The 111776-nt window shown below is 32.8% G+C and overlaps 1 protein-coding gene, 3 long non-coding RNA genes and 3 other non-coding genes across 9 annotated transcripts; all 7 read right to left on the bottom strand.

Annotated features, from left to right (window-relative positions):
• Positions 1–5212: 5212 nt before the first annotated feature.
• LOC127902023 (small nucleolar RNA R71) lies at positions 5213–5321 on the bottom strand. Its single transcript, XR_008054428.1, has one exon. It is a non-coding gene; the product is annotated as a small nucleolar RNA R71 (small nucleolar RNA).
• A 21186-nt stretch (positions 5322–26507) lies between these two features.
• On the bottom strand, positions 26508–28065 carry LOC127901770 (uncharacterized). The gene is made up of 2 exons (XR_008054050.1): positions 27702–28065; positions 26508–26808 (listed from the first exon to the last, which is right to left on the bottom strand). It is a non-coding gene; the product is annotated as an uncharacterized LOC127901770 (long non-coding RNA).
• A 5275-nt stretch (positions 28066–33340) lies between these two features.
• Positions 33341–34788, bottom strand: LOC127901769 (uncharacterized). The gene is made up of 2 exons (XR_008054048.1): positions 34425–34788; positions 33341–33531 (listed from the first exon to the last, which is right to left on the bottom strand). It is a non-coding gene; the product is annotated as an uncharacterized LOC127901769 (long non-coding RNA).
• Positions 34789–36670: 1882 nt separating this feature from the next.
• Positions 36671–39234, bottom strand: LOC127901833 (protein RGF1 INDUCIBLE TRANSCRIPTION FACTOR 1-like). Its single transcript, XM_052439842.1, has 5 exons — positions 39211–39234; positions 37413–37583; positions 37237–37326; positions 36826–36963; positions 36671–36745 (listed from the first exon to the last, which is right to left on the bottom strand). Exons 1-5 carry the CDS (start codon positions 39232–39234, stop codon positions 36671–36673), a joined length of 498 nt encoding a protein of 165 aa, XP_052295802.1.
• A 4263-nt stretch (positions 39235–43497) lies between these two features.
• LOC107175060 (uncharacterized) lies at positions 43498–111452 on the bottom strand. 3 transcript variants are annotated; one of them, XR_008054046.1, is made up of 4 exons: positions 111189–111452; positions 92194–92262; positions 90945–91023; positions 43498–43568 (listed from the first exon to the last, which is right to left on the bottom strand). It is a non-coding gene; the product is annotated as an uncharacterized LOC107175060 (long non-coding RNA). The 3 variants fall into 3 exon arrangements; XR_008054047.1 differs by lacking the exon at positions 90945–91023 and adding an exon at positions 45482–45560; XR_008054045.1 differs by lacking the exon at positions 43498–43568 and adding an exon at positions 88961–89032.
• Positions 57356–57464, bottom strand: LOC112497035 (small nucleolar RNA R71). Its single transcript, XR_003063589.1, has one exon. It is a non-coding gene; the product is annotated as a small nucleolar RNA R71 (small nucleolar RNA).
• LOC112496772 (small nucleolar RNA R71) lies at positions 102827–102935 on the bottom strand. Its single transcript, XR_003063285.1, has one exon. It is a non-coding gene; the product is annotated as a small nucleolar RNA R71 (small nucleolar RNA).
• Positions 111453–111776: the final 324 nt, after the last annotated feature.

The raw sequence follows: 111776 nt of genomic DNA, 5'->3' as shown, positions 1-111776 counted from the left end.
TGGATGCGGATTGACAGTGAAACCCCATCGAATTGATTTTTCAAACCCGATCAGATTATGTTCGGATCGGATCAAACCCAATCCGATCCGAAAATCCGATCGGATTGCAAATAAAAAAAAATAAAGAATTACAAAACCCTAATTTATCATTTCTCAACACCACACGAGCACAAGCCACCACCAGCCCACCACTGTCCAAAACTCCAATTCCAAAGGACCAATCTCATCGGCACCAGTCACCACTGTTGAACCGCCATTGTCCGCCGCAAAATTAACCCAGCAAATCGCACCAACTCATGAGCCTTAGCCTTCGTTTTGATTGCGTCAGCCGCCACCAAGCAAAATAGATCCATGGTCGCGCCAGCCACCACCAAGCACACAGTCCGTGGTCGCGCCAAGCAGCCATGTCCGCAACCTCTCTCTACTGCTGAAATGGCATTTTCCGATGAAGCCATTTACAGGTGATGTTAATAATATTGAGTTGTGAAAGTTAACCAATTTTTTTTAGGCTTGGGATTTGTTTTATTGACATGAGGGATGCTGTAAAGTCGTTTGAATTGGTGAAAGGGATGGGAAGTTGAATTGTGATTTTTATTGTTCTCTTAATTTGTTGAAATGATTGTTCAATTTCGTGTGTTCAAATTGAAGATATAAAGTTCTCGTGATTGTAATGAAATTTGCAGCGATTGATTCTAACTTCAGTTATCAAATCCAAGATGTGATTTAAAAAAGAAAATTACAATTCTCTCTGCAACCTAAGCAATACCACCCAAATCCGATCCGATCCGTTCTTAACCCGATTTTTTGATCCGATCCGATCCGAACCGAACATATTCGGATTGGATCACATATTCGGGTTGAGTTCGGATGACATTTTTCTTAATCCGACCAACCCGAAATCCGATCGGGTTGACCCGAACCCGATCCGAATCCGATTTTGCCCACCCCTACCTTAAGGTTTCAACAAGAGATAACAAGATCACTTTTTTACCATAGTACTTGGCTCTATTAATCCCAAAAATTGACTAAATGTTTTATAAAAATAGAAATGCAATATTAAGATAATGGAATAATACATATATTTTAAAATAATTTCAACATTAAAAAATTGTTTAATATTTTAAATCTATTAGACATATTTTATTATATTAAATTAAATTTTATAACAAATAGAAACATTATTGTCTATTAAAATAAGCATATAATAAATTAAATTTTTTAATATTATAAAAAAATAATTTTAATATTATTAATACATGAGACATATTTTATTAATTTTGAAATTTATTTAACCCAAATATTTATTTAAAATCTTTATGCTAAATACAAATGTATTATCCAAAAAACATAAATATTACATTTTAAAATTATTTTAAATATTAACATTGTCAATATCACTAGTCTACTAGATAGTTTAAATTATTTGTATTATACTTTTTGTACTCATTAAACATTTTAAGCTATTTTTTATTTACTATATTTCAATGAGGTCCCTAAATGATGTAGTAAAAAACTTATGGCATCAATAATGTTTCAACTGTGTACCATTAGATTTAATTAACGGTAAACAATATTTGTATTAAAGAAAGAGACATATAAAAATTTTTAACCCTCCTTTAAATTTATAATGTGATAACTTTTTTGAATATAAATGTTTCAAAATATATCATCTAATAGTTATCTAACAAAAATCAAATAAATAAGTTGTAATTATAAAACTTATATATGGTGTAACACTAATAAATGACACAACTAAGTACGTATATTTCAGTGAATGTCATAAATTGCATCAATAAGCTCATGGATGAAATTGTTTGTAATCTAAAATTACTAGATCACCCATGTTTTAATAAAAGTTACATTGCATATTAAAATACCCGCTATATACTACTATAGACCATTATATAATTGATCAACAAGTATAGATTATTTTTAACACCCATTTAGTACATGATAATTTCATTGCAGGTTAGAACACTATCATCTGATTATTTTTTTCCTAATATACCTCCTTTTCTTTTCATTTTTCTCAAATAAAAATAATTTATTTTTTCCAATTTTTTAAAAGAAAAGGAAAATAAGAAGAGTTTTAATTTTTTTTCTAAATGGAATTGATGAGTGGTACAAAGGACAAGTGCTGTAATCAATGGAGTTTTGGTGAAGAGTAGCCTTCAAATATCATAATTGACGAAGGAAATTATACCCCTAAAATTAGGTTTACGGGATTTTGAACACCTGCACTCACACAGTGTAAAAGCAAGTGTTCGCCAATTAGGCCAAAGAACTATTTACTTTAATTAAGGAGAAAGAAAAATGTTAAATAAACTAAATATTGTAAGATGGTTTCATGGGGTGAGGAAGGAACTTTCTAGATGTCATAACTTGGGCTATAGGTACCCATTTTGGCCATATAATATAATTTCAAAGTTTGCGATGAGATGAACCAAATCTAAGGCCATGTTTATGCCATTCTGCCACATGATGGTGCCAAAATTCTATTTCTTTCCTTTCTATTTTATAATATTAAGTTATTTTTTTGTTTCTCTAGTTAATTTCAAGAGTTTTATCTTTTTTTTTTAAATATCAAATTTAGATGCCATTTTTTTTGTTTTTCTTATTTGCAATAGGAGAATTTTACTATAAAATGTGCCTGTTTTGATAAATTTACAATATTTATGGTTAGTATAAATCCGGCCCAACCGTTTTGGGGATATACTATACCATTACGAATCTTGCGACAAGACAAACCAACCCACATTGTCTAGCTAGAAATTTAGTTTCTTTCCTAGTCATTTTACAATTTTAAGTTATTTTCCTATTTTTCTTGTTACTTTTAAGATTTTTATCTTTTTTTTTTCTCGATTTTAGATTTGGGCGCCACTTGTTTTGTTTTCCTTATTTAGATTAAGAGAATTATATTATAAACTAATATGTCAGATTTGCCTACTTTGGTAAATTTCCAATAATTAGGGTTAGTGATAATTTTATGAAATGAGACTTATCATGACATTTCTAGACTTAAACTAATATTACTTACAGAGTGAATGATTTGTTTTTATTGCATTTTTAGTTACATTTTTGCATGAGTATCTATTTAAGTTTAATTTTAATAAATTGATTGTGTTTTAGATCACTTTGTGCTCTGAATATGAGTATAATTATAGATGACCAAAAAGCTCAAACTTTATTTATGGGATGCATCAGCAGACTTGCATAAATAACAAAAAACTTGTCTGCAGATGAACTAAAAGAAGTCTAAATCAGAGAAAATGTTGTAGCAATTGTTGTAGCAATCCAGAAGCAAATTACAAGCAAGACTACTTGCGTGTTAATTGACAAAGTAGCGACAGGCGACACAAAATGATATGCGATCCAAGGTTTCCAAAAAAGAGACACATGGTCACATGCTTTTGGTTGTCCTAATTCCAAGATATAAAAAGCGTACATGTGAAAGAAACAAGGTGGCCGTCACACAAAGAAAAAACAGAGAGAAAAAGAAAAAGAAGAGAACAAGAGAGAGTTGAGGGTTGCAGCAAGAGATTTTTGAGAAAAAGAAAGAGAGGTCGCAAAAACCTAAGAGATGGACGTCTTATATTAGCATAACTCAATTCCTTATCTTTATTTGCTTGTTTTCATCTCTCTATGAGAATGTATCTGATGGCAAAAACGAGTATTATTACTGTTTTATCGCTATCATGAACTAAACTTTGATGTAGTTGGGTGAAAGCAAGGTTAATGATTATTTGACTTATATATGTGTGTTGCTGCTGCATCATTTTGTCTTAACTTTACTTATTGCAAATCTCTATTTCAGTTGACCACCCATTTAATGGATACTAGCTAAGGAGAAGCCTAAAAATGATCTGACTGAGTGGAACAAATTAAGACAATACATGGTTTTAGTTTGAGTTTCCCAAGTTGAGTTAATCTCGATTTGAATATGGTCATACTTAATCTAAGATTAGTGAAGAACCAGACATAGAGATTTACCTTGTAGAGTAATTGAATTTTAGAACATATAATACTATGTCTAATGTTAGCACAGCAATTGGTCACTGTTACGTTGCATATAGATATAAGATATCCAACATGCGACAACTGAGGATGCATGAGGGATTCTGTCCAGTGCTTTAACATGTGTTATAGCAACAATACTGTAATTGAAAAACAATCAATAGATTGAATTGAATGAGTTTAAGCACTCAACTATTTCTTTTATATTGAGTATATCTTTGTGTTTACCATGAGATTTTTTCCTTATTGCATTCTGTTTATTTTATTTTTAATTTTGTTAGGTCATTAATTTCATTCATGATTTTATTTTAATTAGATTGAATTTGTACTGTTAAGATTGTTGTAGCAAGTACTATAATATTAATCCTTATAGAGACAATCTGGATACTCATTATTATATCACTTGTTGTGTACACTTACACATTGACACCTATAGCAATACATATCAATAAATTTTTGACATTGTTTCCAAGAATTGAATGCTTATTGTGATTTGTGAAGTCAATTTTAGTCGGTGCCAATTTTAGTTTTTTTTTATAATTTGTTTACTGTGTTGACAGAAGTGCTCTAGCAACCCTTGTATGCGTAGGTACAAATCTGTTGAATTCTAGTTTGATTTAGAAATTTAAAGAACTGCAAGGAGATTGAGAAAAGATCATAGAAATTTAAGATATGTTGCAGACATAGATGATTTGTAAGATATAAGGAACTTGAAACCTCGATGAGAAATAGAACCCGTCAATGCACATGGAGGTAAAGAAGGTTAAAATGGACAAAATATTTATGGGCAACTAGAGAACAATAATATTATCTACATGGCAGATGATAGAGATAGAGCCATTAGAGATTATGCCTTGTTGGCCCCTCAAGCCATAAATCCTGGAATAGTTAGACCTAAATTGCAAGTTGCTAATTTTGAGCGTAAACTAGTGATGTTTATATACTTCAAACAATGTGGCAATTCAATCGACTGCCATCAGAAGATCCTCGCCTTCACTTTAAACTATTTCTGGAAGTAAGTGATGCTTTCAAGATTGCTAGAGTATCGCAGAAAGCATTAAGATTCATACTCTTCCCATTTTCTCTAAGGGATCGAACAAGAGTATGGTTGAACTCTCTACCGCCTGATTTCATTATTATATGGAATGACTTGGCGGACAAATTTTTAATAAAGTACTTCCCACCTGGCATGAATGCAAAATTGAGAAATGAGATCACAAATTTTTCCATCAACTTGAAGATGAAAGTTTGTATGATGCATGAGAAAGATTCATGGAGTTACTCAAGAGATGTCCTCATAATGATATTCCTTATTATATACAGTTAGAAACTTTCTACAATAGTCTCAACCCAAGTACTTAGATTGATAATGGATGCTTCGGTAAATGGGACCTTGTTATTTAAGTCTTATAATGAGGCTTATGAAATTTTGGAAAGAATAGCTAATAGCAACCATCATTGGGCAGGAGTCCACAATGTAGATGCCTTGACAGTATTATCAACTCAAGTAACCTCATTATCAAATATAGTGAAGACTATAATTACTACTTCAGCAACTTTAACCAAATTACTGAGGTATCTTGTGTTTATTACAGAGAGGGCATTTATTCGACAATGGTCTTGGAAATCCTGCTTCAGTCAACTATGTGGGCATCTACAATAGACAGAACTACAATAATCCTTATTCAAACACTTAAAACATTGGATAGAGACATCACCAAAACTTCTCATAGAGCAATCATAATCAACATACTGTCGTACCCAGTGGACAAAACATGCCTGCTCAACCACCTAGATTTCACCAGTAAAATCAGGGGATGGAGAATGGAGCGGTTGTCCAAAGCCAAGTTGTATCCTTAAGAAACTTAAAAAATCAGATTGGACAGCTTACCACAGCACTAAGCAACAAACCTCAGGGCATTTTACCTAGCAATACAGAGGATCCAAGAAGAAAAGGAAAAGAACATTGCAAAGTGATTAATTTAAGATTTAGAAAAGATGTTCATATTCCAATTAGTATACTAAAAAGAAGAGTTAACCCATTGTAACCCAAGAAGAAACTCAAGTTAAAACGGAGCCACAACCTCCTACTTTCCAGCACATTAGTGTAAATAGCCAAGCTACAACATCGGTAAAAAATGATGCTCCAGCATGTGTTGGTGAGGATGCTACAACACCACCCACATTAGTCCAAAACATGGCAAAAGAGAAGCAATCTGTACAACCTGCTATAGCACAACAGTTTAGACACCCGCCATATTTTTCTCACAGAATCTAGAAACAAAAACAAGATAATTAATTCAATAAATTCTTAGAAGTGTTCAAGCAGCTACATATCAATATTCCTTTTGTGGAAACCTTAAAACAAATGCCAAATTATGTGAAGTTCTTGAAGGATATTTTGGCAAGGAAAAGAATGCTTAGAGAGTTTGAAATAGTTGCTTTAATACAAGAATGCAGCTATATGCTTCATAACGAGATACCTCAGAAGTTGAAGGATTCAGGAAGCTTTACAATCCCATGCTCTATATGAACTAAATACAATGACAAGGCGTTTTATGATTTGGAAGTTAGCATCAATCCCATACCTCTATTAGTGTTCAAGCAATTGGGAGTTGGAGAAGTTAAATTAACAACAATGACTTTACAACCTGTTGACATATCTCATGCCTATTCAGAAGGCAAGATTGAAGGTGTATTGGTAAAAGTGGATAAATTTATTTTCTAGTAGATTTTATAGTGCTGGACTTTGAGACAGATAAAGAAGTACCAATAATTTTAGTCAGAACCTTCTTAGCCATAGTTAAGACCCTAATAGATGTACAAAAATAAAAACTGACTATGTGGGTTAATGATTAGTAAATTACACTCAATGTGCTAGATGCCATGAAGAGTATTGATGATGTTGAAGATTGTAATTTTATCAGTGTTATAGATTTTACTGTAGTAGAGAGATTAAACAGATACTGCAGTAACAAAGAAATCAATGCTGTAACATTTGAAGAACTTGAAGAAGAAGATATTGAAACAACTGACATAGTATCATTAGGAGAGAAGTAACCCGGAAGAACTTACGAGCACTTTAAATCTTTAAATCTTTCAAACGCAGAAGTAAAGTCTTCTATTCCCTCTATTGAATCATCTCCTATTTTATAATTAAAACTTTTACCTTCACATTTGAAGTATGTTTACCTTGGTGACAATGACACACTTCCTATAATCATTTCATCTTCTTTGATTGCAGAACAAGAGAAGAGCTTGGTGGATGTATTAGGGAGATACAATAAGGCCATCGAATGGACTGTGGAAAATATCAAATGAATCAGCCCATCCATATACAAGCATAAGATTTTCCTGGAGGATTACTACAATAACTTAGTAGAGCAACAGAGAAGATAAAATCCCATCATGAAAGAAGTTGTGAAGGAAAAGATCATCAAGTGGCTTGATGTTGGAATTATTTACCCAATATCAAATAGCTCATGAGTAAGTCCAGTACAATGTGTTCCAAAGAAAGGTAGAGTAATAGTCATAGCAAATGAAAAGCATGAGTTTATTCCTACAAGAACAGTAACTAGATGAAGAGTTTACATAGATTATAAAAAGTTAAATAAAGCCACCAGGAAATATCACTTTTCATTGCCTTTCATAGATCAGATGCTGGACAGACTTGCTAGAAAAGAGTACTACAACCAATTTACTAGCACTACAGGATCATGAGAAGACAACATTCACTTGTCCCTACGGAACCTTTGCCTTTAGAAGGATGTTATTTGGCCTGTGCAATGCTCCAACAATTTTTCAAAAGTGTATGATGTTAAATTTTTCAGATATGGTTGAGCAAACACTTGTAGTATTCATGGATAATTTTTTTGTTCTTGGGGAATCACATGATGTCTGTTTGCATAATGTAGAAAATATGTTTAAGAGATGTGAAGAGACAAACTTAGTGTTGAAGTACGAAAAGTGTCATTTCATGTTACAAGAAGGGATAGTTCTAGGCCACAGGGTCTCTAGAAAGGGAATAGAGCCGGATAATACAAAAATAGGGGTGATTAATAAACTTCCACCACCTACTTCAGTCAAGGGCATAAGGAGTTTCTTAAGACATGCTGGGTTTTATAGAAAGTTTATTAAGGATTTTTTCAAAATATCCAAACCTTTGTGCATGTTGCTGGAGCATGATAGACCCTTTAATTTTGATGAGAATTGCCTAAAAGCCTTTGTTGAGTTGAAGAAAGTCCTTGTTACAACACCAGTTGTTGTAGCACCTGATTGGAGTATGCCTTTTGAATTGATGTGTGATGCTAATGACCACTTTGTTGGAGTATTGCTAGGGCAAAGGCAAGATTTTTCACTCTATTTGTTATACTAGTAAGACCCTAGCTGATGGACAACTCAATTATACTACCACAAAAAAAGAGTTGTTGGTAGTTGTTTATGCATTTGATAAATTCAGAACTTATTTAGTTGGCACCAAAGTGACTGTTTATACAGATCACTCAGTTATAAAGTACTTGATTTCAAAGAAAGATGTCAAACCAAGGTTGATTAGGTGGATTCTTTTACTACAAGAGTTTGATCTAGAGATCAAAGATAGAAAATGAAAAAAAAAGTAGATCATCTCTCAAGGTTGGAAGCAGATGCATGCATTTTAACTAAGCAAGATGTAACAGAAAAATTTCTTGATAAGTATTTACTAATAATAGAGCATGCACAAATGTTGCAGCAAGCTGGTTTTCCATGGTATGCATATTTTACTAATTATTTAGTGAGTGGATTACTAGTGTCAGATTTGAGCTACCAGCAGAAAAAAAGATTTCTCCATGATGTCAGAAGCTATCAGTAGGATGATCCCTACTTGTACAAGATGTGTTCAGACCATGTGATCAGAAGATGTGTTTCTGACGAAGAAATTTCAAACATTCTGCAGTCCTGTCATGCTGCCGCATATGGTGGACATTTTGAAGGACATAGAATAACAACAAAAGTTCTTCAATTAAGTTATTACTGGCCCTCTATTTTTAGAGATGCTTATGAATTTGTTAAATGTTGTGACATGTGCAAAAGAATAAGGAACATGAAATGCCACTGATCAACATCTTAGAGGTATGGGGAATAGATTTTATGGGACCATTTCCATCCTCTTTTAGTAGCTTATACATCTTAATTGTTATGGACTATGTATCCAAGTGGGCAGAAGCAGCAACATTGTCCACAAATGATGCCAAAGAAATGGTAAAGTTCATTCAGAAGAATATTTTCTCGAGATTTGGCACTCCTAGAGCTATTGTTAATGATGAAGTGTTAGCCTAAAGAGCTACACATAATGTAATTTTGATGATAACAAACATGTGTCTTAAGTGATTCAATAAATATTGTATTTCACAAGTTTATTAGTTCTTGAAAGATAATGTTTATACAAGTGAATAAAGTGAAATCAAGTTCAAGACACTCAATAGACAACGGCTCAATCAAGAATAAAGTTTAGAGCTTAACGGACTAATTATTGTGACAAATTCTAGTAAAGCTGGTATGATTTAATTGATACATGGTTTAACATTTGAGAAGCTCAATATTTTATTTAAATCATTACTTTTCATAAACTAAAAGGTTTTATATTTATAAGATAAAGTATTTTGTGGATTTGAGTAATTTGAACTAAAATAAAAAAGTTTTGTCATCTTTGATTTTAATAAGTATTTTTTTGAATTCTGGATTTGGACTTGTTTGCAATCATTTGAAACGATTTGGGCCATACCATAATTTATAAAAGTTTGAGGACCCGAATGAAAATATCCAAAAATGGACAGAGAGTTAGCGGCTAACCACCTGAGGGCTAGTGGCTAACCGCCTGAGGAAAATTTGATATTTTCAAATGTTGGACTAAATTGTAAAGGGTTTGAGAATTTTGAAATTCATAAGTATTTGTTAAAGTTTGAAAAGAACTTCTTAAAAAATATTATTATATTTTGGGCCATATCACAATTTTAAAAAGTTTTAGGAATAACAAGTATTATTTAGAAATTCTGAAATTGGACCTGTTTGAAAAGTTTTATGACATTTTAGGCCACAGTATAATTACATAACGTTTTGGGCACAAATGTAATTTCATGAATAGTAATACTATAGCCAGGTGAGCTTGGAGGCATAGACGTAGGTGGGAGTTAGGATTGGAAAAAAAACCTAGGCCGGCCCAAGCCCGTGACAGCCCAACCCACGCCCGCTGGCTTTAGGTCCAGCCCACGGCTTAAAGTTAAGGACAAGGGCTCTCACGTGGTGACTTAAGCCTGGGCTTTATAATATAATGCATACATATATTTTTTAAGAAATAAATTATAATATATTAAAAATTTTAAATTGAAAAAAAAAACTAAGAAATAAAAAAAAGTCGAGATTAAGTAATTAACAAAAAACAAAACGAAACCAAATTCTCAAAACCTAAAATCTCTAAATTTATCCCTACATCTCCAACCGCTACATCAGCCTCTCACTACACTCTCCGCCGGCAGCCAACAGCCGATGTTTACTGCCTTACCCTCACACCGAATTAAGGAGGCACCACCATCAGTAGCGATCCACCATCCACGCGCGACGCAGTAGATCCAGCAACCCAGTAGCAGTACAACACCAAATGGGCGACGCAACAGCGACCCACACCCACCAGCACCACCAGCGCGATGTAGCTGCAGCCAATTGAACGCGCGCGATGCAACAGCAGCGATCTTAGCTCCAACGCGACCCAAAACCAGCAGTACCAGCAACGCAAGCGAACCAACAGTAAACCATCACCAACTCCACCCCAAGTAAGCTTTGATTTTTTTTAATTATTGTCGAAATTCTGAGATTACTGAAGCCATTGTTGATGTTGTAATGGAGAGTAGTTTTGTGGAAGAATAGAGAGAGAGAGTGAAGAAGAAGAAGAAGAATGTTTCATTGTTGTCATAGCAAGTGGATAATGAAGAAGAAGCACTGTGTTTCAGTTTCAACTATAAATTCTTTTAAAAATTATTAAAGGGTATTTAACATTTACCTAGTTTATCGTATTTTATCTCTTGTAATTTGCATATTTTTATTTGATAGGCACTTTCTCTACTTTGTCATCAAAATTAAGCAAAATTTTCACTTATATGTACATTATTATTTTTTTATGAAATTTGGTGGATAATTGATACGCTGTAGGAAAAGTTTCTATCTATAAATGAAAATGCCAGTAGCTCTCAGTCAATAAAAAAGAAATTAAAATAAAATTTTATTAAATTATTAAAAGTCCAAGCCCTGTCCTGGTCCAGCCCAGGCCCGCGCAAGCCCGGGCCAAGCCTGCAATTTTCCAACCCTAACGGAAGTTGCCGAACCACGTAAAAATCATTGTGTTTGCTCTCTCTTCCCTTATTCTTTTATTATTGTAATTTATTGAATTTATTGTTTTTTGTTTCATTAAGGGAATAGATTGAATTGTTGTGTGTTTTGTTTATCTTAAGTTTTAAAATCTCAATTCACCTCCCTCTTGGATTGCCTAGTTAGTATTTCAAAAGGAACCCTTTTTGTCAACAGGATGATTGCTGTAGCATTGGCTAAGTATGAAATCAAGCATAAAGTTGCTACAGTATATTATCCACAAACAAGTGGTCAGGCAGAAGTGTCTAATAAAGATTTAAAAAAAATTCTAAACAAAGTGATGAATCTACTAAAAATGATTGGCCTATTAGACTAAATGACTCCTTATAGGCTTATCGAACTTACAAAACCCCACTTGGCATGTCTCCATACAAAATTATTCATGACAAAGCTTGCCATTTGCCATTAGAGCTGGAGCACAAAACATATTGGGCAGTTAAATAACTGAACATGGATATGATAGTTGCAGCAGAGCAGAGGAAGCTACAACTTTATGAGTTAGACGAGTTGCAGTTATTCTCCTATGAAAAATGCAAGAATCTACAAGAAGAGGACTAAGCAATGACATGACAAGCAGATAAAAAAAAAAGAGCTTACTCCAGGCTACCAAGTCTTGCTCTACAACTCGCGATTAAAACTCTTCTAAGCAACACGATGGTCAGGACCTTTCAAACTTATGAAGATTTATCCTCATGGGGATTATGAACTTCAAGATGAAAGGACAGGTCAAGAATTCAAGGTGAATGGACAAAGAATAAAACATTACATTAGAGCTACTATGAACAATCCAAGGAAGGATATGTTCTTAAAGGATCCAGCTTAAGCAATCGGGGACGGTCAGGCTGAAGAACCTAAAATCAAGTGCTGATCGGCAGGCGACTCAATAAAGGAAGTTATTTCCAATTTTTAAAGCTCTAAATTTAGTCTTGAATATTGTTTAATATTCCTTTTTGTTATTTTAAATTATGCATCCAACTTCTTTATTTTCTTGTCATTAAATTGCAGTAAGAAAAGTGGATAAAAGAATTCTTAAATGCAAAAAAAAAATGCTGCAAAATCACTCACAACAAGGCAAACAAAATGCTTCTCAAACAACATATGCATTTACCGTTATTTCTGTAGCAACAAATTGGTTATTACAGCAACGATTTTTACCGTTGAATTGTCAGTCTTAATTTTTACCATTGGTGGCTGACACACTTATGTCAGGAGATCATTATTTTTGACAAGAAAGATAGTGCAATCCCTGATTTTTCGTGACATGTATCTCTTTCTTTCCATTTAATTTTTTTTAAATTCAAAATTTTCCAAACTTATCATTTTAATTACCTCTCTTTTTCCACTTTCATTTTATTATAAATTCGGGTTTTACTTCCACCATTTCAATTTCATTATCACTTTCTCTCTTTCTGTCTGTAATTCTTTGTATCTTAATATTTCTTTCCCATGTTTTTATTTTTTCAACACAACAAAACTCATTTTGAATTGTTGCAGCATACCTAACATCGAAGTCCGTGCTGGTAGATTGAAAGATCCTGAGCGTTTCTACTACTTTAAAGCCGAGAAAAAATATGAAGAATTTATCGAACCTAAAAAAATTTTAGAAGAAAAGGGTTTCCAATTTCCAAGACAGCCAACTGGGACGATAAACAACATGCACACTGCTGCAGTACGGAGATATTGGATCAAGTTCTATGCTCATCGTCGAGACCTAGTACTCCCAATTGTTAAGGAGTTATGCTCAAACATATTATAGCAAGAGCAACACAATATTTTTGTGAGGCAAGTTCAAGTCCCCTTAGATTCTTAAGTTATCAATGTTTCTTATGACTTGCCTACTGTTATTGATTTTGAGTATACTACGTTTGCTAAAAATATGACTGTAAAGAAGTGGGGGGAAGTTTTAAAACCTTAACTATATAAGGCAGTGAATGGATGAATGAGGAAGGTATGGTGGTTAATAGGATAGACTTAAAGCTTATTGCTAAGGTGTAGGTGAAATTCTTTAAGTCTACATGATGCCAACCATACACACAACCATAGTGTCCCAGGATAAATTGCTACTTGTTTATGCTATTGTAAAAGGTTTAGCCACAAATGTTGAAAAAATCATTGAACAAGAAATTAGAGAGTGTGCCACAAAGAAGCAAAAGTTTGTTACCTTACTATTTCTTTCACTTATCACAGGTGTTTGTGAGGCCTTAAGAGTAAAATTTATTACAAATGATGAGAGAATAAAGAATGAAGGGGCTCTCACAGCTAGGACAATCGAAAAGATTGTTGGTGAATCTACTGCTACAGCAACTCTAGTACATCCTACTGCAACTTAATTAGGGCAAGCTACATGGATTGGAAAGATGCTGCAAGAACTCAATAAAAGCTTGAATGTATGTGTCCAAGTGTAAAAGGAGGAGAGTTAGAGGTTTTGGACTCACTTACTGCATCTTGAAGCATAAAAACATCAATTTACCATGTATATGAAGAGCAAACATGCAGATTTCCTGAATCTCTGCTACAACAATTTAATTTCCAAAGAGCTGAGGAGACTACTCCAGTAGAAGAAAATGAAGAAGCCGAGACTGAATGAGAGTTAGGAGAAGATCAACAGTAAGAAAAAAGAAAAAGTTGAAGATGATGAAGAAGAAGAAGAAGAAGAAAGTGAAGATGAGGAAAAAAAAAAAAGAACCTCCAATTTGTGACTCCTAAAAGAAAAGGAAAAGAAAAAATCCTAATCGAAGAGGAGTCTGAGACTAAGGAGCAAGAAGATGTTGATGCAGCTATCGAAGAGGCCATCAACAGAGTTACAAGATAAAAAAAAAAAAGCAAAGAGGAGTATGACATAACTCATTGCGAGCATCACTACTGAAAAACCGGTAGCAACAACTTTTTCACCAGTTGTCATAAAGAAAACTCCCATAAAGTTTCATGTCCAAACTTAAAAGCCATCCAGCAAAAGAAAATGGGCACAACCTTCTAGAGGTGTTGTAGCATTGTAAGTACCAAAAGAACTAGAACCTAAGAAAACAAAGCCAACTCTGCTTAAAGTTACTGAAGTGGCTGGAACCCTCTAACCAGTTAAATTAAAAGACAGAAAAAGAAACAAATAGTTGTTGCACCACTGGGTTCACCAAAGGAGCATTTGAGAAGTGGATCGAAGAAGTAATAGCCCTGCACAGCATATGTTGCAGCATTGCTTTCAACAATAGGGGAGTATCCCATACCTGCCCAGTCTAGCTTTGTAATTTCTAAAACTTTTCTTTTATTTATTTTAGCTTGTTTATTTTGCATTTCTTGATTTTAAGTTTATGCATGATTGTTTTTAATTTATTTTAAGTACATGTGAGGACGCAGCACCTCTCAAGTTTAGGGGGCTATATTATGGTGTAATATGTCTATGAATGTATGTGTTTGTATTGTGTGTGTAACTCTGTTTATCTACCATTCATATTTGGATTAGAAAACCCAATAAAAAGGAATTAAGTGATAAATATAGGATGAATGACTTCCAAGTAGAGATAGTTTATATATGAGGGTTGGAACTTTGTCTTAACACTTAGGCTTTGGTTGAGTTTTGTGAGTATGCTGTAGCAAAACTACGTAAAGTAATGTAGAAACTATTAGCAATCTAAAGTTAAAAAATATCTTAAGTTTGGGGGGAGCCTGAAATTTTTTTCAGAATTATCACAAACTATGCTAGATATGAGATAAAATTATGCTCTAATGATTCAGTTGCTGAGTAACTAGGGCTAAGTATATACCCCATATGCAGACTTGAGTAAAAAGGCAACAAAAGTTATTAGTATTGCTGCAGCAACCCAAGAAGCAAGAGAGGTCCTTTGTCTAAGATACTGAGTAGTCAGGTTTGTTCATGAGCCCCATGTTTAGCTTTTAGTGAAAGGTGTCTAAAGATAAGAGTATGTTATAGCGTCTTAGATGTTTTTGTTGCAACAACTCTGAGCTATACATTGATCGAGTAATTAGGTGTCATCATTACAAGTGATAGGCATTCACATAAAAAATCAATGTTACACTGAAAGGTACTTATGGAAATTTCTGTGGCACAGTTTGAAGCCATTTTTTACCGTTGTTCCCCTACAAATAGAAATGTCTGTTGTTATCTTTGAGTTATACTTGATGCTTGAGTGATGTTGCAGCAATTTTAGAACTTGATCAAAGTGCTACACACACACTCTGGATAAAATAAAACGTAAGTCTAGAACTAGAACTGCTGATGGTGATTTTGTATGTTTAAGAATGAGATCTGAGGGTTGATGAATCTGAGCAAGCTAGATGACAGAGCTAAGTTGTTTGTTGCATAATTGCATAAGGACAAGTAATGATTTAAGTTTGAGGGCATGATAACTCTATGAAATGAGAGTTATCATGGCATTTTTAGACTTAAAACTAATATTATTTAGAGAGTGAATGATGTGTTTTAATTGTATTTTTATTGTCATTTTTACATGAATATCTATTTAAGTTTAATTTTAATAAATTGATTGTAGCAATTGTTGTAGTAGCAATTGCTGTAGCAATATAAGAGCAAATGAGGGCAAGACTACCTATGTGTTAACTGACAAAGTAATGACAAGCGGCACAAAAAGATATGCGATCCGAGGTTTCCAAAAAAGAGACACGTGGCCACATGCTTTTGGTTGCCTTAATTCCAAGATATAAAAAAAGCACACATGAAAGAAACAAAAGGTGGCCATCACACAAAGAAACAATAGAGAGAAAAAGAAAAAAAATAGAACAAGAGAGAGTTGAGGGCTGCAGAAAGGGATTTCTAAGAAAAAGAAACAGAGATCGCAAAAACCTAAAAGAGGGACGTCTTGTATTATCGGAACTCAATTTCTCACCTTTATTTGCTTGTTTTCATCTTTCTATGGAAATGTATTTGATGGTAAAAATGAGTATTGTTACTGTTTTATTGCCTATCATAAACTAAACTTTGATGTAGTTGGGTGTTAAACAAGCTTAATGGTTATTTGACTTATAAATGCGTGTTGCTTAGAATATGTCATAGCATTTTGTCTTGATTTTACTTATTGCAAATCTTTATTTCGGTTGACCACCCATTTAGTAGATACTAGCTAAGGAGGAGCCTCAAAAAGGCCTGACTTAGTAGAACAAATCAAGGCAATACATGGTTTTAGATTGAGTTTTCCAAGTTGAGTTAATCTCTATTTGAATAGGGTCATGCTTAATCTAAGATTAGTGAAGAACAACACATAAGAATTCACCTTGTAGGGTTATTAAATTTTAGAACATATAATGCTATATCTAATGTTAGAACTGGTCACTGTTAGATTGCATATAGATGTAACATATCTAACATGCAACAGCTGAGGATGTATGAGGGATTATGCTTAGTGCTTTAGCAACATTATTGTAATTGAAAAACAGTTAATACCATTAAGTGAGTTTAACCACTCAACTACTCCCTTCCTATTGAGTATATTTTTGTGTTTGCCTTGAGATTTTTTCCTTATTGTATTCTGTTTATTGCATTTTTAATTTTGTTAGGTCATTAATTTCATTCATTATTTTATTTTAATTAAGTAGACTGAATTTGCATTGTTAAGATTGTTGTAGCAAGTCCTGTAACATCAATCCCTGTGGAGACGATCTGGATATTCATCATTATATTATTTATTGTGTACACTTGCACACTGACACCTATAGCAATACACATCAACAGTTAGCATAAAGAGGACACAAAATTCTTGTTTTATTCATTTAAACTTTTCCAATAAAATTTTCATTATTTAAAAACCTAGTTTCTCTTATCTATCAACCTTTTACATTTGCGCATCATCACTGAAGGCTGACAAAATATTGACAAAATGGACTATAATATTGTGTGATGTGGTGTATGTGGTGTAATAGTGTTAATTACTTATTTTGATTTTTTCTCCAACATTGCATACAGCTATAGTTCATTTTTTACCATTTTGTTTAAGTTTTTTCTCCAAATATCAATGTTCAATGACAAAATAACCAATCAAGCATAGTTTAATATACATGATAAATAGAAAAAGGTGGACCAAAACTCTTATTCCTTTACATCAAAGTACAAATTTATCCAACCCGAGCCGCACAAATAATCTGCTTCGCTTAATAACTGCAGGCTGCCACCCGCCAAATTTCTAACAAACAACAACCACATCAACCTATCCATTCTTCTCATCATTAGAAAAGAGTAGTGCTGACAAATCTTCCATAGTTACTTTGTTGATTTGTTTAGATCTACATCTTGATCTATCCTTTCAAGCTTTGACTCAAAAGCCTACAAAAAATCACGGACCAACTTTTCAAGTAGTCGATCGCTCGTTAACTCCATCCTGTTGTTTACATTAGCGACGTGATGTCACAAAGCTATGGTCGTTACCGTGAGAGTTCACCACTAGCAGCACTACTAGAGCCACCATCAATCCCTCTTTATCAAACCACCAACCCAACAGCTCATAGTCGCCAACAAAAAAGAGGTGTTTCTCTGGTCAGAGAGGGAAAAATCCCTCTTCGGCTTTTTTTTTAATTTAATCTCCTATTTATTTTTATGCTTTAATTTTTCTAGTTTTCCTATTTTATCTTCTTTTCTTTATGGCGGTTGTTTTTCTTATTATTTATTGGGTGTTATTTATCTACTCCTCTTGAGATCTTATATGGTCGTAAATGGTGTCAATGCAAAGTTCAAATTAGAATTGTGTTAATGTTCGAATCAAAGGATGCCTATATTAGAGTTGATAAATGACTCTAATAGTGGCACATTGATATTTTGATGACCTGTGCGAGTAATCGAAGGCATGGTTTAAGGACTCATCAAGGCTTCTTAGGGATTCTCTAGATGGGGTGATTATGTTATTGAGTTTTGCGGTTTTTTTTATTGTTTTTGTAGTTAATATTGTGTTATGGTGTATTGTGTTATTCTTGTATTATTATTTTCCTTCTCCGATTGGAAAAAGGGTTTCATCTGCATTAGTTGACATTGACAACTGTCCATAAAATTCATCATGATTTTAAGTAGTTTTAATTGGTGAAATTCTTTTTCTCCTTTTGGCTTGTAATCATAGTTATTTTTAGAATTGTAGGAATTGTTCTAACCTAGGATTGAGTCATAAGCCTTATCCGATATATTGTACTTAAGCTTAGTCATCGTGTATTTATGCTTGTGTGGCATAATATTGTGTATTTAAGCCCCTATGCCATTAAATTGGTGACCAATAATTATTGATCCTTAGTCAAACACATACTTTCATTTCTAAAATCAAAATATATATACATGATAAATAATAATACCAATAATAAGAGTTTGCAAGCATGGTGTTAACAAGAAAAAACAATATAGTTTTACATAGCTGGGAGTTGAAAATTCATAAAAGAGAAAAATAAAACCTTTTTTTTTCTGCAAGAAGTTTGTGAGCATGAGAAAATATAACGCATTACAGTTGGTAAAACACACTTCTTTAGTCCTTTAAAAAACATAACATAAAGGGTCTTGTTTGGTATGTGGTATAGCTATATGGACCAGAGAGTTTTTGTTTAATCCCAAGCTTATCCCATGTTTGGTAAGATCATGGATAATGATGTTATGGTACCATAAACCCACAAATTCGCCCAAACTCGCCCACTAAAAACTATTTGCTGTGGATAATTTTGTGAGTTACTGGTGGATTTAGTACTATAAATTTAAATCTGCTGCCAGTTGCGGGTGGATTTGGTATTAACAAAAAAATCAAGAGGGTATTTGTTAAGTGCTGCAGAATGCATATTTGCAAAGAGTAAAATCATCATCTTGCACTCCAAGCCTCGCTAACATTTCTACTTTTATATAGTTAAATCCTTTAAGCTTTAATATCTCGAGAATCTGACTATAAATATCCCAGTTTGCTAGTTTACAAGAAAACTGGATGGGAATCCTATCATCGACCCATAGAGGGCGTTCAAGTCATTTCTGAACATAAAACCAAAGAAAAATATAAGTCACAATCACAACTACCAGTATATATCCTTTTAGTTTATAGTTCTTTTATCATTTGCATTATTACTTTTAATAATATGATTTTATATCTAATCATTGTTTGTTTCTTTTTATTGTTTGCTTTTGACTATTAAGCCATGAGTTTTACACATCATTTGACAAATACACCACCCTATATACAATTGTATATCATTATGTCTGTCACCATATCTTTAAATGCGAGTTTTTTTTTCAAACAACTCACAAATAATTTTAACAATTATTTTAATAGAGATAACTTTGAGCAGACAACTCAAAAAGAACAGTTATGTCATAGTCGCGTCATAGCCAAAAGAAAACTACACCTGATATATAAAGAAAGTGATCAAGGGTTATAAAAACTAATCTTAGAAGCTGCTTTTACTAGAGGAAGTTAAGTGCTAGGCATCATAAAAAAAGCCCTAAAACCTCAGGGAAGCTTGTCAGGCCCACTAATTTGAGAGGAGTTAGTTGTTTCAAGTATACAAGAGAGAATAAGCAGAATGCCAAAACATGCTAACAATTTTATTTTCTTGCAAGAAGATTTTGCAACTCTAGATGCACTATTTACATTTGCTTCTTGGGCCCATTCGAACATTCATCAGAAGCCCATCTTGTTAAATGATAATAACTTTTATGATGCCTTTATAGAATTTATTAACCATGCAATTAAAAATCATTTCGTTTATAGCCAAAAAAACTCTTTATTTGTGCTCTTACTACTAATGAGTTACTCAATCTTTTAGAAGCTTATAGTCCAGAGCCAAATCCCAAGACTCTTGCGTTGGATTGGTCGATTGATGATGGTAGTAGTAGTAGTAAAAAGTAAAAATTAGATCTAACTCTCCATTTCTAAATATTTTCTATTGCTGTGTTCAAGTGATGTCTTCTAAACTCTACTTTTTTTCCTTCAAGACATTGATGACAATGTCTCATTGAGGTTAAGAGGAGGGAATAATTGACAATTGTGCAATAAATAATAGTTGTTTTCTTGTATTCGTGCTAACCTTTTCTAAATTTTTGTGTCGAAAATAGTCGAATATAGAGTTTAGTTACTTTAGACATACATCTTGATGTGCATCTTCTTAGACTTTTGAGTCTAAATAAAAAAAAATAAAATTTTGAATTCTCCATTATGATATTATTGAGTGCCCATTTTTGTCTACCTTGGCCATCTTGACAAATTCAATAGATTAGTCTAGACACACATGACAGGTGGTAGTGGTAAGTTAAGATTTTGTAATATCTAATCTTTTCATTTTATTCGTAAGCAACAATCAAAGGTAGTAGAATTTACCAAAAAAAAAAAAGAAAAAAAGAAAAGAGACACTCTCACTCACTAACCAGGTCTCCTTCCTGAGCAAGCAGAGGGTATTCGTGTAAAATGGTGAGAGTTGATCAAGCTTATGTAAACTCTTACTTAGTAACTGGGCCTCCTGCCTAAGCAAGCAAAAGGTGTTTGCGAAAAATGGTGAGAGTTCGATTTGTCCAACCCAATACTTTTTTAATAACCGAGCCTCTTTCCTAGGCAAGTAGAGAGTGTTCACGTAAAACAATTAGAGTTGGTTAGAAATATATTATAAATAAACTTGCTACCTAAGAAAAATAACTTCAATGAAGTGGTGAGAACAAAAATACCACTTTATTTTAACCAAACCCTATAATCATTATGTTAAAGATCACTGCACACAAAAGAAGTTTTGCTGAATTGTTGATTGATGGTTGAGTGGCGAAGGAGAAGAATAGAACTTCAAAGTGTTCATTTATTTGGTAAATAGATTTTAATTTGATTTGGATTTTATAGCTTATTGCTAGGGACTAGAGAATACATATTTACAGAAGGTTAAATCATCATTTTGCACTCCAAGCCTCACTAACATTTATACTTTTATTTATTTAAGTCTTTTAAACTTTAATTTTGTGTGTATTGTTATAATGCTATGTATTTCAAGGGTATTCTGGATATTTCAAGATTAATGAGTAGTCAGACAGCAAAATGAACACCGTAGGAAGGGCATAAAGGATAAAACTATAATTTTGAGATTTTAATGAGGCCCAACTAGCGTGCCATTGACTAGCTAACATGGCAGTGACCAAATGATGTGGCAGTAGCTTATTGGACTGAAAAATGCTAATGTGGCATGGACCAATGACGTGACATTGACCGATGATGTGGCAGTATGCCAGTATCCTATTATACCGAAAAATGTTGAAGTGGTGTTGATTGATGATGTGGCAACATGTTATTGGACCTGATGATTTATTTCAACTAATAAGATCTTGCCACGACACAATCCTGAGTATTCGAATTGTTTTCATCTAATGCCCATGTTTAACTCATTGCAACTATAAATAAGGGGCTCCCCTAATTTGATAGCGTTGAATCTAAATTTGAGCTCCATTTTTCATAATTCTCTCTTCATCTTGTATTTTCTACATATTTTAATAACTCTAGTTCAATCATGAGTGGCTAATTTAATTTCAAGTTTTGGTTGAAGGTGAAGCCTCAACATGATTCATAGGTTTAATTTGATAAGTTTATTTTATTTTCCTCTCCGATTTATGTGGTTGTTTTGACTTATTGTCAACAGACAATGTATCCTATCTAGATTTTGCATGGTATATTGGCTCTCTAATGATAGATCATTATTGTCCGGCATAATAAGCACTTTACACTATATTTATTAAAAAGAAAATCTCCTCCAGTAATTGTGGATTTTCTAGACTCAGTGTTGACTGAGAGTGCATCTAAGTTATTTAGTAAATGGTCTTGCCACATTGTCGACAGAAAGCTTATTATTGTCTAGCACAACGTGTACTTGACACCACACTTAGCAGAAGATGATTACTCTCTGGGGACACTAAGTGGTTGTTTTGACTTATTGTCAACAGACAATGTATCCTATCTAGATTTTGCATGGTATATTGGCTCTCTAATGATAGATCATTACTGTCCGGCATAATAAGCACTTTACACTATATTTATTAAAAAGAAAATCTCCTCCAGTAATTGTGGATTTTCTAGACTCAGTGTTGACTGAGAGTGCATCTAAGTTATTTAGTAAATGGTCTTGCCACATTGTCGACAGAAAGCTTATTATTGTCTAGCACAACGTGTACTTGACACCACACTTAGCAGAAGATGATTACTCTCTGGGGACACTAAGTGCTTGATACAATATTTATTAAAGTGAGGCTTAAGTTTTGGAAATACCCTCTCATAAAATAATTAGCAGTAAAAAGGAATATTAAGCCCTTGGTGAAGTGTTGAGTTGAATTCAGAGACTCAAGTGTTGATAAAAAAAAATCATCTCTAACCAATTCACATGCACACTTAGAAAATTAACTCTACATATAACTAAATTAACCTCCTCGTCAATCGACACTCGTCACCATAAATATGTACTACAATAGATTCGTGTGCTTTCGAGTACAATAAAATTTTCACAGCAGTATCCGTCAACCCACAATTTTATTTTTTTTATAAATTTTAATTATTAAAATTACATTAAAAATATTTAATTATAAAAATACATAAACTTTGTTATTAACAACCACTTGTTGCCCAAGACCTAACCTAGTCTTTTTAATTATAAAAATACATAATTGCTAACACTAGCTTGATTCACATCTTTCTCTTCACAGTATGTATGTATGTATATATTTTTAAAGAAACTTTTGTAGCTATCAATGAAAAGGCAGCCATGTTAGTTGAAATTGGTCTATCTTAGATTTCTCGATTTTGGCCAAAAATCCACCAAAACGTGCCTACTAATCTAGTTAAAAGCTCAAGCATAAGCATAACTCCTAGCCTAACGTTAATTGTATATTTATATGCAATAGTAAGGGTATATTTTTACAGAAATGTTTAGATGAATTTTTTAGGTGTATTATGATTTGGATGTGGTATTATGATTTGGAATAAATATGTCACTATTGCCACTGTCGCGAGTTACAGGCAAAACTGCTGATTTGAAATAAATTTATTGCTACTATCGTAACTATGGGTTATGGGCAAAACCTATTGCAGGTTATCGGTGGTTTTGATAATTGTTAAAATCCACAGCGGATAGGTTTTTGAAAAAAACTAAAAACCACAGCTAGTTGCGGGTGGGTTAGGCAATTTAAACATTTTGTTGGTGCCGGATTAGTAATGACAAACCTGCTGCGGGTGGTACTCAATGTCATTCTAAATCATGGAGTGAGTATAAAAGTTAAGTATCTCATGGGAGACCCACCCATTAATTCCCAAAATAGTGAAAAGGTATCCCATGCTCTTTATAGAATAATTACTTAGGATAAGCGTTTATAATGTTGGAAAAATAATTACTGAGGGACAGTCCGTTTCTCTAAATGAACTATTAAGTTGAGATAATTAATGAAGCATCAAGTCTCTAATACTAATGCTAGCTAGTTTCGAGCCCAATTTCTTCTGCAATCGACAAAAGATAACCACAACATTGTATAATAACTAAACGAATAAATGCCCTTTCAAGAAATTCCAAGATCGCCACTTCAGTGGACCATTCCATAAAAGATTCAATCATTGGAAATTGGTATTATTCCCTGTTGTTTGTGAAAGAAAATCCAGAAAACCAAAACGGCAGAAGATTTTGCGTTTAGAGCTGAAATCACTTAAGCTCAACGACATAGAGTCTTGCGTTTTGAGGAGTAAAAGAAATACTCTTCTGAACGACATGTGGATTTGTCGTTTAAGTTTAAGTGAAGCACGCTTGTATCACGTGCTTGGGTTCAGCTTGCAAGGGTCGTTGGAAGCTGTTAAACGCATGAGGAACTCACGTGAGTTGCTGGGGAATTTCTGGGTTCGTTATTGAAGCTGTTATCAGCAGCTGATGTGGAAGCAACAGATTGGTATGCAGAGAGAGCTGAAGAGAGAGAAGGGGACTGGTTTATATATATAGTCAGTTACGTTCTTTCTAGTGCATAAGCATTACTCTGTAATTCATCTTGGTAAATCAATAAAGCTGTATTTTGCCCTCCCGTGGATGTAAGCTAGAGAAATCTAGCTGAACCACGTTAAGATTCTTTTGTTCTCTGATTCATTTACTTCTGTTTTGATTCTTAATTCCAATCAGTTAATTATCTAGTTCCATAGGTTCATCTTAGTCGCAGCTTTTCAGTCATCAATCTTGCAGCATCTTGATTAGTTGGTTGGTGATCTTGGGGAAGAATCTAAGGTTGCTTAGTCTGTTCATAGCTCCTTAGTCTCTACATTCCCTTTTGTATATAGAAGTATTATTCCAAGTAAAATAAGGAGAACGTTCAACGGATCCTTTAATGCTTTAATTTCGGAGACTAGGGATTTGGAATTTTAATTGCTCGTGTCCTTTTTTTCTTTTATATTTCAAATTAATTGTACAACTCAAGTCATTTGGAAGCAGATTTACTTGCAACCAGCAAAAGAATCATTCCAGTGTTTTGGAGTGGCGAAGATAGGCCAACATTTATCCATCAAAACTGTACTAATTAATAATATGTACTAATTGGTGATCAGCCTAACAAATAACTTGTATGACAACTTACAGCTTCAACTGACAAGATAATAAAATTAATGATTCTATTTGTAGCTAAAATCTATGCACAATAAGAGATATTAATGATAGGACTTTCAAAAATAAAAATTCTAATTCATAATAATAATAAGGAACTTCAAATAAAACATAAATTAATAAAATAGTCTGTCACTGCAAATAATTTGAAAAAACTCCGAGCTTCAGAGTTTTCTTTGTCATTTATTAATTATTTCTTCGTCAAATTAAACCAGCGAGCTTCTTCAAAGACCCAACTTGTTCAATAGACGAGGAAAATTGCTTGAATTCCATGAATTTTGACAGAGATAAGAAACCTAAGAGGAGGGACGATTAATAATTAGAAAAAGAATAATGTAAACTTTTATATATGTATACATAGATGTATAATTGATACTAAGCGATTAAAAAAATTTACCCGGTAATATGTATATATATATACATATACACGCACACATATATACATATATACAAATTATAAGGAGATTTTGAATGAACCTTGCAATAGAGTGAACGGAAATAATTATTCCCTTGCAGCCTATCTGAACAGCCGTTGCATTTATTGGAGGTGGATTCTCTAAAATATGCTTCTGGCCTTTGGTTTATATGTAGCACTTTTTCACCATCTTGTTGGCAAGAAAGTGGGCAGATATAAATGTGGTTTCATCAGTCATACGCTCATGTGTGGATACCGAACTTGAGCTAAGATCAAAATTGTATGCCATAGTCCAATTCGGATTTTGCAAAATTCGGATGTTTGTACATGAGCATTATTATGTAGTTCAGAATAGTACTTCGTTGGCAAATACCAGAATTTTTGAAGAAAATATTCAATGAAGAAGAAATAAATAAGATTACAATCAATAAACTCGTCAGCGTCAACCAACCGTACAACGCTCTTTCGGCCAGATGTGCGGATCGGAAATATTAAAGATTTACAAAACAAATGCATAAGTAAATAAATCATGCAGATGGTTTTAAAAATTTCATGATGTAATAAATTTAATTCAATTAATATTTATTTATTCATGTGAAAGATTCTATTATGTTTCTATCTGTGTGTGTGTGTGTGTGTGTGTGTAACGTACTCACAACAATAAAAACTCTTTTCATTAGGTGTATCAAATATGGGGACTTTAGAAAAAATAATAATAATAGTAATAGTAATAGTAATAATGTTGTAATACAATAAATGATAAATTAATAACCTTAATTAAATAATAAAATTCTCTGATCCCAACTTGTGCCTATTTGAAAAATTACTAATTTAGATAAAAGCATAAGATAATAACTTTTTATTCTAAAGCAACAAAAAGAAATACATAGATAATTCATGATTCAGACCAATGCTTCGTATTCTCTTCATTAATTCTTTTGGTTAATCTATTTGTGTTTCATAGTCATAAACTTGTAATTTTTTTTCTAGCCCCAAGGGCTTCATTGTTATGTAGTTTTTACATAATTTTATTTGATTTGAAACGACCCGCCCCGCAACCTCCCCCAGGGCGAGTCTATCTAAACTCGTAAAATCGAATTAATAACAAATCTATAAAAATTTCGGCAGAGTCTCCCTTATAAATAAAACATATCCAACCCTGCAATTGACAAAATAACACTCCCGAAATAATTTAATAACCAAACATCCTCCATAACCAACTTCTCAAACCAACTTCTCAAATATCACCAAAATCATCCGAATATTAAAATACAACGATTATCCTTAATAACATAAAATAATAACACAAATTTCGAATATAATAATAAAATCCACGACTTCTAGCACCATCACGTGACCACAAAATCAAACTAACGTTCACTACTGGGTTGACTGATGTACCTGTAAATCTCCTGTGGGGGGAAAAAATATAATAAAAGAGGGGTGAGTATAAAACTCAGTGAGCTCAGTGAGTGGATAGTAGGTGCTGATACTTTAATAAATTATTCAAAATCATTTAATCTTTCTCAAATCTTTTCTTAAATCAATTTCAATTTCGTAAATCAATTCTCAAATCAATTTCTCAAAATATCATAAACTCATTTAATTCAAATTGAATAACTGCAATAATAAATCTGCATAAAATCGATGGAATCACCATACTCATATTAAATACTGAATACTAAAAACTGTCATCAAACAAGTACCCAGGGGATAATCTGATCATATCCGGGCTACAACGGCCAGGCAATAACGCACTATCTGGGTAACGTCACGCCCCGGAGCCACAACGGATAGATGGGGACGATCTCATCTCATATCTCATATCTCTTATCTCATATATCTGTACTGTGCATGCATAAGCCCCCAAAAGGCAAAAGCGCCCGAAAACACGGCCCAAAGCCTCTATGTGTGTCCCGACGGGCCCCAAAGGCCTCTATCTCATCTTATCTGTATCTCTTATCTGTATCTCTTTTTATCTGTATCTCTGTATCTGGAGGGAAGGGTACTGTCTAATGATTTCAAAACTGATAGTAAACATATGATCCCATCTGAAATCTCATTTTCTTTCTATTCAACATATCTCAAGTCTGCTCAATTCTAATATCATGCTTTTACTCAAAAACGCTAATAAAATCATAAATCGAACTCATTCTCAATCATAATAAATATCAACACATAAATAAAAGTCAATTCGCTGGAAAATCATTAAATCAACGCATTAAACATTTATTTCTCAAACATACTGTACTATATAAGAAAATCAGCATATACTATGAAAATAGGTTTTGTATATTCCACTCACAGTGATGATGTCTAGACTCAGTATCAACAACGTCCGCGGGTAGATTCTCGTTCGCGGATGCGGATCCTCCTAATCACGGAAAACACCATAATTATTCTCCGTAAAAACCAATTAATATAATAAATCTCGAAACAAATATCTATTAACGATAAACTAGTCCCGCATGTATAAAATTACCAAAATGCCCCTATAGGCCAAAATTACCAAAATACCCCAACATCAATATTTTACCAACTTATCCTCAAACTTCATGATTTTACCAAATTATCCTCATATTCGTTAATACCCATATTGTCCTCAATTCAGATTACATAAATTAATCACATTGTCCGAAATTACGAAATTACCCTCAGGGCATAAAATTACCGAAGTGTCCACTGATTACATAAAATTACAAATTAAGCGAATTTCAGACCCGTTACGAAAATAAAATCCGACCATCGGCGCGTATAATCGAGCTCAATTTATCCCAATTAAACTATAGTGACGAAATTAAAAATTAATAGAGAAGAGGAAAATAAAAATCGGCACTTTATTAAGAAAGTCCAAGTGCGTATATTACAATCCTCCCCCCTTATAAAAATTTCGTCCCCGAAATTTACACATTTGTTGAGAACATGTGAGGGTATTGAGCTCGCATTAAGTCTTCGCGTTCCCAAGTCGCTTCTTCTCTTGTGTGATTCCTCCACAACACTTTTACTAATGAAATAGTTCTTGAACGCAAGACTTGATGCTTCTGTTCTAGAATTTCCACGGGCTCTTCTTCATAACTCAAATCTTCTTTCAGCTCAATTGGTTGTCTCGACAACACATGACTAGGATCATACACATACTTCCGGAGCATCGAAACATGAAAGACATTGTGGATTCTAGATAACTCAGGTGTTAGAGCTAATCGGTATGCCAACGGACCAATACGCTCCACAATTTCATAAGGTCCAATGTATCGTGGACTCAACTTCCCACGCTTCCCAAAACGAAGTACCCCTTTCCAAGGAGATATCCGTATAAAAACCTTGTCACCCACTTCAAACTCAAGTTCTCGCCTACGCTTATCTGCATAGCTCTTTTGTCTGTTCTGGGCTGCCTTTAATCTTTCCCGAATAAGCTGTATCTTCTCACTAGTATTTTGAACCAATTCGGGACCAAAAAGTTTCCGCTCTCCAACCTCATCCCAACATACGGGAGTTCTGCATTTCCTGCCATACAAGGCCTCATAAGGTGCCATCTCAATGCTAGCTTGATAACTGTTATTGTAAGCAAACTCCATCAAGGGTAAATAAATGTCCCAACTACCCTTAAACTCCAAAATACAAGCTCGTAACATATCCTCCAGGGTCTGAATAGTACGCTCTGACTGACCATCAGTCTGTGGGTGAAAAGCTGTACTGAAATTCAACTTGGTGCCCATAGCCTTTTGCAAGCTTGTCCAGAACTTAGAAGTAAATCTGGAATCTCTATCTGAAATAATAGACACAGGTGCTCCGTGAAGTCGAACTATCTCTGCCACAAAAATATTCCCCAACTTGTCCATCGAATACGTGGTCTTGAATGGTAAAAAGTGAGTAGATTTGGTAAGTCGATCAACAACTACCCAAACACTATCATGACCACTCTGAGTACGTGGAAGTCCCGTTACAAAATCCATGGTAATGTGCTCCCATTTCCACTCAGGGATAGGAAGCGGCTGAGAAAACCCTGCAGGTCTCTGATGTTCAGCCTTAATCTGCTGACAAACTAAACACCGAGATACAAATTCAGCTATCTCTCTCTTCATACCTTGCCACCAGTAATGATCTCTCAAGGTACGGTACATCTTCGTACTACCAGGATGCATAGCATAAGCTGAACAATGAGCTTCTTCCATGATCTCCTTTTTCAACTCTTTAATGTCGGGTACACAAAGTCGATTACCTATAACTAAAACGCCATCATCTCTCACCGCAAAATCAGTTCGTAAGTCTTTTTGCACATCCTCTTTCAACTTCAGTAACTGCAAATCCTGATCTTGCATCTGATGAACTTTATCAATCAAAGTCGGCCTCACTCGAAAATTAGCTATTAAAGCTCTGCAATTATCAACTTCCAATTCAACTCCCAAAGATCTCAACTCAATCAATAACGGCATGTATGTCCCTCGCAAGTGAGCTATAGAGCTAAAAGACTTCCTGCTTAGCGCATCAGCTACCACATTCGCTTTGCCCGGATGAAAATCAATGGTACAATCATAGTCTTTAATCAGCTCAATCCATCTTCTCTGTCTCAAATTCAACTCCTTCTGAGTAAACAAATACTTCAAGCTCTTGTGATCAGTAAAAATCTGACATGTTGCTCCATATAAGTAATGCCTCCATATCTTGAGTGCAAACACCACTGCTGCTAGCTCTAAATCATGAGTTGGGTAATTTTGTTCATGCTTCTTAAGTTGTCTTGAAGCATAAGCCACTACCTTCCCATGTTGCATTAGCACACAACCCAATCCTTGCCTGGATGCATCACTGTATACAACAAACCCTTCAGTACCCGAAGGAAGTGTAAGGACTGGTGCTGAAGTAAGACATGTCTTGAGTTCTTGAAAACTCTTTTCACAATCATCATCCCACTGAAACTTCGCATTCTTTTTGGTTAACCTTGTCAGAGGAATAGCAATCTTGGAGAATCCTTCCACAAATCTCCGATAATAGCCAGCTAATCCAAGAAAACTTCGAACTTCAGTCACATTTGTAGGTCGTTCCCAATTTACAACTGCTTCGATCTTTTGAGGATCAACATAAATTCCTTCAGCTGATATCACATGGCCTAGAAATACTACTTTATCCAACCAGAACTCACACTTGCTGAACTTAGCGTACAATTGCTTTTGCCTTAAAGTCTGCAAAATAGTCCGCAAGTGTTCCTCATGTTCCTCCTGACTCCGAGAATACACCAAAATGTCGTCGATAAACACAATCACAAATCGATCCAGATAAGGGCGAAATACCCTATTCATAAGATCCATAAAAGCCGCTGGGGCATTAGTCAACCCAAATGGCATCACTAAAAACTCATAATGTCCATAACGAGTTCTAAATGCTGTTTTAGGAACATCGGCCTCTTTAATTCTAAGCTGATGATATCCCGAGCGCAAATCGATCTTAGAAAACACCTTTGCTCCCTGAAGTTGATCAAACAAGTCATCGATGCGCGGAAGTGGATATTTATTACGCACTGTAACTTTATTCAACTGCCTATAGTCAATGCAGAGTCTAAGAGTACCATCCTTTTTCTTAACAAACAACACCGGAGCTCCCCACGGAGATACACTAGGTCTAATAAACTCTTTATCCACCAATTCTTGCAGTTGAATCTTAAGTTCCTTTAATTCAGCTGGAGCCATCCTATATGGTGCTATAGATATAGGAGCCGTCCCAGGGACTAAATCAATAGAAAACTCAATCTCTCTATGAAGTGGCATCCCCGGAAGTTCATCTGGAAATACATCTGAAAACTCTTGGACTACTGGAATATCCTCCAATCTCAACTCCCGAACTCCAGTGGCTATTACGTATGCCAGATAAGCTGAGCAACCTTTCCTTAGTAAGCGTCTTGCATCAATGGCCGATATGACACATGAGGGTAAAATTCTACGCTCACCACAAAATTTCACCTCAGTTTCTCTTGGTTTGTTGAACACAACTTCCTTTTTAAAACAATCCACTGTAGCATGGTGAGACGCAAGCCAATCCATGCCCAAAATGGCATCAAAATCTTGAATGTCTAGAATAATCAAATTCGCCTTAAATTCATGCTCGCCCAATCGAATCATGCTATCTTGATACACCTTTTCAGCAAGTAATGACCCTCCGGTAGGTGTACTAACAACTAAACCATAATCCAGCAATTCAGGCTCTCTCTCTAGATGCATACTAAATGTGCGAGAAACAAAAGAATGCGTGGATCCAGGATCAATAAGAATATGAGCATCATGACCAAAGATAGATAATGTACCCATAATAACTTCTGGTGTAGCATGAGCCTCCTGCTGTGTCAAGGCAAAAACTCGAGCCTGAGTACGAGGTCGACCAGGTTGACCTCTCTGACTTGGAAAAGTGGTCTGACTCCTCGATATAGAACCCCCTGTCTGCATACCCCTCTGACCCGGAACTGGTCCAACATGAGATTGATACTGTGGGGCTGCCCCTCGAGTAGAACTGTCACCCTGAGATAAAGTAGGGCAAAATCTCTTAATATGTCCAGGTTGTCCACATAAATAACACACATTGTCTCCGATACGGCATTGGCCCTGATGGTTCCTACCACACGTAGGGCAAGGAGTCTGTTGTATACTCCTACGGGGTCCTCCGCTATTCCTGTCATACTGCCCCTGAGTCCTAACATTACTCCCCACTGAAGGCTGCGCCGAACTGTAACTGGCGGTCTGTCTCTGATCTCCCCTGCTACTCATACTCTGATTCCTTTGCACACCAGCAGAGTAATTTGTATACGCGCCTCTCTTCGGTGGTCTGCTGCTCGAGCTACCTTCTGCCCAACTCTGGCTACGTTTCTGCTTCAGAGCCTGAACTCTACGTCCCTCAGAGATACTGTGCTCCACTCTCTTAGCTGCCTCAACTACCTCAATAAACTCAGTGTACCGTGATGCCGTCACAGTAGTACGAATCTCAAATCGGAGACCCTCCTCAAAACGCTTACATCTCTCCCTCTCATCACCAACTGCTGAAATGGCAAATCTAGACAAATCCAGAAATTTCTTCTCATACTCTTCCACTGACATAGCTCCTTGAACCAATCGAAGGAATTCACTCCGCTTAATATCCTGATACACAGCCGGAAAATAATGATCGTAGAATTCCTTACGAAAAATAGTCCATGTAAGCGCAGCATGGCCTTGGTATCGTCGCTCTACTGTTTGCCACCAATGATAAGCTTTATCCTCGAGCAGAAAAGTGGCAAATGAAAGTCTATCCTCCTCTGAGCATCTCATCACATCAAAGATACGTTCTAACTTGATAAGCCACGACTCTGCCTCAGGTGGATCACCAGAACCATTAAAACTCTTCGCCCCAAGACTTCGAACACGCTCAACAGTGTTCACTTGACCGACATGCGGCTGAGCCTGATTTTGAACCACTGTAGTCACAATCTGAGCTAATCTATCAATAGACTGCTCAATGTTCGGAGCATTTCCTGGTGCCTGTTGCACAACCTCGTGCGTCGAAGACTCAACTATTCCCTCGTCTACGGGAATATTTTCCCCCGCAGGTACATCTCCTGAAGTCAACCCAGCTACTAATCTAGTACGGCCACGACCACGGCCACGACCACGGCCACGGCCACGTCGACTGCTACGACGAATCATGATGGTGCCTACAAAATAGTAAATCCGACTTAATAATCAAAACTTATTCTATTTACGACCATAAAGTCTACAGAATCTAAAACCATGCTCTGATACCAACTGAAACGACCCGCCCCGCAACCTCCCCCAGGGCGAGTCTATCTAAACTCGTAAAATCGAATTAATAACAAATCTATAAAAATTTCGGCAGAGTCTCCCTTATAAATAAAACATATCCAACCCTGCAATTGACAAAATAACACTCTCGAAATAATTTAATAACCAAACATCCTCCATAACCAACTTCTCAAACCAACTTCTCAAATATCACCAAAATCATCCGAATATTAAAATACAACGATTATCCTTAATAACATAAAATAATAACACAAATTTCGAATATAATAATAAAATCCACGACTTCTAGCACCATCACGTGACCACAAAATCAAACTAACGTTCACTACTGGGTTGACTGATGTACCTGTAAATCTCCTGTGGGGGGAAAAAATATAATAAAAGAGGGGTGAGTATAAAACTCTGTGAGCTCAGTGAGTGGATAGTAGGTGCTGATACTTTAATAAATTATTCAAAATCATTTAATCTTTCTCAAATCTTTTCTTAAATCAATTTCAATTTCGTAAATCAATTCTCAAATCAATTTCTCAAAATATCATAAACTCATTTAATTCAAATTGAATAACTGCAATAATAAATCTGCATAAAATCGATGGAATCACCATACTCATATTAAATACTGAATACTAAAAACTGTCATCAAACAAGTACCCAGGGGATAATCTGATCATATCCGGGCTACAACGGCCAGGCAATAACGCACTATCTGGGTAACGTCACGCCCCGGAGCCACAACGGATAGATGGGGACGATCTCATCTCATATCTCATATCTCTTATCTCATATATCTGTACTGTGCATGCATAAGCCCCCAAAAGGCAAAAGCGCCCGAAAACACGGCCCAAAGCCTCTATGTGTGTCCCGACGGGCCCCAAAGGCCTCTATCTCATCTTATCTGTATCTCTTATCTGTATCTCTTTTTATCTGTATCTCTGTATCTGGAGGGAAGGGTACTGTCTAATGATTTCAAAACTGATAGTAAACATATGATCCCATCTGAAATCTCATTTTCTTTCTATTCAACATATCTCAAGTCTGCTCAATTCTAATATCATGCTTTTACTCAAAAACGCTAATAAAATCATAAATCGAACTCATTCTCAATCATAATAAATATCAACACATAAATAAAAGTCAATTCGCTGGAAAATCATTAAATCAACGCATTAAACATTTATTTCTCAAACATACTGTACTATATAAGAAAATCAGCATATACTATGAAAATAGGTTTTGTATATTCCACTCACAGTGATGATGTCTAGACTCAGTATCAACAACGTCCGCGGGTAGATTCTCGTTCGCGGATGCGGATCCTCCTAATCACGGAAAACACCATAATTATTCTCCGTAAAAACCAATTAATATAATAAATCTCGAAACAAATATCTATTAACGATAAACTAGTCCCGCATGTATAAAATTACCAAAATGCCCCTATAGGCCAAAATTACCAAAATACCCCAACATCAATATTTTACCAACTTATCCTCAAACTTCATGATTTTACCAAATTATCCTCATATTCGTTAATACCCATATTGTCCTCAATTCAGATTACATAAATTAATCACATTGTCCGAAATTACGAAATTACCCTCAGGGCATAAAATTACCGAAGTGTCCACTGATTACATAAAATTACAAATTAAGCGAATTTCAGACCCGTTACGAAAATAAAATCCGACCATCGGCGCGTATAATCGAGCTCAATTTATCCCAATTAAACTATAGTGACGAAATTAAAAATTAATAGAGAAGAGGAAAATAAAAATCGGCACTTTATTAAGAAAGTCCAAGTGCGTATATTACATGATTGGTTACCCAAGTTTAAATCTTGAGAAGATATAAAAATCATCATTTTACCCATCTAAAATCGAAACTTATATACATATATAAATTAAAAGAAAAAACTTGTTCAGTGCTAAAATGAGTTTTCCCCATATAACTTTTCCATGGAGGGATTTACCTTAATGACAATGTGAAAACATAAGAATTTGATTGATAAGAGAAACAAAGCTTCTCAATAATGAATGTTTTATTGAAAAAGTTTGAATTAATAAAATTAGGGTTTTGCGCCCCTAACATAGTAGCCCTAAACATCACAAATTTACGAAAATAGACAAATATAAAATATTATTTTATATTAATATTCTTCTATTCTAAATAAGAAAAATAAATAAATGGAACCCAAATTTGATTTCTAAAAAAATAAAATCCAAAAAAAGAGAAATAGGAAATATCTTAAAACTAAAAAAAGACCAAGAAAAAATAGAATTTTTAGCTTGAGCACGGACCAAAAGGGTGCAATCTATTTTGGGCTTTGTTTGTCTAATCACAAACTTCGAAACAGTATATTATATGCCCAAAACAAACACTTGTAACTCACGTTATGACCTCTAGAATGTACCCTACTCATCTCATGCAACCATCTTACATCGTTTTGCCAACCAAGTACCCATACTTTGGATCATGGTCTTCAGTTTCTAAGACAAAGTTGTACACTTAACTTGAATGGTTTAATTTTATGATGCTAATTAGGGTGCGTGCTTTGATCAAACTCGATAAAGTACAAACACAAACCAAAAATGTGCAATCTATTTTGGGTTTTGTTTGTTTAGTCACAAATTTTGAAACAATATATTATATGCCCAAATCGAACATCGGTAGCCTAAGTTATGACCTCCGGAAGGTACCTTATTCATCTCACGCAACCATCCTAACTCACTTAGCCAACCAAGTAGACATACTTTGGACCATGGCCTTCGGTTTCTAAGTTCAAGTTGTACACTTAACTTGGATGGTTTAATTTTGTGATGCTTATTGGGGCCCCTTTTTTTTTATCAGACTTGATGAAGTACTACGGGATTTTGTATCTTTCTCAATGCAAATCGTATCTCATGGTGTTATAAGAAGCGGCCCACTGTATGAAGTGTTGATCACTTGCTTTCACAACAGTTGAGCTCACATGGCTAACCTTCCTATTCTTCGTGTTTTGTGATAATATAAGTGCGTTACACACATATGACGGTAAATCCAGTCTTGCATGCGCGGTCGAAACATAATGAGATGGACTATCATTTTCGTATAAGGTTAGCCATGTTGATATTTTGATAAGAGATTTAAGGAACTCCTACCGCATTCAAGATGCACTGTTTTGGATTTCCTCAATGAAGATTCATATAATCTCTTTGTTTGCTTTACTTTTTGTTTTGTCTATATACTTGTGGGTCTTTTGATGGAATAACTCTCACCACTTATTCATCTTTTTATTTTTGAATTTAACAAAGCTTAGGGTTTACAGGATCCAATTTTTAGTAATTAAGTCAAACCACATAACTGACCAAAGATTGATAACTCAAATAAATACGCATTACTAATAATAATAAGTTCCGAAAACCCAAAAAAAAAAAAAAGCGCCCTTCACTAGAAATTTAAATGTCGAATGAAGAGAAAAAAAAACAATTGAAGAATTTGATGACGCATGCAGTGCAAGCTATGGCAGATTCACTCTGTTCAAAAGCCATTTGGCGTTGCGATAATTGGATGGAACTGACATGATATGATTAACCTATAATTAAAGACAGATAAATATTAGAGTTAGAATAAAATAATTTAACTAAAGTGAAATTAATTACTTAATTAACTAACCTTGCAATCGATTGAACAAAAGGAATTATGATGTTCAAGCGTTGCATCGCAGCCGTCACGTTCACAATTATTGCCTCCATAACTTGTCTGTGGCCTTTGCTTAATAAATAACACTTGGGCACCATTATGGACGCGTGGCTAAAGAGTAACATAGATTTAGAACACATAAATGTATAAAGCGAGGAAAGTGAGGAAAAAAAGTTTTTTTTTTTTAAAGTGAGTAAATATTTAATGACAAATTATTAAAAATGAAATTAATATAAACATTATTTTTGGACCGTATGAAAACACTAATTCATTAAAATAATACTCTTTTTTTTCTTTTTTTAAAGTATTGTAATAAAGAGAAAAGAATAATAAAAAGTCATGGTTTATGAATATCACATACATAAAAATAAGATGACAACTTACTTGGATATGGCTACAATCAAGCAACTCGTTGGTATTGTCCAACTTTACAACTGCACAACTTTGATTTCTACCAGTGCCATGTGTGAAAATCTGAAATATGAAAAATTGATGTAAAGCAATATCAAAGCAAAATAAAAGATCATGATAGTACAGAATCAATAAGTATAGATAGTAACCTTTAAGAGTCGATGATTCGCATGATCATCGCAATCTTTACAAATACAAGCTCGACATTCCAAACAAAAAAGGTTCTTATGTTTTCGATTATGACCTTGCTCTTCACAATGCTCGTCGAATCTTCCTTTAAGAAGAGCGGTTAGCCAACGAGGTACAATAACAACATTGTCCTGAAAAACATGGAATATATTAATACAGTTAAAATTAATCTAAATTATAAGAAACAACTAAAGATATAAAAATAAAAGCCAACCATTGTTTTCTTGGTAGGGATTCTAGCAAGAGAATAAGGGATTCTAGCAAGAGAATAACTTTTGCAAGAGGAGAGGCGTGCTAGCTAGCTGGCTAGAAAGAGGATAATTGCAATGAATCAAATAGAGAAGAAATTCGAACTATTTAAAGAGATGAATGTGCCGTATTTATGTCGTGTTTGTGTGACTTAATAGGTCGTATTATGTTGCAAAAAGGGAAAGAACGAAAAGGGGACAAATATATATTGCAAAAACGGGAAAGCAAGGAAAAGGGGGGAAAAAGATTGCACGTTCAGAAGGTGACGCCCCTTATGGTTAAATTCTTATATATTTTGCATGTTAATTAAATATAGGAGTAATAATGGCATGTAATCCCTTTTAAGTTTGAAAAGTACAATAATTATATTAGAAATAGATTTTGCTTTGGGGATGTTATAATTAATGAAATAGGTTTTGTTAACAAAAATAGTTTCTATTTTTAGCAACTATAAAATGGAAAAGTCCTTATTCAAGTTGTGCTTGTGTCTTAATTAACGCAACACTATTTTGTTGCCTACTCTGATCTAGTGTTAGATCAGGAAACGAGAAAGAAAAGAAGAGGAACAAAAGTAGAAAATAGAAAATATAAGTTATTGGGGAAAAAAAAAATATAAGCACAAGTTGGTTTGGATTAACTAATTTTCGAGATCTATATGTAATTAATTATATGGCTTTTACACATTACTCAGCCTATTAAAAAAAAACTAAGAAGATAAAGCAGAGATAAGTCTTTTAATTAACTTGTGTTATAGACCATGTGGAATTGTTTGTGCCAGAAAGATATCGAAAGAAAAGCGTCCCTCTATGAAGCCGTAATTTTGTTACAACATTAATAATGTGGCTAACAAACCAGTTGAAAGGGTGATTTTAAATTTAAAAAGTAAAGAAAATAGAGATATGATAAAATACAATCTTTGTATTTATCTCATTGAATTCACTGTCGGTTTTATCTCTTACATTTGAAATTGGATTCTTGAAGATTGTCTCTACTCCTGAATGATTATACGAAAAAGATTCGACAAGCTGTTCTTATTCCATAGCACTTTAGTGCCAAATAATCTTAATTGTTTTTGTTATTCGAATTGATTTGACAGTGAATTCTTGTAAATTTCAGTTGTATTGTCAAACTGGATTATGTTTATAACATAGCAGTCTCCTTCCAAATCCAAGTGGACATATAATGTTAACCTAGCAAAACCATTTATAGGAACGGTTAACTTGTCCTTCTAGCTCAACTTATTTTCAGTTTATTGCCTTCAATGTTTGACAGGGAGGCTTCTAAATGTGCTGCTGGACGGTCAAACCAGACAAGGAATCATTGATTTGATGTTCTTGTTGAACAATATTCATATCAAATCACGCTTTGATGATGTTATATATTTAGTTATTACCTTACATGAATTAATGATCTTGCCCACTTATTAAAGGAGTTTTAATTTTTTGTCATTTATGTTGCCTTATTTTGCTGGGTCATACCGCACTTATGGTGCGTGGGTAGCCACATTACCTGGTATAAATCATGATGCACCATTCTTTCAGATGCTCATAGTTAGCAGTTTGTTTCCAGTAGCATTTTGTAAAAGAAAGATACAATTGACTACTCGAAAATATCATTATATATATATATTTGTTACGTTTGACATTAATGTTGTGAAACATTATAAATGCAACATTTAATTTTTAATAGCACAACACTTTTTTTATTCTCTTTTTGTCTCAAATGCATAGTTGATTAGTGTTAAAAATTGTCTAATTATCAAGCGGTAATAATGTTATTTTGTGCTTATGTTATAATTTTATTTGTGTTTATGAAATATATTAGGAATTATTAATTATGTATTAAATATATCTAATTTTATGTATTTTTAAGTGTTTATTAGGTAAAATATTAATTTCACGCAATTCGAGGCTCCAAACAAATAAACGGAGGTCAAATTTGGATTCTGGAGGTCCGAAAACTTTAAGATCAGTCAAGATCGACTTAAAATTGAGCTTGTGTAAAAAGAGTTGACTTTTTTGCTTGACCGAGCACTGATTGGATGATGAAATGAGCTTACAATAGATTTGAGTGCATGGGATAGCAGACAATTTTGACGAAATCTCAACCGTTCATGATTCAATGGCCATGATTGTGCCACGTGGCAATGGTTGGTGAAGCAAGTTGTAGGATCCGAATCTTTGTATTCGGGTCGACCCAATCCATCCATTAACCCGCCAAATCTCAACTATTCTTTGGCCAAATTGATCAAGTCAAACAATGCCACGTGTGATGTTGACTTTTGAAGTTTGACTAGCCATTGGATCTTGATCTATTGGTTGTGAGGAGCGCATACATGAAACTTATGATGGATGGTAAAACACTGGATTATGAATTTATTTTTCTATAAATTGAGGCTCATTTTTATGTTTTTAATGATCTCTCTACATCTCTCTTCTTCTCAAATTCTCTCCATCTCCCTATAATCTTGATTTTCAGGTGTGTTTTTAATATTTTGTATAATTATTTTATAAATAAATTTAGTTTTATTTTCAATTTTAGTTGTTTTTATTACGTATTTCTTTTATCATCTTGCAACTATCCATGCCGCCATAGTAATTAAAAACTAACATCTGTGAATTATTAATTAGAGCCAACTTTGAATTGTGAGAACACGAACTTTATCAATCAGATGAAATTTGTATCTTGTTACTTTAATTTTTTTTTTTCCTTTCAATTGAACTACATATTCGATGTAGAGTTTTTATATGGATTACTCATTAAGTTTTTTAGTTTCTAAGTTTCCAATCTCTTCTCGTATTTGGGGAAATAAAATTTCTCAGTAGTAAAATGAATATACTTTTGTGGTATTCCATTTAGAGCTCATGTGTCAACGTCTAAAGCAAATATATATATGTTGAGCTCTTTTGGAATGACTTGAACACTTCAACAAGACCAGCATCTTAAGTGCTATCCATGATATAGAATAATATAGCAATTATATGCTAATTTAAAATTAAAAATCAATATTTACCAACAAGCTGTAAGTTACTTGCTATATTTCAATTAATTAAACTATATGAGATTACCACTCTCTAATATTCATTGATATTTTTTATTATCTGTGCTCTTACGACTAATGAGTTACTTAATCTTTTAAAAGCTTATAGTCCAGAGCCAAATCTCAAGACTTTTGTGTTGGATTGGTCAATTGATGATGGTAGTAGTAGTAAGAAGTACAAATTAGATCTAACTCTCCGTTTTTAAATATTTTCTATTACTGTGTTCAGGTGATGTCTTCTAAACTCTACTTTTTCCTTCAAGATATTGCAGATAATGTCTCATTGATGTTAAGAGGGGGGAATAATTGATAATTGTGCAATAAATAATAGTTGTGTTCTTGTATCCTTACTAACTTTTTCTAAATTTTTGGATCGAAAATAGCCGAATATAGAGTTTAGTAACCTTTAAGAGTCGATGATTCGCATGATCATCGCAATCTTTACAAATACAAGTTCGACATTCCAAACAAAAAAGGTTCTTATGTTTTCGATTATGACCTTGCTCTTCACAATGCTCGTCGAATCTTCCTTTAAGAAGAGCGGTTAGCCAACGAGGTACAATAACAACATTGTCCTGAAAAACATGGAATGTATTAATACAGTTAAAATTAATCTAAATTATAAGAAACAACTAAAGATATAAAAATAAAAGCCAACCATTGTTTTCTTGGTAGGGATTCTAGCAAGAGAATAAGGGACTCTAGCAAGAGAATAACTTTTGCAAGAGGAGAGGAGTGCTAGCTAGCTGGATAGAAAGAGGATAATTGCAATGAATCAAATAGAGAAGAAATTCGAACTATTTAAAGAGATGAATGTGCCGTATTTATGTCGTGTTTGTGTGACTTAATAGGTCGTATTATGTTGCAAAAAGGGAAAGAACGAAAAGGGGACAAATATATATTGCAAAAACGGGAAAACAAGGAAAAGGGGGGAAAAAGATTGCACGTTCAGAAGGTGACGCCCCTTATGGTTAAATTCTTATATATTTTGCATGTTAATTAAATATAGGAGTAATAATGGCATGTAATCCCTTTTAAGTTTGAAAAGTACAATAATTATATTAGAAATAGATTTTGCTTTGGGGATGTTATAATTAATGAAATAGGTTTTGTTAACAAAAATAGTTTCTAGTTTTAGCAACTATAAAATGGAAAAGTCCTTATTCAAGTTGTGCTTGTGTCTTAATTAACGCAACACTATTTTGTTGCCTACTCTGAACTAGTGTTAGATCAGGAAACGAGAAAGAAAAGAAAAGGAACAAAAGTAGAAAATAGAAAATATAAGTTATTGGGGAAAAAAATATATATAAGCACAAGTTGGTTTGGATTAACTAATTTTCGAGATCTATATGTAATTAATTAAATGGCTTTTACACATTACTCAGCCTATTAAAAAAAACTAAGAAGATAAAGCAGATATAAATCTTTTAATTAACTTGTGTTATAGACCATGTGGAATTGTTTGTGCCAGAAAGATATCGAAAGAAAACATCCCTCTATGATGCCGTAATTTTTTTACCGCATTAATAATGTAAGAACTATGTATCATTAGATCTTATCAACAGTACACATTATTTTTATTAATTAAAAAATTTATTTATTTTTAAAATATTATAACTGGTTAACAAACCAATTGAAAAGGTGATTTTAAATTTAAAAAGTAAAGAAAATAAAGATATGATAAAATACAATCTCTTTATTTATCTCATTGAATTTATTGTCGGTTTTATATCTCACATTTGAAATATGATTCTTAAAGATTGTCTCTACTCCTGAATGATTAGACAAAAGAGATTCGATAAGCTATTCTTATTCCATAGCACTTTAGTGCCAAATAATTTGAATTGCTTTTGTTATTCTAATTGATTTGATAGTGAATACTGTTACGGAAGCGTGAGATTGAGCAATTACCAATATTTTAGTGACTGTAACTTCTGGAGAAATATAAATGTGGTGTAAACAAATGCAGAGAAAATAGGACACAATAATTTTTACGTGTTTCGGCGTAAAATCTACGTCCATGGGCAAAGACTGGAAGATAATTTTACTAATAATGAGACTTTACAAAAGTGAAAAAACTCTAAAAAAAAAAAAAATACTCAATACACCCAACACTACAACAAAACTGGCAATAGATGACTGCAAAAATCTATCATAAAGGGGGGTGGATGACAGTGAAATTATCTATCATTTATGTACCTGTCACTCTTTTATGATAGAAAAAAAGTATGTCATTAACGTATGATAGCGTTTAAATGTCATATGTCAGTCATGGAAAAAAATAAATAAATTATTTAATTTTTTGGTGGGACATGTAAATTTTTTTTTTATTTTGAAATTTTGGCTGGAAAATTAATTTTCATATGGACAATTTTGGCGGGTAAAATATTACGTTTGTGATAAAATTTATGATTGATATTTTATGTCATTAATTCTTTTTATGACTTATTTTATGATTAATTTTTTCTATCACAAATTCTAAATTTATACTGAACATAATTATGAATTATTTCATTTAAATTTATGCATTCTTGTATATGAAATTCAATCACAAATTCAATATGAACCAAAAATTAAATTATACATTCTATTAAGTCCAAAAACACTTTGTATTAATAACATCATCTAAAAACACTTTTATCCAACAGTTAACACATCCAAAGTAATTAAGAAGTTGATTCCAGCAAACGTTTCAAATTTTACAAACTAACAAGCCGTCAAATCTTGTAACGCAGAACTCCCATATTCTCAGTAAAATTCCAGTAGATAAACTACCATTCTCAACAAATACCCAGCAAAACTCCCAAGACCAGCAATTTCTCTCAACCTGCATATGCAACACCAATTGAATATACCAAGCACTATCGTTATAAAGAATAGAAACCTACAGTAAAACCCCTAAGTTTTAGATGCAACAAAATCATTACTAATTCAAACTCAATCTGCATGTGCAACACTAATTAATATAGCCAACCCTATATTATAAAGAGTTATCTATTAAAGTAAAACTTTAACTTTTTATACAACTTAAATTAATTCCTTGCCACAATAAAATATATAGTAAATAAAAAAGGTATCTTGTAATATAAATTTCAAGCATAATACATATCACCATGACAATGAAGATAATATGAACTAATGATTGTCTCAATACTTATTTTTCAGACAGAACGTTCCTATAGGAATAGGTAAGCAAGATCATATATGGGAGTTAGGCATGCAAAACATTATGGTTATTTCTATCTGGGCACATATCCTGTGAAAATCATGCACAAATGTTCTAAAACTCTATTATGAATATGACTACACACAAACTATAGTTAAGAGTATAAACACGAAAGTCTCCACAAAATCTATGAAAAGGCCAAAACTCTCCTTCTCAGGCTGCTGCCATTTCTTGCCTGTTGCTAAGAATTAAAAGGAGACTCATTAAACTTTGAAGAAATGGAATGGAAGCCCAATGAAAAGCCCAAATCCTCACTTTCTCCCAAATATACAAAAATATCCTCACGTATTGTCCTCAAATATTCTTTTGTTTCTCTCCAACCACACAACCTAAAAAGTGGCCATAACTAAACTAGCCCATAATATAACGAACTTCCTCTTTCCTTCAAATGCAAAAGGAAATTCCAAAAGCAAGAACCGACGAGAAAATAGCACAAATAAGTACACCAAACATTTATATGAATTAATTATTTTTAAAAAAAGTATATCAAACAGACAATAGAATGCAGTACCATATTCTCCTCATTTCCCCTGCCACCCCAAACCACGCATAGAGAAGCACAACAAATAAATATATTCCCTATACTGGAGATATATATAAGATTTCTCCGAAGGTCATCAGGCTTTAATACAGCCAGAAAGCGGATCTCAATAAAAATTTAATTCAAAATCACTGGTTCTTTTTGGATGATGCAGTTGTCATTAAATATTTTGAAAGTAGCTGTGAAAATATATCTCATTCTGTTATTCTAACCCCAAAAATAAAAATGGAAGAAATGCCTAAATAATAACAAACATTTGTCGGTCGTTCAGTGCACAACAACCTACAATTGAATTTCTTTTTGAGTATGTTGCCATTGTTGAGAGTGTACAAAAGTTTTTCACAGCTTCAGCATTAAACCAAGTAGTATACTACAAAATGAAACTGTAGGATAAACCACGAACGACATCTAATTATAAAATGTTGATGAGTGGAAACTTGATAATATTGATGAATCTGTTAGTACCTATAAACGAGGAATACAAAAACAGGCCTGGTTCACTGCATTATTATTCATTACCCCTCTAATTAATTAAGCTGAAGAAAATATCAGTGGCAGAGAATTCTGTTCTTGGATCCGTTTTCAACAGTTCGCATTGTATATTATATCCTTAAGCAACTTCCGTTTTTCTAAATATTTGGAACTGTTTAAGAACCAATCCAACTAAAATTATTGTTGCAAAAGGAAAAATATTAAGCACATAGCAGAGCGAAAGAATGCATATATGTGAGAATACGTCTCCTTGATATCGAATAGAAAAGGCCAAAGTAAGTTCAATAAAAATAATATTGTATGTTTAGTTGTAAGGTGCTATTTATTACTTTGTCTGAACAAGAAAAAGTTCTAAAAAGACCAATCATTAGCTTCAATAAGCCCATGCTTGGCTCCATATATATTAATAACGATTACAACATACACAATTAATTTTAAATAGTGGTCACAATTAATGGCTAACAAAGTAGTGAAAGGATACCTCTATAGATGATTCGAGTTGATGTTGCAACTTCAGCATTGACATTGTCTTTAAGCCATTTCCTCAGTTCAGCATGGACCTGTCACATATATTTAAAACATGGTCTGAGAAAAATGATTACATCAAAATTCACAGAATATCAACTTTAGAAGCACAACAAAGAGCAATTATGTCAGCAAGTTTTGCTGGCAAAAAGAGATAAAGTAATAATTGAAATAGACTTAAAACATCTATTTACTTGTATTCAATATGTAAACACTGTCATGACCCAACCCAGACCTGGCAAGATATTGTCCGCTTTGGGCCTTAACAAGGCCCGCACGGATTTGTTCTTGGGGCGCTCATACACCCCAAAACGCGTCTTGCCAATTAAGGTGTGGATCACTCCTTATAAACCCAGCATCTCTCCCGTACTTTGCCGATGTGGGATTTGCCTAGGGTGTTACATACACCCCCCCTTGAGGACTCAGCGTCCTCGCTGAGGTTTGCCCCACCATCGCTCAAGAGGACACGCGGAGCCGCTCTGATACCATAATGTCATGACCCAACCCAGACCTGGCAAGATATTGTCCGCTTTGGGCCTTAACAAGGCCCGCACAGATTTGTTCTTGGGGCGCTCATACACCCCAAAACGCGTCTTGCCAATTAAGGTGTGGATCACTCCTTATAAACCCAGCATTTCTCCCGTACTTTGCCGATGTGGGATTTGCCTAGGGTGTTACAAACACAAAGTACAAAATTATTTCTGTGCATGTACCCATCTGAAATGGAAATGACACGGGCAAAATTATTTGTGGGTTTGTACGAATATTTAGGCAGATGTATAAAAGAAAGCATCCACAAGCATGGGAGTCTGAAGATGGATTGGGAAACAAATATAATTCTTTGTTGTATGTATGAATCTATAAGGTGAAAAAATGATGATGACAATCAGAAACAGCTCTACTGTATTATTACTTGTTTCAAAACTTCTAGAGCTATAGACAAATTCTGAAATGCTCTGCCTAGGAAAAAATACACGTGGTGAAAATATATGGAAATGTGCTGACAAAAACACCAAACAAGCTCATAATCAATTCTTGTTAAAAAAAAAAAGGCTCATAATCAATCCAACAATATTTATGTTGATAGCAAGAATAAGGATAGTCATATCATTCTTCTAAGCACGAAGATCATTGTCATTGAAACATCAAATTAAATAAGACATAAACTCAAACTTCCTTCTTGAGCCTAAGCAGGGGTTGCAACCTTTCCAGTACCAATGGCCCAAACTAGCTCATAAGCCAACACAACATTGTCCCAGTTGGATTTTTTTTTCTGCAAGAGAACAAATAATTAATTGTTCATGCCGTGTAGAATCTAATATTACAAAATATACAGTCTTTCGCTGACCATAGATAATCATCCTATAAGAAAAGCAAACCTTACGTACGTACCTAAGATCAGAAAAGAAACAATAATGGATGGATGTGGATATATATATATGCATGAAAATAAGAATATTCCTGACATGACAGCAGGGAACGCTACTAAAATAACGTCAGGTGCCACGGCAACCGGGGTATAGTACACCATATAAATACTCAGGTTTAATTTTTATCAATTAAGTTCACAAACACACCACCAAAAAAGCTAAGGTTTCTTCAACCTCAAAACCTTTATTACTGAGAGCTTGCAAGCTCTCTAACCTGAGATAACCCAACTCTAACTTGAGCGTCAGAGTGTGGTCGCCGACCACCCCCGGCTCCACCTCTGACCTCTTTTTTAGTTGTTTCGTAGGTTTAAGATGATTTTCACCAGCCTTCTACACCTGAAGTCAGACCCCCGCCATATCCACCACCTTCTCAATCCTCCTCCACTCCACAAAAAGCCTAAACAACCCACACGCGCCGAACAAGCGAGGCACCCCGCTCCCCAACAAAAATAAATTTATTGTTCTGGGCTTGGTTTTGTGATTTTATCTCGTTAACCCAAAATCAGCCGCCAACATATTGTAAGGAAAGATTAGATATAAAATGGTTGTAAGAAATAATTAACCATTAATTTGAATCTAGACTAAATTAAAACCTAAAATTAAATGTCATGATATCTTTCACGAAAATACAAAGTATATACAAATCAATGTAGGTCTACATTATAAAGTTCAGCATCATTCCGAAAGTTTCAAATACATCTTTATCAAATGATAGCCTGCAATATAAGCAATAATATAGTAAGATGTAGGATAAATTAACACCATATTTACGTATAGGATGAGTTTGGTTGAAGGATCAAAATGCGGGAATGTAATATTCTTTCAAACTTCATCCAAATCCCTTATTGATGCTCTCAAAGAGTATTGGGATTATCTTATCCTGAGCCCACAAGATAATCCCAACTTTATGAAGAAAGTTATCTCACGGGTGGCCTTGGGACTAGTTGAGAATAATTTTAAAAAGCAATTATTTATACTTAATAGTTTCTCAATATTAAAATTATATAAATATGTACTAAGCATAATACAAGTATTATAATAATTAAACATTATAAATAACAAATAAAACAAAAAAGTTATTTATTTATCATGAAAATAAAATATTAAAAAGTAATTATATTTGTTTAAATATTTTAGTAACATTATTAATGTAAATTTATTATTAAGTAATTTTTTTGATTAATAGTGTAAATAATTTTCGCTTGTTTTAAACATTAAAATATAATACAATTTTAAATTTAAATATATAATTTTATTATTATAAAAGTAAAGTTTATATCTTTCCATTAAACTTAAAATAATATCTGGTCATTTTTATTATCTTTAACCTAATTTAATGTTAAAATTATATATACATTACAATTTAGTCCAATCTTGTATTACGCCAAACATGAGAGGTCATGAAATATAATCTTATCCTATCACATCTTATTTTAAGTCATATAGCTCAAGTCATATTCAATTATATCTCATCTCATCCTATCCTATCCTATCCACCGCACCAAACAAGCATATATATGTGATTAAGAACTACAAATACTATAGCTCGAAGCATTTCTGTTAGAGTTTCTCCTAAAACATAGATATCCAGAGACAAGCTTTTAGAATGTTTGAAATATAATCACTCAGGGATGTAAGTCGATATAGTTAACGGTACATCAAATCTGTAATTCTAACGCGAGCTAGACTCGAGCCCCTCTCAAATCCAAAAGCTATATAGCTTTCCGAACACATTTACCGAATGACCAACATCAATTTCTTCTGCAACTGATAAAGGACAAATACAACAATATATGATAACTAAAGGAACAAATATAGGAAACTGCTATTGCGTTTTTATGGAATTAAAATGAGGAGAATATTCAAAGGAACCCTTAGTTCTTTAATTTCGGAGGAATTTGGGGATTAAATTGCATGTGTTATATATGCTTCCGTTTTCGTTTCTATTTCAACTAAATTGCACAAGTCAAGTCACATGGCAGCAGATTTACGTGCATCCAGTTTTGGAGTGGCAGAGATAGACCAATTGTACCAAGGCTATTATATTTAATGTACTAATTAATGTTATGGATAATTAGTGAGCAGCCTAACAAATAACTTGTATCACAATTTACAGCTTCAACTGACAAAATAATAAAATTAATGACTCTATGTATAGCTAAAAACTCTAATTCATAATAATAATAAGGGAGTTCAAATAAAACAGCAGCTAATAAAATAGTCTGTCACTACAAATAATATGAAGAAACACCAAGCTTTAGAGTTTGTCATTTATTAATGATTTCTTCGTCAAATTAATCCAGCGAGCTTGTTCAGAGACCCAACTTGTTCAATAGACGAGGAAAATTGCTTGAATTCGAAGAATTTTGACAGAGATAAGAAACCTACAAGGAGGGAGGATTAATAATTAGAAAAGGAATAGTGCAAACTTTTATTCGTGTGTGTGTCTATATATATATATATATATGTATGTATGTATGTATGTATGTATGTATGTATGTATGTGTGTGTGTGTTTGTGTGTGTGTGTGTGTGTATAAACATGTATACATACGGGAGATTTTGAAACAACCTTACAATAGAGTGAACAGAAATAATTATTCCCTTGCAGCCTAGCCGGACACCCACTGCATTTGTTGGTGGTGGATTCTCTAAAATATGTTCCTGGCCTTTGGTTTATATGTAGCACTTTTTCACCATTATGTTGATATGTCTGAAGAGAAAATATATGGAGCACGTTTGTAAGAAAGTGGTCAGATATAAATGTAGTTTCACAAGTCATATGCTCATGCCTGGATACCGAATTTGAACCAAGAACAAAATTGTGTGGCACAGCTCAATTCGGATTAAAATTCGGATGTTCGTGCGTGAGCATTATTATGCAGTTCAGAGTAGTACTTCATTGGCAAATAGCAGAATTTTTAAGAAAATATTCAATGAAGAAGAAATAAAAAAGATTTGAATTCAAGCTTTGACTTATTACTTGGATATGTCCACAGTCAATGAACTCGTGAGCCTCAACGAACCGTACAACGCCGTTTTCGCCATATGTGCGGATCTGAAATATTAAAAATTTACAAAACAAATACATAAGTAAATAAATAAATCATGGAGATAGTATTAAAAATTTATGATGTAATAAATTTAATTCAAATAATATTTATTTATTCATGTGAACCTTTAAGAGGTGATGAGTACTTTCGTGATTGGACAAGCATTTTTCGCATATACTGGTGCAACAATTCAAACAATATATGTTCCTTTGTCTAACTGCCGTTCCGTGATTGCAATTTTGAAAGCTTCTCTCTAGGAAAAGAGTCAAAAGACCTTGGAGCCACTGGGGTTGATTCCCGGCCTGAAAACACGATTGAATACAATTGATGTTATTAACTAATTAAAAAAAGTAACAACGATTTCGAGTCCTAATGAACCAACGAAGTTGGATTCAATATGCTAATCACCCTTTATACGAGATTATTAAAAGTTCAACGCAACTATATGATAAAAGCTAAATCTTAATTCTAAATCAAAAGGTGAAAATTAAAGAAAAGACCTACCATAATTGTCTATTGATGCTGGAGAGTGTATATTTTTCTTTGAGAGAGAGGGGAGTGTTGGTAAAGAGAATTACACAAGAGTCAAAGAGAATTGAGCTTTTTATATATGTGTGTATCGTATTTGTGTCGTATTGCTGTCCGAAAAATTCTAGCACTGTTTAGTTAATTAATGTAATAGGTTTCGTCAACATAAAAAAAAAAAAAAAATTAGCACGCGGGAAGATTAATTTCTATTTTAGCAACGATAATAGGAAACGTTTGTGTCTTATTTGGGTTGTGTTTGTGTTTTAATTAACGCAAAAACTATTTTGTTGCCTACTCTAGAGTTAGATCAGGAAACTTAACAAAGAATAAAAGTGGAAAAAATAAACTGTAATGAGTTAATGGGAAACAGAAGGTACATGCGCAAGCTGATTCGGATTAATTTTAATGGGAAACAAAAGATACATCCACAAGTTGATTTGGATTAATTAATTTTCAACATCTGTAATCAATTATAGGGTGAGGTCGCTTGAACCTACTAAATCTCTCTTTAAACGTGAACAAAAATTATATTTATTTTTAAATTTTTAAATTTCAAAATGTTAGAATTACTCTTCATTTTTTTTAACAGGTGTCTGCCATAACATCCTGTAAACTAAATTCTCACGTATACTCTAACATGGATATTGATTCTTAATCTTTCTTATTAGATCATGATTGCATTATTAATAAACCCTTACTGCATTTCTTGTATTATTGAAGTAAAAATATCATGGAGCTCAACCATATGCATATCTCCGCTGGGCAATCAAAGTCTTTTTGGCAGGGCTTACAATTCATGTCACTATAATCCATGTTCTTCAATATGGACGAAGGATGCCGAGGTCATTGGAATCATGATTTTCATTTTCAAAGATTTTAGGAAAAAAAATTAATGACTTTGATGTCTTGTAAATTTCGTTTGAAGTTTATATTTGGATAGTAAGTTTTGTTTTGTTTTTAATTGTTGATGGCATGTAGAAAATCTGAATTTATCAATTTTTGACAGACAAACATTACCATTCACTTACAACTGAACATTGAGAGAAGAAAAAATGCGAAGCCCTGGGTGCGAAACTGAGGCAAAAAGCGAAAGAGAAAACAGGGTACAATATGTAATTCCATAAAAAAAAAACTTTAATAATAAGAAATTTAAATAAAAAATAGGTGTATAAATAAAATTGGTGGGTTTTAGTACTCTCACCCTTATCATGTGTCTTTTGAAGCGCAAGTGGAATTCATGCTTCTTTTTTTTAACCTTTCCATTCGCTCAGATCCCTTCCATTTCCTTAATTTTGTCTGGATCTTCTTTTTCTTTTGAGAAAAGGGTATAAGAAGGATCTTCTTTGGCAGACACCTCTTGCTCCTCTTTAATTTTCCCTTTCAAAGGCTTTTCTATTTCTACAACTTTTTCATTCATTTATGAGGTTTCTTTCACTTTCAATTTCTTAGTAGAAATGGATGAGGGTATTCTGCCTAAATAGTATATATAAATAAGAGAATACATCTCTAAAGTTTGGGAGAATTGTCACGCAGAACTTAAGGTTAGGCTGGGCAAATAAACCGACCCGACCCGATTCGATCTCATCCGATCCAAATATTTCAAGTTCGGATTGGATGCGGATTGACAGTGAAACCCCATCAAATTGATTTTTCAAACCCGATCAGATTATGTTCGGATCGGATCAAACCCAATCCGATCCGAAAATCCGATCGGATTGCAAATAAAAATAAATAAAGAATTACAAAACCCTAATTTATCATTTCTCAACACCACACGAGCACAAGCCACCACCAGCCCACCACTGTCCAAAACTCCAATTCCAAAGGACCAATCTCATCGGCACCAGTCACCACTGTTGAACCGCCATTGTCCGCCGCAAAATTAAACCAACAAATCGCACCAAGTCATGAGCCTTAGCCTTCGTTTTGATTGCGTCGGCCGCCACCAAGCACAATAGATCCATGGTCGCGCCAGCCACCACCAAGCACACAGTCCGTGGTCGCGCCAAGCAGCCATGTCCGCAACCTCTCTCTACTGCTGAAATGGCATTTTCCGATGAAGCCATTTACAGGTGATGTTAATAATATTGAGTTGTGAAAGTTAACCAATTTTTTTTAGGCTTGGGATTTGTTTTATTGACATGAGGGATGCTGTAAAGTCGTTTGAATTGGTGAAAGGGATGGGAAGTTGAATTGTGATTTTTATTGTTCTCTTAATTTGTTGAAATGATTGTTCAATTTTGTGTGTTCAAATTGGAGATATAAAGTTCTCGTGATTGTAATGAAATTTGCAGCGATTGATTCTAACTTCAGTTATCAAATCCAAGATGTGATTTAAAAAAGAAAATTACAATTCTCTCTGCAACCTAAGCAATACCACCCAAATCCGATCCGATCCGTTCTTAACCCGATTTTTTGATCCGATCCGATCCGAACCGAACATATTCGGATTGGATCACATATTCGGGTTGAGTTCGGATGACATTTTTCTTAATCCGACCAACCCGAAATCCGATCAGGTTGACCCGAACCCGATCCGAATTCGATTTTGCCCACCCCTACCTTAAGGTTTCAACAAGAGATAACAAGATCACTTTTTGACCATAGTACTTGGCTCTATTAATCCCAAAAATTGACTAAATGTTTTATAAAAATAGAAATGCAATATTAAGATAATGGAATAATACATATATTTCAAAATAATTTCAACATTAAAAAATTGTTTAATATTTTAAATCTATTAGACATATTTTATTATATTAAATTAAATTTTATAACAAATAGAAACATTATTGTCTATTAAAATAAGCATATAATAAATTAAATTTTTTAATATTATAAAAAAATAATTTTAATATTATTAATACATGAGACATATTTTATTAATTTTGAAATTTATTTAACCCAAATATTTATTTAAAATCTTTATGCTAAATACAAATGTATTATTCAAAAAACATAAATATTACATTTTAAAATTATTTTAAATATTAAAATTGTCAATATCACTAGTCTACTAGATAGTTTAAATTATTTGTATTATACCTTTTGTACTCATTAAACATTTTAAGCTATTTTTTATTTACTATATTTCAATGAGGTCCCTAAATGATGTAGTAAAAAACTTATGGCATCAATAATGTTTCAACTGTGTACCATTAGATTTAATTAACGGTAAACAATATTTGTATTAAAGAACCCTCCTTTAATTAACCCTCCTTTAAATTTATAATGTGATAACTTTTTTGAATATAAATGTTTCAAAATATATCATCTAATAGTTATCTAACAAAAATCAAATAAATAAGTTGTAATTATAAAACTTATATATGGTGTAACACTAATAAATGACACAACTAAGTACGTATATTTCAGTGAATGTCATAAATTGCATCAATAAGCTCATGGATGAAATTGTTTGTAATCTAAAATTACTAGATCACCCATGTTTTAATAAAAGTTACATTGCATATTAAAATACCCGCTATATACTACTATAGACCATTATATAATTGATCAACAATTATAGATTATTTTTAACACCCATTTAGTACATGATAATTTCATTGCGGGTTAGAACACTATCATCTGATTATTTTTTTCCTAATATACCTCCTTTTCTTTTCATTTTTCTCAAATAAAAATAATTTATTTTTTCCAATTTTTTAAAAGAAAAGGAAAATAAGAAGAGTTTTAATTTTTTTTCTAAATGGAATTGATGAGTGGTACAAAGGACAAGTGCTGTAATCAATGGAGTTTTGGTGAAGAGTAGCCTTCAAATATTATAATTGACGAAGGAAATTATACCCCTAAAATTAGGTTTACGGGATTTTGAACACCTGCTCTCACACAATGTAAAAGCAAGTGTTCGCCAATTAGGCCAAAGAACTATTTACTTTAATTAAGGAGAAAGAAAAATGTTAAATAAACTAAATATTGTAAGATGGTTTCATGGGGTGAGGAAGGAACTTTCTAGATGTCATAACTTGGGCTATAGGTACCCATTTTGGCCATATAATATAATTTCAAAGTTTGCGATGAGATGAACCAAATCTAAGGCCATGTTTATGCCATTCTGCCACATGATCGTGCCAAAATTCTATTTCTTTCCTTTCTATTTTATAATATTAAGTTATTTTTTTGTTTCTCTAGTTAATTTCAAGAGTTTTATTTATTTTTTTTTTAAATATCAAATTTAGATGCCATTTTTTTTGTTTTTCTTATTTGCAATAGGAGAATTTTACTATAAAATGTGCCTGTTTTGATAAATTTACAATATTTATGGTTAGTATAAATCCGGCCCAACCGTTTTGGGGATATACTATACCATTACGAATCTTGCGACAAGACAAACCAACCCACATTGTCTAGCTAGAAATTTAGTTTCTTTCCTAGTCATTTTACAATTTTAAGTTATTTTCCCATTTTTCTTGTTACTTTTAAGATTTTTATCTTTTTTTTTTTCTCGATTTTAGATTTGGGCGCCACTTGTTTTGTTTTCCTTATTTAGATTAAGAGAATTATATTATAAACTAATATGTCAGATTTGCCTACTTTGGTAAATTTCCAATAATTAGGGTTAGTGATAATTTTATGAAATGAGACTTATCATGACATTTCTAGACTTAAACTAATATTACTTACAGAGTGAATGATTTGTTTTTATTGCATTTTTAGTTACATTTTTGCATGAGTATCTATTTAAGTTTAATTTTAATAAATTGATTGTGTTTTAGATCACTTTGTGCTCTGAATATGAGTATAATTATAGATGACCAAAAAGCTCAAACTTTATTTATGGGATGCATCAGCAGACTTGCATAAATAACAAAAAACTTGTCTGCAGATGAACTAAAAGAAGTCTAAATCAGAGAAAATGTTGTAGCAATTGTTGTAGCAATCCAGAAGCAAATTACAAGCAAGACTACTTGCGTGTTAATTGACAAAGTAGCGACAGGCGACACAAAATGATATGCGATCCAAGGTTTCCAAAAAAGAGACACATGGTCACATGCTTTTGGTTGTCCTAATTCCAAGATATAAAAAGCGTACATGTGAAAGAAACAAGGTGGCCGTCACACAAAGAAAAAACAGAGAGAAAAAGAAAAAGAAGAGAACAAGAGAGAGTTGAGGGTTGCCGTAAGAGATTTTTGAGAAAAAGAAAGAGAGGTCGCAAAAACCTAAGAGATGGACGTCTTATATTAGCATAACTCAATTCCTTATCTTTATTTGCTTGTTTTCATCTCTCTATGAGAATGTATCTGATGGCAAAAACGAGTATTATTACTGTTTTATCGCTATCATGAACTAAACTTTGATGTAGTTGGGTGAAAGCAAGGTTAATGATTATTTGACTTATATATGCGTGTTGCTGCTACATCATTTTGTCTTAACTTTACTTATTGCAAATCTCTATTTCAGTTGACCACCCATTTAATGGATACTAGCTAAGGAGAAGCCTAAAAATGATCTGACTGAGTGGAACAAATTAAGACAATACATGGTTTTAGTTTGAGTTTCCCAAGTTGAGTTAATCTCGATTTGAATATGGTCATACTTAATCTAAGATTAGTGAAGAACCAGACATAGGGATTTACCTTGTAGAGTAATTGAATTTTAGAACATATAATACTATATCTAATGTTAGCACAGCAATTGGTCACTGTTACGTTGCATATAGATATAAGATATCCAACATGCGACAACTGAGGATGCATGAGGGATTCTGTCCAGTGCTTTAACATGTGTTATAGCAACAATACTGTAATTGAAAAACAATCAATAGATTGAATTGAATGAGTTTAAGCACTCAACTATTTCTTTCATATTGAGTATATCTTTGTGTTTACCATGAGATTTTTTCCTTATTGCATTCTGTTTATTTTATTTTTAATTTTGTTAGGTCATTAATTTCATTCATGATTTTATTTTAATTAGATTGAATTTGTACTGTTAAGATTGTTGTAGCAAGTACTATAATATTAATCCTTATAGAGACAATCTGGATACTCATTATTATATCACTTGTTGTGTACACTTACACATTGACACCTATAGCAATACATATCAATAAAATTTTGACATTGTTTCCGAGAATTGAATGCTTATTGTGATTTGTGAAGTCAATTTTAGTTGGTGCCAATTTTAGTTTTTTTTTTATAATTTGTTTACTATGTTGGCAGAAGTGCTCTAGCAACCCTTGTATGCGTAGGTACAAATCTGTTGAATTCTAGTTTGATTTAGAAATTTAAAGAACTGTAAGGAGATTGAGAAAAGATCATAGAAATTTAAGATATGTTGCAGACATAGATGATTTGTAAGATATAAGGAACTTGAAACCTCGATGAGAAATAGAACCCGTCAATGCACATGGAGGCAAAGAAGGTTAAAATGGACAAAATATTTATGGGCAACTAGAGAACAATAATATTATCTACATGGCAGATGATAGAGATAGAGCCATTAGAGATTATGCCTTGTTGGCCCCTCATGCCATAAATCCTGGAATAGTTAGACCTAAATTGCAAGTTGCTAATTTTGAGTGTAAACTAGTGATGTTTATATACTTCAAACAATGTGGCAATTCAATCGACTGCCATCAGAAGATCCTCGCCTTCACTTTAAACTATTTCTGGAAGTAAGTGATGCTTTCAAGATTGCTGGAGTATCGCAGAAAGCATTAAGATTCATACTCTTCCCATTTTCTCTAAGGGATCGAACAAGAGTATGGTTGAACTCTCTACCGCCTGATTTCATTATTATATGGAATGACTTGGCGGACAAATTTTTAATAAAGTACTTCCCACCTGGCATGAATGCAAAATTGAGAAATGAGATCACAAATTTTTCCATCAACTTGAAGATGAAAGTTTGTATGATGCATGAGAAAGATTCATGGAGTTACTCAAGAGATGTCCTCATAATGATATTCCTTATTATATACAGTTAGAAACTTTCTACAATAGTCTCAACCCAAGTACTTAGATTGATAATGGATGCTTCGGTAAATGGGACCTTGTTATTTAAGTCTTATAATGAGGCTTATGAAATTTTGGAAAGAATAGCTAATAGCAACCATCAGTGGGCAGGAGTCCACAATGTAGATGCCTTGACAGTATTATCAACTCAAGTAACCTCATTATCAAATATAGTGAAGACTATAATTACTACTTCAGCAACTTTAACCAAATTACTAAGGTATCTTGTGTTTATTATAGAGAGGGCATTTATTCGACAATGGTCTTGGAAATCCTGCTTCAGTCAACTATGTGGGCATCTACAACAGACAGAACTACAATAATCCTTATTCAAACACTTAAAACATTGGATAGAGACATCACCAAAACTTCTCATAGAGCAATCATAATCAACATACTGTCGTACCCAGTGGACAAAACATGCATGCTCAACCACCTAGATTTCACCAGTAAAATCAGGGGATGGAGAATGGAGCGGTTGTCCAAAGCCAAGTTGTATCCTTAAGAAACTTAAAAAATCAGATTGGACAGCTTACCACAGTACTAAGCAACAGACCTCAGGGCATTTTACCTAGCAATACAGAGGATCCAAGAAGAAAAGGAAAAGAACATTGCAAAGTGATTAATTTAAGATTTAGAAAAGATGTTCATATTCCAATTAGTATACTAAAAAGAAGAGTTAACCCATTGTAACCCAAGAAGAAACTCAAGTTAAAACGGAGCCACAACCTCCTACTTTCCAGCACATTAGTGTAAATAGCCAAGCTACAACATCGGTAAAAAATGATGCTCCAGCATGTGTTGGTGAGGATGCTACAACACCACCCACATTAGTCCAAAACATGGCAAAAGAGAAGCAATCTGTACAACCTGCTATAGCACAACAGTTTAGACACCCGCCATATTTTTCTCACAGAATCTAGAAACAAAAACAAGATAAATAATTCAATAAATTCTTAGAAGTGTTCAAGCAGCTACATATCAATATTCCTTTTGTAGAAACCTTAAAACAAATGCCAAATTATGTGAAGTTCTTGAAGGATATTTTGGCAAGGAAAAGAATGCTTAGAGAGTTTGAAACAGTTGCTTTAATACAAGAATGCAGCTATATGCTTCATAACGAGATACCTCAGAAGTTGAAGGATTCAGGAAGCTTTACAATCCCATGCTCTATATGAACTAAATACAATGACAAGGCGTTTTATGATTTGGAAGTTAGCATCAATCCCATACCTCTATTAGTGTTCAAGCAATTGGGAGTTGGAGAAGTTAAATTAACAACAGTGACTTTACAACCTGTTGACATATCTCATGCCTATTCAGAAGGCAAGATTGAAGGTGTATTGGTAAAAGTGGATAAATTTATTTTCCAGTAGATTTTATAGTGCTGGACTTTGAGACAGATAAAGAAGTACCAATAATTTTAGTCAGGACCTTCTTAGCCATAGTTAAGACCCTAATAGATGTACAAAAATGAAAATTGACTATGTGGGTTAATGATTAGTAAATTACACTCAATGTGCTAGATGCCATGAAGAGTATTGATGATGTTGAAGATTTTAATTTTATCAGTGTTATAGATTTTACTGTAGTAGAGAGATTAAACAGATACTGCAGTAACGAAGAAATCAATGCTGTAACATTTGAAGAACTTGAAGAAGAAGATATTGAAACAACTGACATAGTATCATTAGGAGAGAAGTAACCCGGAAGAACTTACGAGCACTTTAAATCTTTAAATCTTTCAAACGCAGAAGTAAAGTCTTCTATTCCCTCTATTGAATCATCTCCTATTTTATAATTAAAACTTTTACCTTCACATTTGAAGTATGTTTACCTTGGTGACAATGACACACTTCCTATAATCATTTCATCTTCTTTGATTGCAGAACAAGAGAAGAGCTTGGTGGATGTATTAGAGAGATACAATAAGGCCATCGAATGGACTGTGGAAAATATCAAATGAATCAGCCCATCCATATACAAGCATAAGATTTTCCTGGAGGATTACTACAATAACTTAGTAGAGCAACAGAGAAGATAAAATCCCATCATGAAAGAAGTTGTGAAGGAAAAGATCATCAAGTGGCTTGATGTTGGAATTATTTACCCAATATCAAATAGCTCATGAGTAAGCCCAGTACAATGTGTTCCAAAGAAAGGTAGAGTAATAGTCATAGCAAATGAAAAGCATGAGTTTATTCCTACAAGAACAGTAACTAGATGAAGAGTTTACATAGATTATAAAAAGTTAAATAAAGCCACCAGGAAATATCACTTTTCATTTCCTTTCATAGATCAGATGCTGGACAGACTTGCTAGAAAAGAGTACTACAACCAATTTACTAGCACTAGAGGATCATGAGAAGACAACATTCACTTGTCCCTACGGAACCTTTGCCTTTAGAAGGATGTTATTTGGCCTGTGCAATGCTCCAACAATTTTTCAAAAGTGTATGATGTTAAATTTTTCATATATGGTTGAGCAAACACTTGTAGTATTCATGGATAATTTTTTTGTTCTTGGGGAATCACATGATGTCTGTTTGCATAATGTAGAAAATATATTTAAGAGATGTGAAGAGACAAACTTAGTGTTGAAGTACGAAAAGTGTCATTTCATGTTACAAGAAGGGATAGTTCTAGGCCACAGGGTCTCTAGAAAGGGAATAGAGCCGGATAATACAAAAATAGGGGTGATTAATAAACTTCCACCACCTACTTCAGTCAAGGGCATAAGGAGTTTCTTAAGACATGCTGGGTTTTATAGAAAGTTTATTAAGGATTTTTTCAAAATATCCAAACCTTTGTGCATGTTGCTGGAGCATGATAGACCCTTTAATTTTGATGAGAATTGCCTAAAAGCCTTTGTTGAGTTGAAGAAAGTCCTTGTTACAGCACCAGTTGTTGTAGCACCTGATTGGAGTATGCCTTTTGAATTGATGTGTGATGCTAATGACCACTTTGTTGGAGTATTGCTAGGGCAAAGGCAAGATTTTTCACTCTATTTGTTATACTAGTAAGACCCTAGCTGATGGACAACTCAATTATACTACCACAAAAAAAGAGTTGTTGGTAGTTGTTTATGCATTTGATAAATTCAGAACTTATTTAGTTGGCACCAAAGTGACTGTTTATACAGATCACTCAGTTATAAAGTACTTGATTTCAAAGAAAGATGTCAAACCAAGGTTGATTAGGTGGATTCTTTTACTACAAGAGTTTGATCTAGAGATCAAAGATAGAAAATGAAAAAAAAGTAGATCATCTCTCAAGGTTGGAAGCAGATGCATGCATTTTAACTAAGCAAGATGTAACAGAAAAATTTCTTGATAAGTATTTACTAATAATAGAGCATGCACAAATGTTGCAGCAAGCTAGTTTTCCATGGTATGCATATTTTACTAATTATTTAGTGAGTGGATTACTAGTGTCAGATTTGAGCTACCAGCAGAAAAAAAGATTTCTCCATGATGTCAGAAGCTATCAGTAGGATGATCCCTACTTGTACAAGATGTGTTCAGACCATGTGATCAGAAGATGTGTTTCTGACGAAGAAATTTCAAACATTCTGCAGTCCTGTCATGCTGCCGCATATGGTGGACATTTTGAAGGACATAGAATAACAACAAAAGTTCTTTAATTAAGTTATTACTGGCCCTCTATTTTTAGAGATGCTTATGAATTTGTTAAATGTTGTGACATGTGCAAAAGAATAAGGAACATGAAATGCCACTGATCAACATCTTAGAGGTATGGGGAATAGATTTTATGGGACCATTTCCATCCTCTTTTAGTAGCTTATACATCTTAATTGTTATGGACTATGTATCCAAGTGGGCAGAAGCAGCAACATTGTCCACAAATGATGCCAAAGAAATGGTAAAGTTCATTCAGAAGAATATTTTCTCGAGATTTGGCACTCCTAGAGCTATTGTTAATGATGAAGTGTTAGCCTAAAGAGCTACACATAATGTAATTTTGATGATAACAAACATGTGTCTTAAGTGATTCAATAAATATTGTATTTCACAAGTTTATTAGTTCTTGAAAGATAATGTTTATACAAGTGAATAAAGTGAAATCAAGTTCAAGACACTCAATAGACAACGGCTCAATCAAGAATAAAGTTTAGAGCTTAACGGACTAATTATTGCGACAAATTCTAGTAAAGCTGGTATGATTTAATTGATACATGGTTTAACATTTGAGAAGCTCAATATTTTATTTAAATCATTACTTTTCATAAACTAAAAGGTTTTATATTTATAAGATAAAGTATTTTGTGGATTTGAGTAATTTGAACTAAAATAAAAAAGTTTTGTCATCTTTGATTTTAATAAGTATTTTTTTGAATTCTGGATTTGGACTTGTTTGCAATCATTTAAAATGATTTGGGCCATACCATAATTTATAAATGTTTGAGGACCCGAATGAAAATATCCAAAAATGGACAGAGAGTTAGCGGCTAACCACCTGAGAGCTAGTGGCTAACCGCCTGAGGAAAATTTGATATTTTCAAATGTTGGACTAAATTGTAAAGGGTTTGAGAATTTTGAAATTCATAAGTATTTGTTAAAGTTTGAAAAGAACTTTTTTAAAAAATATTATTATATTTTGGGCCATATCACAATTTTAAAAAGTTTTAGGAATAACAAGTATTATTTAGAAATTTTGAAATTGGACCTGTTTGAAAAGTTTTATGACATTTTAGGCCACAGTATAATTACATAACGTTTTGGGCACAAATGTAATTTCATGAATAGTAATACTATAGCCAGGTGAGCTTGGAGGCATGGACGTAGGTGGGAGTTAGGATTGGAAAAAAAACCTAGGCCGGCCCAAGCCCGTGACAGCCCAACCCACGCCCGCTGGCTTTAGGTCCAGCCCACGGCTTAAAGTTAAGGACAAGGGCTCTCACGTGGTGACTTAAGCCTGGGCTTTATAATATAATGCATACATATATTTTTTAAGAAATAAATTATAATATATTAAAAATTTTAAATTGAAAAAAAAACTAAGAAATAAAAAAAAGTCGAGATTAAGTAATTAACAAAAAACAAAATGAAACCAAATTCTCAAAACCTAAAATCTCTAAATTTATCCCTACATCTCCAGCCGCTACATCAGCCTCTCACTACACTCTCCGCCGGCAGCCAACAGCTGATGTTTACTGCCTTAGCCTCACACCGAATTAAGGAGGCACCACCATCAGTAGCGATCCACCATCCACGCGCGACGCAGTAGATCCAGCAACCCAGTAGCAGTACAACACCAAATGGGCGACGCAACAGCGACCCACACCCACCAGCACCACCAGCGCGATGTAGCTACAGCCAATCGAACGCGCGCGATGCAACAGCAGCGATCTCAGCTCCAACGCGACCCAAAACCAGCAGTACCAGCAACGCAAGCGAACCAACAATAAACCATCACCAACTCCACCCCAAGTAAGCTTTGATTTTTTTTAATTATTGTCGAAATTCTGAGATTACTGAAGCCATTGTTGATGTTGTAATGGAGAGTAGTTTTGTGGAAGAATAGAGAGAGAGAGTGAAGAAGAAGAAGAAGAATGTTTCATTGTTGTCATAGCAAGTGGATAATGAAGAAGAAGCACTGTGTTTCAGTTTCAACCATAAATTCTTTTAAAAATTATTAAAGGGTATTTAACATTTACCTAGTTTATCGTATTTTATCTCTTGTAATTTGCATATTTTTATTTGATAGGCACTTTCTCTACTTTGTCATCAAAATTAAGCAAAATTTTCACTTATATGTATATTATTATTGTTTTATGAAATTTGGTGGATAATTGATACGCTGTAGGAAAAGTTTCTATCTATAAATGAAAATGCCAGTAGCTTTCAGTCAATAAAAAAGAAATTAAAGTAAAATTTTATTAAATTATTAAAAGTCCAAGCCCTGTCCTGGTCCAGCCCAGGCCCGCGCAAGCCCGGGCCAAGCCCGCAATTTTCCAACCCTAACGGAAGTTGCCGAACCACGTAAAAATCATTGTGTTTGCTCTCTCTTCCCTTATTCTTTTATTATTGTAATTTATTGAATTTATTGTTTTTTGTTTCATTAAGGAAATAGATTGAATTGTTGTGTGTTTTGTTTATCTTAAGTTTTAAAATCTCAATTCACCTCCCTCTTGGATTGCCTAGTTAGTATTTCAAAAGGAACCCTTTTTGTCAACAGGATGATTGCTGTAGCATTGGCTAAGTATGAAATCAAGCATAAAGTTGCTACAGTATATTATCCACAAACAAGTGGTCAGGCATAAGTGTCTAATAAAGATTTTAAAAAAATTCTAAACAAAGTGATGAATCTACTAAAAATGATTGGCCTATTAGACTAAATGACTCCTTATAGGCTTATCGAACTTACAAAACCCCACTTGGCATGTCTCCATACAAAATTATTCATGATAAAGCTTGTCATTTGCCATTAGAGCTGGAGAACAAAACATATTGGGCAGTTAAATAACTGAACATGGATATGATAGTTGCAGCAGAGCAGAGGAAGCTACAACTTTATGAGTTAGACGAGTTGCAGTTATTCTCCTATGAAAAATGCAAGAATCTACAAGAAGAGGACTAAGCAATGACATGACAAGCAGATAAAAAAAAAAGAGCTTACTCCAGGCTACCAAGTCTTGCTCTACAACTCGCGATTAAAACTCTTCTAAGCAACACGATGGTCAGGACCTTTCAAACTTATGAAGATTTATCCTCATGGGGATTATGAACTTCAAGATGAAAGGACAGGTCAAGAATTCAAGGTGAATGGACAAAGAATAAAACATTACATTAGAGCTACTATGAACAATCCAAGGAAGGATATGTTCTTAAAGGATCCAGCTTAAGCAATCGGGGACGGTCAGGCTGAAGAACCTAAAATCAAGTGCTGATCGGCAGGCGACTCAATAAAGGAAGTTATTTCCAATTTTTAAAGCTCTAAATTTAGTCTTGAATATTGTTTAATATTCCTTTTTGTTATTTTAAATTATGCATCCAACTTCTTTATTTTCTTGTCATTAAATTGCAGTAAGAAAAGTGGATAAAAGAATTCTTAAATGCAAAAAAAAAAATGCTGCAAAATCACTCACAACAAGGCAAACAAAATGCTTCTCAAACAACATATGCATTTACCGTTATTTTTGTAGCAATAGATTGGTTATTACAGCAACGATTTTTACCGTTGAATTGTCAGTCTTAATTTTTACCATTGGTGGCTGACACACTTATGTCAGGAGATCATTATTTTTGTCAAGAAAGATAGTGCAATCCCTGATTTTTCGTGACATGTATCTCTTTCTTTCCATTTAATTTTTTTTAAATTCAAAATTTTCCAAACTTATCATTTTAATTACCTCTCTTTTTCCACTTTCATTTTATTATAAATTCGGGTTTTACTTCCACCATTTCAATTTCATTATCACTTTCTCTCTTTCCGTCTGTAATTCTTTGTATCTTAATATTTCTTTCCCATGTTTTTATTTTTTCAACACAACAAAACTCATTTTGAATTGTTGCAGCATACCTAACATCGAAGCCCGTGCTGGTAGATTGAAAGATCCTGAGCGTTTCTACTACTTTAAAGCCGAGAAAAAATATGAAGAATTTATCGAACCTAAAAAAATTTTAAAAGAAAAGGGTTTCCAATTTCCAAGACAGCCAACTGGGACGATAAACAACATGCACACTGCTGCAGTACGGAGATATTGGATCAAGTTCTATGCTCATCGTCGAGACCTAGTACTCCCAATTGTTAAGGAGTTATGCTCAAACATATTATAGCAAGAGCAACACAATATTTTTGTGGGGCAAGTTCAAGTCCCCTTAGATTCTTAAGTTATCAATGTTTCTTATGACTTGCCTATTGTTATTGATTTTGAGTATACTACGTTTGCTAAAAATATGACTGTAAAGAAGTGGGGGGAAGTTTTAAAACTTTAACTATATAAGGCAGTGAATGGATGAATGAGGAAGGTATGGTGGTTAATAGGATAGACTTAAAGCTTATTGCTAAGGTGTAGGTGAAATTCTTGAAGTCTACATGATGCCAACCATACACACAACCATAGTTGCCACAAAGAAGTAAAAGTTTGTTACCTTACTATTTCTTTCACTTATCACAGGTGTTTGTGAGGCCTTAAAAGTAAAATTTATTACAAATGATGAGAGAATAAAGAATGAAGGGGCTCTCACAGCTAGGACAATCGAAAAGATTGTTGGTGAATCTACTGCTACAGCAACTCTAGTACATCCTACTGCAACTAAATTAGGGCAAGCTACATGGATTGGAAAGATGCTGCAAGAACTCAATAAAAGCTTGAATGTATGTGTCCAAGTGTAAAAGGAGGAGAGTTAGAGGTTTTGGACTCACTTACTGCATCTTGAAGCATAGAAACATCAATTTACCATGTATATGAAGAGCAAACATGCAGATTTCCTGAATCTCTGCTACAACAATTTAATTTCCAAAGAGCTGAGGAGACTACTCCAGTAGAAGAAAATGAAGAAGCCGAGACTGAATGAGAGTTAGGAGAAGATCAACAGTAAGAAAAAAGAAAAAGTTGAAGATGATGAAGAAGAAGAAGAAGAAGAAAGTGAAGATGAGGAAAAAAAAAAAACCTCCAATTTGTGACTCCTAAAAGAAAGGGAAAAGAAAAAATCCTAATCGAAGAGGAGTCTGAGACTAAGGAGCAAGAAGATGTTGATGCAGCTATCGAAGAGGCCATCAACAGAGTTACAAGATAAAAAAAAAAAAAGCAAAGAGGAGTATGACAGAACTCATTGCGAGCATCACTACTGAAAAACCGGTAGCAACAACTTTTTCACCAGTTGTCATAAAGAAAACTCCCATAAAGTTTCATGTCCAAACTTAAAAGCCATCCAGCAAAAGAAAATGGGCACAACCTTCTAGAGGTGTTGTAGCATTGTAAGTACCAAAAGAACTAGAACCTAAGAAAACAAAGCCAACTCTGCTTAAAGTTACTGAAGTGGCTGGAACCCTCTAACCAGTTAAATTAAAAGACAGAAAAAGAAACAAATAGTTGTTGCACCACTGGGTTCACCAAAGGAGCATTTGAGAAGTGGATCGAAGAAGTAATAGCCCTGCACAGCATATGTTGCAGCATTGCTTTCAACAATAGGGGAGTATCCCATACCTGCCCAGTCTAGCTTTGTAATTTCTAAAACTTTTCTTTTATTTATTTTAGCTTGTTTATTTTGCATTTCTTGATTTTAAGTTTATGCATGATTCTTTTTAATTTATTTTAAGTACATGTGAGGACGCAACACCTCTCAAGTTTAGGGGGCTATATTATGGTGTAATATGTCTATGAATGTATGTGTTTGTATTGTGTGTGTAACTCTATTTATCTACCATTCATATTTGGATTAGAAAACCCAATAAAAAGGAATTAAGTGATAAATATACGATGAATGACTTCCAAGTAGAGATAGTTTATATATGAGGGTTGGAACTTTGTCTTAACACTTAGGCTTTGGTTGAGTTTTGTGAGTATGCTGTAGCAAAACTACGTAAAGTAATGTAGAAACTATTAGCAATCTAAAGTTAAAAAATATCTTAAGTTTGGGGGGAGCCTGAAATTTTTTTCAGAATTATCACAAACTATGCTAGATATGAGATAAAATTATGCTCTAATGATTCAGTTGCTGAGTAACTAGGGCTAAGTATATACCCCATATGCAGACTTGAGTAAAAAGGCAACAAAAGTTATTAGTATTGCTGCAGCAACCCAAGAAGCAAGAGAGGTCCTTTGTCTAAGATACTGAGTAGTCAGGTTTGTTCATGAGCCCCATGTTTAGCTTTTAGTGAAAGGTGTCTAAAGATAAGAGTATGTTATAGCGTCTTAGATGTTTTTGTTGCAACAACTCTGAGCTATACATTGATCGAGTAATTAGGTGTCATCATTACAAGTGATAGGCATTCACATAAAAAATCAATGTTACACTGAAAGGTACTTATGGAAATTTCTGTGGCACAGTTTGAAGCCATTTTTAACCGTCGTTCCCCTACAAATAGAAATGTATGTTGTTATCTTTGAGTTATACTTGATGCTTGAGTGATGTTGCAGCAATTTTAGAACTTGATCAAAGTGCTACACACACACTCTGGATAAAATAAAACGTAAGTCTAGAACTAGAACTGCTGATGGTGATTTTGTATGTTTAAGAATGAGATCTGAGGGTTGATGAATCTGAGCAAGCTAGATGACAGAGCTAAGTTGTTTGTTGCATAATTGCATAAGGACAAGTAATGATTTAAGTTTGAGGGCATGATAACTCTATGAAATGAGAGTTATCATGGCATTTTTAGACTTAAAACTAATATTATTTAGAGAGTGAATGATGTGTTTTAATTGTATTTTTATTGTCATTTTTGCATGAATATCTATTTAAGTTTAATTTTAATAAATTGATTGTAGCAATTGTTGTAGTAGCAATTGCTGTAGCAATATAAGAGCAAATGAGGGCAAGACTACCTATGTGTTAACTGACAAAGTAATGACAAGCGGCACAAAAAGATATGCGATCCGAGGTTTCCAAAAAAGAGACATGTGGCCACATGCTTTTGGTTGCCTTAATTCCAAGATATAAAAAAAGCACACATGAAAGAAACAAAAGGTGGCCATCACACAAAGAAACAATAGAGAGAAAAAGAAAAAAAATAGAACAAGAGAGAGTTGAGGGCTGCAGAAAGGGATTTCTAAGAAAAAGAAACAGAGATCGCAAAAACCTAAAAGAGGGACGTCTTGTATTATCGGAACTCAATTTCTCACCTTTATTTGCTTGTTTTCATCTTTCTATGGAAATGTATTTGATGGTAAAAATGAGTATTGTTACTGTTTTATTGCCTATCATAAACTAAACTTTGATGTAGTTGGGTGTTAAACAAGCTTAATGGTTATTTGACTTATAAATGCGTGTTGCTTAGAATATGTCATAGCATTTTGTCTTGATTTTACTTATTGCAAATCTTTATTTCGGTTGACCACCCATTTAGTAGATACTAGCTAAGGAGGAGCCTCAAAAAGGCCTGACTTAGTAGAACAAATCAAGGCAATACATGGTTTTAGATTGAGTTTTCCAAGTTGAGTTAATCTCTATTTGAATAGGGTCATGCTTAATCTAAGATTAGTGAAGAACAACACATAAGAATTCACCTTGTAGGGTTATTAAATTTTAGAACATATAATGCTATATCTAATGTTAGAACTGGTCACTGTTAGATTGCATATAGATGTAACATATCTAACATGCGACAGCTGAGGATGTATGAGGGATTATGCTTAGTGCTTTAGCAACATTATTGTAATTGAAAAACAGTTAATACCATTAAGTGAGTTTAACCACTCAACTACTCCCTTCCTATTGAGTATATTTTTGTGTTTGCCTTGAGATTTTTTCCTTATTGTATTCTGTTTATTGCATTTTTAATTTTGTTAGGTCATTAATTTCATTCATTATTTTATTTTAATTAAGTAGACTGAATTTGCATTGTTAAGATTGTTGTAGCAAGTCCTGTAACATCAATCCATGTGGAGACGATCTGGATATTCATCATTATATTATTTATTGTGTACACTTGCACACTGACACCTATAGCAATACACATCAACAGTTAGCATAAAGAGGACACAAAATTCTTGTTTTATTCATTTAAACTTTTCCAATAAAATTTTCATTATTTAAAAACCTAGTTTCTCTTATCTATCAACCTTTTACATTTGCGCATCATCACTGAAGGCTGACAAAATATTGACAAAATGGACTATAATATTGTGTGATGTGGTGTATGTGGTGTAATAGTGTTAATTACTTATTTTGATTTTTTCTCCAACATTGCATACTGCTATAGTTCATTTTTTACCATTTTGTTTAAGTTTTTTCTCCAAATATCAATGTTCAATGACAAAATAACCAATCAAGCATAGTTTAATATACATGATAAATAGAAAAAGGTGGACCAAAACTCTTATTCCTTTACATCAAAGTACAAATTTATCCAACCCGAGCCGCACAAATAATCTGCTTCGCTTAATAACTGCAGGCTGCCACCCGCCAAATTTCTAACAAACAACAACCACATCAACCTATCCATTCTTCTCATCATTAGAAAAGAGTAGTGCTGACAAATCTTCCATAGTTACTTTGTTGATTTGTTTAGATCTACATCTTGATCTATCCTTTCAAGCTTTGACTCAAAAGCCTACAAAAAATCACGGACCAACTTTTCAAGTAGTCGATCGCTCGTTAACTCCATCCTGTTGTTTACATTAGCAACGTGATGTCACAAAGCTATGGTCGTTACCGTGAGAGTTCACCACTAGCAGCACTACTAGAGCCACCATCAATCCCTCTTTATCAAACCACCAACCCAACAGCTCATAGTCGCCAACAAAAAAGAGGTGTTTCTCTGGTCAGAGAGGGAAAAATCCCTCTTCGGCTTTTTTTTTAATTTAATCTCCTATTTATTTTTATGCTTTAATTTTTCTAGTTTTCCTATTTTATCTTCTTTTCTTTATGGCGGTTGTTTTTCTTATTATTTATTGGGTGTTATTTATCTACTCCTCTTGAGATCTTATATGGTCGTAAATGGTGTCAATGCAAAGTTCAAATTAGAATTGTGTTAATGTTCGAATCAAAGGATGCCTATATTAGAGTTGATAAATGAGTCTAATAGTGGCACATTGATATTTTGATGACCTGTGCGAGTAATCGAAGGCATGGTTTAAGGACTCATCAAGGCTTCTTAGGGATTCTCTAGATGGGGTGATTATGTTATTGAGTTTTGCGGTTTTTTTATTGTTTTTGTAGTTAATATTGTGTTATGGTGTATTGTGTTATTCTTGTATTATTATTTTCCTTCTCCGATTGGAAAAAGGGTTTCATCTGCATTAGTTGACATTGACAACTGTCCATAAAATTCATCATGATTTTAAGTAGTTTTAATTGGTGAAATTCTTTTTCTCCTTTTGGCTTGTAATCATAGTTATTTTTAGAATTGTAGGAATTGTCCTAACCTAGGATTGAGTTATAAGCCTTATCCGATATATTGTACTTAAGCTTAGTCATCGTGTATTTATGCTTGTGTGGCATAATATTGTGTATTTAAGCCCATATGGCATTAAATTGGTGACCAATAATTATTGATCCTTAGTCAAACACATACTTTCATTTCTAAAATCAAAATATATATACATGATAAATAATAATACCAATAATAAGAGTTTGCAAGCATGGTGTTAACAAGAAAAAACAATATAGTTTTACATAGCTGGGAGTTGAAAATTCATAAAAGAGAAAAATAAAACCTTTTTTTTTCTGCAAGAAGTTTGTGAGCATGAGAAAATATAACGCATTACAGTTGGTAAAACACACTTCTTTAGTCCTTAAAAAAACATAACATAAAGGGTCTTGTTTGGTATGTGGTATAGCTATATGGACCAGACAGTTTTTGTTTAATCCCAAGCTTATCCCATGTTTGGTAAGATCATGGATAATGATGTTATGGTACCATAAACCCACAAATTCGCCCAAACTCGCCCACTAAAAACTATTTGCTGTGGATAATTTTGTGAGTTACTGGTGGATTTAGTACTATAAATTTAAATCTGCTGCCAGTTGCGGGTGGATTTGGTATTAACAAAAAAATCAAGAGGGTATTTGTTAAGTGCTGCAGAATGCATATTTGCAAAGAGTAAAATCATCATCTTGCACTCCAAGCCTCGCTAACATTTCTACTTTTATATAGTTAAATCCTTTAAGCTTTAATGTCTCGAGAATCTGACTATAAATATCCCAGTTTGCTAGTTTACAAGAAAACTAGATGGGAATCCTATCATCGACCCATAGAGGGCGTTCAAGTCATTTTTGAACATAAAACCAAAGAAAAATATAAGTCACAATCACAACTACCAGTATATATCCTTTTAGTTTATAGTTCTTTTATCATTTGCATTATTACTTTTAATAATATGATTTTATATCTAATCATTGTTCGTTTCTTTTTATTGTTTACTTTTGACTATTAAACCATGAGTTTTACACATCATTTGACAAATACACCACCCTATATACAATTGTATATCATTATGTCTGTCACCATATCTTTAAATGCGAGTTTTTTTTTCAAACAACTCACAAATAATTTTAACAATTATTTTAATAGAGATAACTTTGAGCAGACAACTCAAAAAGAACAGTTATGTCATAGTCGCGTCATAGCCAAAAGAAAACTACACCTGATATATAAAGAAGGTGATCAAGGGTTATAAAAACTAATCTTAGAAGCTGCTTTTACTAGAGGAAGTTAAGTGCTAGGCATCATAAAAAAAGCCCTAAAACCTCAGGGAAGCTTGTCAGGCCCACTAATTTGAGAGGAGTTAGTTGTTTCAAGTATACAAGAGAGAATAAGCAGAATGCCAAAACATGCTAACAATTTTATTTTCTTGCTAGAAGATCTTGCAACTCTAGATGCACTATTTACATTTGCTTCTTGGGCCCATTCGAACATTCATCAGAAGCCCATCTTGTTAAATGATAATAACTTTTATGATGCCTTTATAGAATTTATTAACCATGCAATTAAAAATCATTTCGTTTATAGCCAAAAAAACTCTTTATTTGTACTCTTACTACTAATGAGTTACTCAATCTTTTAGAAGCTTATAGTCCAGAGCCAAATCCCAAGACTCTTGCGTTGGATTGGTCGATTGATGATGGTAGTAGTAGTAGTAAAAAGTAAAAATTAGATCTAACTCTCCATTTCTAAATATTTTCTATTGATGTGTTCAAGTGATGTCTTCTAAACTCTACTTTTTTTCCTTCAAGACATTGATGACAATGTCTCATTGAGGTTAAGAGGAGGGAATAATTGACAATTGTGCAATAAATAATAGTTGTGTTCTTGTATTCGTGCTAACCTTTTCTAAATTTTTGTGTCGAAAATAGTCGAATATAGAGTTTAGTTACTTTAGACATACATCTTGATGTGCATCTTCTTAGACTTTTGAGTCTAAATAAAAAAAAATAAAATTTTGAATTCTCCATTATGATATTATTGAGTGCCCATTTTTGTCTACCTTGGCCATCTTGACAAATTCAATAGATTAGTCTAGACACACATGACAGGTGGTGGTGGTAAGTTAAGATTTTGTAATATCTAATCTTTTCATTTTATTCGTAAGCAACAATCAAAGGTAGTAGAATTTACCAAAAAAAAAAAGAAATAAAGAAAAGAGACACTCTCACTCACTAACCAGGTCTCCTTCCTGAGCAAGCAGAGGGTATTCGTGTAAAATGGTGAGAGTTGATCAAGCTTATGTAAACTCTTACTTAGTAACTGGGCCTCCTGCCTAAGCAAGCAAAAGGTGTTTGCGAAAAATGGTGAGAGTTCGATTTGTCCAACCCAATACTTTTTTAATAACCGAGCCTCTTTCCTAGGCAAGCAGAGAGTGTTCATGTAAAACAATTAGAGTTGGTTAGAAATATATTATAAATAAACTTGCTACCTAAGAAAAATAACTTCAATGAAGTGGTGAGAACAAAAATACCACTTTATTTTAACCAAACCCTATAATCATTATGTTAAAGATCACTGCACACAAAAGAAGTTTTGCTGAATTGTTGATTGATGGTTGAGTGGCGAAGGAGAAGAATAGAACTTCAAAGTGTTCATTTATTTGGTAAATAGATTTTAATTTGATTTGGATTTTATAGCTTATTGCTAGGGACTAGAGAATACATATTTATAGAAGGTTAAATCATCATTTTGCACTCCAAGCCTCACTAACATTTATACTTTTATTTATTTAAGTCTTTTAAACTTTAATTTTGTGTGTATTGTTATAATGCTATGTATTTCAAGGGTATTCTGGATATTTCAAGATTAATGAGTAGTCAGACAGCAAAATGAACACCGTAGGAAGGGCATAAAGGGTAAAACTATAATTTTGAGATTTTAATGAGGCCCAACTAGCGTGCCATTGACTAGCTAACATGGCAGTGACCAGATGATGTGGCAGTAGCTTATTGGACTGAAAAATGCTAATGTGGCATGGACCAATGACGTGACATTGACCGATGATGTGGCAGTATGCCAGTATCCTATTATACCGAAAAATGTTGAAGTGGTGTTGATTGATGATGTGGCAACATGTTATTGGACCTGATGATTTGTTTCAACTAATAAGATCTTGCCACGACACAATCCTGAGTATTCGAATTGTTTTCATCTAATGCCCATGTTTAACTCATTGCAACTATAAATAAGGGGCTCCCCTAATTTGATAGCGTTGAATCTAAATTTGAGCTCCATTTTTCATAATTCTCTCTTCATCTTGTATTTTCTACATATTTTAATAACTCTAGTTCAATCATGAGTGGCTAATTTAATTTCAAGTTTTGGTTGAAGGTGAAGCCTCAACATGATTCATAGGTTTAATTTGATAAGTTTATTTTATTTTCCTCTCCGATTTATGTGGTTGTTTTGACTTATTGTCAACAGACAATGTATCCTATCTAGATTTTGCATGGTATATTGGCTCTCTAGTGATAGATCATTACTGTCCGGCATAATAAGCACTTTACACTATATTTATTAAAAAGAAAATCTCCTCCAGTAATTGTGGATTTTCTAGACTCAGTGTTGACTGAGAGTGCATCTAAGTTATTTAGTAAATGGTCTTGCCACATTGTCGACAGAAAGCTTATTATTGTCTAGCACAACGTGTACTTGACACCACACTTAGCAGAAGATGATTACTCTCTGGGGACACTAAGTGCTTGATACAATATTTATTAAAGTGAGGCTTAAGTTTTGGAAATACCCTCTCATAAAATAATTAGAAGTAAAAAGGAATATTAAGCCCTTGGTGAAGTGTTGAGTTGAATTCAGAGACTCAAGTGTTGATAAAAAAAAAATCATCTCTAACCAATTCACATGCACACTTAGAAAATTAACTCTACATATAACTAAATTAACCTCCTCGTCAATCGACACTCGTCACCATAAATATGTACTACAATATATTCGTGTGCTTTCGATTACAATAAAATTTTCACAGCAGTATCCGTCAACCCACAATTTTATTTTTTTTATAAATTTTAATTATTAAAATTACATTAAAAATATTTAATTACAAAAATACATAAACTTTGTTATTAACAACCACTTGTTGCCCAAGACCTAACCTAGTCTTTTTAATTATAAAAATACATAATTGCTAACACTAGCTTGATTCACATCTTTCTCTTCACAGTATGTATGTATGTATATATTTTTAAAGAAACTTTTGTAGCTATCAATGAAAAGGCAGCCATGTTAGTTGAAATTGGTCTATCTTAGATTTCTCGATTTTGGCCAAAAATCCACCAAAACGTGCCTACTAATCTAGTTAAAAGCTCAAGCATAAGCATAACTCCTAGCCTAACGTTAATTGTATATTTATATGCAATAGTAAGGGTATATTTTTACAGAAATGTTTAGATGAATTTTTAGGTGTATTATGATTTGGATGTGGTATTATGATTTGGAATAAATATGTCACTATTGCCACTGTCGCGAGTTACAGGCAAAACTGCTGATTTGAAATAAATTTATTGCTATTATCGTAACTATGGGTTATGGGCAAAACCTATTGCAGGTTATCGGTGGTTTTGATAATTGTTAAAATCCACAGTGGATAGGTTTTTGAAAAAAACTAAAACCCACAGCTAGTTGCGGGTGGGTTAGGCAATTTAAACATTTTGTTAGTGCCGGATTAGTAATGACAAACCTGCTGCGGGTGGTATTCAATGCCATTCTAAATCATGAAGTGAGTATAAAAGTTAAGTATCTCATGGGAGACCCACCCATTAATCCCCAAAATAGTGAAAAGGTATCCCATGCTCTTTATAGAATAATTACTTAGGATAAGCGTTTATAATGTTGGAAAAATAATTACTGAGGGACAGTCCGTTTCTCTAAATGAACTATTAAGTTGAGATAATTAATGAAGCATCAAGTCTCTAATACTAATGCTAGCTAGTTTCGAGCCCAATTTCTTCTGCAATCGACAAAAGATAACCACAACATTGTATAATAACTAAACGAATAAATGCCCTTTCAAGAAATTCCAAGATCGCCACTTCAGTGGACCATTCCATAAAAGATTCAATCATTGGAAATTGGTATTATTCCCTGTTGTTTGTGAAAGAAAATCCAGAAAACCAAAACGGCAGAAGATTTTGCGTTTAGAGCTGAAATCACTTAAGCTCAACGACATAGAGTCTTGCGTTTTGAGGAGTAAAAGAAATACTCTTCTGAACGACATGTGGATTTGTCGTTTAAGTTTAAGTGAAGCACGCTTGTATCACGTGCTTGGGTTCAGCTTGCAAGGGTCGTTGGAAGCTGTTAAACGCATGAGGAACTCACGTGAGTTGCTGGGGAATTTCTGGGTTCGTTATTGAAGCTGTTATCAGCAGCTGATGTGGAAGCAACAGATTGGTATGCAGAGAGAGCTGAAGAGAGAGAAGGGGACTGGTTTATATATATAGTCAGTTACGTTCTTTCTAGTGCATAAGCATTACTCTGTAATTCATCTTGGTAAATTAATAAAGCTGTATTTTGCCCTCCCGTGGATGTAAGCTAGAGAAATCTAGCTGAACCACGTTAAGATTCTTTTGTTCTCTGATTCATTTACTTCTGTTTTGATTCTTAATTCCAATCAGTTAATTATCTAGTTCATAGGTTCATCTTAGTCGCAGCTTTTCAGTCATCAATCTTGCAGCATCTTGATTAGTTGGTTGGTGATCTTGGGGAAGAATCTAAGGTTGCTTAGTCTGTTCATAGCTCCTTAGTCTCTACATTCCCTTTTGTATATAGAAGTATTATTCCAAGTAAAATAAGGAGAACGTTCAACGGATCCTTTAATGCTTTAATTTCGGAGACTAGGGATTTGGAATTTTAATTGCTCGTGTCCTTCTTTTTTTCTTTTATATTTCAAATTAATTGTACAACTCAAGTCATTTGGCAGCAGATTTACTTGCAACCAGCAAAAGAATCATTCCAGTGTTTTGGAGTGGCGAAGATAGGCCAACATTTATCCATCAAAACTGTACTAATTAATAATATGTACTAATTGGTGATCAGCCTAACAAATAACTTGTATGACAACTTACAGCTTCAACTGACAAGATAATAAAATTAATGATTCTATTTGTAGCTAAAATCTATGCACAATAAGAGATATTAATGATAGGACTTTCAAAAATAAAAATTCTAATTCATAATAATAATAAGAAACTTCAAATAAAACATAAATTAATAAAATAGTCTGTCACTGCAAATAATTTGAAAAAACTCCGAGCTTCAGAGTTTTCTTTGTCATTTATTAATTATTTCTTCGTCAAATTAAACCAGCGAGCTTCTTCAAAGACCCAACTTGTTCAATAGACGAGGAAAATTGCTTGAATTCCATGAATTTTGACAGAGATAAGAAACCTAAGAGGAGGGACGATTAATAATTAGAAAAAGAATAATGTAAACTTTTATATATGTATACATAGATGTATAATTGATACTAAGCGATTAAAAAAATTTACCCGGTAATATGTATATATATATACATATACACGCACACATATATACATATATACAAATTATAAGGAGATTTTGAATGAACCTTTCAATAGAGTGAACAGAAATAATTATTCCCTTGCAGCCTATCTGAACAGCCGTTGCATTTATTGGAGGTGGATTCTCTAAAATATGCTTCTGGCCTTTGGTTTATATGTAGCACTTTTTCACCATCTTGTTGGCAAGAAAGTGGGCAGATATAAATGTGGTTTCATCAGTCATACGCTCATGTGTGGATACCGAACTTGAGCTAAGATCAAAATTGTATGCCATAGTCCAATTCGGATTTTGCAAAATTCGGATGTTTGTACATGAGCATTATTATGTAGTTCAGAATAGTAGTTCGTTGGCAAATACCAGAATTTTTGAAGAAAATATTCAATGAAGAAGAAATAAATAAGATTACAATCAATAAACTCGTCAGCGTCAACCAACCGTACAACGCTCTTTCGGCCAGATGTGCGGATCTGAAATATTAAAGATTTACAAAACAAATGCATAAGTAAATAAATCATGCAGATGGTTTTAAAAATTTCATGATGTAATAAATTTAATTCAATTAATATTTATTTATTCATGTGAACCTTTAAGAGGTGATGAGTACTTTCGGGATCGGACAAGCATTTTTCGCATATTCTGGCGCAACAATTCAAACAATATATGTTCCTTTGTTTAACAGCCTTTCCATAATTGCAATTTTCAAAGCTTCTCTCTTGGAAGAGAGTCAAAAGACCTTGGAGCCACTGGGGTTGATTCCCTGCCTGAAAACACGATTGAAATACAATTGATGTTATTAACTGATAAAATTCAATAACAAAAATTTCGAGTCCTAATAAACAAACGAAGTTGGATTCAATATGCTAATCACCCTTGACACGAGATTATTAAAAGATCAGCACAACTATATGATCAAAGCTGAATCTAAATTCTAAACAAAAAGTGAAAATTAAAGAAAAGACCGACCATAATTATCTTTTGATGCTGGAGAGTGTATATTTTTTAGAGAGAGAGAGGAGTGTTAGTAAAGAGAATTACACAAGAATCAAAGAGAATTGAGCATTTTATATATGTATGTGTCTTATTTGTGTCGTATTGCTGTCCGAAAAATTGTAGCACTGTTTTAATTAATTAATGTGATAGGTTTAATGAACAAGAAAAAAAAAAGCACGCGGGTAGATTAATTTCTGTTTTAGCAACTATAATAGGAAACGTTTGAGTCTTATTTGGGTAGTGTTTGTATCTTAATTAACGCAATCACTATTTTGTTGCCTACTCTAGTGTTAGATGAGGAAACTTCAAAAAGAATAAAAGTGGAAAAAATAAATTGCAATGAGTTAATGGGAAACAAATAATAAATGCACCAAGTTGATTTGGATTAATTAATTTTCGACATCTATAATTAATTATAGGGTAGGGTTAGTTGAACCCACAAAATTCTTCTCTACACATGTATAAAAGATATATTTATTTTTAAATTTTTAAAATTTTAGAATGTCAGAATTACTATTTATTTTTTTCTTTCTTTTACAGATGCATATTCTCTCTCTAATATAACATCTTGTAAACTAAATTCTCACTTACACTCTAACATGGATATTGATTCTTAATCTTTCTTATTAGATCATAATTGCATTTTTCAATAAATCATTACTGCATTTGAATTATTGAACTAAAACTCTCCTGGAGCTCAGCCATATGTATATCTACGCTGGGACCGTCATGTATTATAATCCATGTTCTTCAATAAGGTCAATGTATGCCGATGTCATTCGAATCAGGATTTTCATTATCAAAGATTTTACGTATTTCATGGCCTGTAAACGTTTTTTTTTAATTTATTTTTTATCGTGGATTTTGTTTTGTTTTTAATTGATGATGGCCAATAGAAAATTTGAATTTATCAATTTTTGACAGACGAATTTATCAACTTTCGACAGAAACATTAAACATTCACATGCAGTTGAACTTTGAAAGAAGAAAATATGTGAGGAATAGGAAGAGAAAGAGAACACATTACATTCGGTAATTCCACAAAAATTTCATAAATAATAAAAATTTAAAAAAAAAATGGTTCTAGAAATGAAATTTGTGGGTTCAAATAGTCTCACTCTTAATTATAGGAGAAAGCATAACTACACCCATAAAGTTTTAAAAAATGGTCAAAGAAACTCCCAATTTCAATAAAGGAATCCTCCTTTGCTATAATATTCTTTGGCGCTAATTAACCACAAAAAAATGACTCAATGTTTTATAAAAATAGAAAAATAATATTAAAATGAATGTAATAATATATACATTTTAAAATAATTTCAACATTAAAAAATTATTTAATATTTTACAATCTATTAGACATATTCTATTATATTAAAGTAAATTTTATACAAATGGAAACATAATATTAAAATATTATATAATAGCTTGAATTATTTTGAATTTTACATAAAATAATTTTAACTTTAAAATAATGCATGAGATATATTTTATTCATTGTAAAATTTATTTAAACCAAAGATTTATTTAAAATCTTTATAATAAATACAAATATATTAATGAAATAAATATAATAATTTATATTTTAAAAATTATTTCAAATATTATTTTTTTACTATTATTAGTCTACTAGATAGAGTAAATTATTTGTAGCACACTTTTATATTTATTAAAAATTTTGAAGCTATTTTTTTACTAACTATATGTGAAGAATATTAACTAGATAAAATTAGGTTTTGATGTCCATTATTGAAATTGGGGTTCTTCATGACCATTTTCCCAAATCTCGGAGGCTTAGCTATCTTTTTCCCTCAACTTGCATTACAGATTATGGAACTGATTTTACCAAAATTATATACACCGAAAGATTCTATTATGTTTCTATTTGTGTGTGTGTGTGTGTGTGTGTGTGTAACGTACTCACAACAATAAAAACTCTTTTCATTAGGTGTATCAAATATGGGGACTTTAGAAAAAATAATAATAATAGTAATAGTAATAGTAATAATGTTGTAATACAATAAATGATAAATTAATAACCTTAATTAAATAATAAAATTCTCTGATCCCATCTTGTGCCTATTTGAAAAATTACTAATTTAGATAAAAGCATAAGATAATAACTTTTTATTCTAAAGCAACAAAAAGAAATACATAGATAATTCATGATTCAGACCAATGCTTCGTATTCTCTTCATTAATTCTTTTGGTTAATCTATTTGTGTTTCATAGTCATAAACTTGTAATTTTTTTTCTAGCCCCAAGGGCTTCATTGTTATGTAGTTTTTACATAATTTTATTTGATTGGTTACCCAAGTTTAAATCTTGAGAAGATATAAAAATCATCATTTTACCCATCTAAAATCGAAACTTATATACATATATAAATTAAAAGAAAAAACTTGTTCAGTGCTAAAATGAGTTTTCCCCATATAACTTTTCCATGGAGGGATTTACCTTAATGACAATGTGAAAACATAAGAATTTGATTGATAAGAGAAACAAAGCTTCTCAATAATGAATGTTTTATTGAAAAAGTTTGAATTAATAAAATTAGGGTTTTGCGCCCCTAACATAGTAGCCCTAAACATCACAAATTTACGAAAATAGACAAATATAAAATATTATTTTATATTAATATTCTTCTATTCTAAATAAGAAAAATAAATAAATGGAACCCAAATTTGATTTCTAAAAAAATAAAATCCAAAAAAAGAGAAATAGGAAATATCTTAAAACTAAAAAAAGACCAAGAAAAAATAGAATTTTTAGCTTGAGCACGGACCAAAAGGGTGCAATCTATTTTGGGCTTTGTTTGTCTAGTCACAAACTTCGAAACAGTATATTATATGCCCAAAACAAACACTTGTAACTCACGTTATGACCTCTAGAATGTACCCTACTCATCTCATGCAACCATCTTACATCGTTTTGCCAACCAAGTACCCATACTTTGGATCATGGTCTTCAGTTTCTAAGACAAAGTTGTACACTTAACTTGAATGGTTTAATTTTATGATGCTAATTAGGGTGGGTGCTTTGATCAAACTCGATAAAGTACAAACACAAACCAAAAATGTGCAATCTATTTTGGGTTTTGTTTGTTTAGTCACAAATTTTGAAACAATATATTATATGCCCAAATCGAACATCGGTAGCCTAAGTTATGACCTCCGGAAGGTACCTTATTCATCTCACGCAACCATCCTAACTCACTTAGCCAACCAAGTAGACATACTTTGGACCATGGTCTTCGGTTTCTAAGTTCAAGTTGTACACTTAACTTGAATGGTTTAATTTTGTGATGCTGACTGGGGCCCCTTTTTTTTTTATCAGACTTGATGAAGTACTACGGGATTTTGTATCTTTCTCAATGCAAATCGTATCTCATGGTGTTATAAGAAGCGGCCCACTGTATGAAGTGTTGATCACTTGCTTTCACAACAGTTGAGCTCACATGGCTAACCTTCCTATTCTTCGTGTTTTGTGATAATATAAGTGCGTTACACACATATGACGGTAAATCCAGTCTTGCATGCGCGGTCGAAACATAATGAGATGGACTATCATTTTCGTATAAGGTTAGCCATGTTGATATTTTGATAAGAGATTTAAGGAACTCCTACCGCATTCAAGATGCACTGTTTTGGATTTCCTCAATGAAGATTCATATAATCTCTTTGTTTGCTTTACTTTTTGTTTTGTCTATATCCTTGTGGGTCTTTTGATGGAATAACTCTCACCACTTATTCATCTTTTTATTTTTGAATTTAACAAAGCTTAGGGTTTACAGGATCCAATTTTTAGTAATTAAGTCAAACCACATAACTGACCAAAGATTGATAACTCAAATAAATACGCATTACTAATAATAATAAGTTCCGAAAACCCAAAAAAAAAAAAGCGCCCTTCACTAGAAATTTAAATGTCGAATGAAGAGAAAAAAAAACAATTGAAGAATTTGATGAAGCATGCAGTGCAAGCTATGGCAGATTCACTCTGTTCAAAAGCCATTTGGCGTTGCGATAATTGGATGGAACTGACATGATATGATTAACCTATAATTAAAGACAGATAAATATTAGAGTTAGAATAAAATAATTTAACTAAAGTGAAATTAATTACTTAATTAACTAACCTTGCAATCGATTGAACAAAAGGAATTATGATGTTCAAGCGTTGCATCGCAGCCGTCACGTTCACAATTATTGCCTCCATAACTTGTCTGTGGCCTTTGCTTAATAAATAACACTTGGGCACCATTATGGACGCGTGGCTAAAGAGTAACATAGATTTAGAACACATAAATGTATAAAGCGAGGAAAGTGAGGAAAAAAAGTTTTTTTTTTTTTAAAGTGAGTAAATATTTAATGACAAATTATTAAAAATGAAATTAATATAAACATTATTTTTGGACCGTATGAAAACACTAATTCATTAAAATAATACTCTTTTTTTTCTTTTTTTAAAGTATTGTAATAAAGAGAAAAGAATAATAAAAAGTCATGGTTTATGAATATCACATACATAAAAATAAGATGACAACTTACTTGGATATGGCTACAATCAAGCAACTCGTTGGTATTGTCCAACTTTACAACTGCACAACTTTGATTTCTACCAGTGCCATGTGCGAAAATCTGAAATATGAAAAATTGATGTAAAGCAATATCAAAGCAAAATAAAATATCATGATAGTACAGAATCAATAAGTATAGATAGTAACCTTTAAGAGTCGATGATTCGCATGATCATCGCAATCTTTACAAATACAAGCTCGACATTCCAAACAAAAAAGGTTCTTATGTTTTCGATTATGACCTTGCTCTTCACAATGCTCGTCGAATCTTCCTTTAAGAAGAGCGGTTAGCCAACGAGGTACAACAAGAACATTGTCCTGAAAAACATGGAATATATTAATACAGTTAAAATTAATCTAAATTATAAGAAACAACTAAAGATATAAAAATAAAAGCCAACCATTGTTTTCTTGGTAGGGATTCTAGCAAGAGAATAAGGGATTCTAGCAAGAGAATAACTTTTGCAAGAGGAGAGGCGTGCTAGCTAGCTGGCTAGAAAGAGGATAATTGCAATGAATCAAATAGAGAAGAAATTCGAACTATTTAAAGAGATGAATGTGCCGTATTTATGTCGTGTTTGTGTGACTTAATAGGTCGTATTATGTTGCAAAAAGGGAAAGAACGAAAAGGGGACAAATATATATTGCAAAAACGGGAAAGCAAGGAAAAGGGGGGAAAAAGATTGCACGTTCAGAAGGTGACGCCCCGTATGGTTAAATTCTTATATATTTTGCATGTTAATTAAATATAGGAGTAATAACGGCATGTAATCCCTTTTAAGTTTGAAAAGTACAATAATTATATTAGAAATAGATTTTGCTTTGGGGATGTTATAATTAATGAAATAGGTTTTGTTAACAAAAATAGTTTCTATTTTTAGCAACTATAAAATGGAAAAGTCCTTATTCAAGTTGTGCTTGTGTCTTAATTAACGCAACACTATTTTGTTGCCTACTCTGATCTAGTGTTAGATCAGGAAACGAGAAAGAAAAAGAAAGGAACAAAAGTAGAAAATAGAAAATATAAGTTATTGGGGAAAAAAAATATATAAGCACAAGTTGGTTTGGATTAACTAATTTTCGAGATCTATATGTAATTAATTAAATGGCTTTTACACATTACTCAGCCTATTAAAAAAAACTAAGAAGATAAAGCAGAGATAAGTCTTTTAATTAACTTGTGTTATAGACCATGTGGAATTGTTTGTGCCAGAAAGATATCGAAAGAAAAGCGTCCCTCTATGAAGCCGTAATTTTGTTACAACATTAATAATCTGGCTAACAAACCAGTTGAAAGGGTGATTTTAAATTTAAAAAGTAAAGAAAATAGAGATATGATAAAATACAATCTTTGTATTTATCTCATTGAATTCACTGTCGGTTTTATCTCTCACATTTGAAATTGGATTCTTGAAGATTGTCTCTACTCCTGAATGATTATACGAAAAAGATTCGACAAGCTGTTCTTATTCCATAGCACTTTAGTGCCAAATAATCTTAATTGTTTTTGTTATTCGAATTGATTTGACAGTGAATTCTTGTAAATTTCAGTTGTATTGTCAAACTGGATTATGTTTATAACATAGCAGTCTCCTTCCAAATCCAAGTGGACATATAATGTTAACCTAGCAAAACCATTTATAGGAACGGTTAACTTGTCCTTCTAGCTCAACTTATTGTCAGTTTATTGCCTTCAATGTTTGACAGGGAGGCTTCTAAATGTGCTGCTGGACGGTCAAACCAGACAAGGAATCATTGATTTGATGTTCTTGTTGAACAATATTCATATCAAATCACGCTTTGATGATGTTATATATTTAGTTATTACCTTACATGAATTAATGATCTTGCCCACTTATTAAAGGAGTTTTAATTTTTTGTCATTTATGTTGCCTTATTTTGCTGGGTCATACCGCACTTATGGTGCGTGGGTAGCCACATTACCTGGTATAAATCATGATGCACCATTCTTTCAGATGCTCATAGTTAGCAGTTTGTTTCCAGTAGCATTTTGTAAAAGAAAGATACAATTGACTACTCGAAAATATCATTATATATATATATTTGTTACGTTTGACATTAATGTTGTGAAACATTATAAATGCAACATTTAATTTTTAATAGCACAACACTTTTTTTATTCTCTTTTTGTCTCAAATGCATAGTTGATTAGTGTTAAAAATTGTCTAATTATCAAGCGGTAATAATGTTATTTTGTGCTTATGTTATAATTTTATTTGTGTTTATGAAATATATTAGGAATTATTAATTATGTATTAAATATATCTAATTTTATGTATTTTTAAGTGTTTATTAGGTAAAATATTAATTTCACGCAATTCGAGGCTCCAAACAAATAAACGGAGGTCAAATTTGGATTCTGGAGGTCCGAAAACTTTAAGATCAGTCAAGATCGACTTAAAATTGAGCTTGTGTAAAAAGAGTTGACTTTTTTGCTTGACCGAGCACTGATTGGATGATGAAATGAGCTTACAATAGATTTGAGTGCATGGGATAGCAGACAATTTTGACGAAATCTCAACCGTTCATGATTCAATGGCCATGATTGTGCCACGTGGCAATGGTTGGTGAAGCAAGTTGTAGGATCCGAATCTTTGTATTCGGGTCGACCCAATCCATCCATTAACCCGCCAAATCTCAACTATTCTTTGGCCAAATTGATCAAGTCAAACAATGCCACGTGTGATGTTGACTTTTGAAGTTTGACTAGCCATTGGATCTTGATCTATTGGTTGTGAGGAGCGCATGCATGAAACTTATGATGGATGGTAAAACACTGGATTATGAATTTATTTTTCTATAAATTGAGGCTCATTTTTATGTTTTTAATGATCTCTCTACATCTCTCTTCTTCTCAAATTCTCTCTATCTCCCTATAATCTTGATTTTCAGGTGTGTTTTTAATATTTTGTATAATTATTTTATAAATAAATTTAGTTTTATTTTCAATTTTAGTTGTTTTTATTACGTATTTCTTTTATCATCTTGCAACTATCCATGCCGCCATAGTAATTAAAAACTAACATATGTGAATTATTAATTAGAGCCAACTTTGAATTGTGAGAACACGAACTTTATCAATCAGATGAAATTTGTATCTTGTTACTTTAATTTTTTTTTTTCCTTTCAATTGAACTACATATTCGATGTAGAGTTTTTATATGGATTACTCATTAAGTTTTTTAGTTTCTAAGTTTCCAATCTCTTCTCGTATTTGGGGAAATAAAATTTCTCAGTAGTAAAATGAATATACTTTTGTGGTATTCCATTTAGAGCTCATGTGTCAACGTCTAAAGCAAATATATATATGTTGAGCTCTTTTGGAATGACTTGAACACTTCAACAAGACCAGCATCTTTAGTGCTATCCATGATATAGAATAATATAGCAATTATATGCTAATTTAAAATTAAAAATCAATATTTACCAACAAGCTGTAAGTTACTTGCTATATTTCAATTAATTAAACTATATGAGATTACCACTCTCTAATATTCATTGATATTTTTTATTATCTGTGCTCTTACGACTAATGAGTTACTTAATCTTTTAAAAGCTTATAGTCCAGAGCCAAATCTCAAGACTTTTGTGTTGGATTGGTCAATTGATGATGGTAGTAGTAGTAAGAAGTACAAATTAGATCTAACTCTCCGTTTTTAAATATTTTCTATTACTGTGTTCAGGTGATGTCTTCTAAACTCTACTTTTTCCTTCAAGATATTGCAGATAATGTCTCATTGATGTTAAGAGGGGGGAATAATTGATAATTGTGCAATAAATAATAGTTGTGTTCTTGTATCCTTACTAACTTTTTCTAAATTTTTGGGTCGAAAATAGCCGAATATAGAGTTTAGTAACCTTTAAGAGTCGATGATTCGCATGATCATCGCAATCTTTACAAATACAAGTTCGACATTCCAAACAAAAAAGGTTCTTATGTTTTCGATTATGACCTTGCTCTTCACAATGCTCGTCGAATCTTCCTTTAAGAAGAGCGGTTAGCCAACGAGGTACAATAACAACATTGTCCTGAAAAACATGGAATGTATTAATACAGTTAAAATTAATCTAAATTATAAGAAACAACTAAAGATATAAAAATAAAAGCCAACCATTGTTTTCTTGGTAGGGATTCTAGCAAGAGAATAAGGGACTCTAGCAAGAGAATAACTTTTGCAAGAGGAGAGGAGTGCTAGCTAGCTGGATAGAAAGAGGATAATTGCAATGAATCAAATAGAGAAGAAATTCGAACTATTTAAAGAGATGAATGTGCCGTATTTATGTCGTGTTTGTGTGACTTAATAGGTCGTATTATGTTGCAAAAAGGGAAAGAACGAAAAGGGGACAAATATATATTGCAAAAACGGGAAAACAAGGAAAAGGGGGGAAAAAGATTGCACGTTCAGAAGGTGACGCCCCTTATGGTTAAATTCTTATATATTTTGCATGTTAATTAAATATAGGAGTAATAATGGCATGTAATCCCTTTTAAGTTTGAAAAGTACAATAATTATATTAGAAATAGATTTTGCTTTGGGGATGTTATAATTAATGAAATAGGTTTTGTTAACAAAAATAGTTTCTAGTTTTAGCAACTATAAAATGGAAAAGTCCTTATTCAAGTTGTGCTTGTGTCTTAATTAACGCAACACTATTTTGTTGCCTACTCTGATCTAGTGTTAGATCAGGAAACGAGAAAGAAAAGAAAAGGAACAAAAGTAGAAAATAGAAAATATAAGTTATTGGGGAAAAAAATATATATAAGCACAAGTTGGTTTGGATTAACTAATTTTCGAGATCTATATGTAATTAATTAAATGGCTTTTACACATTACTCAGCCTATTAAAAAAAACTAAGAAGATAAAGCAGATATAAATCTTTTAATTAACTTGTGTTATAGACCATGTGGAATTGTTTGTGCCAGAAAGATATCGAAAGAAAACATCCCTCTATGATGCCGTAATTTTTTTACCGCATTAATAATGTAAGAACTATGTATCATTAGATCTTATCAACAGTACACATTATTTTTATTAATTAAAAAATTTATTTATTTTTAAAATATTATAACTGGTTAACAAACCAATTGAAAAGGTGATTTTAAATTTAAAAAGTAAAGAAAATAAAGATATGATAAAATACAATCTCTTTATTTATCTCATTGAATTTATTGTCGGTTTTATATCTCACATTTGAAATATGATTCTTAAAGATTGTCTCTACTCCTGAATGATTAGACAAAAGAGATTCGATAAGCTATTCTTATTCCATAGCACTTTAGTGCCAAATAATTTGAATTGCTTTTGTTATTCTAATTGATTTGATAGTGAATACTGTTACGGAAGCGTGAGATTGAGCAATTACCAATATTTTAGTGACTGTAACTTCTGGAGAAATATAAATGTGGTGTAAACAAATGCAGAGAAAATAGGACACAATAATTTTTACGTGTTTCGGCGTAAAATCTACGTCCATGGGCAAAGACTGGAAGATAATTTTACTAATAATGAGACTTTACAAAAGTGAAAAAACTCTAAAAAAAAAAAAATACTCAATACACCCAACACTACAACAAAACTGGCAATAGATGACTGCAAAAATCTATCATAAAGGGGGGTGGATGACAGTGAAATTATCTATCATTTATGTACCTGTCACTCTTTTATGATAGAAAAAAAGTATGTCATTAACGTATGATAGCGTTTAAATGTCATATGTCAGTCATGGAAAAAAATAAATAAATAATTTAATTTTTTGGTGGGACATGTAAATTTTTTTTTTATTTTGAAATTTTGGCTGGAAAATTAATTTTCATATGGACAATTTTGGCGGGTAAAATATTACGTTTGTGATAAAATTTATGATTGATATTTTATGTCATTAATTCTTTTTATGACTTATTTTATGATTAATTTTTTCTATCACAAATTCTAAATTTATACTGAACATAATTATGAATTATTTCATTTAAATTTATGCATTCTTGTATATGAAATTCAATCACAAATTCAATATGAACCAAAAATTAAATTATACATTCTATTAAGTCCAAAAACACTTTGTATTAATAACATCATCTAAAAACACTTTTATCCAACAGTTAACACATCCAAAGTAATTAAGAAGTTGATTCCAGCAAACGTTTCAAATTTTACAAACTAACAAGCCGTCAAATCTTGTAACGCAGAACTCCCATATTCTCAGTAAAATTCCAGTAGATAAACTACCATTCTCAACAAATACCCAGCAAAACTCCCAAGACCAGCAATTTCTCTCAACCTGCATATGCAACACCAATTGAATATACCAAGCACTATCGTTATAAAGAATAAAAACCTACAGTAAAACCCCTAAGTTTTAGATGCAACAGAATCATTACTAATTCAAACTCAATCTGTATGTGCAACACTAATTAATATAGCCAACCCTATATTATAAAGAGTTATCTATTAAAGTAAAACTTTAACTTTTTATACAACTTAAATTAATTCCTTGCCACAATAAAATATATAGTAAATAAAAAAGGTATCTTGTAATATAAATTTCAAGCATAATACATATCACCATGACAATGAAGATAATATGAACTAATGATTGTCTCAATACTTATTTTTCAGCAGAACGTTCCTATAGGAATAGGTAAGCAAGATCATATATGGGAGTTAGGCATGCAAAACATTATGGTTATTTCTATCTGGGCACATATCCTGTGAAAATCATGCACAAATGTTCTAAAACTCTATTATGAATATGACTACACACAAACTATAGCTAAGAGTATAAACACGAAAGTCTCCACAAAATCTATGAAAAGGCCAAAACTCTCCTTCTCAGGCTGCTGCCATTTCTTGCCTGTTGCTAAGAATTAAAAGGAGACTCATTAAACTTTGAAGAAATGGAATGGAAGCCCAATGAAAAGCCCAAATCCTCACTTTCTCCCAAATATACAAAAATATCCTCACGTATTGTCCTCAAATATTCTTTTGTTTCTCTCCAACCACACAACCTAAAAAGTGGCCATAACTAAACTAGCCCATAATATAACGAACTTCCTCTTTCCTTCAAATGCAAAAGGAAATTCCAAAAGCAAGAACCGACGAGAAAATAGCACAAATAAGTACACCAAACATTTATATGAATTAATTATTTTTAAAAAAAGTATATCAAACAGACAATAGAATGCAGTACCATATTCTCCTCATTTCCCCTGCCACCCCAAACCACGCATAGAGAAGCACAACAAATAAATATATTCCCTATACTGGAGATATATATAAGATTTCTCCGAAGGTCATCAGGCTTTAATACAGCCAGAAAGTGGATCTCAATAAAAATTTAATTCAAAATCACTGGTTCTTTTTGGATGATGCAGTTGTCATTAAATATTTTGAAAGTAGCTGTGAAAATATATCTCATTCTGTTATTCTAACCCCAAAAATAAAAATGGAAGAAATGCCTAAATAATAACAAACATTTGTCGGTCGTTCAGTGCACAACAACCTACAATTGAATTTCTTTTTGAGTATGTTGCCATTGTTGAGAGTGTACAAAAGTTTTTCACAGCTTCAGCATTAAACCAAGTAGTATACTACAAAATGAAACTGTAGGATAAACCACGAACGACATCTAATTATAAAATGTTGATGAGTGGAAACTTGATAATATTGATGAATCTGTTAGTACCTATAAACGAGGAATACAAAAACAGGCCTGGTTCACTGCATTATTATTCATTACCCCTCTAATTAATTAAGCTGAAGAAAATATCAGTGGCAGAGAATTCTGTTCTTGGATCCGTTTTCAACAGTTCGCATTGTATATTATATCCTTAAGCAACTTCCGTTTTTCTAAATATTTGGAACTGTTTAAGAACCAATCCAACTAAAATTATTGTTGCAAAAGGAAAAATATTAAGCACATAGCAGAGCGAAAGAATGCATATATGTGAGAATACGTCTCCTTGATATCGAATAGAAAAGGCCAAAGTAAGTTCAATAAAAATAATATTGTATGTTTAGTTGTAAGGTGCTATTTATTACTTTGTCTGAACAAGAAAAAGTTCTAAAAAGACCAATCATTAGCTTCAATAAGCCCATGCTTGGCTCCATATATATTAATAACGATTACAACATACACAATTAATTTTAAATAGTGGTCACAATTAATGGCTAACAAAGTAGTGAAAGGATACCTCTATAGATGATTCGAGTTGATGTTGCAACTTCAGCATTGACATTGTCTTTAAGCCATTTCCTCAGTTCAGCATGGACCTGTCACATATATTTAAAACATGGTCTGAGAAAAATGATTACATCAAAATTCACAGAATATCAACTTTAGAAGCACAACAAAGAGCAATTATGTCAGCAAGTTTTGCTGGCAAAAAGAGATAAAGTAATAATTGAAATAGACTTAAAACATCTATTTACTTGTATTCAATATGTAAACACTGTCATGACCCAACCCAGACCTGGCAAGATATTGTCCGCTTTGGGCCTTAACAAGGCCCGCACGGATTTGTTCTTGGGGCGCTCATACACCCCAAAACGCGTCTTGCCAATTAAGGTGTGGATCACTCCTTATAAACCCAGCATCTCTCCCGTACTTTGCCGATGTGGGATTTGCCTAGGGTGTTACATACACCCCCCCTTGAGGACTCAGCGTCCTCGCTGAGGTTTGCCCCACCATCGCTCAAGAGGACACGCGGAGCCGCTCTGATACCATAATGTCATGACCCAACCCAGACCTGGCAAGATATTGTCCGCTTTGGGCCTTAACAAGGCCCGCACAGATTTGTTCTTGGGGCGCTCATACACCCCAAAACGCGTCTTGCCAATTAAGGTGTGGATCACTCCTTATAAACCCAGCATTTCTCCCGTACTTTGCCGATGTGGGATTTGCCTAGGGTGTTACAAACACAAAGTACAAAATTATTTCTGTGCATGTACCCATCTGAAATGGAAATGACACGGGCAAAATTATTTGTGGGTTTGTACAAATATTTAGGCAGATGTATAAAAGAAAGCATCCACAAGCATGGGAGTCTGAAGATGGATTGGGAAACAAATATAATTCTTTGTTGTATGTATGAATCTATAAGGTGAAAAAATGATGATGACAATCAGAAACAGCTCTACTGTATTATTACTTGTTTCAAAACTTCTAGAGCTATAGACAAATTCTGAAATGCTCTGCCTAGGAAAAAATACACGTGGTGAAAATATATGGAAATGTGCTGACAAAAACACCAAACAAGCTCATAATCAATTCTTGTTAAAAAAAAAAAAGGCTCATAATCAATCCAACAATATTTATGTTGATAGCAAGAATAAGGATAGTCATATCATTCTTCTAAGCACGAAGATCATTGTCATTGAAACATCAAATTAAATAAGACATAAACTCAAACTTCCTTCTTGAGCCTAAGCAGGGGTTGCAACCTTTCCAGTACCAATGGCCCAAACTAGCTCATAAGCCAACACAACATTGTCCCAGTTGGATTTTTTTTTCTGCAAGAGAACAAATAATTAATTGTTCATGCCGTGTAGAATCTAATATTACAAAATATACAGTCTTTCGCTGACCATAGATAATCATCCTATAAGAAAAGCAAACCTTACGTACGTACCTAAGATCAGAAAAGAAACAATAATGGATGGATGTGGATATATATATATGCATGAAAATAAGAATATTCCTGACATGACAGCAGGGAACGCTACTAAAATAACGTCAGGTGCCACGGCAACCGGGGTATAGTACACCATATAAATACTCAGGTTTAATTTTTATCAATTAAGTTCACAAACACACCACCAAAAAAGCTAAGGTTTCTTCAACCTCAAAACCTTTATTACTGAGAGCTTGCAAGCTCTCTAACCTGAGATAACCCAACTCTAACTTGAGCGTCAGAGTGTGGTCGCCGACCACCCCCGGCTCCACCTCTGACCTCTTTTTTAGTTGTTTCGTAGGTTTAAGATGATTTTCACCAGCCTTCTACACCTGAAGTCAGACCCCCGCCATATCCACCACCTTCTCAATCCTCCTCCACTCCACAAAAAGCCTAAACAACCCACACGCGCCGAACAAGCGAGGCACCCCGCTCCCCAACAAAAATAAATTTATTGTTCTGGGCTTGGTTTTGTGATTTTATCTCGTTAACCCAAAATCAGCCGCCAACATATTGTAAGGAAAGATTAGATATAAAATGGTTGTAAGAAATAATTAACCATTAATTTGAATCTAGACTAAATTAAAACCTAAAATTAAATGTCATGATATCTTTCACGAAAATACAAAGTATATACAAATCAATGTAGGTCTACATTATAAAGTTCAGCATCATTCCGAAAGTTTCAAATACATCTTTATCAAATGATAGCCTGCAATATAAGCAATAATATAGTAAGATGTAGGATAAATTAACACCATATTTACGTATAGGATGAGTTTGGTTGAAGGATCAAAATGCGGGAATGTAATATTCTTTCAAACTTCATCCAAATCCCTTATTGATGCTCTCAAAGAGTATTGGGATTATCTTATCCTGAGCCCACAAGATAATCCCAACTTTATGAAGAAAGTTATCTCACGGGTGGCCTTGGGACTAGTTGAGAATAATTTTAAAAAGCAATTATTTATACTTAATAGTTTCTCAATATTAAAATTATATAAATATGTACTAAGCATAATACAAGTATTATAATAATTAAACATTATAAATAACAAATAAAACAAAAAAGTTATTTATTTATCATGAAAATAAAATATTAAAAAGTAATTATATTTGTTTAAATATTTTAGTAACATTATTAATGTAAATTTATTATTAAGTAATTTTTTTGATTAATAGTGTAAATAATTTTCGCTTGTTTTAAACATTAAAATATAATACAATTTTAAATTTAAATATATAATTTTATTATTATAAAAGTAAAGTTTATATCTTTCCATTAAACTTAAAATAATATCTGGTCATTTTTATTATCTTTAACCTAATTTAATGTTAAAATTATATATACATTACAATTTAGTCCAATCTTGTATTACGCCAAACATGAGAGGTCATGAAATATAATCTTATCCTATCACATCTTATTTTAAGTCATATAGCTCAAGTCATATTCAATTATATCTCATCTCATCCTATCCTATCCTATCCACCGCACCAAACAAGCATATATATGTGATTAAGAACTACAAATACTATAGCTCGAAGCATTTCTGTTAGAGTTTCTCCTAAAACATAGATATCCAGAGACAAGCTTTTAGAATGTTTGAAATATAATCACTCAGGGATGTAAGTCGAGATAGTTAACGGTACATCAAATCTGTAATTCTAACGCGAGCTAGACTCGAGCCCCTCTCAAATCCAAAAGCTATATAGCTTTCCGAACACATTTACCGAATGACCAACATCAATTTCTTCTGCAACTGATAAAGGACAAATACAACAATATATGATAACTAAAGGAACAAATATAGGAAACTGCTATTGCGTTTTTATGGAATTAAAATGAGGAGAATATTCAAAGGAACCCTTAGTTCTTTAATTTCGGAGGAATTTGGGGATTAAATTGCATGTGTTATATATGCTTCCGTTTTCGTTTCTATTTCAACTAAATTGCACAAGTCAAGTCACATGGCAGCAGATTTACGTGCATCCAGTTTTGGAGTGGCAGAGATAGACCAATTGTACCAAGGCTATTATATTTAATGTACTAATTAATGTTATGGATAATTAGTGAGCAGCCTAACAAATAACTTGTATCACAATTTACAGCTTCAACTGACAAAATAATAAAATTAATGACTCTATGTATAGCTAAAAACTCTAATTCATAATAATAATAAGGGAGTTCAAATAAAACAGCAGCTAATAAAATAGTCTGTCACTACAAATAATATGAAGAAACACCAAGCTTTAGAGTTTGTCATTTATTAATGATTTCTTCGTCAAATTAATCCAGCGAGCTTGTTCAGAGACCCAACTTGTTCAATAGACGAGGAAAATTGCTTGAATTCGAAGAATTTTGACAGAGATAAGAAACCTACAAGGAGGGAGGATTAATAATTAGAAAAGGAATAGTGCAAACTTTTATTCGTGTGTGTGTCTATATATATATATATATGTATGTATGTATGTATGTATGTATGTATGTATGTATGTGTGTGTGTGTTTGTGTGTGTGTGTGTGTGTATAAACATGTATACATACGGGAGATTTTGAAACAACCTTACAATAGAGTGAACAGAAATAATTATTCCCTTGCAGCCTAGCCGGACACCCACTGCATTTGTTGGTGGTGGATTCTCTAAAATATGTTCCTGGCCTTTGGTTTATATGTAGCACTTTTTCACCATTATGTTGATATGTCTGAAGAGAAAATATATGGAGCACGTTTGTAAGAAAGTGGTCAGATATAAATGTAGTTTCACAAGTCATATGCTCATGCCTGGATACCGAATTTGAACCAAGAACAAAATTGTGTGGCACAGCTCAATTCGGATTAAAATTCGGATGTTCGTGCGTGAGCATTATTATGCAGTTCAGAGTAGTACTTCATTGGCAAATAGCAGAATTTTTAAGAAAATATTCAATGAAGAAGAAATAAAAAAGATTTGAATTCAAGCTTTGACTTATTACTTGGATATGTCCACAGTCAATGAACTCGTGAGCCTCAACGAACCGTACAACGCCGTTTTCGCCATATGTGCGGATCTGAAATATTAAAAATTTACAAAACAAATACATAAGTAAATAAATAAATCATGCAGATAGTATTAAAAATTTATGATGTAATAAATTTAATTCAAATAATATTTATTTATTCATGTGAACCTTTAAGAGGTGATGAGTACTTTCGTGATTGGACAAGCATTTTTCGCATATACTGGTGCAACAATTCAAACAATATATGTTCCTTTGTCTAACTGCCGTTCCGTGATTGCAATTTTGAAAGCTTCTCTCTAGGAAAAGAGTCAAAAGACCTTGGAGCCACTGGGGTTGATTCCCGGCCTGAAAACACGATTGAATACAATTGATGTTATTAACTAATTAAAAAAAGTAACAACGATTTCGAGTCCTAATGAACCAACGAAGTTGGATTCAATATGCTAATCACCCTTTATACGAGATTATTAAAAGTTCAACGCAACTATATGATAAAAGCTAAATCTTAATTCTAAATCAAAAGGTGAAAATTAAAGAAAAGACCTACCATAATTGTCTATTGATGCTGGAGAGTGTATATTTTTCTTTGAGAGAGAGGGGAGTGTTGGTAAAGAGAATTACACAAGAGTCAAAGAGAATTGAGCTTTTTATATATGTGTGTATCGTATTTGTGTCGTATTGCTGTCCGAAAAATTCTAGCACTGTTTAGTTAATTAATGTAATAGGTTTCGTCAACATAAAAAAAAAAAAAAAAATTAGCACGCGGGAAGATTAATTTCTATTTTAGCAACGATAATAGGAAACGTTTGTGTCTTATTTGGGTTGTGTTTGTGTTTTAATTAACGCAAAAACTATTTTGTTGCCTACTCTAGAGTTAGATCAGGAAACTTAACAAAGAATAAAAGTGGAAAAAATAAATTGTAATGAGTTAATGGGAAACAGAAGGTACATGCGCAAGCTGATTCGGATTAATTTTAATGGGAAACAAAAGATACATCCACAAGTTGATTTGGATTAATTAATTTTCAACATCTGTAATCAATTATAGGGTGAGGTCGCTTGAACCTACTAAATCTCTCTTTAAACGTGAACAAAAATTATATTTATTTTTAAATTTTTAAATTTCAAAATGTTAGAATTACTCTTCATTTTTTTAATAGGTGTATATTTTCTCTCTGCCATAACATCCTGTAAACTAAATTCTCACGTATACTCTAACATGGATATTGATTCTTAATCTTTCTTATTAGATCATGATTGCATTATTAATAAACCCTTACTGCATTTCTTGTATTATTGAAGTAAAAATATCATGGAGCTCAACCATATGCATATCTCCGCTGGGCAATCAAAGTCTTTTTGGCAGGGCTTACAATTCATGTCACTATAATCCATGTTCTTCAATATGGACGAAGGATGCCGAGGTCATTGGAATCATGATTTTCATTTTCAAAGATTTTATGAAAAAAAATTAATGACTTTGATGTCTTGTAAATTTCGTTTGAAGTTTATATTTGGATAGTAAGTTTTGTTTTGTTTTTAATTGTTGATGGCATGTAGAAAATCTGAATTTATCAATTTTTGACAGACAAACATTACCATTCACTTACAACTGAACATTGAGAGAAGAAAAAATGCGAAGCCCTGGGTGCGAAACTGAGGCAAAAAGCGAAAGAGAAAACAGGGTACAATATGTAATTCCATAAAAAAACTTTAATAATAAGAAATTTAAATAAAAAATAGGTGTATAAATAAAATTGGTGGGTTTTAGTACTCTCACCCTTATCATGTGTCATTTGAAGCGCAAGTGGAATTCATGCTTTTTTTTTTTAACCTTTCCATTCGCTCAGATCCCTTCCATTTCCTTAATTTTGTCTGGATCTTCCTTTTCTTTTGAGAAAAGGGTATAAGAAGGATCTTCTTTGGCAGACACCTCTTGCTCCTCTTTAATTTTCCCTTTCAAAGGCTTTTCTATTTCTACAACTTTTTCATTCATTTATGAGGTTTCTTTCACTTTCAATTTCTTAGTAGAAATGGATGAGGGTATTCTCCCTAAATAGTATATATAAATAAGAGAATACATCTCTAAAGTTTGGGAGAATTGTCACGCAGAACTTAAGGTTAGGCTGGGCAAATAAACCGACCCGACCCGATTCGATCTCATCCGATCCAAATATTTCAAGTTCGGATTGGATGCGGATTGACAGTGAAACCCCATCAAATTGATTTTTCAAACCCGATCAGATTATGTTCGGATCGGATCAAACCCAATCCGATCCGAAAATCCGATCGGATTGCAAATAAAAAAAATAAAGAATTACAAAACCCTAATTTATCATTTCTCAACACCACACGAGCACAAGCCACCACCAGCCCACCACTGTCCAAAACTCCAATTCCAAAGGACCAATCTCATCGGCACCAGTCACCACTGTTGAACCGCCATTGTCCGCCGCAAAATTAACCCAGCAAATCGCACCAAGTCATGAGCCTTAGCCTTCGTTTTGATTGCGTCGGCCGCCACCAAGCACAATAGATCCATGGTCGCGCCAGCCACCACCAAGCACACAGTCCGTGGTCGCGCCAAGCAGCCATGTCCGCAACCTCTCTCTACTGCTGAAATGGCATTTTCCGATGAAGCCATTTACAGGTGATGTTAATAATATTGAGTTGTGAAAGTTAACCAATTTTTTTTAGGCTTGGGATTTGTTTTATTGACATGAGGGATGCTGTAAAGTCGTTTGAATTGGTGAAAAGGATGGGAAGTTGAATTGTGATTTTTATTGTTCTCTTAATTTGTTGAAATGATTGTTCAATTTCGTGTGTTCAAATTGAAGATATAAAGTTCTCGTGATTGTAATGAAATTTGCAGCGATTGATTCTAACTTCAGTTATCAAATCCAAGATGTGATTTAAAAAAGAAAATTACAATTCTCTCTGCAACCTAAGCAATACCACCCAAATCCGATCCGATCCGTTCTTAACCCGATTTTTTGATCCGATCCGATCCGAACCGAACATATTCGGATTGGATCACATATTCGGGTTGAGTTCGGATGACATTTTTCTTAATCCGACCAACCCGAAATCCGATCGGGTTGACCCGAACCCGATCCGAATCCGATTTTGCCCACCCCTACCTTAAGGTTTCAACAAGAGATAACAAGATCACTTTTTGACCATAGTACTTGGCTCTATTAATCCCAAAAATTGACTAAATGTTTTATAAAAATAGAAATGCAATATTAAGATAATGGAATAATACATATATTTTAAAATAATTTCAACATTAAAAAATTGTTTAATATTTTAAATCTATTAGACATATTTTATTATATTAAATTAAATTTTATAACAAATAGAAACATTATTGTCTATTAAAATAAGCATATAATAAATTAAATTTTTTAATATTATAAAAAAATAATTTTAATATTATTAATACATGAGACATATTTTATTAATTTTGAAATTTATTTAGCCCAAATATTTATTTAAAATCTTTATGCTAAATACAAATGTATTATTCAAAAAACATAAATATTACATTTTAAAATTATTTTAAATATTAACATTGTCAATATCACTAGTCTACTAGATAGTTTAAATTATTTGTATTATACTTTTTGTACTCATTAAACATTTTAAGCTATTTTTTATTTACTATATTTCAATGAGGTCCCTAAATGATGTAGTAAAAAACTTATGGCATCAATAATGTTTCAACTGTGTACCATTAGATTTAATTAACGGTAAACAATATTTGTATTAAAGAAAGAGACATATAAAAATTTTTAACCCTCCTTTAAATTTATAATGTGATAACTTTTTTGAATATAAATGTTTCAAAATATATCATCTAATAGTTATCTAACAAAAATCAAATAAATAAGTTGTAATTATAAAACTTATATATGGTGTAACACTAATAAATGACACAACTAAGTACGTATATTTCAGTGAATGTCATAAATTGCATCAATAAGCTCATGGATGAAATTGTTTGTAATCTAAAATTACTAGATCACCCATGTTTTAATAAAAGTTACATTGCATATTAAAATACCCGCTATATACTACTATAGACCATTATATAATTGATCAACAAGTATAGATTATTTTTAACACCCATTTAGTACATGATAATTTCATTGCAGGTTAGAACACTATCATCTGATTATTTTTTTCCTAATATACCTCCTTTTCTTTTCATTTTTCTCAAATAAAAATAATTTATTTTTTCCAATTTTTTAAAAGAAAAGGAAAATAAGAAGAGTTTTAATTTTTTTTCTAAATGGAATTGATGAGTGGTACAAAGGACAAGTGCTGTAATCAATGGAGTTTTGGTGAAGAGTAGCCTTCAAATATCATAATTGACGAAGGAAATTATACCCCTAAAATTAGGTTTACGGGATTTTGAACACCTGCACTCACACAGTGTAAAAGCAAGTGTTCGCCAATTAGGCCAAAGAACTATTTACTTTAATTAAGGAGAAAGAAAAATGTTAAATAAACTAAATATTGTAAGATGGTTTCATGGGGTGAGGAAGGAACTTTCTAGATGTCATAACTTGGGCTATAGGTACCCATTTTGGCCATATAATATAATTTCAAAGTTTGCGATGAGATGAACCAAATCTAAGGCCATGTTTATGCCATTCTGCCACATGATCGTGCCAAAATTCTATTTCTTTCCTTTCTATTTTATAATATTAAGTTATTTTTTTGTTTCACTAGTTAATTTCAAGAGTTTTATCTCTTTTTTTTAAATATCAAATTTAGATGCCATTTTTTTTGTTTTTCTTATTTGCAATAGGAGAATTTTACTATAAAATGTGCCTGTTTTGATAAATTTACAATATTTATGGTTAGTATAAATCCGGCCCAACCGTTTTGGGGATATACTATACCATTACGAATCTTGCGACAAGACAAACCAACCCACATTGTCTAGCTAGAAATTTAGTTTCTTTCCTAGTCATTTTACAATTTTAAGTTATTTTCCTATTTTTCTTGTTACTTTTAAGATTTTTATCTTTTTTTTTCTCGATTTTAGATTTGGGCGCCACTTGTTTTGTTTTCCTTATTTAGATTAAGAGAATTATATTATAAACTAATATGTCAGATTTGCCTACTTTGGTAAATTTCCAATAATTAGGGTTAGTGATAATTTTATGAAATGAGACTTATCATGACATTTCTAGACTTAAACTAATATTACTTACAGAGTGAATGATTTGTTTTTATTGCATTTTTAGTTACATTTTTGCATGAGTATCTATTTAAGTTTAATTTTAATAAATTGATTGTGTTTTAGATCACTTTGTGCTCTGAATATGAGTATAATTATAGATGACCAAAAAGCTCAAACTTTATTTATGGGATGCATCAGCAGACTTGCATAAATAACAACAAACTTGTCTGCAGATGAACTAAAAGAAGTCTAAATCAGAGAAAATGTTGTAGCAATTGTTGTAGCAATCCAGAAGCAAATTACAAGCAAGACTACTTGCGTGTTAATTGACAAAGTAGCGACAGGCGACACAAAATGATATGCGATCCAAGGTTTCCAAAAAAGAGACACATGGTCACATGCTTTTGGTTGTCCTAATTCCAAGATATAAAAAGCGTACATGTGAAAGAAACAAGGTGGCCGTCACACAAAGAAAAAACAGAGAGAAAAAGAAAAAGAAGAGAACAAGAGAGAGTTGAGGGTTGCAGCAAGAGATTTTTGAGAAAAAGAAAGAGAGGTCGCAAAAACCTAAGAGATGGACGTCTTATATTAGCATAACTCAATTCCTTATCTTTATTTGCTTGTTTTCATCTCTCTATGAGAATGTATCTGATGGCAAAAACGAGTATTATTACTGTTTTATCGCTATCATGAACTAAACTTTGATGTAGTTGGGTGAAAGCAAGGTTAATGATTATTTGACTTATATATGCGTGTTGCTGCTGCATCATTTTGTCTTAACTTTACTTATTGCAAATCTCTATTTCAGTTGACCACCCATTTAATGGATACTAGCTAAGGAGAAGCCTAAAAATGATCTGACTGAGTGGAACAAATTAAGACAATACATGGTTTTAGTTTGAGTTTCCCAAGTTGAGTTAATCTCGATTTGAATATGGTCATACTTAATCTAAGATTAGTGAAGAACCAGACATAGGGATTTACCTTGTAGAGTAATTGAATTTTAGAACATATAATACTATGTCTAATGTTAGCACAGCAATTGGTCACTGTTACGTTGCATATAGATATAAGATATCCAACATGCGACAACTGAGGATGCATGAGGGATTCTGTCCAGTGCTTTAACATGTGTTATAGCAACAATACTGTAATTGAAAAACAATCAATAGATTGAATTGAATGAGTTTAAGCACTCAACTATTTCTTTCATATTGAGTATATCTTTGTGTTTACCATGAGATTTTTTCCTTATTGCATTCTGTTTATTTTATTTTTAATTTTGTTAGGTCATTAATTTCATTCATGATTTTATTTTAATTAGATTGAATTTGTACTGTTAAGATTGTTGTAGCAAGTACTATAATATTAATCCTTATAGAGACAATCTGGATACTCATTATTATATCACTTGTTGTGTACACTTACACATTGACACCTATAGCAATACATATCAATAAATTTTTGACATTGTTTCCAAGAATTGAATGCTTATTGTGATTTGTGAAGTCAATTTTAGTCGGTGCCAATTTTAGTTTTTTTTTATAATTTGTTTACTGTGTTGACAGAAGTGCTCTAGCAACCCTTGTATGCGTAGGTACAAATCTGTTGAATTCTAGTTTGATTTAGAAATTTAAAGAACTGCAAGGAGATTGAGAAAAGATCATAGAAATTTAAGATATGTTGCAGACATAGATGATTTGTAAGATATAAGGAACTTGAAACCTCGATGAGAAATAGAACCCGTCAATGCACATGGAGGTAAAGAAGGTTAAAATGGACAAAATATTTATGGGCAACTAGAGAACAATAATATTATCTACATGGCAGATGATAGAGATAGAGCCATTAGAGATTATGCCTTGTTGGCCCCTCAAGCCATAAATCCTGGAATAGTTAGACCTAAATTGCAAGTTGCTAATTTTGAGCGTAAACTAGTGATGTTTATATACTTCAAACAATGTGGCAATTCAATCGACTGCCATCAGAAGATCCTCGCCTTCACTTTAAACTATTTCTGGAAGTAAGTGATGCTTTCAAGATTGCTAGAGTATCGCAGAAAGCATTAAGATTCATACTCTTCCCATTTTCTCTAAGGGATCGAACAAGAGTATGGTTGAACTCTCTACCGCCTGATTTCATTATTATATGGAATGACTTGGCGGACAAATTTTTAATAAAGTACTTCCCACCTGGCATGAATGCAAAATTGAGAAATGAGATCACAAATTTTTCCATCAACTTGAAGATGAAAGTTTGTATGATGCATGAGAAAGATTCATGGAGTTACTCAAGAGATGTCCTCATAATGATATTCCTTATTATATACAGTTAGAAACTTTCTACAATAGTCTCAACCCAAGTACTTAGATTGATAATGGATGCTTCGGTAAATGGGACCTTGTTATTTAAGTCTTATAATGAGGCTTATGAAATTTTGGAAAGAATAGCTAATAGCAACCATCATTGGGCAGGAGTCCACAATGTAGATGCCTTGACAGTATTATCAACTCAAGTAACCTCATTATCAAATATAGTGAAGACTATAATTACTACTTCAGCAACTTTAACCAAATTACTGAGGTATCTTGTGTTTATTACAGAGAGGGCATTTATTCGACAATGGTCTTGGAAATCCTGCTTCAGTCAACTATGTGGGCATCTACAACAGACAAAACTACAATAATCCTTATTCAAACACTTAAAACATTGGATAGAGACATCACCAAAACTTCTCATAGAGCAATCATAATCAACATACTGTCGTACCCAGTGGACAAAACATGCCTGCTCAACCACCTAGATTTCACCAGTAAAATCAGGGGATGGAGAATGGAGCGGTTGTCCAAAGCCAAGTTGTATCCTTAAGAAACTTAAAAAATCAGATTGGACAGCTTACCACAGCACTAAGCAACAGACCTCAGGGCATTTTACCTAGCAATACAGAGGATCCAAGAAGAAAAGGAAAAGAACATTGCAAAGTGATTAATTTAAGATTTAGAAAAGATGTTCATATTCCAATTAGTATACTAAAAAGAAGAGTTAACCCATTGTAACCCAAGAAGAAACTCAAGTTAAAACGGAGCCACAACCTCCTACTTTCCAGCACATTAGTGTAAATAGCCAAGCTACAACATCGGTAAAAAATGATGCTCCAGCATGTGTTGGTGAGGATGCTACAACACCACCCACATTAGTCCAAAACATGGCAAAAGAGAAGCAATCTGTACAACCTGCTATAGCACAACAGTTTAGACACCCGCCATATTTTTCTCACAGAATCTAGAAACAAAAACAAGATAATTAATTCAATAAATTCTTAGAAGTGTTCAAGCAGCTACATATCAATATTCCTTTTGTGGAAACCTTAAAACAAATGCCAAATTATGTGAAGTTCTTGAAGGATATTTTGGCAAGGAAAAGAATGCTTAGAGAGTTTGAAACAGTTGCTTTAATACAAGAATGCAGCTATATGCTTCATAACGAGATACCTCAGAAGTTGAAGGATTCAGGAAGCTTTACAATCCCATGCTCTATATGAACTAAATACAATGACAAGGCGTTTTATGATTTGGAAGTTAGCATCAATCCCATACCTCTATTAGTGTTCAAGCAATTGGGAGTTGGAGAAGTTAAATTAACAACAATGACTTTACAACCTGTTGACATATCTCATGCCTATTCAGAAGGCTAGAGAAATCTAGCTGAACCACGTTAAGATTCTTTTGTTCTCTGATTCATTTACTTCTGTTTTGATTCTTAATTCCAATCAGTTAATTATCTAGTTCATAGGTTCATCTTAGTCGCAGCTTTTCAGTCATCAATCTTGCAGCATCTTGATTAGTTGGTTGGTGATCTTGGGGAAGAATCTAAGGTTGCTTAGTCTGTTCATAGCTCCTTAGTCTCTACATTCCCTTTTGTATATAGAAGTATTATTCCAAGTAAAATAAGGAGAACGTTCAACGGATCCTTTAATGCTTTAATTTCGGAGACTAGGGATTTGGAATTTTAATTGCTCGTGTCCTTCTTTTTTTCTTTTATATTTCAAATTAATTGTACAACTCAAGTCATTTGGCAGCAGATTTACTTGCAACCAGCAAAAGAATCATTCCAGTGTTTTGGAGTGACGAAGATAGGCCAACATTTATCCATCAAAACTGTACTAATTAATAATATGTACTAATTGGTGATCAGCCTAACAAATAACTTGTATGACAACTTACAGCTTCAACTGACAAGATAATAAAATTAATGATTCTATTTGTAGCTAAAATCTATGCACAATAAGAGATATTAATGATAGGACTTTCAAAAATAAAAATTCTAATTCATAATAATAATAAGGAACTTCAAATAAAACATAAATTAATAAAATAGTCTGTCACTGCAAATAATTTGAAAAAACTCCGAGCTTCAGAGTTTTCTTTGTCATTTATTAATTATTTCTTCGTCAAATTAAACCAGCGAGCTTCTTCAAAGACCCAACTTGTTCAATAGACGAGGAAAATTGCTTGAATTCCATGAATTTTGACAGAGATAAGAAACCTAAGAGGAGGGACGATTAATAATTAGAAAAAGAATAATGTAAACTTTTATATATGTATACATAGATGTATAATTGATACTAAGCGATTAAAAAAATTTACCCGGTAATATGTATATATATATACATATACACGCACACATATATACATATATACAAATTATAAGGAGATTTTGAATGAACCTTGCAATAGAGTGAACAGAAATAATTATTCCCTTGCAGCCTATCTGAACAGCCGTTGCATTTATTGGAGGTGGATTCTCTAAAATATGCTTCTGGCCTTTGGTTTATATGTAGCACTTTTTCACCATCTTGTTGGCAAGAAAGTGGGCAGATATAAATGTGGTTTCATCAGTCATACGCTCATGTGTGGATACCGAACTTGAGCTAAGATCAAAATTGTATGCCATAGTCCAATTCGGATTTTGCAAAATTCGGATGTTTGTACATGAGCATTATTATGTAGTTCAGAATAGTACTTCGTTGGCAAATACCAGAATTTTTGAAGAAAATATTCAATGAAGAAGAAATAAATAAGATTACAATCAATAAACTCGTCAGCGTCAACCAACCGTACAACGCTCTTTCGGCCAGATGTGCGGATCTGAAATATTAAAGATTTACAAAACAAATGCATAAGTAAATAAATCATGCAGATGGTTTTAAAAATTTCATGATGTAATAAATTTAATTCAATTAATATTTATTTATTCATGTGAACCTTTAAGAGGTGATGAGTACTTTCGGGATCGGACAAGCATTTTTCGCATATTCTGGCGCAACAATTCAAACAATATATGTTCCTTTGTTTAACAGCCTTTCCATGATTGCAATTTTCAAAGCTTCTCTCTTGGAAGAGAGTCAAAAGACCTTGGAGCCACTGGGGTTGATTCCCTGCCTGAAAACACGATTGAAATACAATTGATGTTATTAACTGATAAAATTCAATAACAAAAATTTCGAGTCCTAATAAACAAACGAAGTTGGATTCAATATGCTAATCACCCTTGACACGAGATTATTAAAAGATCAGCACAACTATATGATCAAAGCTGAATCTAAATTCTAAACAAAAAGTGAAAATTAAAGAAAAGACCGACCATAATTATCTTTTGATGCTGGAGAGTGTATATTTTTTAGAGAGAGAGAGGAGTGTTAGTAAAGAGAATTACACAAGAATCAAAGAGAATTGAGCATTTTATATATGTATGTGTCTTATTTGTGTCGTATTGCTGTCCGAAAAATTGTAGCACTGTTTTAATTAATTAATGTGATAGGTTTAATGAACAAGAAAAAAAAAAGCACGCGGGTAGATTAATTTCTGTTTTAGCAACTATAATAGGAAACGTTTGAGTCTTATTTGGGTAGTGTTTGTATCTTAATTAACGCAATCACTATTTTGTTGCCTACTCTAGTGTTAGATGAGGAAACTTCAAAAAGAATAAAAGTGGAAAAAATAAATTGCAATGAGTTAATGGGAAACACATAATAAATGCACCAAGTTGATTTGGATTAATTAATTTTCGACATCTATAATTAATTATAGGGTAGGGTTAGTTGAACCCACAAAATTCTTCTCTACACATGTATAAAAGATATATTTATTTTTAAATTTTTAAAATTTTAGAATGTCAGAATTACTATTTATTTTTTTCTTTCTTTTACAGATGCATATTCTCTCTCTAATATAACATCTTGTAAACTAAATTCTCACTTACACTCTAACATGGATATTGATTCTTAATCTTTCTTATTAGATCATAATTGCATTTTTCAATAAATCATTACTGCATTTGAATTATTGAACTAAAACTCTCCTGGAGCTCAGCCATATGTATATCTACGCTGGGACCGTCATGTATTATAATCCATGTTCTTCAATAAGGTCAATGTATGCCGATGTCATTCGAATCAGGATTTTCATTTTCAAAGATTTTACGTATTTCATGGCCTGTAAACGTTTTTTTTTAATTTATTTTTTATCGTGGATTTTGTTTTGTTTTTAATTGATGATGGCCAATAGAAAATTTGAATTTATCAATTTTTGACAGACGAATTTATCAACTTTCGACAGAAACATTAAACATTCACATGCAGTTGAACTTTGAAAGAAGAAAATATGTGAGGAATAGGAAGAGAAAGAGAACACATTACATTCGGTAATTCCACAAAAATTTCATAAATAATAAAAATTTTTAAAAAAAATGGTTCTAGAAATGAAATTTGTGGGTTCAAATAGTCTCACTCTTAATTATAGGAGAAAGCATAACTACACCCATAAAGTTTAAAAAATGGTCAAAGAAACTCCCAATTTCAATAAAGGAATCCTCCTTTGCTATAATATTCTTTGGCGCTAATTAACCACAAAAAAATGACTCAATGTTTTATAAAAATAGAAAAATAATATTAAAATGAATGTAATAATATACACATTTTAAAATAATTTCAACATTAAAAAATTATTTAATATTTTACAATCTATTAGACATATTCTATTATATTAAAGTAAATTTTATACAAATGGAAACATAATATTAAAATATTATATAATAGCTTGAATTATTTTGAATTTTACATAAAATAATTTTAACTTTAAAATAATGCATGAGATATATTTTATTCATTGTAAAATTTATTTAAACCAAAGATTTATTTAAAATCTTTATAATAAATACAAATATATTAATGAAATAAATATAATAATTTATATTTTAAAAATTATTTCAAATATTATTTTTTTACTATTATTAGTCTACTAGATAGAGTAAATTATTTGTAGCACACTTTTATATTTATTAAAAATTTTGAAGCTATTTTTTTACTAACTATATGTGAAGAATATTAACTAGATAAAATTAGGTTTTGATGTCCATTATTGAAATTGGGGTTCTTCATGACCATTTTCCCAAATCTCGGAGGCTTAGCTATCTTTTTCCCTCAACTTGCATTACAGGTTATGGAACTGATTTTACCAAAATTATATACACCGAAAGATTCTATTATGTTTCTATTTGTGTGTGTGTGTGTGTAACGTACTCACAACAATAAAAACTCTTTTCATTAGGTGTATCAAATATGGGGACTTTAGAAAAAATAATAATAATAGTAATAGTAATAGTAATAATGTTGTAATACAATAAATGATAAATTAATAACCTTAATTAAATAATAAAATTCTCTGATCCCAACTTGTGCCTATTTGAAAAATTACTAATTTAGATAAAAGCATAAGATAATAACTTTTTATTCTAAAGCAACAAAAAGAAATACATAGATAATTCATGATTCAGACCAATGCTTCGTATTCTCTTCATTAATTCTTTTGGTTAATCTATTTGTGTTTCATAGTCATAAACTTGTAATTTTTTTTCTAGCCCCAAGGGCTTCATTGTTATGTAGTTTTTACATAATTTTATTTGATTGGTTACCCAAGTTTAAATCTTGAGAAGATATAAAAATCATCATTTTACCCATCTAAAATCGAAACTTATATACATAGATAAATTAAAAGAAAAAACTTGTTCAGTGCTAAAATGAGTTTTCCCCATATAACTTTTCCATGGAGGGATTTACCTTAATGACAATGTGAAAACATAAGAATTTGATTGATAAGAGAAACAAAGCTTCTCAATAATGAATGTTTTATTGAAAAAGTTTGAATTAATAAAATTAGGGTTTTGCGCCCCTAACATAGTAGCCCTAAACATCACAAATTTACGAAAATAGACAAATATAAAATATTATTTTATATTAATATTCTTCTATTCTAAATAAGAAAAATAAATAAATGGAACCCAAATTTGATTTCTAAAAAAATAAAATCCAAAAAAAGAGAAATAGGAAATATCTTAAAACTAAAAAAAGACCAAGAAAAAATAGAATTTTTAGCTTGAGCACGGACCAAAAGGGTGCAATCTATTTTGGGCTTTGTTTGTCTAGTCACAAACTTCGAAACAGTATATTATATGCCCAAAACAAACACTTGTAACTCACGTTATGACCTCTAGAATGTACCCTACTCATCTCATGCAACCATCTTACATCGTTTTGCCAACCAAGTACCCATACTTTGGATCATCGTCTTCAGTTTCTAAGACAAAGTTGTACACTTAACTTGAATGGTTTAATTTTATGATGCTAATTAGGGTGGGTGCTTTGATCAAACTCGATAAAGTACAAACACAAACCAAAAATGTGCAATCTATTTTGGGTTTTGTTTGTTTAGTCACAAATTTTGAAACAATATATTATATGCCCAAATCGAACATCGGTAGCCTAAGTTATGACCTCCGGAAGGTACCTTATTCATCTCACGCAACCATCCTAACTCACTTAGCCAACCAAGTAGACATACTTTGGACCATGGTCTTCGGTTTCTAAGTTCAAGTTGTACACTTAACTTGAATGGTTTAATTTTGTGATGCTGATTGGGGCCCCTTTTTTTTTATCAGACTTGATGAAGTACTACGGGATTTTGTATCTTTCTCAATGCAAATCGTATCTCATGGTGTTCTAAGAAGCGGCCCACTGTACGAAGTGTTGATCACTTGCTTTCACAACAGTTGAGCTCACATGGCTAACCTTCCTATTCTTCGTGTTTTGTGATAATATAAGTGCGTTACACACATATGACAGTAAATCCAGTCTTGCATGCGCGATCTAAACATAATGAGATGGACTATCATTTTCGTATAAGGTTAGCCATGTTGATATTTTGATAAGAGATTTAAGGAACTCCTACCGCATTCAAGATGCACTGTTTTGGATTTCCTCAATGAAGATTCATATAACCTCTTTGTTTGCTTTTCTTTTTGTTTTCTTTATATCCTTGTGGGTCTTTTGATGGAATAACTCTCACCACTTATTCATCTTTTTATTTTTGAATTTAACAAAGCTTAGGGTTTACAGGATCCAATTTTTAGTAATTAAGTCAAACCACATAATTGACCAAAGATTGATAACTCAAATAAATACTCATTACTAATAATAATAAGTTCTGAAAACCCAATAAAAAAAAAAGCGCGCTTCACTAGAAATTTAAATGTCTAATGAAGAGAAAAAAAAACAATTGAAGAATTTGATGACGCGTGCAGTGCAAGCTATGGCAGATTCACTCTGTTCAAAAGCCATTTGGCGTTGCGATAATTGGATGGAACTGACATGATATGAACCTATAATTAAAGACAGATAAATATTAGAGTTAGAATAAAATAATTTAACTAAAATGAAATTAATTACTTAATTAACTAACCTTGCAATCGATTGAACAAAAAGGAATTATGATGTTCAAGCGTTGCATCGCAGCCGTCACGTTCACAATTATTGCCTCCATAACTTGTCTGTGGCCTTTGCTTAATAAATAACACTTGGGCACCGTTATGGACGCGTGGCTAAAGAGTAACATAGATTTAGAACGCATAAATGTATAAAGCGAGGAAAGTGAGAAAAAAAGTAATATATATATATTCTCAGCTCCAGTCCTGTTTTACTTTTGCTGCTTCTCTGAGAAAGAACTCTAAAGCAAACAAACTAACACACACACACACACTCTCACACACAACAATAAAAACAAAAAAAACTAACTTCAAATGCACGAAGATTGATTGCAGAAGGTGAAGAAACAAATTAACACACACAAAAGAAACAAACTAACACAACCTTTCAGTTCTAGTCTTCCTTTAATTATACATCCCTAATATTTCATATTTGCTTGCACTGTATGCTTGCCCATATAATGTCTCCGCGGCACTTCCCAAATCAGTGAAGTCACACCACTTAATCAAAATTAACAATATAACATCTTCTCCAAATTCAAACAATGGGCTATGTGGCAAAGAAAATCAAACAATTTCTTAATTGTGATGACCAATTACTAACCAAAAATGGCAACATAATGAAAATCAAAGCTCATGAGGAAGACCCAATCAATTTCTAGTGCAGATCGAATCAAGTTCTTCTCACAAACAAACAGCTTTCTCCCCGAAAGCATGTATTCTAGAATCAAATACAGAAACTAAGCATTTACCTTGCAGATAGTTCGCTGAAAGGACCAAAATCTTTAATAGGGAGAGTCCAGATACAGTAGCGATGAATCTCAGTTTCTAGGATTTAGTTCGCAATCCAAACAATTGCTTCAATGACAATTTGAACGCTGGTAGTTTGAACAAGGGTAAGGAACGGTCCGCCGGCTGGTGTTTGGGTAATGTATGTAGTGGCTAATTGATTAAGAGTGATGATGAGTATCTAGGCTAGGGTTGAGTGGTGTGAGTGAGAGTGATGATGTCGATCAGTAGAGAGTATTGGGAGACTTGGAAAATTTATGTTTTTGTTAACACACTTTCTTAAACGCAGCGTTTCGTTCGTTTATTTTTTTTAAATCAATTATCTAAACGCCGCGTTTGGATTATAAAAAATTAAAATATTACTTTTAAATTTGGTCAAACACGGTCAATATTAAAATTCTATCACAATGTTTGTGACTGAATTTATTTCCATCACATGCATATCATAAACTATTGATAGATAAATATTCTATCACAAGTAGGGATAGCAAAATAACCCGGACCCGGACGAATCCAGATAATCTGGATCGGGTTGAACCGGTACCAAAGTT

Source organism: Citrus sinensis, chromosome 4 (genome assembly GCF_022201045.2).
Source record: "Citrus sinensis cultivar Valencia sweet orange chromosome 4, DVS_A1.0, whole genome shotgun sequence".
NCBI classification, from domain to species: domain Eukaryota; kingdom Viridiplantae; phylum Streptophyta; class Magnoliopsida; order Sapindales; family Rutaceae; genus Citrus; species Citrus sinensis.
This window is presented reverse-complemented; position numbering and strand designations above follow the sequence as displayed.

Excerpts from the sequence above, each read along its gene's own strand:
- LOC127901833 (XM_052439842.1), bottom strand. The coding sequence starts at position 39,234 with ATGGTGCATCATGATTTATACCAG. Across the intron at positions 37,327-37,412 it reads CGAATCATCGACTCTTAAAG|ATTTTCACACATGGCACTGG; the intron begins GTTACTATCTAT and ends TTCATATTTCAG. Across the intron at positions 36,964-37,236 it reads TTGATTGTAGCCATATCCAA|CCACGCGTCCATAATGGTGC; the intron begins GTAAGTTGTCAT and ends GTTACTCTTTAG.